Source organism: Lissotriton vulgaris, chromosome 12 (genome assembly GCF_964263255.1).
Source record: "Lissotriton vulgaris chromosome 12, aLisVul1.2, whole genome shotgun sequence".
Taxonomy (NCBI): domain Eukaryota; kingdom Metazoa; phylum Chordata; class Amphibia; order Caudata; family Salamandridae; genus Lissotriton; species Lissotriton vulgaris.
In genome coordinates this window covers 180054578-180198756 of record NC_141700.1, presented here as the reverse complement: position 1 = coordinate 180198756, position 144179 = coordinate 180054578, and positions in this window count along the sequence as shown.

The following is a 144179-nucleotide window of genomic DNA, read 5'->3' as shown; positions in this document are numbered from 1 at the left end:
AAATGTACTGTAAATACGGTGCTCATGTAAATTGCAGATATAGTTTTGGGTTGAGTTCACGCTGTATAAATATGCACACAAAAAAATCGAGCAATAGCACTCACTTATAAATTTACTATAAACTCTGTTTGCAGTATTGTAATGATCCAGTTTGTACGTTTGTATTTGTGGAATGAGCGAGAGAAAGTTATATAATCGAAGTTTTTGCTACTGGCAGAGGTAAGATGATTGCATATGCTATTTACAGCACAATATAATGTGGTAGGGCGCAGGAGCAGCATTTTACAAACATAATAAATACACAGACACAGATAGATAGTTGAAGTGGGTACGGACACGTGTGCTCGACTCCATTTTATTACGTTGCTCTTGGTAACAAGTAGAATAGTAATCATGATATCATACGCAGATAACCAATCGTAAACGGTTTATGACTTCTGCTGTACAAAGGTAGGAGCACTATATGTGAAATAATACACAGAAGATTCTATCATAAAGGGTTCATGAGTTGTGGTGCACTGAGGCTGGGGCGGTTTGTGTGGAGCCTGAGATGATGCGTGGTTCACGCAGACCGCACTGTTAAGAATGTCTTTTGACTACTGGTGTTTGCCTTAATAAGGCCACGTGGCGATTATTTATGGAGTACTGAGTTAGTGGTACGTCTGGTGTTTAGCATGTGCTCACACTGCGATATTGAGTGGTCTGAACGGGCTGCACTCAAAGCATTGACTGTTGCATACTGGACTGCATGAACTGTGAGGGGAAAAAAAAAACTACCATCAATGGTTATAAATTGCTCTGCCAACTAGGTCTACTGATTGCTCCCCATAACAAATTAAACGATTGCACTTCATGCAGTGCATTCTAATTTTCTCAAAATGGGGATGTCTGGTGGGAATGTTGAAGGTGATGCCCCAGAGGTACTTGGTATTGCCGGGGGTGGAGGTACATTTGGGCGCAGTCTTCTACATTCTTTGTGAGCATAGTTCACAGGATGCAGGGATTCAAGGTGCTTGCGCATACTAGCAGTGCCACAGAAATATTTTTTGTCTCTGCCTTAAATAAATTGAAGCTGAATTCAATGCTGTCTGTAGTATAGATCCAAAGCTGAATTCAAGTTGTGAACCCTACTGTCCGCAGTGTACATGGAAGGCAGTAGTTAGCACAGTTATAGAAGAATGCTTTTTTCATTTATTTTACCAAAAACTGAATACATACAGTATAATTGTCTCTGCATTAAGTAAGTCAAGGCTGAATTCCCTACTGTCTGTAGTATAGATGCAAAGCTGAATTCAAGTTGTAAACTCTGCTGTCCGCAGTGTAGATCTTAGGCTGGACTGCATCATGTGTAATCACGATTGAAATAACAGATGAAACATTTATGGAATACATTGTCGAAATATGTATGTTTCAGGGACATTATAGTTCAAATTGTTACCTGTGCTGTCCATAGTGTAGACTGTCATTAAGTGTGCCTTTGCACTTGCAGCGTACATTTTATTATTCAACTAAATCTATAAGTGATATAAAAGAAGTTTTTGAAGGAAGCATACTATAGGGATATTGTATAGGTTTGATAGGTGTCATACTTAGTTTGGTATTGTACTCTGCTAATAACGAATCAACAGTCTATTTAATTGTGAGCTCTGATGACCGGAGTGTAGGCAGGAGGCAGCGGTTAGCAAGGGCCCAAGGCCACGTGGGGTTGAATAGAGCTGCACAGTATTGGTAATTTAGCGTGTGTGCAGCCAGTGATGATAAGAGGTGCACTGAGTTAGTGGCACCTGAAACAACAAGGTTCTGTGGAGCCTGCAATGATGCATGGTCCGGGCAGGCCTTACTGATAGTAATGTTTTTTGTCTTGTGAATTCTGCCTTAGTAAGGCCATGTGGCGATGATTTTTGGTGCATTGAGTTAGTAGTACCTTTGGCACTTAGCGTGTACGTACCCTGCGATGATGCATGGTCAGGGGGAGGCACAGTAATTGGAGTAATGTCTTTTGTCGATTGAATTCTGCATGAATTCCATTTAAAAGTGATAGTATGCCTCCTTGCTGACATAAAACTGTTCAGTCTTCTTTGCGATGATTTATGGTGCACTGAGTTAGTAGTATCTTTGGCACTGAGCTTGTACATACCCTGCGATAATGCGTGGTCTAGGGGGGGCTGCATTTGGACTAATGTCTTTTGTCTGCTGAATTCTGCCTGAATACAGCCATGTGGCGAGGAATTATGGTGCACTGAGTTAGTAGAACCTTTGGTACTGAGCGTGTAAGTAACCTGCGATGATACGTTGTCCGGGCAGGCTGCACTGGGAGCAAGTTTTTTGCCTAGTGAATTCTGCCTTAATAAGGCCACAGGGAGATGACTTTTGGTGCAGTGAGTTAGTGGTACCTGAATAACTCAGCGTGTGCGTACCCTGTGATGATTCGTGGTTCGGCGGGTCGCACTGGTACAATGTCTCTTGCCTACTGGAATGCGTCATGTGCAATCGCCACTCCACCTGAATCGTGAGACCTCACAATGTAGATCGAAGGCAGTAGTCAGCACAGACATTGAGGAATGTTTTTTGTTGCATCCTTTAACAAAATCTGAGGACATAGAGTACAATTGTCTCTGCTTTAAATAAATCAAGGCTAAATTCAATGCTGTCCGTAGTGTAGATTCAAAGCTGAATTCAAGCTGTGAACCCTGCTGTCCTCACTGTTGGTCGAAGGCACTAGTCAGCACAGACATCAAGAAATTCTTTTTGTCGTATCCTTTAACAAAATCTGAGGACATAGAGTACAATTATCTCTACCTCAAAAAAATCAAGGCTGAATTTCATGCTGTCCGTAGTATAGTTCCAAAGCTGAGTTCAAGTTGTGAGCCCTGCTGTCTGCACTGTAGATCGAAGGCAGCAGTCAGCACAGATATCGACGAATGATTTTTGCCACTTATTTTAACAAAATCTGAACACATACAGTACAATTGTCTCTGCATTAAATAAATCAAGTCTGAATTCCCTACTGTCCGTAGTGTAGATGCAAAGCTGAATTCAAGTTGTGAACCCTGCTGTCCACAGTGTAGATCTAAGCCAGTAGTCGACACAAACATCGAGGAATGTTTTTTGGCACATGCTTTAACAAAATCTGAGGACTGAGTACAATTGGATCTGCCTTAAATAAATCTAGACTGAATTCAATGTTGTCTGTAGTGCTGATGCGAAACTGGTATCAAGTTGTAAACTCTACTGACCGCAGTGTAGATCAAAGGCAGTAGTCAGTACAGACATTGAGGAATATTTTTTGTTGCATCCTTTAACAAAATCTGAGGACTGAGTACAATTGTCTCTGCCTTAAATAAATCGAGACTGAATTCAATGTTGTCTGTAGTGCTGATGTGAAACTGGTATCAAGTTGTAAACTCTACTGACACACTGTAGATTGAAGGCATTAGTCAGCACAGATATCGACGAAGAATTTTTTTCACTTATTTGAACAAAGTCTGAGTACATAGAGTACAATTGTCTCTGCCTTACATAAATCAAGGCTAACTTCAATGCTGTCAGTAATATAGATCCAAAGCTGAATTCAAGTTGTGAACCCTGCTGTCCGCAGTGTAGATCGAAGGCAGTAGTCGATACAGACAAAAGTCTGCGGTGCTGTGGCACTGAGTTCGCAATGGGCCTGTATCGAGGAGGCACGTGGTCATGGCGGCAGCCACGTGGCAGAGTGAGCACCTTCGCTGTGGCAGAGTCTTTTCTCTTTGTAGAAGTGAACCACGTGCAAGGCATAGGCTAATTATTTATAGTCTTATGCTGGAGTTGCGTACGTTAGACCAGTCAACTCCGCTTCTGCTTCAAGGGGGGGGGGGAGAACAGAGCTACATGACCAAGATATTCCCCAGAGTCAGAGATAATATGGCTGCGTCCACTGTGCAGTACACTACATGTATCAATAGTATATCTACACACGGAAAAGTTTTTGGTTTGTATAGTGAGTTGTGTATAGCAAATCACGGGTAGTGTTAGCATTGTGTACATTATTGTTGATGTGCGAGTTCCTTCCCTTTTACATGGTTGATTGCCACATCTCTGAACATTGCGCTAGTGTGCTGTTGAGGGTATATGTTATTTTGGGAAGGTCCATTGTCCTGTTTTGCGCTGCCTGTGAGGTAGTAGAATGAGAGGGGTCAGGAGGGGTGGTTGTAGTGGTGGTGATGCTAGGTGTTGTGATTTTGTTGGGTGTTGGAAGTGCATAATTAGTACCTCTATTATATATCCGTCTTTAGATATGGGTGTGAGTTGGATGTAATTCACACAGTACATAGTTGAGGTCCGTACACTAGTTAAATGTTGATATTAATTTTTTAGTGGCAAATGGAACTATCACCTCTTTTTTTAGGTAGCATTGTACATTTGGTTTGTTGTTGAAAGTATGGGAAGTTGCGTTTTTTTTTTTTTTTTTAGGTAGCATTGTACATTTGGTTTGTTGTTGAAAGTATGGGAAGTGGTGTTTTTTTTTTTTCTAAGAGAACACTTAGTTTGTATATAATTAACGTTAGTTGTGGTTCTGGTTTGTGGCAATTTTCTTGGAGGAAGGAATAAATTGAAGAGTGGTAATATTTGCAGTTTTTAGTATGTTGAGAACGGGATGATAATTAAATAAGATAGAAAAAACAGATATGCTTAATGAACATTATAATTAGGAATTATCATTTAAAAAACCTTTGAAATTCACTGAAAAATCCATAGGATTCAGGCAGGTTATAGCTAGGAATTAGCATTTAAAAAACCTTAGAAATTCGCTGAAAAAACCATAGGTTTCAGGGGTGGTATAGTTAGTTGGACATTTCACTCATGCAAAACCATTGAAATTCCTCCATTATAGTTAGTTGTACTAACAGTAACTCTCGCGCCCGCAATCCACTGGTGATGATGTCACATATTACGTCATTCATGAAATGGTCAGTGACATCACTGATGACATCTCAAATGACATCACTGATGACATCACTGATGACATCATTCACGTGACAATCAGATACACCTTATCATACACTACTGTAAAATACAGAGTACCATATTTTAATCCATTGACACAGCAATACAAGTATCTAAAAACCCACTCAGTGATTCCTCGATCTACAGACACATCTAATCAATTACCTATACATTCACTCATACATGTTGTTCAATGATCAATAGAACACTATCAAATATAACTATAAACCTATATTGACATTACACACCAGCACACATCCTATTCAGTTTTTCAGTCATCTTACTCACTTTTGCAAACAATGTATCATATTTACATTTACTCAGCTACCCACATTTATTCATATAGATAGTAACTCATACTTAGTGTGTTTTTAAATCACCATTACAAGTATACAGTTATCTATACCGTCACTGAGACTTATGTATACTTATCTATGTACAACAACTGTCACCTACACTGCCTTTTATTTTTTCTACTTTGTTGGACATGTACCATTGAGAAATATATTTGTTCATCACCACACCCATAAAGATATTCACTCACCCAAACAATTATTATAAAACGTAGTCTTAACATCATATATCTACTGAATTAACCATTCACATATCTTTGGGCAGTCACAGATCCCCCACCGAACCACACACATATTCACTCTCCCATACAAATAGTCAGTTAACTAATCAATAACTAATATAGACTTTCACATAGCTAGTAACTAACTGGTGCAGCAGTTTACACAACAACTGACAAAGTAATACAGATATTCACACAGTTTAGTCACTATCCAATATATTTATTGAGACACTATAAATAAGTCAAGTAAACAGTCAATCACACTGCTACTAAATCACACTGCTACTAAATCCTCCCTCAAGATAGGTATATATCCACTGATTCCTAAATGCAGATTGCTATATATATATAATACATATTTAAACAACAAACCAAACTAGATTCACTGGATGATGTCATCAGTGATGTCATTTGAGATGTCATCAGTGATGTCATCAGTTATGTCACTGACCATGTCATGAATGATGTAATATGTGACATCATCACCAGTAGATTGTGGGCGCGAGAGTTACAGTTAGTACAACTAACTATAACGGAGGAATTCACAGGTTTTTTTCAGTGAAAGAATATATATATATATATATATATATATATATATATATATATATATATATTACCTACTGACGGTCGCCAGTAGGTAGTTATAGTTAGGATTGTTTTCCATCGGGAATCCGCAACATTCTATTGGGAATAACTTTGGCGCCGGTTGAGGAATCTGCCTGATATGTTCCTCAAATTTGCCTCGCTGCGCTCCGCTCCTTCCCTGAAGGTTTGGGGGGATTCGTCAAGCGGGGGCCGAGAAAAAAGGGGGGTCCCAAAACGTGTTTTCCCCATGTTAATTTCCATAGGGCGGTTGGACTCACTTTTAGCCCGAACGGCTGAATGGATTTCCACCAAACTTGGCAAAATTGTAGGGACTGGTAGCCCGATGTGTTTGTTATGTCTCAAGATTTGTGCTCCAGTGGATTTTGAGTAATTTAGGTTCAAAAAATATATATATCTATAAGCGCGCCTGGTACGCGCACCGGGGCGCGCTATGCGAGTTCGAACGCGGAAAGCTGATTGGCTCTCGGTGTGTCTGTCAACATTCCAAACAGTCCCGAGCGGCCGCCATCTTGTGTCTCGGTAGGATCGAGATACAAGAGGTGGCAAAAACAAAGGGGGAAATGACCAAAAGGGGGCAGGGTAGACCCCCCCTGACCCCCTAGGTTTGATGTGGGGGCCATAAAAGGGCCCCACGGGGCAAAACAATTTTTTTTTTCGATTTGCGCGGGGGGAGCGCCCGGTACGCGCATCGGGGAGCGAACGGGGAGCGTACCATGGGGAAAAAAGAATGACACATTTTTAAAAAAATGTAGCATTTTTTTATAAATTGGAGGTAGTTCTAAAAAGAACTGTTTTTTTATTCTTTTTGTTGTTTTATTTTTTTTTATTTTTTTTGGAACATTTTGTACTTGTTTGGGCTTTTATGAACAATTTTATATTTTTTTTGTTATTTTTATGGGGACAAACAAAAAACAGGGAATTGTAAACGGCTCAACTGGAGCAAACAAAATCAGGAAAAAATTAAGGTTTTTTTGGGCAATTGTGGTTGTCACCAGCACAGTTGATGAGTTTAATGCTTTGCTCACCATAGGTAATTGTTTTTCCACAAAATATACAAATGATTTTGTATTGTCCAAACTGGGTTTGTATGTTTGGGGCCATCTCCCTTGTCTCTGGACCCGATGGAGTGGGTTGCTTACTTTGGGAGGTGCTGGGAGAAGATTGGGGAGGGTTTCTGGTCATTTCTCGGACCTCTGCCGCAGCATAGTTGTTAGGGTGCCGGCGTTGCATGTGGCGAATCATGGTGTTATTGCCAAAAGAGTACTTTTTGTTAGGGTTCCCCCTGGAAAGTACAGTGCCACAGATTAGACAAGTAACCTTTGGCGCATTTACTTTCTTGAGGTCCTTTGGGATTGAAAAAAACTCCCAGATAATGTGCTCCTTTGGCTTATATGGGGTAGTATCTTCAGGCAGGAAACTCCTCCTCTCCTCTTCATCCTCCTCCTCCTCCTCTTCTTCATCTCCACCACTGTGGTGTTGTGGTGGTCCTTGTGGTGGTGGTGGCTGAGATGCTCCTGCTGCTTCTGCTACTGTAGCCATTTTTCAGTACACATTGGTACTAATAGGTTTCCAAACAGGTCTTCCTCAGTCAAAGGACAAAGTGAGAATAAGGAAAAAAGGTGGGGGCTTTCATCATTTGGAAAACAAAACTGTCCTGAACCAATGAAAAGTGTTATTTTCAGGTCACATGACCTGGGCTTTCATCATTTGGAAACCAAAACTGTCTTGAACCAATTCAAAATGTGTCATTTTTAGGTCACATGACCCGACGCGCTTACGCTACGCACCCCGGGGCGCGCCCCAGGGCGCGCCCCAGGGCGCTTACGTAGTGCGATCGTATGCGCTCGAGTGCTTCTGGGTGTGCTTATGCCGTGCGTATCACGCGGATGTGGCTACGCGATACGTCACGATGATGTTTTCGTTTGCGGCATTAGCGCTAACGGGACGTTCACCGGTACGCGCACCGGGGCGCGCCGCAAGACTGCGCTTTCCGGTGCGCTCACTGGTACACGCACCGGGAGCACTCCAACAATATACATAAAGAAAATAGTATTACATAAATATACAATATAGGATTCATTATAAAAAATATTACATTTCATAGTTATTGTAATTTGCTATTAAAAAACCTTTGAAATTCACTGAAAAAAACATAGGTTTGAGGCCCTATATATAGTTATGAATTAGCATTAAAAAAACCTATGAAATTCACTGAAAAAACCATAGGTTTCACACCAGTTATAGTTAGGAATTAGCATTTTAAAAACCTTTGAAATTCACTGAAAAAGCCATAGGTTTCACCCCAGTTATAGTTAGGAATTAGCATTTAAAAAACCTTTGAAATTCACTGAAAAAACCATAGGTTTCACACCAGTTATAGTTAGGAATTAGCATTTAAAAAAACTATTAAATTCACTGAAAAAAACCATAGGTTTCACACCAGTTATAGTTAGTTGGAAATTTTACTGACATAAAACCATTGAAATTCCCACGTTATAGTTAGTTGGAGTCACTATAACTTGCGCGCCTGCAATGCACTGCTGATGACATCACATATTACATCACTCATGACATGGTCAGTGACATCACTCATGACATCACTGATGACATCTCAAATGACATCACTGAGGACATCACTAATGTCATTTTAAATGTAATGTAATGTTTTTAGTGAATGTGTGTCTTTCTGTGTTTTGGAGGATATAAATGGCTATAAGTGAGAGTGTGTGATTGTGCCACTATTGATGAGTCTGTGCTTGTATCAGTGATTGTATAAGAGTGTAAGTATGTGTTAGTATTTGTATGAGTAAGTGAGCTGGTGTGTATATAACTGTATAGGTGAGTAAATGGCAGTGTGATTCATTATTTGCATGACTGACTAGGTGTGTGAGTACCACTTTGGATGAGTGACAGTGTGTGAGTTTCTATATAGGTGTATGAGTGCATATGGTAGTCCTGTACTGAGTGACCTTAAGTAAGAGTGACTGTACGGGTGAGTGAGTGGATGTGTGTGTGAACTTAAGAATCAGTGAATGGGTATGAAGTTATTGGTGTTGGAGTGTCTATGGTTTTGAGAATGGCAGTCTGTAATTTAGAGTGGGCGTATCATAGGTTATATTAGGGTGTGAGAAGATGCATCAAATTATCACATGGATAATTTCATCAGTGATGTCATTTGAGATGTCATCAGTGATGTCATGAGTGATGTCACTGTCCATGTCATGAGTGATGAAATATATGACGTCATCAGCAGTGCACTGCGGAGGCGCAAGTTATAGTTAGCTGAACTAACTATAACGAGTGAATTTCTATGGTTTTGTACGAGTGAAATGTCCAACTAACTATAACTTTCCCTTAAACCTATGGTTTTTTTCAGCAAATTTCTAAGGTTTTTAAATGCTAATTTCTAACTATAACATGCCTAAAATCTATGTTTTATTTCAGTGAATTTCAAAGGTTTTTTAAATGCTAGTTTCTGACTCTGCCTACAGAGGTAGGACATGTGATGAAAGAAGAAACAACACACAGAAAGAACAAAAAGAAATGCAGAAAGAAGCAACAGAAGTCCACAAAGACGCTGAAAAGTGCAGGAAGAAGAAGAGATGTGCAGAAAGACCCAACAGAGGAGCAAAAAGTCCGCCTGTGCCCACAACTTTTTCCGACGGGTACTGATGGTAACTGAATCTGACTAACCAGGCCTAGAGCCAGTGCTATGCTAAAAGACACTTAGAATACAGTGAAAACACCTACAAACAGTAGGGAGCACTATGCTTTGGGGTACCCCTGTGATTAGCATGACCTCCTCTGTAAGACCCTAGTACATAATAGGGCAGGCGGATTAAAACTACCTCTTAAAACGTGCCGCAGGGCGCTTTTGCACACTGTAGAAGGGAGGGGGGCCTGAGCTGACGTGTGCAAACACGCCCTGTGGCTGTTTTAAGCTGGGGGATAAAGTCCTCTTGAATCCTGAGGGTCCCCTAGTTCCCTAGTATTCAAGGATAATTAATTCCCCAACTTACAATTTGCCAGGGGGCGCGTTAGCACAGTGGTGAAGGAAGGGAGCGGGCCTGAGGTGACATGTGTGCAAGCACGCCCTGAGGCACGTTTAAAGTTGGGGAATTAATTCCTCTTCAATCCTGAGGGTCCCTGGGGGCCACCTAGCCCACCAGGTACCTCTATATGTCGATATTTTTATTTTTTTATTTTCTCGGAACTTCTGAACGGATTCACACCATTTAACAACAAGAGTACTTTCTGAACCAAGGGCTACATTTTTGCCAAACTTGGTGTAATTCCAGCAGTTCGGGCTGTAGCCGTGTCTAAAGTTTCCTATGGGAATTAACATGCATTGTTTAAATATTACGACACCGACGAAGGATGTAAATCCGAAACGCGTTTGTCTACAAATAAACTGCTGCTGAGCCAAAGAACCCCCGCGAGTGCTATTCTTTTCCTTACTAAAAAGAAAAGGGAATCGTTCAATTTTACCAGAGATTGCAGCGCTCACCACGGTTGCGGCTCCCTGCGGAGGAACGACGCCGCTTCCAATATTCAAACACAATCCTTCTTTTAGAAGAAAAAATGGGACACACTCCAGCAGTATTCCACAGGATACGTTGTTTAATCTTTGACAATATTTTAATTACAGGGCAAAAAGCGAGTGGTCCCTGGATTGTGACCAAGGTATCAGGGATCACTCGCTTTTTGCCCTGTAATTAAGATATGGTCAAAGATTAAACAATGCATTCAGTGGAATACTGCTGGAGTGCGTCCCATTTTTTCTTCTAAAAGAAGGATTGTGTTTGAGAATATATATATATATATATATATATATATATTACCTACTGGCGGTCGCCAGTAGGTAGTTATAGTTAGGATTTTTTTCAATGTTAAATCTGAAAATTCTATTTGGAATAACTTTGGCGCCGGTTGACGAATCTGCCTGAAAATTTCCTCAAAATGGCCTCGCGGCGTTCCGGTCCTTCCCTGAAAGTTTGGGGGGGATTCGTCAAGCGGGGGCCGAGATAAAAGGGGGGTCCCAAAACGCGTTTTCCCCATGTTAATTTCCATAGGGCGGTCGATTTCACTTTTAGCCCGAACGGCTGAATGGATTTCCACCAAACTTGGCAAAATTGTAGGGACTGGTAGCCCGATGTGCCTTTGCTATGTCTCAAGATATGTGCTCCAGTGGATTTTGAGTAATTAAGGTTCAAAAAAATATATATATCTATAGCAGCGCTCCGGTAAGCGCACCGGTACGCGCACCGGGCGCGCCACGCGACTTGCGCGCAGAAAGCTGATTGGCTCTCAGTTGTCTGTAAACATTCTAAACAGTCCGGAGCGGCCGCCATCTTGTCTATCGGTAAAATCTAGTCATAAGAGGTGGCAAAAACAAAGGGGGGAATTGACCATAAGGGGGCAGGGTAGACCCCCCCTGACCCCCTAGGTTTGATATGGGGGCCATTAAAGGGCCCCGCGGGGCCTCAAAAAAAATTTTTTTTTTGCGTTTTTCGCGGGGGGAGCGCCCGGTACGCGCACCGGTGAGCGCTCCAGGCGCGCCACGCGACATGCGCGCAGAAGGCTGATTGGCTCTGGGGTGTCTGTAAACATTCTAAACAGTCCGGAGCGGCCGCCATCTTGTGTCTCGGTAGGATCGAGACACAAGAGGTGGCCAAAACAAAGGGGGAAATGACCATAAGGGGGCAGAGTAGACCCCCCCTTGACCCCCTAGGTTTGATGTGGGGGCCATAAAAGGGCCCCACGGGGCAAAAAAAAAATTTTTTTTTTGATTTTCACGGGGGGAGCGCCCGGTACGCGCACCGGGGAGCGTACCGGGGAGCGTACCTTGGGGAAAAAGAATGACAGTTTTAAAAGTAGCTGATTAGAAAAAAAAATGTTTAGTTGTTTTTTTTTATACATACACATACATATATATAAATGCATATGCATATATATATATGCATATATGTCTATATGTGTGCGTGTAGAGAGAGGTAGAGAGGTAGAGGTGTAGAGGTAGAGAGGTAGAGAGGTAGCGGTGGAGAGGTAGAGATTAGTAGAGAGAGAAGAGAGAGGTAGAGAGGTAGAGAGTAGAGAGTGAGTAATAGAGAGTAGAGAGTGAGTAGTAGAGAATAGTAGAGAGCAGTAGAGAGAGTAGCAGAGTGAGTAGTAGAGAGTAGTAGAGTGAATAGTAGAGTGAGTAGTAGAGAGTAGTAGAGAGTGAGTAGTAGAGAGTGAGTAGTAGAGAGTAGTAGAGAGTAAGTAGTAGAGTGAGTAGTAGAGAGCAGTAGAGAGTGAGTAGTAGAGAGTAGGAGAGAGTAAGTAGTAGAGAGTAGTGGAGAATATTCCATAGTTTGGCACAGCACCACTTTCACAATGAGTCCAATCAAATCATATCACTTAGAGTACTTATTGAAGCGCTGAATCTTGGTGTATATTCAAATGCTTTTATTTTCCTTAAGTTTATGTACCACAGCCAGCCGAAACGTTTCGTTCTGTACAACAGAACTTCTTCAGGGCGTTCTTATTTCCTTCAAGTTATGTCGGTATCCCGTTGTCATATAACTAGATATTTCTTTCAAATGTTAGACGAGACATAAGTATATTCTTATTAAAAGTGACTAGGTATCAATTTTACCCACACAATTCGGGCAGACTTGAGTAATTTATAGCATCCTCAAAGTCAGTCTTTCAAAAATTCCAAAGTATAGGACATGATAATCCAAATCCAAATGTTTCTCAAGAAAAGTCATTTACAATCGTTCGGAATATCGGTGTTTGGGCAGATATGATCCAGGGACCCCCAGTATGCAAGGGGAATTAGTCCCCCCTCTGCAAAGGCGCCAGTGGCCTGCATTGCAGAGAGGTGTAACAAGGGTGTGGCCTCATTACACTTCTCTGCAATGCAGCTCCCTCGCGCATACTGGAGGCTCCTGGTGGACTAGTTGACCCCAGGTACCCCCAGTATGCAAGGGGAATTAGTTCCCCCTCTGCAAACGCGGCAGTGGGCTGCGTTGCAGAGAGGTGTAACAAGGGGCATAGTCTCATTACACCTCTGCAATGCAGCCCCAGGCGCATACTGGAGGTTCCAGGTGGGCTAATTGGCCCCCAGGGGCCCCCAGTATGCAAGGGGAATTAGTTTCCCCTCTTCAAACATGCACGGGGGCTGCGTTGCAGAGAGGTGTAAAAAGGGTTGTGGCTTCATTACACCTCTCTGCAATGCAGTCCCCTGGCGCATACTGGAGATTCCTGGTGGGCTTTCAGGTCTTATATAGTTAGGAATTAGCATTAAAAAAACCTTTGAAATTCACTGAAAAAACCACAGGTTTCACACCAGTTATAGTTAGGAATTAGCATTTAAAAAACCTTTGAAATTCACTGAAAAAACCATAGGTTTCACACCAGTTATAGTTAGGAATTAGCATTTAAAAAACCTATTAAATTCACTGACAAAACCAGTTATAGTTAGCTGGAAATTTTACTGACATAAAACCATTGAAATTCACACGTTATAGTTAGTTGGACTCACTATAACTTGCGCGCCTGCAATGCACTGCTGATGACGTCACATATTACATCACTCATGACATGGTCAGTGACATCACTCATGACATCACTGATGACACCATCCTTGTGACAGAGTGACAGACCTAATTTCAGTGTAATGTAACGCTTGAAACACATATTCAAAAATAGAAACAAACATTTTCAAAAAAATGGAGATACCCAAACCAGTAACAACAACCAATTCAGTAATTCCACCATCTATATACTCATCCACTCATTCACCAACAGTTCTATATAGTCACTCATATATATACTCTCTCATCATATGTAGTGATACACCTATACATCCTGTTACACATCAGCAGTCATCCAAAAGTTACTCACACACATACTCACACATGCACATAAACTATTGAACATCCATTTATTTGCATATACATTTATACACACACTACCACCTTACTTCTAAGGAAACTTACACATACTTACTCTCTTAAACAATCACTTATAGAAACACATACTTATTTAAACAGGAACTCCTACAATCTCTCACTATATATACTATACTCACTTATATACATCAATACTCACATATACTAGATTAAAACATATGTCGTTACTAATGAAGACACTAGTGAGACAGTCATTCACTCACTAACACACACATATACACACTCGTCCACCCATACAGTCCTGCACATATGCTGTCTTCAAAACACATACAAACAGTGAGTCAGTCACCAACCCCTGCAGCCACTTATACACAAAGAGAAACACTGATACAAACATTTAAATATTTAAACAATACTCGCTAATATATGTATTCACTAAGATACACTTAATAAGCCAGTTAACCAACCAATTTTTTTTTAAAAAAACATCCATTTACACACCTATTAAACATTTATTCTTCCATCCACCTTTACAAATACATATATAAAACAAATTTATTTTTCAGAAAGACACACATTCACTGGATGGTGTCATCAGTGATGTCATGAGTGATGTCACTGACCATGTCATGAGTGATGTAATATGTGACGTCATCAGCAGTGCATTGCAGGCGCGCAAGTTATAGTGAGTCCAACTAACTATAACGTGTGAATTTCAATGGTTTTATGTCAGTAAAATTTCCAGCTAACTATAACTGGTTTTGTCAGTGAATTTAATAGGTTTTTTAAATGCTAATTCCTAACTATAACTGGTGTGAAACCTATGGTTTTTTCAGTGAATATATATATATATATATATATATATATATATATATATATATATATATATATATATTCACTTAAAAAACCATAGGTTTCAGGCCTTATATAGTTAGGAATTAGCATTTTAAAAACCTTGCAAATTCACTTAAAAAACCATAAGTTTCAGGCCTTATATAGTTAGGAATTAGCATTTAAAAAAACATTGAAATTGCTCCTATATAGTTAGTTGTACTAACTATATTTCGCGCACCCGCAATCCACTGCTGATGATGTCACATATTACATCATTCATGACATGGTCAGTGACATCACTGATGACATCACTGATGACATCTGAAATGACATCACTGATGACATCACTGATGACATCTCACGTCAGTGAGCAAGGGCACAGCCAGTGCCCGAAACGCGTCTGATGACGCTTGCACCCTTTGCACAGAAATGAAATAAATCACCATTTATACCTCAAGTCTGTCTCCGGCGTTGAACTCTGGTGTCCGTGTCGAATTAGATCTAATATATCTATCTATCTATCTATCTATCTATCTATCTATCTATCTATCTATCTATCTATCTATCTATCTATCTATCTATCTATCTATCTATCTATCTATCTATCTATCTATCTATCTATCTATCTGTCTGTCTGTCTGTCTGTCTGTCTGTCTGTCTGTCTGTATATATATATATATATATATATATATATATATATATATATATATATATATATATATATATATGTATATATATATATATATATATATATATATATAAAAGGTACACAGATAGCGTTCTCCCGCCGCTTGTACAGTGAGCAAGAGGTAGGCGTACCTCGAAACGCGTAGGGTTGTTTTTTCATGCCAAAATAAATCTTTGAGCACTCGAACATAAATTGGGCTTCGACTCTGGTTTTTCCTGCTAGGACTGTGTAACCAGGATTTGGACATATATATATATATATATATATATATATATATATTACCTACTGGCGGTCGCCAGTAGGTATATATAGTTAGGATTTTTTCCCTATGGGATTTTTGAAAATTCTATGTCTAATAACTTTGGCGTTTGTGGACGGAATCGGCTGAAATTTTCAGGAAAATGGCACATTTTGTTTCTGAGCAGCTCCTGGAAATTTGGGGGGGGGTCGTCAAGGGGGGGCTGAGAAAAAAGGGGGGTCCCAAAACGCGTTTTTCCCATGTTAATTTCCATAGGGCGGTTGGACTCACTTTTAGCCCGAACGGCTGAATGGATTTTCACGAAACTTGGCAAAATTGTAGGGACTGGTAGCCCGATGTGCCTTTGCTAGGTCTCAATATATGTGCTTCAGTGGATTTTGAGAAATTAACGTTTAAATCAAGATATATATCTGTAACAGCGCTCCGGGCAGCGATCCGGTTAGCGAACTGTTCGCGTATCGGAACTTTGCGATGCGAAGCTGATTGGCCCTCCGGTGTCTGTCAACATTCTAAACAGTCCGGAGCGGCCGCCATCTTGTCTCTCGGTAGGATCGAGAGACAAGAGGAGGATAAAACAAAGGGGGAAATTACCATAAGGGGGCATAGTAGATCCTCGTTGACCCCCTAGGTTTTATGTGGAGGTTTTAAAAGGGCCTAGGAGGGTCCAAAAAAAAAAAATATATATATTTTTTTTTTGCGTGGTAAGCGCCAAGTTCGCGAACCGGAAAGCGTTCTGGGCAGCGTACTTTAAGGATAAAAGAATGATAGACTTTTCTAATACTGTATGTTAATTATTTGTTGTTTTTGTTCGTTTTTTTTTTTATTTATTTATTTATTTTGATTTAAAAAAAATGTATTTATTATTTTCATAGTTCATTAAAACTTCCAGCATTATATCATCTGGTATCTCGTCAAACATGGATGTTTCTGTCTCTTGTAAGCTTTCAATAAATTGTTCATCAAAAGATTCATCCATAAAATCTTCATCCACATTTTCTTCAGTTAAAATGTCTTCTGATGTAATGTCGAAGGAAACATTAGTTTTTTCGTGCTCCCCTTCCATTTTTTTGCTGTAAATTGCATAAAAAAATAATTATATTAGAAGAGTTAGGGCACTGTTGGGTTTAAGTTCAGACATGTAGTTCTGTTTTTTTAACAGTGAAGTTAAAGTAAGTAAATTCATAATTATAGCAGAGAAGTGTAAGTCAATCAATAAATGTAACAGAGGAGCTTATCTGTATCTATAACTATAGCAGGGGGACAGTAAATAATTATCAATAACAACTTACCTTTACAAAGAAGTTGAAGTGTTTAGTGAAAATTCAATTGAAATGTACAACAAGAAGTAGTAGTCAAAATGGCTGTGTTTCCTTCTCTTCCTTTATATATATTCAGGTATATAACCAATCAAATGTCAGGTAATAAAAATTGTAAATGAAAGTAAAGTTTTCATTGGTTGTCAATTCCAATATTTTAGATGTGTTTTGTGAAGTAATTTACCTCAGGGTATTTAGATAGGTCTACAGGCTAAATGGCTAAATGAAATTTCAATCAAATTTGTGAGAATGAAAGGGATTGTTATGTAGTATGAGCTAATCTATATTTGGTGAGAGTGTCTCTAGTCGTTTTTCTGTTAATTACTTTCCCACCTTTTTTTAGGACCGCTTTCTGGAAAGCGGCCCGGTTAGCGAACCTTAAGCGTCACGGGAGTCCACCATTTTGTGTTTCGGTTGCATTAAGATACAAGATGGAGGGCAAATAATGTTCAGAATGGGTAGAAGGGGGCACGGTAGACTTATCTTGACCCCCTAGGTTTTCTGAGGGTGGCTGAGGAGGCTTATATGTGCGGAAAAAAAACATTTTTTAAAAAAATTCCGCGAGGTTAGCTTTCGGTTAGCGAACCGGGGAGCGTATTTTGTGGAAAATTAGTGAAAAAAGTTAGAGAAAAATAATAATTGTGAGTGATCAGATGAAGGGTAGCTCTGAGAAGAGCTTTTGGGTTTATGGTACATTTAGGTATTTATAAGTAGGTACCAATGCACATTCTTAAATTCAGAATGAAAATTCTGTTGCCCTCATCTGAGAAGTGAACTCCATCTCCTCTGTAGATATCTTGCATGTAGTAACGCAAGTTATTGTTGTACAGGGAGCCCATTCCATGGTCTCTCATGAAAGCTGAAACAGATTTGTTTACATGCTTCCTCGACTTCTCAATTTGTGGACAAAATTGGTTGGACCACCTCCATTTCTGTCTTTGGCATATATTGGAATATACCAAGGCAGTTTGAGGAAAAAGTGCCATTAATTGCTCAAAGGTGTCCTTTAAAAGCATTTCCAGACCTACCCCTGTCAAAGTGCCCAAATCATTACCTCCACAGTGCACTATTAACAGGTCAGGTTTTGGCAAATGCATAAAGGTTTTCACCAATGGTATCAATTGGTGACATTTTAATCCTCTTTGGCCCAACCACTTAATTTCCACATCTTGTAAATTGAGGTTGGGTAAATTTCTGCTCTCAGCATACCTTTGAGCCCAGTGGATGTAACTATGTCCAACAATCCAGACGTTAAACATGGTGGGAGAAGGTTGTGCTGCAGTCAGATGAAGTGTGGTAATGAAAGGGCAGTTGAAACAGTAGGAGTTTGTAAAGAAAAAAAACTGTGGATTTCCAATGCTAATGATTCATTAGCAGTGATTGGTGTATTTCCATTTCTGAAAACTGAAAGTTAGGGTGCATGGATGTGTTCTTTGAAAGATGTAATTTGAATGGTCAAGGAAGACACTTTTAATGAAAGATTGCACTGGATACGCAGGTGCACTGAGAGTTCAGAGTTCAATTGAAACATTGTTGTGTGAATTTGCAAACATGAGAGGTCTTCCAGGAGGTCGTTGCTATGGAAAAAAGGCAGAGAGGGCAGAGGGGGGAAGGGTTTTGATTTGAAAAAAGTGAGGGAAGAGTTATGATTGGCTAATATGAGAGATATGTGAAATGAATATCTGTATTTCTGTGCTTTCAATAGCTGCAGACTCTGGAGTGCATCCTTTTTCTTCTGCTGAAGACAATTTGGTGTATTTCTGAGACTGTTTTCAAAACTCAAAAAGTATTTGCTAAGGTGAGAAAAGATTTATTTATTTTAGATAGAGAATAGTATGAATTAAGGAGAAAATGATGAAGAAAGCTGTGTTTTTAAACTGTGGCTTTGTCTGTAGTGATACAGAAATAGATTTTGTTACTTTGAGAAATTGTAATTGCATATTCGGTGTAGCATTCTGGAATGCAGTTATACAAGTTATTGTTGTATATGAAGCCCATTCCATGGTCTCTTATGTAAGCTGAAACAGATATGTTGTTTATAAAAATAATTTTTGAAATCAATTACATTTCTGCATATGTACTGCTAGAGCTTCATAGGTTGTTTTGGGTCATATTTATAAGGCATTTGAGTGTAATTGATGTTATTTTTTTCTTTTTAAATGGAAAGCATGCCTCATGGGGCAAGTGTCTTGTAAATACGTTCCCACCTGCGCTTGGCAAATTTAGATTTTTATTATGGGAGTTACATAGCCATGTTAATAATGTCCAAAAAATGGTGCTAGGGCATTCCAGAAAACGCTTTCATGTGTCTCAAGGATATTTTCAGTCATTTCCTCTTGAATGCAGGTATACAATTGTTTTATATGTTGTGTTTAAAAACGATTCTTTTCTATAATGTTATTTTTTCCTTTTTAAATGGAAAGCGTTCCTCATGGGGCCATGAGCAGTTCTTAGCCATGTTATCCAATGGGAGGTGGATAACATGGCTAAAAGCATATGCTGGATAATGCATGAATATCGCTGACTTTTCAGCAATATTGATGCATTGCGGCCGCTTCTTATCGCATTTGCGAGCAGTTCTTAGCCATGTTATCCAATGAGAGGTGGATAACATGGCTAAGAGCATTTGCTGGATAATGCATGAATATTGCTGAATTTTCAGCGATATTAATGCATTGCGGCCGTTTTTTATCGCATTTGCGATAAACCTTGCTAATAGCAAGGTTTATCTGCGATAAAAATCGCCGATCTGCGGCGAAATTTTTTGTCTCTAAACAAGTTATCGCTAGTGGTTGGAAATATGCCCCCGCGTTTTTGTTTGCAGGAATCGGGAGGCGGGAGAGTAGCACTGAAATCAGTAGTCTGACGCCTGAATCGGGAGGGATCACGCACAGCCGCTGGAACACATGTATCAACATATATGAGCCTTCTCACCACCCTCAGAAAATATAAGGGATTAGGATACGTCTCCCACACCCCTTTATACTTAGTAATTTAATTAAAACGAAGCACAAAATGGTCTCCCGCACCCCCTTATACCTATTCCCGTTTCGCCAGCAGTTTGCGGCCCAGTTCGGTGTTCGGAAAGCGCTTCTACCGTGAAAAATATATTTTTTTTATTTTCCCCACGGGACCCTTTAAAAACCCCAACAACATTCTTAGGGGGTCAAGAGGGGTATACCTTGCCCCCTTTCATTAAATTCCCCCTTAGTTTTTCACCTCTTCTTCTCTCTCGATCCTACCGAGAGATAAGATGGCGGCCGCTCCGGTCTGTTTAGAATGTTGACAGACACCGGGGAGGCAATCAGCTTCGCATCGCAAAGTTCCGTTTCGCAGGTGGGAGCGTATTTATAAGAAACTTGCACCATGAAGAACGCTTTCCATTTAAAAAGGAAAAATAACATTATAGACACTCATATGCCTTATAAATATAACCCAAAGCAACCTATAAAGCTCTAGCAGTACATATCCAGAAATGTAATTGATTTCAAAAAATCGTTTTTAAACACAGCACATAAATCAATTGTATACCTGCATTCAAGAGGAAATGACTGAAAATGTCCTTGTGATGCAGTGCTGGTGCAAAAGATTTTCTATGTTAAATAATAAGTAGGGCGTTAAGTTTTTGATGACTGTTATTCATTTACTGTTTGGTAATAGTGGTTAATAACATTTTTTATTATATTTTTCCACAGATTCAACTGCAGATCTTTTTTAAATTTGAAAAATGCCTACGAAAAATAGAATTAGAAAGGCTAGAAAACGTCAAAGACAGCAGGATGATGTTTTATTGCAGCAGTCCTCTTCCCCAAATACTTATCAAAACACCAAGAAAGCTCCGGGTAAGAGCACAAAATCATTCTTAAAAAATATTTTTAGTAAAAAAAGTATTTTTCGCCAAAATGTTTCAGTTCAGAAAAAGAAGAGTAATTTAAATGGAAAGGAAAGACCCATCAAAAATGTTACTGGTAGAGGAAGAGATAACTCTGTGCATGATAGTAGAAGGAAACAACAGTTTAGGGACATTCGAAAACGAATGTTCCGTAACAGGATAATAGTTAATTTATTAAGAAATATTAAAAAAGGCCAACAGAAAGTGGTATTTTATAAGAAGAAGAAAAATGTAGAGAAAATTATTGATCATGCTTTTGAAATTAAGCGAAAGTTGTTTATTTTGGTAATCAATAGAATTAGGAAACTAAGCAAGGTAATTTCTGATTTCAAAACAAACAGTAGATGGAAGAGAGTAGTAAATCGTAGTAACTTTTGTGAAGTTTTTTCCGGAGAATGGATGCATAGTTCAAGTTCTGAGGCATTTTTTAATGAGGAGAGTTATTTTCAGGATAATGATTTGATGTTTGCAGTTGACACCAGTGGTCGAGCTTATGAAGTGAAGGATGGTTGTCCAGTTGAAAAAGAAAAACTTGTGACAACAGAGACAGAAGAGGTGCTAAGTGATGAGGTTTTAGGAAGACGTCCTAAGGGTCCTGTGTACATTTGGAAGTGTAGTTCTATTTGCAGTGTGCGACAGGTTTCCATCAATTTGCTTTGTGATTTTATACGGACATTTAATAAGAAAAGTTTGAAGCAGAAAATGAAGTTGTTGCAAGATTTAGATCCTTGCAGAGTGAGACAAATGACAGGTTTGCGTGGTCATTCACTGGCTTGTCTTTCCAGGAGAGTATGCCAGAGTGTTTTTCATCATTTCAGGATGCTAGCAGTGCATCATAATAAAGTGAGAAAATTAGTGAGAATGTTGTATTATGCTAAGAGTCCAGCAATTATGCTTAAACAATTATGTGCTGCTCTTTTGCATGGTTCTGAAATAGATGTGAAGAATATTTGTGAAGAAATTGAGTTTTGTTACTTTAGTAGTAAAGATGAGAATGTTCAAATTGACCCTGAAGTAGAGGGTAATGTTGAAGATAATGTACAGGTTTCCAGTACAGATAATTTTCAGAAGGAAATTGCCACTTTTCAGATGAAATCAAGTGAGAGGCCTAATTTCACTTGTGTATGTTGTCGACGCACTTATTATAAGAATCAGACTAAGGTAGTGGATTTATATGCAAAAAGTGAAAGGGAAAATAATAGTGAATGGAAGGATTTTGCCACATACTTGATGGTAGAAAATTATTTTGATTTAGGATCGGATCAACGTGTGTGTACTTATTGTTGTAATAAATTAAACCAAAACCAGATGCCTGCTAGGGCAGTTCATAATAATCTGGAATTGGTTGAGATTCCTTCTGAATTGAAGGATTTAAATACTTATGAATGTATTTTGATTCAAAGTATCCATCCCTTTCAGGCTATTGTAAGAATGGAGCCAAAGACAGGGAAGTTGCCTCCAGCAGATTTACAGAGAGGATTAAAGGGAAGAGTTGTTTATTTGCCTCTAGATTTGAACAAAAACATTAACACAATTGGAATAGAAAAAGTGGAAGAGGAACCTCTGGTTATCTTGGTTAATGGGGTTCCGACAAGGAATAAGAAAATATGGCAAGATTTAGTGGATGTTAGGAAAGTCAAAAAGGCAACAGTGTATTTGAAGACAAATAATAAGTACTATAAGAATGTATATGTTGCAGAAGAGGAAGTAAGTGATGAAGAGGATAGCGATTTGTGTGCTGGCCAAATTGAGAAAGTAGAGGCCTCTAAAAGTGAAGAAATATATGAACATTATAGTGTTCATCCTTTGCATTTCAAGGAAGTCATGGGGAATGCTATTGAGTTGTTTCAAATGAAACAAGCTAAAGGGAGTCCCATTAGTGTTTGGGAGGAAAGTTTGGAAGCTCGGTGTTTCCCACAGCTATTTCCCACAGGTCGAGGAGGAAGATATGATGAGCGACCTCATCAAATTCCTGCGTCTGAATACCGGACTTTACGATTGTATGCAGAAGATCCTAGGTTTCGTCAATGCATTCCCTATTTGTTTCATCTCCTGTTTGAAAGCGATCTGTCTGGACTGTCATATGCAGTGAACCACATCTTAAAAAGTGGTATACAGATGCGAAATATCTCGGCAAGGGACTTTATGCATAAAGTCAATGTCCAAGACAGTATTTTGGATTCTCACTTAATTAATCTCATGGCGTGTCAGCGTGGTACTAATGAGTACTGGTACCGTTGTCATGGTGATTTAAAATGTATGCTGAGGAACTTAGGAACTCCGACATGGTTCCTCACTCTCAGCTGTGCCGAGTATGGCTGGGAAGACTTACTTGAATTTCTACGAGAGGCAAATGGAAATATTGAAAACATTGAATTCAAGACACCTGGAGAACTGTGTTCTTTGGATCCTGTGAATGTATGCAGGTACTTCAATCATAGATTTGAAGCTATGATGTCTTTCATCACAAATAAGAAGAATCCACCTCTTGGAGAGGTGTTGGATTTGGTGAACAGACAAAATATCGACTCCAAAATATCGACTGGACATAATATCGAGTTTTAAATATAGACTGGACAAAATATCGACTGGACATAATATCGACTACAAAAATATCGTTTTTCAGGTAAGTGAAGTAATATCGACTGTTTAAAATATAGATAGCAAAAATATCGAATTTTTAATAATATATAATATTTTATAGTGTATTTTTATGTAATAATATGTGTGAAAAGTGTGTATTAATGTTATAAAATATTTTATTAAATGGAATTTGTTTTTTTAATAATTGCGTTATGTAATTCTGTAGCGGGTTGTGGGTTTATAGGGGAATAGGGTGGGAAGTAATTTAATAATAATTAATTAATTAATATATGTTTGTAAATATTTATAATTAATAATTAATTGTTAATTAATAATAATTAGTTAATTAATTAATATAATTTTGTACATATTTTGAATTAGTAATTAATTGGTAATTGATTAATTGTAATTAGTTAATTACATTAATTAGAGTACATTTTAATATATATAATTTTGTGTTATTGTTAAGTAATTAATTGGGAAAAAATAATATTAATTATTAAAATAATTACAGCTAATGTGCTAATATATTTACTTTATTGTTATTGTTAATTAATAATTAATTGGTAATTAAATAATATTGATACATTTTGGGTAAAGGAGTATTTTTAGGGTTCAGGGTCAGTTTTTAGTTTTTGGGTAAAGGGGCATTTTTAGGGTTCAGGGTCAGTTTTCAGGTTTTGGGTAAAGGGGCATTTTTAGGGTTCAGGGTCAGTTTTCAGTTTTTGGGTAAAGGGGCATTTTTAGGGTTCAGGGTCAGTTTTCAGTTTTTGGGTAAAGGGGCATTTTTAGGGTTCAGGGTCAGTTTTCAGTTTTTGGGTAAAGGGGCATTTTTAGGGTTCAGGGTCAGTTTTCAGTTTTTTGGGTAAAGGGGCATTTTTAGGGTTCAAGGTCAGTTTTCAGTTTTTGGGTAAAGGGGCATTTTTAGGGTTCAGGGTCAGTTTTCAGTTTTTGGGTAAAGGGGCATTTTTAGGGTTAAGGGTCAGTTTTCAGTTTTTGGGTAAAGGGGCATTTTTAGGGTTCAGGGTCAGTTTTTAGTTTTTGGGTAAAGGGGTATTTTTAGGGTTCAGGGTCAGTTTTGGGTTTTTGGGTAAAGGGGTATATTTTAGGGTTCAGGGTCAACAAATAAGATTGTAAATTGTTTTTATTATTTTCATTTATTATTTAATTATTATAATTTAATTTAAGTATTTTTAAGTATATTTTAGTCAATAAAATGTAATATTAATTTAATTTAACACTGTTTTTAATAAAGTCGATATTTTTTACATCTATATTATTGTTAACGATATTTTGTACTCGATATTTTTGTACTTACCTCTTTGTAGATAGAAAGTCGATATTTTGTCTGTCGATATTTTGGCAACGATATTTTTGCAGGTCGATATTTTGGCAGTCTATATTATTTCAGTGATCCGTTGGATTTCTACTGGAGAAAGGAGTACCAAGCAAGAGGTGCTCCTCATATACATATGTTGTTGTGGATCAAGGATGCACCTAAATTTGGAACAGATCCGGATGACTTAGTGATGAATTTCATAGAACAGTATTCTACGTGTGCTGTTCCAAATGCAACAGAGAAGAAAAGCCTAAGAGAACAAGTTCTACGTTTCCAAAGCCATCGTTGTGGAAAGTATTGTCGTCGTAAATTCAGAAACAAGGACAAGTTCTACACCAAATGTCGTTTCAACTTTCCACGACCGTTGATTTCTAAAGGAAAAGTGAACAGTTTGATGTCTTCACTGCGACATAATGTGACGAGGAAATCACCCAAAAATACATACAATTTGAAAAGGAATGAAGAGTCCAAGTACATCAACGACTACAACCCAGTGATTTTGTCCATGTGGAATGCTAACATGGATATACAGTTTGTGGGTGACAACTGTATGGCTGTGGCTCGGTATGTGACATCTTACATCACCAAAAAAGAAAAGACAGAACTGAAGGATATGTGGGAGGATATTTCCCATGAAAAGAGCCTCAGCAAGAAGTTGTACAGTTTCAGTCTGAAGATGTTGTCGCATCGAGAAATCGGAGCTTACGAATGTTCAGATCGATTGTCTTCAGCAAGTCTCTATGCCAAATCCAGGAGTATTGTTTGGGCGAGTCTTGGTCTTGCTGCAACGCGAAATCGGGTTCTAAAACCTGTCCGGGAAATTGAATATTTGGCAGAAAAGGAACCAAACAGTACCGACATTTTGAAGACCAACATGTTGGATACATATTATCCAAATCGAAGCAGTCACCTTGAGAATGTTTGTCTATATGAGGTTCTACAAAATTATATATTCAAGAGGAACATCAAAGAAGATATTGAGAAAGGAGTGTATGCTGTAATTGGAAGTGAGGGATGCCTGGTCAAGCAAAGAAAATGCCAACTAGTAAACCATCGAAAATTGAGTGGCGAATCTTCAGAAAAAAAGGAGTTTTTCTATTTAGCACTTTTGCAACTTTTCAAGCCTTGGCGTGCAGAAGAGGAACTGCTTGGAGATTTCCTCTGTTATGAAGACTCTTTCACTGCTGCTAAGGATAGCATAGAATGTCCTGCTTTTCCCAAATATCAAGAAATGCTAACTTTGGAAATTGAGCAGGAAGCAACGATTGCAGCCGAGATTGCCAGAGACAGTTCTCAGGACAGTCAGAGTTCTGTTTCATTGAGTCAAGATCCACTTGGAGGACCTATTATCGAAAATGAAGCTGCCACTGCTATGAATGAAGTGGAAAGAGCCATGGCACATGCTCAGGAGGATTCAGTTAACTTAGAAGACTTGGAAAAACAACTCAACGTTGAGCAGAGGAAAATATATGATGAAGTTACCAAGCAAATTGAGCATGGATTAAGTCATGAGAAGAAAGAGTGCTCATGTACATCGTTGAAGCCTGTCCTACTGTATGTGAGTGGAGAAGCGGGAACTGGAAAAAGTTTCCTCATTAAAGCAATTTCATGCTATCTGCAGGAAAGGACTGAGTCATCGCTGTCTTGTGTTGTCACCGCTCCTACTGGACTTGCAGCACATAACATTAAAGGTATTACTTTGCATATCACAAGTTATCTGGGGATGCTTGCTGTGAAGTTTCAAGAGTCTTGAGGAAAATGAAACTACTTATCATTGACGAAGTAAGCATGGTTTCCAATGTCATGCTTGCCTTTGTGCATTTGAGAATGCAAGAAGTACTTAAAACTGAATATGATGTGTTATTTGGTGGCAAACACATCATTGTTTTCGGAGATGTTCTGCAGCTGACACCAGTAAAAGGAGAACCTGTGTTCAAAATACTCACGCATGAAGATACCAGGAAGTGCCTAGGGAGCATTGGCAATGTCAATATATGGTTAAACTTCAATTATGCTGAACTGCATGAAAATATGCGTCAGGCAAAAGATGAAGATTACAAGAATATTCTACAAGATATTAGAATTGGAAAAGTGACCGAGCATGGAAAAGAAGCTTTAAATGCACGATTACTTTCAAATTTATATCCCGAACAAGAGATTGTGGCTGAGAATATTTTTCAGAAAATTACTGAGAAGAAATCCGGAATATGTTTGATGCCAACTCTTGCAGAATGTGCCATCTTCAACAACAAAATGTTGAATTTAGAAAAGCAAGAGATTGTGAAACTTGAAGCTATTGACAAAATAGAGCACATGGGATCAACAATTATTTTGTCAGAAAATTTGAAATCAAAATTGGATTCATTAGAGAAGACTATATCTAAAACAGCGGGTTTTGAAAAGACTTTGAATGTGTGTTTAAATTGCCGAATCATTCTGAGAAGAAATCTACATGTTGAAAGAGGTCTGGTAAATGGATCAATGGGTAATGTTGTTGATTTTGAGAAGTACAGAAATAGGGATGGAATAGAATTTTTAAAAATTAAATTTGATGGCATTGAGGAAGTACAGCTAATTGGTCGTTGTTCTGCTAGGTTTTTGCTTGTTAAAGACTTATATGTTCGCCGTAAACAGTTTCCTGTTTGCTTGGCATATGCGGTAACAATTCATAAATCGCAAGGTTTAAGTGTAGACAGTGCATTGGTGAATATTGGCAGTTCTGTGTTCAAGGAGGGTATAGCATATGTGGCATTGTCACGAGTTAGAACTTTATCAGGATTGTACTTGATTGACTGTGATGTCACAAACATTTGTGCGGATCTAGATTGTGTTAAGGAATACAATAGGTTAAGAAGAGAGTATGCGCCACATTTGCCTCAATATCCTTTGTTTGAGAAACGTGTGGTAGGCCGCAAACGTAGAAATATCAGTAATAGTAGGGAGGTTGTTGCAAAAAGACTAAAAGTCAATGAACCGAAAATTGTTAGCAGAAAGAAAGTGGATTCTGTTGAAGATGTTGTCGGTTTTCAATTTGAAAACAGTTCTGGTGTCAACTGCTATGCAAATGTAGTGGTTAATGTTCTCTTTTCACTAGAGAGTTTAAAAGAACAGATTCTGTTGAATTCAGAACAAATTTTATGCTGTTTGTTGAATTCTGTTTTCGAGAAATGTAGCACTGATCGAACAAAAGTAGAAAGTGTGTCTGAAGTTCGTTATCTGTTAGATGAATGTTCAGGGCAAACAGACTTCTCTGAAAATAATCAGCAAGATTGTCAGGAGTTTTTAATGTATATGCTTGATGTATTGCAAGATGAGGGTGTAGATGTAGATCACCTGTTTGGGCTTTCTTATCAATGGCAGCATGACTGCGAGAATTGTAGGGTATCAAGTACTACTAGTGTAGACTCAGAAAGATTTATATATTTAACTTTGCCAGACAGTAAATCAGTCTCCTTTAATAAGCTAGTAAATGCAGCGGATCACAACATGGAGTGTAGCCAATGTAAATCTGAAATGATGTCAACATTATTTTTACGTAGATATGGACAGTATGTCATTTTAATGATTCAACGATGTAGGCCTGATGGATCAAAATTGTCAACTTTAATAAAAAATTTAGTGGCTTCTCAGCTTTCAATATCAGGAAGGACTTTTGTAACTGTAGCAATTATCTATCACAATGGTCCTTCAACAACATCAGGACATTATACAGCTTATTTAAAGTCTCGAAACGGCTGGTCATTCTGCAATGATTCCGTTGTAACTTTCAAAAAAAAATTGCCGTTTGACCTTAAAAATTCTTACCTGGTGTTTTTAAAACCAAAATTTTAATGAAAGAATCTCGGGATTTCCTGTGAAGAATTGCAAAAGGTTCATGAAGTAGAGGGAATGTAAGTCTGCAATGCTGTCTAGATTATTGGTCCAAAACTTTTAATTATAATGTCAATTTAAAAATCCAACTATATAAACCTGATGCAAGTAAGTCTGCTTCATAGTAAGCAGTATCAGTGTCATAGGAAAAGGAGAACATGAGTGACAAAGAAGGGTAAGATATTAGTAGTCCAGGATTGTGAAAATAATCTTAAATGTATTCTTTTTGAAAGTTGCGAAAATAGAAAATGTCGGGATTTGATTGGAAGAATTACAAGAGTTGCGAATCGCGGCAACATGATTTGGCCTAGTGGAAACATGTGATAGAATGAGAGAAGTCTTTTCTTCTATGTAATATATTTTTCGTATCGATGGAGGTTTTCTTTCAGAAAGTGGCAGGCTGAAAATATTTATAGCACAACAGAGTGGACGCTGTTCATAGGAGATCCTTCGACGTCATTGAAAGTAAGTTAATTTTTAAGGAGTTTTGAAATCAGATTTCTTAGGTTGTATGGGTTTTTTAAACACAGTCATTTTGATTGTGTTTTTTTTCCCCCGCTGTTACATGATGAATACCTTCAAGTCACTGATTTAAGTGAAATTTGATACATTCTGAGAACAGCAAAAATAAACCATATAACATGTATAATTAATGTTCTTCTGTTTGTACTTATGATATACATTTAGAAATGTGAGGTAGATATGGAGAAACTGAGTCTTCTGTAAGTGTCAATTTTAATGCTTACAGTGCTGTATTTCTGGGTACTGTTTTTTTTAAAAAAAGGAATAGGCCTCACCTCAAAGAAAGCTCTTCAAAGCACACATCTTATTTGCATCCTGAAACTATCATTTAAAATATTAGACACAATTTTATGATGGCTTTACATCTTTTTTGCGCTGCTATTGCATCACTATTGTGAGACATCAGCAGTGCAAAAGAAGTACCATGTTCCAAAATAGGTCTCAGTTCATCAGCATGAAGATACTGTTTATTTAAAATATATATCTTTAGGATTGTGTAGGGGACGTAGAGAAGCAGAGGCTTCTGTAAATGTCAAGATTGTTGAAAAAGTGTTTCTTCTTGAACCTTTTCCCTTTTCTTCTTTTTTTAAAAAAAATATTTTTTTGGTTCGCTTCAAGTTCGCGAACCGGGCAGCGAACTTGAAGCGAACCAAAAGAAATAGAGCTTGCCAGAGTGCTAAACATTCTAGCAATTTTATTTGAAAGGGGAGGTAGTTCTGAAAAGAACTTTTTTTTATGTTTTTGTTGTTTTATTTTTTTTTTATTTTTTTTTCAGAACATTTTTTGTTTTTTTTGTATTTTAAGAACAGTTTTATGTTTTTTTGTGTTTTTCATGGAGGGGAAACAACAAAAAAACAGGCATTGAAAAGGGCTCAACAGGAGCAAAGAAAAAAATTACTACTTGGGTGGGTTAGGGCAGTTATGGTTATCAAACACCAAGTTGATTAAGTTTACGCTCATGTTGCCACATGAGAGCATAGCACCACAATGTATGCACGTAAACTTCATGTGCTTGAAGTTTGGCTGTATGTTTGGCACAGTTTCCTGTGCCTCTCTTACAGTCAAAGATATATTTGAAGTTGATTTGGCCACAGGAGTTGTCGGGGGATTATCTTGCAGGTCCCTTAACTCTGCCCGGCTGTAATTTAATGGATGCCACCTGACCATATGGCGATGCATAGTATAGTTGCCCATACTATACTTTTTCTCTGTGCCTCGAGATAATTTTTTTTTGCAAATTAGGCAGGTGGCATATTTGGCACTAACCTTCTTCTCCCCTCGAGGAATTGAGAAAAACTGCCAAATAAAACTTGTTTTCCTTCGGGAAACACGGGGCAACTCCTGAATAAATTCAGGTTCATCAGTGTCCTCTTCTTCTAAGTCGTCCTCTTCCTCCTCTCTGTTGGAGATGAATTGAGATGGTGGTCCTCTCTTGTCATGAGGAGGTTGAGGTGGTGGTGGGGGTCCACCAGCTGAAGCAAAGATAGAAGCCATTGCAATCAAAATGGAAAATGGTCTTTCTCTCACCAAGATGAAAGTCAGAGTGAGGAAAGAAGAAGGGGTTTACATGATTTGGGAAAAGCAAAAGTTCTGAACCAATGAAAAGTGTTATTTTTAGGACACATGACCTAGTCATACATCATTTGGAAACCAAAAGTGAAATGAACCAATGAAAACTTTGATAAACAAGTCACATGACTTGTTCCGCTTACGTTACGCGGTGCGCGCCGCGTCCCGCATCGTTTCCGGTTCGCGTTCCGGAGCACTTTCGGGAGCGCTAAAGCGGCGCGTCATAAGACGCATTACACGACAATGATACGTCGCGCTTCCGCGACGCGTCACAGTTCCGCTAACGTAACGTTTACCGGTTCGCGTACTAGATCGCGGCATCAAAATGAGCTAACGGAAAGCTTCCCGGTTCGCTTACCGGAAGCGAAGAAAAAAAATATTTCAATAAAAATTATCAATAAACATCTAAAATATATTTTGGGATTTAAAGAAGAATACATTTTACAGCTACAGATGTTAGCTTTTAAAAAAACAATGAAATTCACAGAAAAAACCATAGGTTATAGTCCATATATAGTTAGGAATTTGCATTTACAAAACCTTGAAAATTCAATGAAAAAACCATTGGTTATAGAACATATATAGTTAGGAATTTGCATTTACAAAACCTTATTTTACTCGCATAAAACCATTGAAATTCCATATATAGTTAGATGCGCTAACTATATATCGCGCACCCGCAATCCACTGCTGATGATGTCACATATTACATCATTCATGACATGGTCAGTGACATCACTGATGACATCACTGATGACATCTCAAATGACATCACTGATGACATCACTGATGACATCTCATTTGACATTACTGATCACATCACTGATGATATCATTCATGTGATAATACGATGAACCTCTTCAGACTCTAATATAACCTTAGATACAATCAGTGTAAACAGACACTCACAGACTGTCACTCATCCATGGAGTTACTCACACACCTAGTCAGTCATGCAAAGAATCAATCACACCTCCATTTCCTCAACTATACAGTTATACACACTTTACTTAATCAAACATATACTAACACATATTTACTCTCTTATACAATCCCTGATACAAGATCACAATGATCCATACAGCCACTCTCACATTAAGTGGCTCTTATGCACAGTTATTTATATATGTCAACTCTTACATGTACTGTGTTTTACATATGTACTTACTTTGACATGTAGCACTGAGAAATCCAATCACTCACCAATACACTCATGCAGACAGTCAACCGCCCATACAGCTGTTTCCACATGCACTTTTGAACCCATACATCTAGTGAATCACACACCTCCCAGCCACCCCCCACACACACTCACTCTCCCATACAAATACTTGGGCAACCAATGAATAACCCATACAGTTACTCATATAGCTACTGATCAACATATGCAGCAGTTTGTAGAACAACAGATATAATGATGCAAAAATTAAAACCCAGTCACTAACCCATGCACTTAGTGAGACACATTTAATCACTCACTCATACAGTCAGTCATGCACCTACTAAATCATTCATCCAGACACTTATACATCCACTCATTCTTCAAAATGTAAGACATATTTTAACTTTACAGAAACATACAGTCACTGTATGTTGTCATCAGTGATGTCATCAGTGATGTCATTTGAGATGTCATCAGTGATGTCATCAGTGATGTCACTGACCATGTCATGAATGATGTAATATGTGACATCATCAGCAGTGGATTGCGGGTGCGCGATATATAGTTAGCGCATCTAACTATATATGGAATTTCAATGGTTTTATGCGAGTAAAATAAGGTTTTGTAAATGCAAATTCCTAACTATATATGTTCTATAACCAATGGTTTTTTCATTGAATATATATATATGTGTGCCGGGGTGCACAGTTTTTCTTAGGAGCCTGCCACCAGTGCTGCGAAATAAAAAAATTGCAGAGTATCAATACTTCCTGGCCTTGATTTAACTTCATGCCTCTTTCTTCCACCACTCTATACTTCTTATGTCTTTATTACACTCCTTCAGGTTGTTGTATGTCCCTGCATGCTCTCATTAGCTTTCTCTTCCTCCTTTTTTCTTTTTTTTTAGGTTTGGTTTTAGCCAAGACCTTTTAAATTAACTGAATGTAGCCCTATGGTGCTAAGGTGTGTGCCTGGCGCACAGCAGCTGAAATCAGCTCAGGTGCTAGGGACAAGGCAGAAGAGAGCCATATCTCTATAGCAATGGTGCTCTCCTGGTCCCTCCCTGTCACGCAACGCAGCACAACCTCTTTGGGGGCTGTGCTGCGCTGCGTTGTGCGCCTTCTTTGAAAATCGCGCCCTTAAATCACGCCTAAAAAATAAAAATTATTCTGACCTTCTGTAACACAATTTGGTGCTCATGTAAAGCCTTCAATGCTCTCGGCGAAATTCTGACTGTATAAACCCGCAAAAAAAAATTGCGCTACACTCCGAATGAGGTGAAGTGTGCCTTGGCAGCTTGGGATCTTGGACAGGGCAGGTGAAAGGGTTTAAAGCGTGATCTGCACATAGCTGGCCTCGCCCCTGACTTTAACCCATCCTGCCCATATATTAACAGCAAACAGCTTGGTTTAATGAAAACAAGAATCAGCCTGTGCTTATAAAGTTGTCAATCAGCGGTGCAATAATTAAAAGAGCCGAACAGACTGCTGTGTAAACATGGACGTCTGGCTTTTTATCAGCAATCGGAGAAGACGTGGCTTAGACACACAGTACTTTTGATCCTTCGAAGCTTAGAACACTTTAAAAAAGCGAAATGGATTCGGTTGGCACTCAAAGCACCTTAATGTTTCCTGGCATGTGACTGCCAATCGTCTATAACCTACACAACTCTTACATTTGCAGACAGAGGGCATCTTGTGGTGTGAGGGCTCAGCAGTGAGGAGTTTTTTTTTTGTCTACCTGTGGTCAACTCCCATGATTGAGGTTGGGGTTTCCAGACCAAACATTTTTCAAAAACCTGTTTAGTTGGAAGACAAACAACAATAGTTTTTTTTTTAATTAAGATTTTTGTCTGAAAAAGCTTTCACTTTTTACAATGCAAAGTGGAAGTTGGCATTAGCCATTTTGAAAAATCCAAGCAGAAACAGATGATGGTGCATGTTAAAGGGTTTTGCGAAGGAAAAGACCGAAGCAATGTGTTAGGGTAGGAAGATACAGAAGCTCAGATTTATTGTCTTTGCGTTGCCGTTGCATGACAAAGCAAAGGCTTCAGTAATATTTACAAAGGCACGCAGGGGTGATTTGCTCTGCCTGGTGTGGCTTTATAGAGAAATGTAATTTAACGTTACATTTCAAACTGGGGGTCATTCCATGGGTGGAGCCAGGGCCGGACTGGCAATAGAGGGCATCGGGGATTCCCCGGAAGGCTGGAAAGCTGGGGGCCAGTTTTGCAGTGGTGGGGCCGGTTTTGTTACTGGGGACCGGTTTTGCAGGGTTGCTGCAATATCAGCCCCTTGTAACAAAAGCAGCAGGGTCGCACAGTTGCATTCACCCCCACCGCTGCCCGGGGGCTGGTCTGACAAGATTGCCAGGGCTGCTTAGGATACCCAGTCCGGCCCTGGGTGGAGCATGGGCATTCCCATGCATTCACGCATGGATTTTGGCGCATTCCTAGATCTACTAAAGCAAGTAAACCTGGCAATGCATCAAAATGCTATACCCTCCCCAGTGAGGCTTAATGATGAGGGATATCTATATTTCTCTCAATATTTCCACTTTCCACTTTTGCTGCATTCTGCAGTGCACAAAGAAAGAAGAAAATGCCTCCAAGAATTGTTTTTGAACAGGTTGGTGTTCCTACCTGCACAAAACCTCTTGCCTGCAACACAGGTACCCTAGTGCAAGGGTGGTGTGGTTGCTGATAGGCTTCACACCATGTGCCAAAATGCAAAAATAACAGTTGATGGACAGAATGCAGAACAATGTCATCCATTCACCCCAGTACAGAGATCTGGGCCTAAATCCATCATTTTTTTGCACTCCGCACCACCCCAGTTCAGACATGGGCATATGCAAATCAGCCTTGATTGACCCTGTGCCTCATGGGAACAGTCCAGCCCGAACTGCCAAGCCATGTCTTCCCTGGACCGGAATCAAGCATCCTAGGACCGGTTTCTGACTATCAGCCGTCATCAGCCAGGATAGCTTGACTCCAGTGGTGTGGAGAGCATGGGACTCACGTCTGAGCATACCCGCCCCACTCGAGGTGACAAATGCAAAAACAACAGTTGATGGACAGAATGCGGAACAATGTCATACATTCACCCCAGTACAGAGATCTGGCCCTAAATCCATCGTTTTCTTGCACTCCACACCACCCCAGTTCAGACATGGCCATATGCAAATCAGCCTTGACCCTGTGCCTCATGGGAACAGTCGAGCCCGAACTGCCAAGCCATGTCTTCCCTGGATCGGAATCAAGCATCCTAGGAACGGTTTCTGGCTATCAGCCGTTATAAGCCAGGATAGCTGGACTCCAGTGGTGTGGAGAGGACGGGACTCACGTCTGAGCATACCCGTCCCACTCGGGTGACAAATGCAAAAACAACAGTTGATGGATAGAATGCTGAACAATGTCATACATTCACCCCAGCACAGAGACCTGGGCCTAAATCCACCGTTGTTTTGCACACCACACCCCCCCAGTTCAGACATGGCCATATGCAAATCAGCCTTGACCCTTGAAGGACTGGGCTATTCTAAGGCCCAGCGGTGCCACGGGACAACACCTGAAACCTTCGTGGGTTACCTGTTCCGGCGTACAAATCACAGAGACACGGGACACTTCCTTCGGCGTCAAAGATCAAGGTTTATTTACTGCAGGGAATACAGAAATCGCAAGAAGTACACCACGTGTAGGTTCTGGGAGACTGCTTCAAATTGCAACAGTGGATCGCTCCTTTTATACATATTTTAGCCATAGCACAACATGGCGAACAAAAGGTTACAACTCAGTTCCCACAGTAAACTTCAAAAGGGTCGCTTTCATGTATTCAGAAGCCCGAAACATAATTACAGTAACATCGCCGGTTCCCAACTGTAAAAGTACGTTATCCCTCCATTAAGTACATTCCATTCTGGCTGTAAACGAGTTAAGAAAAGGAACAGAAACAGGTGCAAGGAAGACAAAGATAAACAACAGATTGAAAAAGAGTGTAGGGGGCAACATCGGAAGCATGATTGCAGGATGAAAGGATTCGTGCCTAATGCATGCACGACTGAAACAATAGACCGGCACGGCAAGATGAGCCTCGAGCGGAGCCATCTGCCTTTGCAGTGTCATCCCCCTCGTCATAAAGACACCCTCAAAGGAACACGTGTCTTCCGCAAGAGCTTGGGAATCCCAGGGTCACGAAGCGGACAGTGTCCGTTCGCTGACTACTTGAGGGCAAGAAACAAAATGGATGCCGTATCTAAAATGGAACCCGTGGGTTCAGATGAAGAAACCCACGAATAAGACGAACGGTGTAAGATAGTGTAGCGAAAACGCGTACACCCACTAAACTCGTCATTTGCGGTTCATAGATACCAAACTCGTCCATATTCGAACAAGTCAAAAACACCATTACGATTCTCACGGAACCTCACCCTGTGCCTCATGGGAACAGTCCAGCCCGAACTGCCAAGCCATGTCTTCCCTGGACCGGAATCAAGCATCCTAGGACCTAGGACCGGTGAATCCACCCCCTTTTGTACCGCTTTTGGCAGCCATAAGTGTGGCAGGGTATGCTCGGACGTGACAAGCAAGCCGGGCTGAAGACGGCTGGAATGCCAGAAACTGGTCCTCGGAAGCTTGTTTCTGGTCCAGGGAAGACATGGCTTGGCAGTTCGGGCTGGACTGTTCCCTTGAGGCACAAGGTCAGACTGATTTGCATATAGCCATGTCTGAACAGGGGTGGTAGAGTGGGCTAAAGAACGGTGATGGATTAAACCCAGATCTTTTGACTGGGTGTGAGTGTTTGATTGATTCAGATGCTCCGTCCATCACCACCCCCTTTTGTACCGCTTTTGGCCGCCAAAAGTATGGCAGGGTATGCTCAGACGTGAGTCCCTTGCTCACTTTGCCACTGGATTCAAGCAAGCCGGGCTGAAGACGGCTGGAATGCCAGAAATTGGTCCTTGGAAGCTTGTTGCCGGTCCAGGGAAGACATGACTTGGCAGTTCGGGCTGGACTGTTCCCATGAGGCACAGGGTCAGACTGATTTGCATATAGCCATGTCTGAACTGGGGTGGCAGAGTGGGCTAAATAACGGTGATGGATTAAACCCAGATCTTTTGACTGGGTGTGAGTGTTTGATTGATTCAGATGCTCCGTCCAACACCACCCCCTTTTGTACCACTTTTATAAAATTGCCATTTTCTTACTTAACCGTTCCGTGCCTCTGCCTGTCCCTAGAATACACATCTGGGTTGGATGACAGTGAGCTTGGTAAATTCACTCTAGACAGCCACACAAACGGAGCTGAGGTGTGCCCTGCATATTCTGATGACCCAGCACCAGGCTGATGGGTCTTCCTGAGCTAGAGTGGTGGGAGGAGTTCACACTTGCACTTAAACAGTATTGTGCCTGTACCTTCACAACCAGCTGCACTACAGAGATCTTTCTTTGAAGTCTCCCTACTTCAAAGGCTAAAATGGCAATAAGTACTGGACCTCTCACTACATATAATCAGAACATTTCTAAACTATGGGCATTCTACAGAGAAGAGAGGCTGTTGTGCTGCCAGGAGGGACTGCCACTTTACTTTACTGTGTTAGCCTGTTGCCTGCTGCTTGTGTCTTGGGAGCGAGAGACCTGAACTTTGCTCTCTTGAATCCTGCTGTCTAAAGTTTCCCCAAGGGCTTGAATTGAGCATGCCTTGTGTTGGAAGTCTCAGGCCATCAGTGACTTTACCTGCAGCACCTGGGATCCTCTGATGAGAGCTCTACTCTGCCAAGTGGTGTCAAATCCAAGTCCCGGGCCTTGGAAATTAGTTCTATGCTAAAAAAAGATGAAAACAGCCCCTCGACTTGGAGCGCGTCTTCGGAACTGGCAAGGCACTTCAACACCCGCATGCCTGCACTGAAGCTGGGGTCCCCGCTGAAGGCAACGAACACAAGTTATAACGCAAGCTCCACTGCCACCGCAGCACCTCTAAAGAACCACTGCAGTGGGAGTCCCGAGTACTGCATCACTAAAATCTGTGGCGCCAGACTCCGACTCCGCCGCAGCATCTCTGGCCCGTGGTGTGACATTAACGCTGGAAAATCGACACCTAGCAGCTTGACCCTCGAAGCCTCATTGATACCACACTGCCAGCGGAACCAATGCCTCACCGCAAATGCTGCATCACCTTCCCCCCATTGTGCAATGTACCGTCACCGATCGCCAAAGCGCCAACGACCTGCATAGCTGTAGGGAACTGACCGCACACCTGCCTATGCAATGTTTCACCTCTGGGCACCTTGCATTGTCTTTGATTCTCGACATTTCCAAGGTACTGTACCTTGCGTCTGTAGGACTTCATAGCCAGCCTGTGCTCCATCGTGGTCTGCCATAATTGTGGATTCGTCCTCATCAAGCACATCAGAATAGCCCCAGCTGGAGCTATTGTGTTTCTAAGTGCTATAACTTGATTTAATCTTTAAAAATGTGTATCTCGGCTTGTGTATGCTAGATTTGGTCTTGTTTTACTCAGACAAGTATTGCTTATTTTTCTAAATTGTTGTAGAGTACTTTTGTGGTATTTTCACTGTGTTTCTCTGTGTGAGTGCACAAATACATTACACATTGCCTCTTTAGTTTAGCCTGACTGCTCTCAGCCAAGCTGCAAAAGGGTGAGCACAGGTAAACTAAGTGTGTATCACACTTACTCTGATTAGAGTGTGGGTCCCTACTTGGACAGGGTGCCAATCATTGTCAATTAGAGATCCCATTTCTAACAATGAGTTAGTGTGATTTCTCACTTAAAAAAATAACAAAATCTATGTCTGCACATCTTAAGTGTAATTCATAAAGCCAATTGAAAAAAATATAAATGATGGATGGAATGCTGAGCAAATCAAACATTCACCCCAAGTCACATATCTGGGTTTAATCCATCGTTTTTTTGCTCACCACGTCACCCCAGCCTAGACCTAGCCATATGCAAATCAGTTTCTCCTTTTCCTTTGCGAACACTGGGACAGCAGGTCGCTGTTGCCCACAGCTTTGCCCACAGCCTTCTACGAACGTGCAGCCTCACCTGCCCGCTGCTGGAGTTGCTCCCTGCTTCTGCCATCTGTCTCCCCCCGCCGCCGCAGCCTCTCCCATCTCGGCGCGGCTGCTGAGAGGGGAAGACTACAACTCCCAGTGTACCTTGCGGCAGGAAGCCGCTACTGCCGATTTTCGCGCCTGGAGGCGCTTAAAAATCAACACCAGCCCCGGGGGAGCGGATTTTCCTTTTCCTTAGAAAAAAAAAATATATCAGTTTTGCTCCTGCTCCCCATGGGAACAGTGAAGCCCAAACTGCTAGGCCAGGTCCTCCCTGGACCTGATAAAAGCATCCTGGGACCAGTTTGGAGTATCACCCCATATCAGCCAAGATATCTTGATTCCAGTGGCCCAGTGAGCACTGGACCACGTCCACATGAGGCATACATGTCCAGCATGTGCAATATGGCAGTCAGGATAGGCTGTTACTTATGCTGTTATGAATCTTATTAATAACTGACCATCGAGGTGGATGTGAGGAAGTGAATGCGTGTGAGCAACAAAGGTTGCAACTACTGCTGTAACCGTAAAAAAGTGAGGTGTAAAGGAGACGGCAAAAGACATGCAATGCACATTTTGCTAGTACCCAAACACTGATTGGCTATAAAGGGTACATAATTCTCTGAAATTAGTTTGTATTAAGAGGTGACTCCCCAGCCAAAAATCATAAGATATATCTTACATGAGGGCACAAAAGGGATATTGGACTTCATTTTCCGTGTATGGATGAGGCCAATGTAAAATTTTATATTTTATACTATTGCAATACTTAGCTGTCTCAATTATATGGGATTTTAAAGCCTGGCACTGCCAACTTTACTGTATATATCAAGGAAACGCCCATATTAAAGTCCTGTTTTCAATCTGGGTGCATCCGTGTACGTGATTGTGACCCATCAGCTAGTTAATTAGAAAATATGATCTATGAAGCAATCAGAAAGTGAGTGATATGCAGATTTGTTCGATGTCTCTCCAGATGGGATCTCTCTCGGTTCTGTCTGACTGCTTGGCCAAGACAATACAAATGGGTCCAGAGTATTTGCCTGAAGCTTGCTTGAAAATAAAAATTGTTGGTATTTGTTAGGGTAAAATGATTGATTGGATATGCAAACTGGTACTCCTGGCAACATTGATTGATTTGCAAATGCAAATGTTTAAAATGCAGCGCATGCAGAATTTGAACAACCACACAGATTTCACAAATTACACACAGGAAAGAATCAGCAGAAATTGAGGCATGTTAAGTTCAAATCATAATGCTAATTTGTGCAAGGTCACGATGAATATCTTGCACCATACACCAATTATGCACACAGAATTAAACAAACCTAAAACTCTCATATGTAGCTATTGTGTTTAAGAAACTGAACCTTTTCTAGGAGCGATGCTGCCGGACACTGCTTCTGGTAGTGCAGTGTCAGAGACCGCCTATTTTATGTAAAATTAAAGATACACATCAGGTAATTACCAAGATAAATTTCTATCTCGTGTTTTGCTGACAGTTATAAACCACTTGAACTTTGCTCCCGTGGTTTATGACATCATCAGTCTACCTCAAGAGAAATATATCATTATAATTACCTGTTGTCTATCTGCTATATTCCCTTTCCTCGGTCCTGCTCGGTGAGATACAGCTTCCTTTCTTTGATGAGAATGGATTTTCTTTTATTCGTGGATCTTGAGCCAAGGTTTCAAGTATTAAAACTAAAGTATTCCTGCTCACTTAGCATTGATTACAAAGCGTGCCGCTGCCCATGTGTTCAGTGCATTTTCTGTGTGAATTTTAAGAAGGGAGAATCTGTATGTTTTTAGAGGCGTTTATGTGATGCTAAAGTCTACAGATGTATTTTCCTCGTTGTTTAAAGTTGTCTACGTTTTTTCAAAACATACTATGGTGACATGGCAAATTAAACGTGGCAATTTTAATGCCAGCTCAAAATAGCGCATGAGTGATGACCACGTAAACACGTAGTCAATAACATTCACGAAAGCGGTAAAATATGACAACATAACAGATGTTCCCAAATGTGTGCAAGAAGGTCTCTGGATTTCTAATGTTTACATTAAGAAAATATTTAGACCGGAAAACATGATTGCAATATTAAAAGACAACAGAGATAAACTTTGTACCTATTCCATTCATCTGCAAATATGTGCTAATATGTTTTGTGTGAAACAAAATATAAAAAATAGATGACATCGCCAAAAGAGAAGGAATAAGTAATGAGAAAAGACATAGTCAGGTGACATAGGAGAAAGATAGAGAAGGAAAGCGGAAGGGTGAACAAATAGTTATTTTTTGGTACAACAAGGAGATTTCAGCATTCGAGTAATGCCTGAGCATTTCTCACAGAAGCTCAAGGTCAAAAACAAGTGTTAAATCATGGAAATTGTATGTCATATAACCATCCTTTTCCTGACCCAAGTCTTATTAACAAGGAAGTAAGGTTTGGGGAGAGTCGGCATACAAGCTTTGCTTCTGTATCTCTCCCACCACACACATATGCCTTGTCTTCTGCTCCCCTGGCTATTGATCTTCTTTAAAACTGTTATTTTTATATCTTTATCACATCCCTACTTCTGCTTCCACATTTCCACTTTACATGTAAACGTTATTGCCAGCTATCCTCCATCAAATGTCTCTCTACCCCTAAGAAATATCTATTTAGCCTATCGATTGAGTCTTCAGGGTGGACATCAGGACCTTGAAGCGTATATATGCCTCATTTGCTGCAGCCCACTTCCTTACCAGCCGGGGATTTGAAGTGCACCACATCGACAAAGGTAAGAACAGGCAGGTTAGATATAGCACAGTTAGAGAGTAGATCCCACAGAAGTAGAGAAAAACATTTACAGTGCGGTCTCTGTAGGAATCAAGTAGTTAGATGCAACTGATTGGTCGATCTCTCTGTTTCTCATCATTTATACAATGTAGTTTCAGCAGTCCCTAAAACAGAACACTTGCAGTGTCTTGCCTGAGATTTCATCTGGTGAACTGGGATACTTTTCCTGCTCACGAGACGTGTGCCATGATTTCTTTGTGAAGTGTAACATTAGTTGTCTTTTAGATTGCTCCCCAGAAGAGTACTCAACTCTGCAGAAGAGGAGATAGACCATAGTATATACATTGACAGGGAAATCAAATAACAGAAACCCTTTTCTGAGACCCCCAAATAACTGAAACCCATTCAATGGAAAAACAAACTAACAGGAATACAGTTTGGGTGTAAAGAATAAAAATAGAGCTGAGAAAATTAAAAACAAAGTAGTAGTATTGTCCATCCACAAATCAATGTTTTTAAGGAATAGAAATATGGATTTCGTAGCCACAGGGTATCAGCCGTAGGGTCTGGGGCAATTTGCCTCTGCCTACTAAGGCTCTGCATACTGGGCTAACAATACCACCCTCAGAATTTGTCTCTTAGTGATAGCAAAGGAAAGCAGCTACAGCATTCTCAGGTAGCTACAGTAGGAGTGCTTCAAGCTCAGACCTCAACAGTCCCCTGCAGTGCAAAAGGGGATGGTTTGACTCAGTGTTTATCTTTGATAACAGAAAGTACTACACAGTTCAGGTCATTTATATGAATGTTTCACTGATGCAGGGTGGAGTGTATTGTGAGTTTTATGACAGAACTCTTTTGGCTCCCAAAGGACTCCGTAGAGCTGTGACGTCAGTATTAAAGTGGAATGCACTCAATGCTTGGTTTAGAATGTTAAGTTTGCAGTTACATGCAATAAAATAAAGATGTGTAAAATCAAACTCCTTGTGTGACGTGGTCATTGGCAGGTACCCAGGCTGAGGTAGAGGCTACAACTGGCGACGCAATAGGGAATAAGTAACCCTAAGAACGAATGTGCTCTCTCAGAGAGTTTGCCATGGCAGACTGCTTGTGCCTACCACAGTGTCGAAGTACAGAATTGACGCTTCATGCATGGGGAGTCAAAGCGCAGCTCCAGCCTCTGTGAAGCAGTTGAAGATTAGTGAAAACAGTGTAAAGAATTTACACGTCATTAGCCGAGAATGTGTTGGTCAGGATATACATAAGGGTACCGTGCAGCAGAGCAAGACAGAATTGTACATTATATGGAGTTTAATGCAGAAGGCAAATTCAACCAGGTGTAAACAATGCAAACTGACATTCCAAAGAAAAGAAGTAAGTGACTTACCAAATTCTTTAAAGAGAGTCATCATACCACACCAAGCTGTGAAGTATCTCATGAAATAGTGTCGGGTTGGGTTTATGAAGCCATCCATACCCGAAGTGGGTGTCCATCAAGGTGCCAAGTGGGGCTCAAAACAACTTCATATGTCTTAAGGGAATAAAGAGGAAAAAGCGCCTTTCAGAATAGTGACATTTCTCAGTTGGCTGTAAAAAAAGACAAGTTTTCCGCTACCATTAAAGATGAGTTAGAGGCTAGTACGTCACAAGGTCACACTGATGAATTACAAACTCCAAGTCCCCATAAACCAACAGCGGTATCAGTAAGTTACACACTGGTCTACAACACTGCCGCCTTCCTCCAACCACCACCACCTTTCGATATTGCCAAAAAGCTAAATATTTGTGATAGATGGACTGCTTGGTTAGAGACATTTGTTGATTTCATTGATGCACTTGAAGAGACTGAAAACAAAAAGATTATCAAGTGTCTCAAAGGTCTTTCTGGTGATTCCGAAAGATGTTATAAAGAAAATGCTGCAAACTGCTGAAGAAATCACATATCATTAGATTAGAGAAACATTGAATATCAAATTTAATCCAGTACAAAATGTTGCCTATGAAAGATATACTTTTCAGTCAAGAATGACAAAGAGTTGGTGAAATCATTGATGTCTTTGTTGAGAGACTCAAGACACTCCTCAAACACTGAAAGTTTAATGCATTTTATGAGGAAGAAGCTATGCATCTTAGAGTTATGGATGGATGCTTGTCAGATTCATTCAGACAACGAATGCTAAGAGAAACTCTTCATCTGGAGTGAGAATTGATGGCTGCCAGAGCTGAAAGGCAGGCTGAACGACAAGTTGCTGGTGGAGGCCGGAGATGCTCCGAGTGAATCGGTCATTAGCATAAAATGTAAGCCCAAGCAAAAGACAGAAGGAGACAGCGTGATGCCTACAAGTAAACAGAAGTTGTGTTTTAGATGAGAATATTGTTTCCACACAATGGTAAATGTCCCGCCACTGGACAGATATGTAAAGGCTGTGGGAAGGATAACCATTTTGTGACAGTTTGCGAAGTGAAGGAAAAAGTATGTGAGTCATGGCGTGACGACAAAATGGCTGTCAGAACCAGAAGCAAAGTTCGACACACTCCCACAAGGCCAGGTGGCGACATCAGTTTAGGCAAATTAACACTGAACGAAGTTGATCATCATCTAAAACCTCGTCAAACTGTTCATCTGCCTTGATATCGAGTGACAGTGAAGAAGGTAGTGCCATGTCAATCTTTACCTCAGTGAATGTGCGCATGTTGGACTGATCACATCTCAGAAAAAATGTCAGTCACATACAAGTCACCATGCTAAAGCACCAAAGTCGTACAAACAGTGTCCAAAGATTACATTGAAAATAAATGGATGTGCGTTACCTTTTATCATCAACAGTGATGCCTCAAAAAACATAATGCCTGAAGAGAAATATAATGAACTGTCTCCATTACCGCGACTCACACCATCAAAAACAAAAGTGTATACATGTGCTGAATCGACACTCTTAAAAAGTCAAGATTCTTTTGTTGCGACGATGAAACACAATAAAACGAAGGTGCAGGCACCCTTCCATGTGCTTCACGTTACAGCGTCAAGTGCCTATCTACTCAGCTTCAGCACAGCTGCTGATATGGGACTCATCTCTGTGAATTACAATATGATTGCTCATTATGAAATATTAAGTCAATTCCCTTCATTATGTCATGGGTTAGGAAAGCTTAAGAGTATGAAAGTGAAACTGCACATGAAATATGGAATACCAGTATTTGTAAAGCACACAACTACCTCCGAAGGGGGGTCCCTGCGCTGGGGCCATCGGGAAGATTGAGCAACCTATATTGCCTAGAGCCACATAGTGCTGGGCTAACCTGCCGCCGGCGCTGGGGATCGAACCGTGACCTCTGTAGTCCGGAGTTAGGCACCCTGGCCCCTGCGCCACACCTCTTTCACTATCAATGAAGATGTTGGTCCTCTTGCTCAAAAACATAGGCAAATTGCTTTTCACTTGCAAGAAGCTGTTAAAAAAGAACTTGAATGGTTACTAAAGCATGACATTATTGAGCATTCTGCTGGTCGGACACCATGGGTTTCTCCCATAGTGGTAGTGCCCAAGAAGGACAGTGAAGGAGCTGTATGCATATGCGTTGACATGCGTCAGGTAAACAAGGTAATTGAAAGAGAACAACATCCTGGTCCACATATTGCTGGCATGATAACACAGTTAAATGGTACTAAAGTGTTTTCTTGCCTTTCTATACTACTAGTATAAAGAGAGAACAGAAAACTTTTGGCAAGGTAAACACGGGAACCACAGCGCCAATCCACACACCCAATACATTGTTGGAATCCTCAGGGTGTGTAGATGGACATAGGCGACATAAAATAAAAATAAAACATAAATTAAAAAATTTAAATTTCAAAACAAAGTATTCCCCTAAAACTAGCGCCGGCTGCTACGTAGCACTGACCACGACGTAGCGCTGACCGCGACCTAGACGTGATGACGACATGCGGGGAGGAGCAGTGACGAGCGGCGAGGAGTGGAGGTGAAGTCCGGAGCGGGCGGCTCAGGTAAGGCAAAGAGCGGCGAGGAGTGGCGGTGAAGTCCGGAGCGGCCGGCTCAGGTAAGGCAAAGGCAGGCGGGAGGCAGGAGGAGGGAGGCGGGAGGCGGGCGGGAGGCTCGAGGCGCGAGGAGCGAGGTGCGAGGCGGGAGGCGGTCTGGGCAATGTCGGGGCGGGCGGCGGCGGGAGGCGGGATGGATGCAGGGCAGGCGGGAGTGCACAGAGGCTTAAAATACTGCCCCCAGCCTCCTTCTGCCCCGGGCAACGCTGGGGCGGGCTGCTAGTATTTAAATAAAGGTCATCAGTTAGAACTTGAAGAGAACTGCTGGTACATTACAGCATTTTCTACAGATGTTGATTTGTTTAGTTATAAACGACTCAATTTTGGTGTGTCATTGGCTGCAGAACATTTCCAAGATGTAATTTGATGTTTTATAGAATCTGTTGTTGAAGCATTCAATTATAGTGATGACATTGATTTTTGGAGCTACACAGAAGGGGCACGAGAAGGTTCTCACACAAGTATGTTGTTTACTTACTGATGCAGGTTTGACATTAAATGCTGAAGTTCTTTGGCCATATCTTTTCAAATGGGGGCATGACACTTGATCCTGCAAAAGTACATGCACTGTCAAATGCAGATCCCCCACAAGATGTTTCTATGCTACATTAATTTCTTGGCATGGCCAGTTACTGTTCACGATACATAAGAGACTTTGCTACTGTAAGTGCTCCTTTACGAAATTTGACGAAGAAAAATGTTTCATTTGAATGGTTGGAAGAATACGTTAACAGTTTTAAGAAAATCAAACAAGCTTTGAAAATGTTACCAAATTGGCTTACTTCAATCCAAAGCTTCATACAGAGGTTATTGTTGATGCTAGCCCTGTTGGAGTAGGCACTATCCTTGCACATCACAGCGGACATCCAAATGCATGAAGGCATTTAGTGGCATATCCCAGTAGAGGTTTGTCCCAGACAGAACGTGCTTACTCACAACCTGAGAAAGAGAGTCTGGCTGTGGTATGGGCTTCTGAATACTTCCATGTGTTCCTGTATAAAAACCTTTCACATTGGTAACTAATCAAGCTTTACTGACTATATTTGGCAATCCAAAGGCCAAGATGCCTTCTCGATTTGAAAGGATCAGAATCCTGCTGACTACTTTTTCAGAGTGCCTTTACTAGGCAGTTGAAGCCTATATCAATTTCATTGTCAAACCAAAATACACCAGCTGTCATATCGTTAGTTTAGATTATCACTGCCCCAACGTAGAATAGTGATATGCTGAAATTGAAAAAGATAATTACACATCAGTCATGGAAACAAGCCATTTGACATCTCACCAATGAGAGTAAATATAAAAAATACGAGAATATTAAAGATGAACTGTCCATAACTCGAAAAGGAGTCATACTTCGAGAGATGAGAATCCAAATTGCAGAGAGTCTGCGTAGAGAATGATGATTGAAGTGACTTATAAGGACACCATGGTATAGTTGCCACAAAGAGAGCTTTTTGAGATTGAGTTTGGTTCCCATACCTAGACGAGCGAGTCATCTATGTAGCTGCCTATCTAAAAAAGTGAATATGTCTGAACGCCCTAAACATGCTGTGGAGAGAATAGGCATTCATTTCTTTGGTTCACTTGATATTGAATACAATTTGCTACTAATCATGTATGAATATTCTTGTTTCCCACTCAAAGAAGACCTTTCATTCACTACTCTATGAACACGCTGAACGAGTCATTGAGAAACTGGATAACATCTTTAGGACTTGAGGCATTCCAGCCACTGTGAAGTCTGATAATGGCCAGCCCTTAAATAGTCAGGAGTTCAAGAAATTCCCACAGCATGTGAACATGAAGCATAAGAAAAGTACAACTCTGTGGCCACAGGCCAACAGACTCCTTGAGCTTTTTATGAGTACGCTAAAGAAAGCAGTACAGCGTGCAACTCAAGAAGGGCTCAAGTTGAAAACAGTCCTGAAATCTACCCTCCAAACCTACTGTTTCATGTTGCATTCAACCACCGGTGACTGCGACTTTGACATACAGGAGAGCAATGACAACCAAGTCACCTCAATGGATCAACCAACGCGAAAGTAGTGAAAGTATCACTCATATAAAGGACTTGGTTAACAAGCAGAAAATGAAAGTATATGCAGACAAGAGGCAACAGGCAAAGATCCTCCTGTTCCAAGAAGTAGCTATTGTGATCACCCGGCAGAGGCAATGATGGGAGTCTGATACTTCCAAAGACGTTGAACTCTTTTGTGTGATCCAGAGTCTCTTCTCATTTTAGGCACTTAGCTCATCAGTCTCCGAATCAAAGTGGTGAATGAAAACCTGAGCTTGAAATGCCACTCACTGTTGTTTCTTCACCTTCTTTGATACTGAAAACAACAGCTCCCAACTTCCAGTAAGCAGATCAGGTAATATGACTAAAACACCAAAAAAGACTAATTAAAGATATATAAATGTATGTATATATTTATGCTGCTCTATAAAGAAAAGATTGTATGTTTTAATTCAACAGAGGGGGAAATGTAGTGTCTTACGAGTTGTACTCTGTAGAGATGTGATGTCAGTGTTAGAACGGAATGCAATGGAAGCTTGATTTAGAATATTGAGTTCACAGTTACACGCAGCAGAATAAAGACGTATGATACTAAGCTCCTGTGTGTGACATTGTCATTGGTGGGTACCTAGGCTGGGCTAAACGCTACACAAGGCAAATGAAGATAGGGCTGGCAGTCCCACCTTCCGCATTCTCTTCCCTCTTTCTGGTTCAATTCTGTCTTGGACAGAAACCAGGCACAGGCTTAGTTTTACCTCCTCTGTTGAGTTTGTTCGCATAGGTAGTTTTAATATTCCCAACAGTCCTTATTTCACCACCTTGGAGTTTTGTCTGATCTTTGGCAGCAGCAGGAACATTTGGTATGTAACTGGTTTTCTCTCCCTTATCTAGGAGGAGAGGCGCTGACTGCAAGTGCTCCAGCATTCAGAGCAAGTCAGTGGAAGGCAGCAGCAGCAGCTGCCACACAGAATCTTTACAGGTTCCCTTGTCATCATAGGTCTCTGGATAATCACAAGTGCATTTCTGGGGTCTTCATGGGTGGGAGTGTTGAGCCACTCTCCTTTGTCTCCTTGGGCGGACAAACCATCATGCTCCAGGGTCAGCTGTTTCTGGCTCACGGTGGACAACCATGCCTCCTGCAGCATATAGGTATTCAAGGACGGTGGCAGTTTCTTCCTTCTGGGTTAGAATCCAGATGATGTCCCCTCATCTCTGGGAAGCTGGCTATCAGACAGACATGAGCTGTGGTTATATAGCAATCGTCTTACTACTCTGTGGAGAACTCCCAACCTTGGTCAAAGAAAACTTGGAACAAGAAACACAAGTAAGTCAGTGACAAGTAAGTCAGTGACATTCACTTTTATGAAGTCACAGCAGACAGAGGAAGTGGATTTTCTGTTTGAATTTCTAGACGTGGATGGCATCAGTTCTTTCATCCTCTCCATGTTTTTCTCCAGACAGAGCCTTAGTGTGGAGCGATGCTCCTCACAGTAGGGTAACTTCCAGTCTGGGGTACCCTCAACAGAGACACAAAGGGATACGAGATTTCTGCATCTAGCTATGAACAGCCTCACTGGACAATGGTCAAGAAAGGGGCAAAAGGCTGGTCTCACCCAAAGGTTCCTTCATGGTGAAAAAACCCTCCCCTCTACCATCTACCAAGTGGAGGTACTTAGGGATACTAGTCAGCAGCTCCTCTCAGCAGAAAGAATGATTCCTCTATCACCACTTTGTTGTCTAGATATCCTTCCTCCATCTTAACTCCATTTTGTTCACATTAATAGTCTTTCAAAATGGAACTCGACAACTCTGGCTCACGCATCCCCACAATGTATGTACCATAGAGGTCACACACACACTGAAGCATAACAGACACTTAGGATATTAGTTCTAAGATACAGGTTAGAGTATAGAAGGGCAATTTTATGCAAGTGGGCCAGTAGACTACCACACCAGTGACACAGATAAAAATGTCTGGTTACAGCTACTAAGTCACAAAACATAATATATGCCGCCACTCCACTCTACATGCTGAACACTCAACACAGAAGGTAGTCCTCTGTCAGTTAAATAAGGAAAACTCTGTGTACCCTTCCAGGTCACACAACAGTGCTTCACTCATTTCAAGGAACAGACCTGGCCCTTCATGCACATTATATATTAGTGTGCCCTTGAGCCAAAGTCCAAAACCAGGATACCAGATACTTACAGGAGGACAACTGTATACCTTGCATTGTCGTCCCAACAATAGCTTTCATACTAACTTAAAAAAATGGGGGAAGGAAAAGGGGGTTGAAAAATAACAAATAAATTGTTCACAAATTTTTCTTAGATTAATGTGATATTATGTGAAATGTCATGGAATGTGCTATTCAGTATCTTGCATAAACATTGAAAGCAGTGGCATACCTTACGTTCAAAAGTGGCCCACAAAACTGGTATGATGGTTGGCACGAGATGAACATGTCTCCTGTGGGACCTTTTCAGCTACAGCTTCTCCTCTGAGACAATTTGTGCTTAAAATAATGTCCCACAGCAAAATAATAATGCAGTTTTTCATGAATATATTGTAACTCGAATTTCACAAATTTCTGACCAGAAATAGAAATTTTGCACAGGCTTAGTAAGGATATAAAGAAGAAAGCAGGGTGTGAGAAGGGATAAGTGTGTAAATAAAGGTGGAGAAGCAGTTTCCTACAAAAAAGTGAAAACTGTGGAGCCTGTTGAGAGGGGTAATACATTAATTTGAAACTTGGCTAAAGGAAAGTTGCTGAAATGTCCCCCTTAAAAAATAAATGGGAGGGAAATGGAAGAGGAATGTGGCAAAAAAGCAGTGGAATGAAAGCATTGTGCTCAGGACTGACATTAATGTAAAAAGGCAAAACATCACACAGCTAAACCCCCTACCTAGATCTAAGGTAGATTAATTAATCCCTTAATGAACTTCCTTACTCAGGTGATATAAAGTGGACAATTTGCTGATTCTACATTGGCATTTGTCAGGTCTGTGCCCCTCTGAACCTACCTGTACCACTTCTTCAACTTCCTTCCCAACCACTACTGGCGTATTTGGGAAATCCTTCTCACTTGCAGCTCCCATCTGTTAGGCGACTAACCTTAGCTTGCGCACAGTTGCATTTCAGTGGGCAAACAGTACCAGCATGGCCAACAGGTGATGTGGCACATTCTGGCCCCTAGGTCAGATTTCTGTCCCCAACTCAAGGCAAGTTCTTTCCAAAAGGCTAACAACCAGAAGAGGCCTCTGACAGCTGCAAGTATCTGGACCCAGGCCACTGGCTATCTGCTGACAGGTAGATACTTCTGTCCAGTGCCTGGGGGAGGTCTTACTTCCAGCAGTTGAGCTGACAAGGAGTTGCCCAATTCCTCCTGCAGTCCCTAGGGCCTCTTAGGTTTCTCTTAGGGGAGGGGGCTACAGCTTCTGGCTGCAGACCCCATCCTTCCACTCTTACACCACTTATCTCGGGGGCATGCTAAGGCTGGCTCCTAAGCTCAAGGTCTGTATCCTGAAATAAAACAGGTACCTGGTAGTGCATGACTTATAGGGTGGGCATACAGTCCCTATCAATGGTGGGACACTATGTCAGTTTCATGACGGGTCTTCCTGGCACAGGTTTTCTGTCCTCTGTGACAGCACAGGCAGCACCTCTAAGTCAGAAGGGGCTTCACAAGAGTCAGTCTTGAGTCACTATTCTGTTAGAGCAGGAAACCTCTGACCCTCTGGTCCTACCACTCTGGATAGCATCCACCTTCTCCCTCTTACTTTTGTCTTGGCCTCCGTAACCAAAGAATGGTGTGCTTTCAGCACTCCCGGGTGCGGTGGCGGCTCTTTTTTTGTCAGTGGTAGGTCATTGCCAGAAATACAGTCAATAGGCTTCTGGTGACTGACAATTACCTTCCTCTTGGCAAATTCCCCTTACCATTTTGAAGATACCATGGCCACTGGGCAGGCATGCTCCTGCCGATAGACATTTAAAAAAACAATAGGGCGACTCAATAGTCCCAAGGAACTGGGTATAATCAATAACAAGCAAACATTTGTTCCTAAAGGAATAATTTTACGTTATTTATAATTTCAAATTTGTCACAATGGTGAACATGAAATCACAGTACTCAAGAGTCAATTTATCAAAAACACATTTTTTTTATATATCAAATTTTTTCAAACATACTTTTTCATTTGCATCAATCTTATTCCATATGTCCATCCATGTACGGCAACATAAATCTGTACTGCTACTCAGTTTTTTGACATGTGCAGTACGTTATGACACTTTTCTCAAATATGGACAATATTTACAAATCAGCCATATATACATTATTTAACATTTATATACATATTTGAAATCTATTCAGTGATAATAGTATTTACAAAAAAGCGTCAGTGTCGTCGACGTTTCGGTCTCACATAATGCCATTCATCGAGACCATCATCAGGACATGTGTTGCACCATGAATCTGTTACAAAACAACAAAGTTTTAATCCATTATGTACATAAAATCTCTTGAGAACATGATATAAATCGTCTGCTCCCACCGAAGTAGGTGATATTACCAATTTTAGTCCCAGTTTATATATACAATTAATCCAACACCTCACCACTGGTGCCAAAAAACCAATGTACACCAATTAACTGATACGTGTAAAAAACGAACAAACATATACACTCAGTGGTCATGCCCCTTGATGTCATGCACCTACTGGTTAGATCGTCATATTGCAATACTCACAACAACTATTGGCACAAGTTCTTTGGTCCTATAAAACAAACCTCTACAATTAGCCATTTTTTACATGTGTTGCCAACATACAGAAGACCAAGCCTCATCTTGCGGTATTACCTTCTGCCTCTAATGATGTAATGTTGTAAATGAAACAATCAAACAGACAACCCTATGAGCATAGGAGCCTCAGACTTATATACAATTGATAAGACGTAGTCAATAACAAACGCAAATGTGTACTCACAATTACACAGCATTAACGAAAGCCACAAAGTTTGCCCTCGCAGTATCTGAAACGAAGGTATACAAATACTATGTTATAGAATACCCGAAAAGCTCGGTCAAAATCTACCTCTACTGCGTGTTTAAACTAGAAGTCACCTTACTTGTGTGTCAAAATGCACTTCAACCTCGTCCGCCCTCTCTCGTCAGGAACGTCGAGCAATTGCCAACATCATCACCCTATTTCAAATACAACCGGGATCCGATCACGTGACCCGGAACAAATCATGTGACTCCATCGATGGCCTAGAAATCGCGGCCATATTAGAGTGGTCACTATGACATTGCTATGCCCATAATGCATGCCTTGGATATTACTAGGCGATGACTTCACTCACAAATAATCCGTGTAAAATCTAGCGTCCGGCTCTATTACGGTATACAACCGCATCCTTGATATTACATACTCCGTTATGGCCACGTCTGTATCGTGGTCATTGCGACATTGCTATGTCCATAATGCATGCCTTGGATATTACTGGGCAATGACTTCACTCATAAATAATCTCTGAAAGATCTAGCATCCGGCTCTGTTACGGTATATTACCGCATCCGTGATAATACATATTCCATTTTGGCCACGTCTATATCGTATATTGTCGGCCATGTTGGAATGAAGCATAAAGTATTAAACTTCCTCACTGCAAACCAACTATAAATGGCAATGGCTGTATATGTATAAGTACAGGCAGTAATATTAAATACAGGCAGTAATATTAAATCTATGAGTATCCGTAATGGAAGAGGACACTCAAACGATCAAACCATTTACTAAACAGGGACACCCATTAATATAAAACATTATACCTGTTTCAAAAAACATGTAGATGCAGTCTCAAATGTTAGCTAGTACATCACCGAAGGGTTGCTAACACTTACCATTCCTCAAAACAGTTCAACCCTTTCTTCACTGTGTTAGCTGACCAGATCCACCTATTTTCTTTTACGGTGAGCAGGCGATCTACATCATGTCTCCTTTTTGATTGTTTTACAGTTTCCAAGACAAACCATTTCATTTCACTAGGAGAATGCTCTTTTTAATGTAATGTTCTACTTTACATCGTTTACGGGATTGGTGTTGCATAATTCTCTTTTTAACTTCTTGTGTCGTTTTCCCTATATAATATAGGGCACACGGGCATTCTATGCAATAGATCACATTTAGCGTCAAACAATTTGTATGTTGTCGCATTACCCAGTTTTTTCCATTTATACAACACATCTTTACCACTGAAGTTGTGTGGCAAGCTACACACGAGCCACATGGAAAGTGTCCCACCACGGGCGTCAATCCCCATAGGTTATGGATTGTGCTAACTGTGGGTTCTTTGTATGCATTTACAAGGTGGTCCCTCAGATTAGGTGACCTTTTAAATGCAAACCGAGGTACTGGGAGTTGAGGTTCAACTTTTTGTACGAGGTGCCAGTTCTTTGTCACTATCTTTTTAATCGCATTTGATTCAGATCCAAATGTAGTGACACATGTAACTGAATCGGCATCGACATCATGTTTTGTTTTTGGTTCCAATAATGCCCATAGACATGCATTATGCTACAGACATGTCCTGGCAGATGATTGTCCTGGGGAAACTATACTTTTCTGAGGAAGGCAGACGTGCTGCAACCATGATCTAGCTAGCACAGTTATCCTGCAGAGCAATAGCAGGGACCTTATTCTATGTGATATATTGGAAGTGATATCTAGCCCCTCAGGGATTACCTTGTTAGTCCGCCTCCCATTTAAGAGATACTAGGGCATTCATTTCCCTCTTCACCCGGAAATACTCTAACCCTAGGGCTACACCTGTAGGAAGGTTCATGGTACATACAGAGTCCCCCCTCTTCAGCTCTGTCTGTAGGCATTCATAACACCTGGCCTGATGATATGACACAATGTTTTTTCCCCATCAAATCTCCTCTTCTGGTGCTCAGAAGTGATCTGAGAATGCAACCCTGCAAAAATATTTTGGGCCTTTTAGGGCAACAGTTCTGTGTTATCCTGGTCTTTCTCTTTCCTCTGAAGAGGGAAGCCTGGGCCACACTTTTTGTGGTCACTCCCAGATACCTTCCTTGACGCTCTGGTGCTGAGTCATAGGCCAGCTTTTTTCTGAAGCACTCCGCGCACACTGATCCTGGAAACTATCAACTGCTGGTGTAACTTTGTAAAGCATTTATTCAAGATGTGTTTCCACATAGTCAAAATATTCAGCCAATCATAATCAATTACTTTACTGCCTTTCCCATCTAGTGTCTTTCTAAACGAATACACAAAATCCACCCAAGACTGCTGTGACTTCTTCTGGATATCTGAACATCAGGAAATATTTTTCTGGGGTTAAACGAAATTTATTTATGAGGGTTTTTTTATAGGGTAGTTCCTAACCAGGTCAGCTGTGTGGAAAAGTGGATCTATTATCTTGCCATTCACTCCACCAATTTGTGATTAACTCCACCATTTTGTGCTATACCCTTCATGACTGACCTTCTCTCTGTATCACGAACACTCTGGAGCTCCACCTTTGACCTGCCACATTCCTGCACGGACACTCACACACTGTTCGTGCTTTGGACTGCTACAAACTGACCAGCCCGTGCTCAACCAGTCGGACAGGGAGTTTCTCAGATGTTTATCTTCCTCACCCTGCACACTATGCCCTGCAGGCATCCATCAACCTGGCTATCCCTGCTTGCTGTGTAATCATACCTTTCGCCTGTGCCCTGCAGGGGTCCAAACAACTAATATTTGTGACTTATTTGTATGAACATGCTTTTCGACTACACCCTGCAGGGGTCTCACCGCTACCTGTGCTTATCAGATTAACCTTTGTTTGACATGTAATCATGCTACGCCCTGCAGAGGCCCAGAGCTATAACCTAGTCAGATTGACCTCTGTGTACTATGTAAATATAATGTTTTGCCCATGTCCTGCGAAAAACCCCAAAGGCTACTCACCTGCTGATTCTCCAGATTGACTATTGTTTAGGAATGGAATAAAGTATTATTAGTACAACTCCCTTACATGCCTGGGGCAGAATAGAGGGTATATAAGATGTAAAGTAAGACCATTCTGCAGACTGTCTCCTCAGACAGCTAAGGGTGTCTGTTGTTGATGCCCTCTCCATCTCATGAGATTGTAAGAAATATCCTTTCTCTCCGTGCTCCAGAGTTGTTCTCAGTTTGTATTACAGACCCGTGGACTGTAGGGTGACCACTGACACCTTTTGGGTGATCCCCAAAATACCCCCAAAATCCACAATTGACGCCCAAAGGTGGGGCCGATCAGAGATGCGGTTGCCCGGTCGAGGGGTCCCGACAAGGAAGTTGAACGGACGGTGGTGGGGCATGCCTACGTGAAAAAGACCCTCGTCCTCGTAGCCACCGCCCGACCTTCACTACATCCGAAAAGACCCCTGCAAGTGGCTCCGGTCCTGACTCGGGCCCCCAATAGACTTGGACGATCTTTGCAGTAAAGACTAGAGACCACCTGGAGAACAAGACAAAGGATTCTGGTAGGGTCGCTGATTTGCGACACCTTTTTGTTTGCACTTGGTTTTGGTTGTCTGGTTTGTTTAATTTCACTCTTTGCAAAGATTGAAGATAAAAGGGAAGTGTGGACTTTTTGTCGGACCTTTGAAATTTGTAGAAATATTATTTAAGATAACATAGAAAAGCATGCCCGTACTTGGTAAATCCGCTTGACAAGGTTGATGATGACACCCTTTTTTTGGTATTCTAGTTATCCAGACTTGGTATTTCGATATTTGCAAATAACGAAAGTTAAGCGGGTAAAGTGGACTATTTGTCCAGTTTTTAAGAAACAAGAAAAACATGCCAAAGTTTAGTAAATTTACACGATGGTTTAGTTGTTGTATATCTCGATCGAGGGTGCTAGAAGATAGTCAGCCGGCTCCCCCGGAAGGTACCTCAAGTAAGGTTATGTACATAAAATACGGTATTTCTCCCATAATGTATAATTCATTATAGCATAAATACACGTCCAAGGATAAAGAGACTCAGTGGCCCATATATGGTTCTTTTGAATCTCACAAAATTGAAGCTGTAGAAATAGAGCTCTTTAAACGAAGGTTGCGACAAGCTATGTTTGACGCCTTAGGCCAATGGAAAAAGTAGGGAGCTGAAAGAGAGAGAAGGGCTCAGGCAAGGTTACAGAAAGAGGCTAGAAAAAGCGATAAACAGACATTAATAGAATTACAACCGGAAAAAGTTGCATCCAACCTTGCGTGTACAGATAGAGAACACAGGTTGAATGTGTCTGGTCAGTATCCTGTGCGTCATACACCACTAGCGCGAGCAGACCCCCATGAAGAGGAGCTTCTCCTCCATCCATTACCACCACCGTACCATGTCCCTCCCCATCCTATCCCACGGCCGGCCGATGGAAATGTACCCTCTGAAAATGCCCAAACCCTACCTCCCGATCCCACTGCCTCTCCCGCTCAATCTGACCCCGAGACCAAATCTTCTGCTCGATCCCACACACCCCGCATTAATTCTGCACAGAAACAGGCCTTGGATGGTCTAGTTCGCACCTGCCTGGAGGATCTTTTTACCTCTAGCCAGATCCGTGCTATCTATGAGGCTTATGCACCACCTCAAAAGGGCTACTTCCTACAACAATTTGCTTATGAAATATTCTCTCTTTATGAGAAACGCTTCAAAGTGACACCAGCAGACCTTGTTAGAGGATTGTATCGTAAGTTGACAGAGGGGAGAGGAAGTGCTGAGGAAAACAACAGTTTGTTAGCGATCAAAAATGTCATGCCGTCTTCCACCCCCAATCAGGAGGCTTAGTGGAAAGATACAATGCCATGATCAAATCCAAAGTAGCCAAAATAGTAGAAACTACAGGGCTAAAATGGCCATGCGCTACCACTGGCCCTTCTATTAATAAGATCTGTCCCACATTCCCGCACCTCATTGACTCCATATCAGGTGGTCTTTGGACGCCCAATGAACATCTGGGGCGCACCCCCGCTACCACATTGTCTGATTCCCCTTGTGAATTATTGAGTGATTATTTGTCCGTACTTACACAAACTCTGTCTTCCAATCATCAGCAGGTCCAGCAAACATTGCCTGATCGATCCACCAGGCCGGGACACGCCATCCTACCCGGGGATTACTTGCTGGTAAAGAACTTTGCCCGCAAAAAGACGCTGGAAAGGACCCCTGCTAGTCCTGCTGACCACTAGAATGGCCCTGCGAGTGGAAGGCAAGAAATCCTGGATCCATGCCGTACATTGCCGGAGGGTCCCCAGCATCACTCAAACCGATCCCACCTACATGGAATTTTTAACGTGCGACCCCCCTGTGTGTGGTCTCCAAGAACCAGAACTGGAATTGTTCAAAGATAAGACCGTCCCATCTAAAGAAAGGTACAATCTCTGCCCACGCACGGCCACTGGGGCTCCAGCGACCGGACAAGGGAAGTGAGCCAAAAGTCGCAGGGCGGTAGTATTATCTAGAAGGGTGGATTGGTACTCCAGGGTAGCGGGGTACTGAGAAGCCTAGCCAGGAGAAGCAACCACCAGCTACCGGTGATGCGTAGGGCTCACCTTCACTTTCCAACAGCTGTAGAGCCCAAAAGAAGACTGATTATGACCGACAATGAAACAATGAAACTTTCCAACAAGAAGATAGCACTATGTAACAAACCGCATAATAACAGGTCAATAGCTTTGACGACAGTTCTCCTCACTATTATCCTCGCCATCCTCTTCTGGATCATAGAGGAAGGGGCACCACCCAAGAATACCATATTACCCACTGATGCCACGCCTCCTGAACACTCCCATGTCTCCTTGTCCCCTTATCTCAAAAATAGGCGACAAGAGTTTTTTGAACAACACCTTCATCCAAATGTTGAATCAACATATTGAGGTATTGAATAAAACGAACTGTTGGGTCTGTGGTCTCCTGCCTCACTCCACGGAGAATAACATACCCTTCCTACCTTACTCTTACTCTATACATGCCTCTTGTCCTGCCTGGATGTCGCTCATCGTGGGCGCCCATCGGTCCAGCGGCCTTGCCGACATCACTCTCAAACAATTGCAAGATAAGTTCTGGCAGGTCAAAACGGGCAATGCTGTTTGCCCAAAGAACAGTTCTACAAGCATGTCTAAGGACCAGAAGGAGGAAATGCGGGTATTCGACTCTACCAGTAGAATACGCTTCTCCAGCTTCAAAGCAAGGACACCCGCCAAGCGGACGCCACCGCTAGCTGTTGTTCGCATTTCTGGACTAATGTGTGTCAGAGGCTTAGGAATTGAGTACGTTGGGGAAAGCTCTTGTGCCAGGACAATGACTCTGAATACGACATCTCCACTGCCCCTTGTTACCTCCCCAAATACCTACTTTGTGTGGAACAAGGGCGTACACTTGGCTTGACGAGAACTGGGGAGGCACATGTTACATAGCTTTCCTCCTTCCCCCTGTCTACATTGCTTCTCCTCTTCATCATCGCCCGCCGCAGCAACAATGTGGCCGAACAAACAGACACAACCTCTCAACAATTCCTGGGTGCCATAAAGATCATCCTTCCCTTCTGGGGACCAATGGCAAACAGTGGAGCCATTCGCCACCTCACCAGAGTCAAGGAAGCCACCGTCAACATCACAGCTAGTATTCTGGCCAACAATACTGCGGAGCTCCAAGTGGTATGCCTCGTCACTCTTCAAAATCGCATGGTCCTTGATGTCATCCTCGCTGACCGCGGAGGAGCATGTTGCATCATTGGCACCAGCTGTTGCGTGTATGTTCCGGATCATTCATCATCTGTCTATGAGGCTATTTTCATACTCCATCGAATAGCCTCCGACCTCCATCAAGATACATGCTCATTGTCCCTTGGTTCTTGGATATGGCAACTCCTACTGACATGGGGATGGAAGGTCCTAATGATTATCCTAATACCTCTTGCATTGATCTTCTTTTGCTGTCTTTGCCTTCAATGTGGCCCCCCAATCTGCGGCTTTTGTGCAAATGCTATTAAACTAGTCCCCAAATGAATGCCCATGTCAAAAACGACAAAATAATGACTGAACGTGAGACACAGCTATTGATGAACATTGTAATTGACTAAAAATGGTTTCACTATGGCAAAAGGAGGGACTGTTGAAAAGTGGGTCTATTATCTTGCCATTCACTCCACCATTTTGTGATTCACTCCACCATTTTGTGCTATACCCTTCATGACTGACCTTCTCTCTGTATCACGAACACTCTGAAGCTCCACCTTTGACCTACCACATTCCTGCATGGACACTCACACCCTGTTCATGCTTTGGCCTGCTACAAACTGACCAGCCTGTGCTCAACCAGTCGGACAGGGAGTTTCTCAGATGTTTATCGTCCTCACCCTGCACACTACACCTTGCAGGCATCCATCAACAAGCCTATCCCTGCTTGCTGTGTAATTATACCTTTTGCCTGTGCCCTGCAGGGGTCCAAACAACTAATATTTGTGGACTTATTTGTATAAACATGCTTTTCGATCACACCCTGCAGGGGCCTCACTGTTACCTGTGCTTATCAGATTAACCTTTGTTTGAAATGTAATCATGCTTCGCCCTGCGGAGGCCCACAGCTATGACCTAATCGGATTGACCTCTGTGTACTATGTAGTTATAATGTTTTGCCCTTGTCCTGCGTAAACCCACAAAGGCTACTCAGTCACCTGCTGATTCTCGAGATTGACTATTGTTTAGGAATGTAATAAAGTATTATTGGTACAACTCCCTTACATGCCTGGGGCAGAATAGAGGGTATATAAGATGTAAAGTAAGACCATTCTGCAGACTGCCTCCTCAGACAGCTATGGGTGTCTGTTGTTGATGCCCTCTCCATCTCATGAGATTGTAAAAAATATCCTTTCCCTCCATGCTCCAGAGTTGTTCTCAGTTTGTATTACGGACCCATGAACTATAGGGTAACCCCTGACATCTTTTGGGTGTACCCCAAAAGACCCCCCAGAATCCAAAATTGCATCTAGGGCCAATAGCATATCCCTCCCAATAAGGCCAATTCTCTGTCCTCCTCCAGGACTCTACACATGGGAAGGGGAACTCATATGCTGCAAGCCATTTATCAATGTCATCCTCCACTATATAACTAGGCACTAGGGGGCATATTTACTATTAATTCTAACTTGCTGTGTTGCGTTGCCTGAAAGGGAGAGAGAGCAGAAATGCTCCATATTTACAAAGCTATGGAGTATTTCTGTTCTCTCCTTCCTCCGGTGCAAAGTGTGCTGCTTATCACCAACTCAGGCATCCTTGTACCTGAGTACAAGGGAGCCTGTGTTATGGGCAGAATTGTTTTTGTGCAAGAAGGGAGACAGCAGGGTTCAGCCAAGGTCCAGTTGCTTCTGGTCAGCTGGATACTTCCAGGCAAAGGCGTGTTACAGCATGTTGTCTTCCTGTACCCACAGAGGTCAGACAACTGACCCTTGGTGTACACTTCTATGTCCTGGGTAAAAGAGGGAGCCTGTCCAGTGCTTCATAGCTCCACTCTGGTTGCAGACAGGGCCGGACTGGCCACAGCAGGCACCCAGCTTTTCCCCATTGGGCCACAAGGTTGGGGGCGGTTTTAAACCCCTGGGGGGCAGGTTTTGTTACCGGGGGCAGTATTTAGATGTAGCTGCAATTGCAATATTGGCCCCCAGCAACAAAAGTGGCACAAAGCTGTACGCTAACTACCTGAACCACCCCCTTCCCCCCATCCCCGGGGCCGGCGAACTCTCTGCCAGGGCCGGTTTTGGTTCCCAGTCCGGCCCTGGTTACAGACAGCAGGATTAGTCATCTTCTGCTCTTCCACAACTCCAGAAAGGGCTCTAAAGAGGGTGCCTGGGCATGCCATATTTATGTCTGGCTCTAGCTAGTGGGTTGGGGGAATCATGGAGCCTCCCTAACCCATAAGGTAAAAGGTTCCATCCCCTGACCACGATATGTTTGTAAACAAGCCCAAAATGCAATGTGTCATGGCAAAGCCAAGATAGTGAAGATCTTTGGCTTTACTAAACATGGTCTCTAAGTTTGTTATTATGAATGAGGGGGTATACCATGGTAATCCTATTGTTCTCCCACATTTAACATTAAGATCCAGTTTGAAGCAGGCATTGTATCCACAAAAAAACTATATTTTTACACATATTCAAGGCTGAGCAAAGGCTGAGAGCTGACAGAGGCATATGGTAGTTGGTCTTTTGACAATTCAGGCAAGTAAAGTGTAACTTTCTTTAAGTTACTTTTCCTTAATATTAATTAAAAATCCATCTTCGCCTTTGAATTGGATTTGTAATAACTATTAAAAATAGTTCTTTATTTATTTTTCTAATTTCTAATTCCTGAGATACAGTATTAGTATTTTAGTCCGAACCCTTTTTTACATAGAACAGCTAGTTCTGCTACAGTGAAAATAAAAAGGGTTTTGGGCCTTGTCACTATATGGGCATGCTAATATTAAATACCATGCATCCTACCTTGTTTGCTGCAAGGCCTAAATGGGGTGACTTATAATATTTAAAAGAAGGTTTTCTCCTCTCAAAAAGGGTTATTCTGAAAGGAATAACTCTAGGGTAAACACTGCAGCAGCCAAGATGCACAGGTTTGGCCTGAAGTAATGTTTGCCCTGCAACTGAATGGCAAAATAGTTACTGCAGTTCAATAGTGACATTTAACTTCCATGGCCTGGGTTCACATACAACATAACATGCTAGGGACTTATAGGCTAGCTAAATGTGCCAATTAAGCCATGTTTAAAGGGGGAGCTCATGCATTCTTCTCCTGGTTAGCAAGGGTAAAGTGCACTGAGTTCTAAAGCCAGCAAAATTATAGAATCCAGCAAAAGGTAAACAATCTGGGGTAATCTGATAGAAAAGGTGGAATTCTTACAACTTCCAAGTTAGGTTAAGTAGCATTAGTTGGATGGAGAATATACCATGCAATTTAAGGTGTTGTAGGGCTTCCTACTGCTGAAAAGTTTGTTCAAAGTTATTTCCCCTTTGCACTGTTGTTCTGTTTCCCTGCCCTCTCCTCACGTTTTCTCTTTTTTTTCTCTGGTATTTGAGTTCACTATGATTACAAAATACCCTTCATGTGTGTCTACTGCTGGTGCTTCTGAGTGTGGTGTGAAACTCTCTGAGGCCATCAACTGCCCCAATATGGGAGCATCAAGTAAGCATGTATCCTTACGAAGTAATTCCACAAAAAGCTAAAACATTTGTGACATTTTAATGATTTGTGTGTTCTATTTAAAAGTCACACTTGTGAGAAGGCAAAGTAAAGCCCTCCAGGGAGAAGACTGGATGTTCATCAATATTAGATAATACCACTGTAACCAACTCCAGTCTTTCTCTCCCCCCTAACCCCATGTTCCTCAACAGCAATTGCTAACATGGCAGTTACCCATCTGTGTTTCACTTTCCCTTTCATCTTGAGAGTGGTGGATAAGCGTCAGTGATCGGTGTCACAATCTCTCTCCACAGTTGTCAGCTATAACAACAATTCCCATGGTGAAAGGATTATTTCTATTTTGTTATACAACACAACCCTTCTGTTTCGGGAGCATGTTTTTGTAAAACGAAACTTTTTCTGAGATGCCACATAAAACTTGGAAGGTACAGAGATCTATGCCAGGCCAGTGCAGATCTGTAAAAATGGCAGACGGTAGTCCACCAGATTGGAGAAGGTAAGACCTCCTCTAACCTTGCGTGTGAGCGAGCTGTCCACCAAACTGTATATAAGACCTATAGTTATGACCAAAGTGTATACTATGGTTACCTTAATTCTAGCACAGAAGATGGCCTATCTCTGTGCTCTACCAATGACCCTCACCTATCATATCATAATTGTAGGAGGGCTGACGAAAATCAGGGGGTGGGTGTGGATGAGTCTCACTAAGCAGCGTAAGGCTATGGAGGTGAGTTCAAGTAGGGACAGGTGTCACGCTTTGGAAGAATAGTAGGGGGAGAGTCCCTGACTTAATGCAAGACTGATGGCATCTGGGCAGAGTTACATGAAGTGAGGAAAGGGTTGACCTTTTGTGCTAGAGATGATCTCAGGAAGGGCAGGGGGGTTGGTGTAGTGACAACAGAGATGATTCTTGGGAGTGTCTGCTATCAGTGATCTAGGGAAATCTCAAATGGCGTTAATCTGTGTGATTTTTGAGAGGAGAGAATTCAGCGATTCGTATTTTGCTGGATTTTTATCAACGATGCTCCAAATTCAAGATGGTGATTCTACCAACAGCACCCCTTTCTGTAAGTAAAGGATACTTTCTACTTTATTAGTGAAATCATAATTGCTCTGAGCCCACAGATGGCATTATTATATAATTCTCTTATTGATTAACACTGTGTGCTGTATTATCGTAACATGTTTATCCTGCCTAAGAACAGCTGATTTCCCACCACTTCACCATTAAACACTATAAATCAAGATCTGATAATAACACTGCTTTGGTCATTCATGCACAACACATACATACTTCCCACATAGCTCATAATGCAACACCACATCAACCAAACACTCCCCACTGTGCAGCACAATACCAGTCATTTAATGCACTTTGGTCTTGTCAGAGGTGTGCAACGATATTCAAATGCAACTACTACTAGTACTTCTAATACATGTGCTATACATCTGCATGTGTGAGGGATGTTTGCATTACTAATGCCTGTGATGTACTTAAGGCCTGTGAGTGTGTGGGGGAGGGACTCCTACACACACAAGCAATTTCCATTAACTGGTCGTCTGGGCTCTGTCCTCCTCCTTTCATAGTCCTAACCGTTTTGGGGTTTGAAAAGATAAAATGTGTTCCCCAAGCTTCACTAATATACAACTCAGGTGCATTGGCATTGGCATTGCAAGCTTCTCTAAGGCAGAGAAATTCAATGACAGACAGTCAAGCTTCTTCTCTCTCCAACACCCCCAAAAGCACATAAACTCACACACATACCTACATGTGCGCACACACAAATAGGTTCATGTGCAGCAGCATTACAACATTTATTATGTGTGGACATTAAAAAACTATAGCTAACAATGTGCTGTCTATTACTTAGTCCATCATATCTCAGCCTAAATGATTGGCATTGCCAAAACTTCTTGGAAATGTGCCCACCTCCCAGTTTGACCAGACCCCCTCACAGATAGCTTGCCAAGGAGAGCTTGTCCCTCCGAAAACAAGCTTCAATTTAATGGACGAAATGGCTTGTGAATGCCTGGCATGTGGATTGTAAAGAGGAGAACACCAAAATGCACAGGTTAAGGGTTTAACGTATGAATGTTGCTCGTCATTGCATCCCTCAAATTCCAGTCACTACAACAAGTATGGTAAATAGCACCTCTTTCTCCAAAGCACGTATATTCAATCTTTTAGCCTTTATTGGCCCTCAACAGAATCTACTGCTGCGCCTGTCTTTACCACTGCTTACTCCTGAAAGGGAATGCATTTCTCCATGTTCCACATTTGCAACTCTTTTTCAGTTTCTAATACTAATTGCTCTATTTTCTACATCTTTTTTACCGAACATTGGGGCATATTACCAACAAGTAGCGATATTTATCGCTAAATAGGCTTAGCGACAAATATTTTATCGCTGCCTATTGCTGGATATGTTAGAGAGAAAACATGCTATTAGCAACGTTTTTCTCCATTGTGCTAAAATATCCAGCGATAGCGGCGGAATGCATGAATATCGCTGAGAATACAGTGATATTCACGCATTAGCGACAACATGCTCTTAGCCATATTATCCACCTCCCATTGGATAACATGGCTAAGAACTGGTCTGGGCAGTTGTTAGTATTTGGAGATATTCGCGCTTAGCGCTAATATTTCCAACGTTACGCCTGCCTTGCTAATAGGCGATAGCGATGTTAGCGACTGCTTTCAGTCGCTAACTGGTTGGGTACGCCCACTTTGCAAGTCATTAGCGATAAACATAGCTGACATGTAAAGCGGACCCCAAACCGCTCGCTATTGCCTAAAAGCTGTCGCTAACATCAGTTAGCGACAGATTGCTAATAGGGCGATAGAATTATCGCCGCTTAGCAGCGAAAACGGCAGCTAAATCAGTGATAATTGCCTATCGCCCCCCTTGGTAATATGCCTCATTTTGTTTAAAGGCAAAGATGTGGGGAACTATTTTGTACTACTTTTTAAAAAAGAGTGACCTTTCCTTGACTCTCTCCGAATTCAAAACAATTCCAACAACTGATTCTTTAACTGGAACTTTAGTTATGTTGAGGCAGCATTAGAAGGTAGATCAGAGGGATGGGTGAATCCAGAGGCGGGAAGGCGTGTGGTTGTAGCATGTCCTAACCCAGGTTCTGTTCATGGCCCCATCAAAATCCTAAAAGCTCCCCTTGAATGTTAAACCCACAAGCAATCATCTTCACCTCAATCTTTGCACATTCACAATTGCTTACAAAATACAACACAACCAAAAACCATAGAGGTTTAGAAAAATATATGTGGCTATAATCCTATCACATACAAACAATATATTTAAAATTACATATACTTAACAACACATATACACAAATAACACATACACATAATAGAAGAGAGATCTTCTAAGACAATGCAATAAGTCTTTTCAATAAAAAAGCATTACACTTTGTGTCACCGGGTGTCCGTGAATTCTTTTAGTAGCGCGTAGGGATCACCAGTGCATCCCGATCGTGCCATCAAATTCAGTCAATGCATTTCAGTGGAAACTACTTGTAACAACCACCTTCTTCAGGACTATCATATAAATATTTCCACCCTAGTACATTTTCATACAATATCTATAGGAAAAGTAATAAAAACATATTAAATGTAAGACTTGCAAAAATCATATGACATACAAAATACATCAATAATATTGGCACATAAAAATCAGTCGAAAAGCACCTATATAAAACCCTATTGGTTTGAAGACACATTCTATAACTAATGCTAGTGTTTAATGAAAACCATATACATCGCACCAAAATCCCCTGGTACTCTTTCAACTCACCCTTCATGCAGTCAAATCCTTCAGATATATCCACAAACTTATTCAGATATCTATTATATAAGGGCCACATGCTTCCAGGAGTAGCAAGCACACACTCTCTGGAATTGCCAAGTGTGACCATGATCACCCACAAGTTAATAATATAATCATCAATAATTTCAGACACAGTCTGAAATCCATCTTTTCACTAGGAATTATCTTGGTTCCCTCATGCTCTGCTCTATCCCATTTCAGCTATATAAACCTCAACGGTGTGCTAAAGAAGCAACATAGCATCCCTCTAATAATCCTTTCCATTCTGTACAAGTGGTATTATGCCATCAATCTCATAATCTCACCTTAGCTGGCCTGAAATATTCACCATTTTACTACAGACTTGGTTTTCTTTCAAGCACACTATGCTCTCAGGGGGCTTACCAGGTCTCCTTTACTATTTTGTCAACATACAGGGCAAGAGGACCACTACATTTCCCATATGTCTCTCAGGGTACACCGTTCTTAATTGGGCTTCTCTACCACAGATAATTGATGTTACTCTGAAATGACCCCACTGAAAATTCGTCCAGGGATATCTCTGTACTTGGGGTGCCACTATAGCTCGGGGTCATTTCTTCATTCTAAAGATTTTACCTGACAGGCTCCCTGAACTACATCCAAACACTAGATGTCTTTACCTTGTAGTTGTTGTATCGTATACAAGTCTCTGTCTTTGCCATCAGTTGCATTTGGCTCTTGGGACCGTTTCACATTGTTTCAACAGTTACCTTCCCTGGCCTCCACCTTGCAAACTGAAATCCTCAGACGTTTTTATGGACCTGATCATTAGTACTAGGAGCCTTGAAGAAGTTACCTCTGTGACGAAACATGTGTCGGCTATTATTGTATATACTGTATCTTGCTGAACACTTTACATCAAATAAAGATCGAATTGGACTCAATCTTCAAGAATCCTTACTTTAAATGACATGATACACTTTCTTGGACTGCCTAAGAGTGCTTTGGTATCTATTCATTTCTATCCACCACCAGGTGTTAAAATAACATTGGCAACCAAACCCTCCCTATTCATTGGGACGTCACTATAAGTAATCCCTCCAGTCAATGGATTCTCAACAATTGGTAATGTCCCAACTCTGTAGAATTAAAATAACTACCAGTAGATGCAGTGAGGCACAGGTCTCTTCCGCCACAAAACTCCGAAAGCGCCTGATACCTTTAAGTAATGGTCCGCTCCTTACAACAAAAAATGCTTTTCACTCAACCACTCACTTGGGTCGGAATATTACATCTTCAAACACCACAAAGTATAAAAGAAATATGCTCTTTCTCCATCCTCCCCAAAAAAATCTTTAAAACGTGAATTAAACATGTATGATATTAGCACAAGTCTGGTAATGTTGCTTTTTTATGTCATGTGCAACCATAGTATCACAAATTAATCTAAAGCACACAAAGCAAAGGTTTAAAACCCAGTCTGAAATGACATACGCCCTTTATGAGCTCCCTAGATTTAGGCACAGGTATATTTTGGGAAGGGAGAGTCACAGAATCTCAGATAATCTCTAGTTATAGCAGGTATACCCACAAGTAAATACAGGGGCCCTTATTTATGAGGCCTTGCATCAGTTTTGCGCCGCCGGTGCGTCACTTTTTGTGACGCACCAGCGGCGTAAAAAATGCACCTTGTTGCGCCATATTTAAAAAGTGACGCATCTAGGTAGATGCGTCACTTTTTAAACCCCTGCGCCACATTATACCTGCGTCAGGTATAATGTATGCAGAGGGGGCGTTCCCCCGCAAAAAGCCTCGTAATAGTGACGCAGTGAAATCTATGAGATTTCACTGCGTCACTTTTAGGATGCTGTTGCGTCAAAATCTTGCGCCTGTCTCACAGCAGGCGTAAGACTGACGCAAGCCCTTTCACATGGGGTTTTCCCCATGTGAAAGGACGCATTGCTGGAGTTGCGTCACTTTTGTAACACACTCCAACAATGCGTCACTTTTGCGCTTACAGATACGTCAGAAATACTGACGTATCGATAAGTCCTTGCGACATGATGCGTCATACATTAAATATGACGCATCATTGGTGTCGCAAGGAGTGCACAGTGAAAAGTGACGCATCGCTGTTTACACGCAGCGATGCGTCACTTTTCATAAATGAGGCCCAGGAAATATGCATTATTAGTTCTATCTCTCGCAATGGGGAATAACGTGCAGACCACGGATGGTAAATGGATGCAGGGCTATTTTGAGGACAATTGTGTGGGTGGCAGTGGCCTGATGATGCAGAATATGTGAGGAGTGGGATGGCAGCATTGTCTGCTTGACAATTGTTCAGGAGAAAGTAGGGGGGGGAAGTCCATCATCTACCATCAGCCCCAGCAGCTTGGCAAAATGCTTCAAATTGAGTTCTTCTGGGCCCAAGGTTACCAGGTAAGGGCTACTGCTCAAGGCCACTCATAATTTGGCCTTAGTCTTTCGCCTTTCAGAGGAACTGTGAAGAAATGCAAATAAATGTAACATATATTACAAATGAAATGAGGAGTAAGGACCTGAATAAGCCAATTGGAGTAGAGAAAGAGGTGAACAGACAAACACCAAAATGTTAATCCTGTGTGAGGGGCGTTGTGTGATGGGGCAGTCAGCATGTGCTGAGGATGTGCTGGCAAGGTGATACTGGGGAGGGATTGAAACAACATGCTTGCACTTTGGAGGGCACAGTACTGGGGACAACTTCATCACACGTTTTTTACAACCAACTCGATAGTTCACCTTCTATTTTGTTGTGCTTTGCCCCAGAGCTTTCAAATGAAGTTCATATGTGCTTGCGGATTTGCACGCTTTGCAGGACCTCCAGCCAAGTTAAGGCTGCGAATAGGCCCTGCGCTACCATAGGTGAGCCGAAGTGTCCTACAAGGATGACTACTGTTCCCTCTCTCTAAACTTCTAGATTTGGACACTGTGGATGCTCAGCTAACATTTCTCATCCATTTAAGCACCCTTCAACTCATTCCAAGCTACGCGGATCCTGACAAGTCCTCTGTCCTATTCAGTCACGCTGGTTTTGTATTTTAGACTCATTATAATTTGATGGCCTGCTGGTTCTTATTTACTTTTTGTGGACGTGTGCCAGTAATATGCACTGAAAACACACATTGTTGACAAATATTCAACTATTGTAACAGATGCCAGCTTATGCATATGCCAAAGTCACTGCAATAATTCAGCATGTGTTGGCATTTTGGCACATACACTCTCCATGCTGGAAATAAACCCGATTCATCATGGCGCGACTAACGAAAAACCTGTTACATGTCTCATAGCCGTGTACTCTGATCAGAATACTTCATTCAGTCGCTTTATTATTAACTCTAAAGTCTGTGGCAATGTTTGTGAAACAGCATCATATCTAATTATTTCAACGAATCTTTTAAAAAAGGCGCGGAATTTCCATTAAAGAATGGAATTGAAAAGAAGGCAGTTTATAACTGAAACTTGGTACAGTGATGTATCCCTTGTTACCTCAGAAACAACCGCTTTGGCTTTTTGATCAACAACTTTTCATTTCGTGGCGACATAAGGGTGAAATTCTCAAACATAACTACGTTTTTACATCATTTTGAACACTAACAAAATTGAAAAGCTAAGGGTCCAGTCGTTTAAAAAAAATAAAAACAAGGTAAAAAAGATTGGCACAGGGACAGTGCATAAATGCTACATAAGTACTGAGCACAATGCCATAAAATGGCCAGCCTCAATACAAGTACTTAAAGCACTGAATTAACCTAGATGCCAAATGTCAACGTAAGGAAGAACGTTATTTCAAAGAACACCATTATCAACTATCAAATATACACCGGCCAAGAAAAGATGAAACGATTGTCCCCAATTAAGTCAGAGACGTTGAACGCTGCCTGGCTGGGGGAGATCCAGCTGGCTCAAGATGAATGGCGACAAAGCATGCGTCTGTTTGCTGCGCACCATCCGGCACCAGCCAGCCCTCCTGCACGCGCACGTCAGCCGCCTGTGTGTCTGACTGCAGCACAGGAGGTCGTATTAACCGATACAGAAGAGCACTCTACTACCTCCATGTGGGAAGCAGGACCAACGCGAGAAAGATTGAGTAGGGAACTCCTAGTCTAGAAGTGTGCGTCGACTAGCGGACATACGTCAACTGCCTCAAAGTCCTCCAAGGCCTGCACAGCACTACATCTGCAAGATCTCAGCTCAGGGTCCTTGTCCTAAGAGCTGTTACCTTCTTCCACTGGAATAAATAGAAACCACTACTAGAGCCAAAAGTGGAGCTTTATTTGTGAGGTTTTGAACAGTTCTAAGCACATTGCCTTAGGTTAACTTCAGGAAGCTTTCCACAGTTTTGGTTGCCAAAGCTGAAGTCGCTGATGAGATCTAAATGGCCCTCAGAGGTAAATGTGACCGCCCTTGACCGCAAGAAATGCTACAGCTGTCTTATGTTTGGTGCAGAGTGCCTGGAGTATCTGGACAGGAGTTATTTAAAATCTACTTATAGCGGCAAATTCTATGCCGGGGATCAGTAGCTTTTGATAGGTGGGATGAGTAGTTGCCCTATTGTGACGATTTGACTCCCAAATGGCGGTCTAAATATGTCAGATATAAGGTTATTCTCAAGCCTTCAGATGCTTGTTGTGTCTATAGAACCCTGATCACATAGTCTACCAGAGAAAAAGTCCCAGAGCTTTTAGAGTTATTCTACCCTCTCTCTTGCACTTTGGCCAAAAATGGCAGATTATCACAGTGCTCTTTAATCTTAAATCTCTGACGGGGAGTTAGTATGAAAAGTCTCTGATAGGGAGTTAGTATGATTTTGCATGGTGCACAGTAGCTTGGATTTAGCCTGCACTGTGGCTGCCTTCTACTATGCCTTAACCATTCTGTGTGTAAGTGAAACTCACTTTACTATTGCACATGTTCTCTCTTAGCCGTTATGAAGGTTGGAAAAAGGTACTTACTATCCCATTACAAAATACATAGACTGTATGATATCTGCTATGTATATTTCTGGGTTAAGGTTTTTAGGTGCCTTTATTGAACACAACATAAAAGAGTTTTTTATTATTAGTAAAATTGTATTATTTTTTTCCAGACATGAATGGGTTTTTAAATGCAAATATTAACAGCTGCAGTGTTGCTTATGCACACACTTTCTGAAAGTCTTTAAAAGCATATATCAAAGGTAAATTGAAAAACTATTGGCCAACTAAGAAAGAAAAGAAAAACTACTTAAGGGGAGTAGAAAAAAAAGCTGCCTCAAAAAAATTAAAAGACATCAAAAGAGCAGATTTAGACACATTTACTAAGAAATAATATGGATATGACTTAACCCTTTAAAAATTAATATGCAATTTTCAGCTCTAAACAAAAGTTTTGGGAGGCTGTAGAAAAGAGTAGATAGATACTGACATGTCGCCTCAAAAATTAGGATAATCTAATAACATTCATGAGATCAAGAATAGAAACAACAGCCTACTATATATACAAATTGTCAATTTGTTGCTTAGTAGAATATGTTATATCAGCCTGAGGCCTCAGTAGACTGGCGAGTTCTACATACTGTTCTCTCTGATTTGTAATTTCCCAAGATTATCTAGGAAAGATGTGGAATCGCTATATGAGGCAATCACAGAAGGGGAAAATAAAAATGAAATAAGAGCTATAGGAGGGAAGATTCTCTTGGTTCAGGTTGGTTCGATATCAATTTTTATTACCTAAGTCTCGAACAGGTCAAGCCTGTTTTGTTCTCTATATTTGTAGAATTGATTCATTGGTTTAGTCAGTGGCAATTAGGCATTCCTTGATTACATTTTTCCATTACATTTTGAAGATTTTGAAAAGTTCTAAAATTACAGGACAATACACCCTTGGTGATGTGGATATTAAGATTTTTACACAAATCCTTGTACTATGAGTACGACGATTTATGCTTATATTAATTGTAATCATACAAGATTTATAAAGGGTAGATTGGACAGCGAAAACATAAGTGAACCTATTGATATCATGTAAGTCTCAAATAACAAAGTAAGGTTGGCAGTGTCATACCAAATACAAATGGCAATGTGATAAAGAGTTTGGGTGCTTTCCTGAGACAATTCGGCTCCTCTTACACATTGTGTATTCTTACTAATATGATGTGTTCTTAAAAATAGTTTGGATGCACCTATCTACGAATTTGAATTATTTTTATGCATATCAAAATAGACTATTGTGTATGGAATGGGGCCCTAAAAAATAAAAAAATGGGGTTGGAACAAATAACAATTAACGGAATTGCAGGAGAGTAGTTGGTGCCCTGAAAAACATGTTGTGGCGTTGCCGCAATTTAGTTCACAACTGTAGAATAGTTAACTGTTACGTTAGATTTTGCAGAATTTAGTCAGACATTTAAATAATATAACCAGAATTTCATTTCACATTAACATGGACAGAAATGGAGCATGTGTTCAGATTTATTTTATACAATTGGCTGGCTTGTTGGCATGGAAAGGGTGCCCAAAGCGCTACCCTCATGACGGGGAAGGACTACTGCCCTTAATAGGAGTTAGGTAGCACGAGTTAGGTAGCACGAGTGCAGTGATGGCAGACACAGTGTAGTGATCAGAAAGAGTGAACAGGCCTTTTTAGGTCTCGCTACGACGAACGCGCTAAGCGCGTTCTTGCAGCGAGAACTATAGTCGGTGTCTCAGCCGAAAAACGCGACGAGGGGAGACACGAGCTGGCCGTGCGCCCAGCATTTCCTATGGCGGCGTCGGATTCCGACGCGCACCTTCGGATCGGGTCGCGCGCGTAAGTTTCTACCGTAGACAGCTCACGTGACGTCACGCGGCCCAATCCAAAGGCGCTCGTCGGAATCGGCTCTCGCAGTCCCGCCCCTTCTCGCCGGAACGGCACTCGCCCTGCACATCTTGTTCTTGTTTACCTCTGTCTCTGAAGTGAGGCCTACAGGCCCACTCATGTACTGTTCTGCTGCTGTATGCTTAACTCATCCTTGACCTACATCAACTTAGTATGTAGTACTGTGCAGCATGCATGTGGTTGCATCTGTATGCTGTGTGTGTGTGCTTCTGAGTGATACAATACATGGAAGATTCTGGGTTCCATGCTAGGAGAACCAGGGCTGACTGGAAGAACATATGGATGTAGAGGATCTTCTCCCCCACTGGAGGAAGGAAGAGCCAGGAGCTTAGGTAAACTTCAAAGGGTGCTCTTTCATTCTGAAAGAGGTCATTGGAAAGAGGCCTGTGCACATCTTAGGAAGGAGAGGGGGCTGATAAAAAAACTTAAAGAGTAGGGATAGGGTCCTGGGGTAACCTTTTGATGCACATATTATTATAGTTGACATCCAGGTATGTACCTCTAGTCAATTCCATGGCATGTTTTGCAGAGCTATCAGATTTGGAGGTGCTCCTACTGTGACAAACTGCTTTCTGGAGGAAGGGCAGAACAGAGGAATCGGCACTTCAAAAGTAAACAGGCACTCAGCACAAACTTCAAAGACTCAGATGCTAAATAACATTTGGTGCCTGGAAATGAACTATAAGAAGAGAGTTTGAGGCATACAAAATTGTGAACTGTTAAGCAGCTATTTGAGTTGTATGTTGAGGAGCAGAAGTTTTGCAAGACCTCTACCTGTGACCAGGACGTTGGCTAAGGCCTGCCAGTCTCCCAGCTGGGTGAGGGGACATCAGCCAGAGAAATCTAAAACAACCTGCCTGAATCCTGGAGCACCAGTGCCTGCCTGCTATCCAAGACTAGTGCACTCTGTGAGGAAGAGGAAAGCGCTTGGAAGGAGCGAGATCCAATGGAAGATCCTGGTGTGTGAATCTCCATTGCGAGTTGTGAGGAAATGGCTGCTGTACCGATCTGGCTGTCGCCTGTGTGTAGATTATAGTCACCCACCCTGTATACCAGAGGGCACCCCAGGGAAGAGTGAATTATTGCCTTGTAGATTGGACTGTAGCTCATGTAAAAGGTAAAGTTGGGTGGGCTGCCATGAAGAGCAAGGATTGTGACCTGTTTTCACTAGTGCTGAGATAGAAGGTGCTGGGGTGACTTGCAAATGCCCGCTGTTAGAAATAGGGGTCTCTATTTAGCAGAGGTAGGGGGTACCTTTGTCCAAGTAGGGACCCTTCTTCCTAGTCAGGGTAAGGGGGATACATTTCTAAAATAACCCTTGCTCACCCCCTTGGAAGCTTGGCACGAGCAGACAGGCTTATCTCAGAGGAAGTGTGTAAAGCATGTGTTAACACATACAGTAATACAGTGAAACACTACAAATGGACACCACACCACTTTAGAAAAATAAGTCATCTTTATCTCTAAACCAAACAAGACTAAAACAACAACAAACCACAATACAGTACTAAAAATATGTTTCTTAAAAGGTAGAAACAGTTTTGTTCCAAGAAAATGTGGGAGGCAACACTTTTACACAAAGCACATGGGATGCGCAAAAAAAGGCAAGCAAAAAGGGTCACTGGGAAGGTGATGCGTCGGTTCCTTACACTCAGTGAAGGTTATGTGCCGGTTTCTTACTACTGCACAGGGAGGTGATGCGTTGGTTCCTTACTAGAGAGGAGGTGATGCGTCGGTTTCTTACTACTGCACAGGGAGGTGATGCGTAGGTTCCTTACCAGAGAGTAGGTGGTGCGTTGGTTTCTTACTGCGCAAGGAGGTAATGCGTCGGTTTCTTACTGCGTCCCCACAACAATGCAACAGACTTGATGCTTTGATTTGATGCGTGACGATCCGGTACAATGCGATGCATGAAGACCCAGGATGCGCTGTGATGATTTCAGCCACATCCCCTCGATACGTCTGTTCTTCTCCAACAGGGTCTGCGTCAGGATTGGTGCGGTGATGTCGGACGTCAGAGATCGGTGCACAGCATTCGTCACACGGCAGACACTTCAGCCACAAGCAGGCGCTGCGTCGCTTCTTTGGCAGCGATGTGTCGGAAAATTCTTCTTGCACCACTGCGATGCGACAGAAACAGTTGATTTTCACAGTTCCTGCAGTTCCAGTCCCAACACAACTTCTAGAGGTCCAGAACACTGGCAGGCACCTCTCAGCAGTTCAGAGCTCCCTGCAATGGAGTTCAGGTGGGGACTGGGGGTGAAGTCTTTGTGTCCCTGAGACTTCAGAACAGGAGGCAAGCTCTATTTCAAGCCCTTGGAGATCTTCCTCAAGCAGGGGATACAGCACACAGCAAAGTCCTTCTCCATTCTGTGGCAAAAAGCAGCCATGGCAGGCCAACCCCAGACAGCAAACAACACAGGGGTAGTATTGTTCCTCAGTTTCTCCAGCTCTTCTCCTTGGCAAAGGTTCCTCTACTTCAAGCCCTTGGAGAAAACTCTAACAGCAGGATGATGAAATCACACTTAAGTCCTTTCCCTGCCCAAGACAGAAGCAACCACTGTAGGCCAACCCCAACAGCCCACAGCACAACGGCAGTACTCCTCCTCCAGCGTTCCCGGTTCTTCCTCCTGCCAGGTTCTTTAGTTCAGCAGTAATCTAAAGTTCAGGGGTCTGGGCCCCACTTTTTATTGCACAAATTCCTTTGTTCTCTGGTGACAGAGAAGCTCTTTGCCCAGCTAAAACCAGTTCTGTCCTCTCTGGTGCAGCTGCCCGGCAAGAGGTGGAGACAGCATTGTGTAAGGCAGACAGGGACTATTCAGGTGCACGGGAAATCTCCTCCCCCCACTCTAAATGCAGACTGGGCCTATTAGAGTGCTAGTGAAAACTCCTCCCCTACTCTAAATGCAGCCCAGGTCTATTCAGCACAGCCATGACTCATACAGGCAAGGCAAGGCAGGATACACATCAAACCCCCGTGGCTGAGAGAATGCACATTCCCAGCCAGTGTCCGTCAAAGCCAGACAGTCAGTACACAAACCAGCAGAGGAACAAGAAAATACCCACTTTCTAAAAGTGGTATTTTCAAACACACAATATAAAAAACATTACTAAAAGATGCATTTTTAAATTCAGAGTTCAGGCATGCTAATCTTCAACTTTTCTTTTTATCCCAAAGCGAAGTTATATTTATAAGATGTTACAATGAACTGCCATTCTATTCTATGGGACATATAGCTTTCAATTGTGAAAAACAAAATACACTGTATTTCACTATCAGGACATGTCACACACCTCAGTACATGTCCTACCTTTCACATACACTGCACCCTGCCCATGGGGCTACGTTCGGCCTACTTTAGGGGTATCTTACATGTAAGAAAAGGGAAGGTTAGGGCCTGGCAAGTGGGTGCACTTCCCAGGTCGACATGGCAGTACCAAACTGCGCACAGACACTGCAGTGGCAGGTCTGAGTTACATTTGCAGGCTGCTCATGTGGGTGGCAAACTCAGGCCCACTAGCAGCATTTGATGTACAGGCCCTGGGCACACACAGTGCACTGTACTAGGGACTTACCAGTAAATCAAATATGCCAACCCTGGAATCACCAATCCATAAATACAATTTACAGGGAGAGCATATGCACTTTAGCACTGATCCGCAGTGGTAAAGTGCCCCGAGTCCAAAACCAACAAAAACAGGGTCCAAAACTTGAGGTCAAAAAGCAAAACGTCTGGGGATAAACCCGCTGGACATGCCAGGTCTAACACTCGCAAATTGACTGACGCATCTGAACCTGTACAAACGCCTCTTACCTCCTGAAGGGAATGGGGAACTTATCACAGCACTGGAGATAGCACTGTGAACAACCAGCCACAGCCTCCGGAAACCCGAGAGTGCTACACACCAACAACAGCCGCTGCAGACCTCTGTCAAGTATGAGTGTGGAACACTCTTGGGGGCTCCGGTAGAATAAGACTCATCAAAGGGCTGAAGGGCCGAGGGAAACTTGTTGTGCCTCATTGTGCTATAGGCACTTGAATACTTTTGACATTAGACGAGTGAAAGTAGGACTCCTAAGATTCGGACTGCTAGTGGGTCTTACCTGAATGTTGCCTATCATGAATGGGCAATAACCACTATAAATAGGCATGGAAGTGGGACTCAGGGAACTGACTATCTAAGACAAGGATCACTGACATAATATCGAGGGACAGAATATCGACTGTCACAAATATTGTGTAAAAAATATAGACAGACAGAATATAGAGTTTGTATCTACAAACAGGTAAGTACAAAAATATCGAGTATAAAATATCGTTTACTAAAATATAGTTTATGAAAATATCGATTTTATTAAAAACAATATTAAATTAAATTAATATTAAAAATAAAATTAATTACTAAAATATACTTAAAAATACTTAAATTAACTTATAATAATTAAATAATTAATTAAAGTTATAAAAATACATTTTTAAATCACATTTGTTAAAACATATATATATAGTAACATAAAATAATTAAATATTATCCAATATTATTACTGTACAATAGCAGAAGTGTTAAAATTACTATTCCCACTCCAAAGAGTGCAATCGTAGGTAAAGCGTTGGATAGGGTAGGGGTTAAAATTACTATTCCCACTCCAGTGGGTGCAACAGTAGGGAAAGCGTTGGATAGCGTAGGGGTAGAAATTACTATTCCCACTCCAGTGGGTGCAACAGTAGGGAAAGCGTTGGATAGCGTAGGGGTAAAATTACTATTCCAACTCCAAGGAGTGCAACAGTAGGGAAAGCGTTGGATAGCGTAGGGGTAAAAATTACTATTCCCACTTCAAAGAGTGCAACAGTAGGGAAAGTGTTGGATAGCGTAGGGGTTAAAATTACTATTCCCACTCCAAAGAGTGCAACAGTAGGGAAAGCGTTGGATAGCGTAGGGGTTAAAATTACTATTCCCACTCCAGTGGGTGCAACAGTAGGGAAAGCGTTGGATAGCGTAAGGGTAAAAATTACTATTCCCACTCCAACGAGTGCAACAGTAGGGAAAGCTTTGGATAGCGTAGAGGTTAAAATTACTATTCCCACACCAGTGGGTGCAACAGTAGGGAACGCGTTGGATAGCGTAGAAGTAAAATTTACTATTCCCATTCCAGTGGGTACAACAGTAGGGAAAGCGTTGGATAGCGTAGGGGTTAAAATTGCTATTCCCACTCCAGTGGGTGCAACAGTAGGGAAAGCGTTGGATAGCGTAGGGGTTAAAATTGCTATTCCCACTCCAGTGGGTGCAACAGTAGGGAAAGCGTTGGATAGCGTAGAGGTAAAATTTACTATTCCCACTCCAGTGGGTACAACAGTATGGAAAGCGTTGGATAGCGTAGAGGTAAAATTTACTATTCCCACTCCAGTGGGTGCAACAGTAGGGAAAGCGTTGGATAGCGTAGGGGTTAAAATTACTATTCCAACTCCAGTGAGTGCAACAGTAGGGAAAGCGTTGGATAGCGTAGGGGTAAAAATTACTATTCCCACTCCAAAGAGTGCAACAGTAGGGAAAGCATTGGATAGCGTAGAGGCAAAAAGTTACTATTCCCACTCCAAAGAGTGCAACAGTAGGGAAAGCATTGGATAGCGTAGGGGTCAAAATTACTATTCCCACTCCAAAGAGTGCAACAGTAGGGAAAGCGTTGGATAGCCTAGGGGTAAAAATTACTATTCCCTCTCCAGTGAGTGCAACAGTAGGGAAAACATTGGATAGCGTAGGGGTTAAAATTACTATTCCGACTCCAGAGAATGCAACATTAGGGAAAGTAAATACTTCATATATTATTGTAAAAAAATTAAATTAATATCTATAAAAAATATTTAAAAGTAATTACCAATTTAATATATTATAAATAATCAATTAAAATTACTAATTAACATTAAATATTACAATTAGTTACCTATTACTACAAATTAATTACTAATTAACTATTAATTATTTAACAGTTAAAAATTAATTAACAAACAATTAGAATTAAATACTATTAAATTCATTTCATTATTTAAGTAATTATAAAAAAATTACTTCCCACCCTATTCCCCTATAAACCAACAACCCACTACAGAAAATAAATTAGTAAAATTAACATAATTAGCAATTAATCAATTAATTAAAATTAATTACCAATTAAAATATAATTAAATACCAAATATAACTTAATTAACTATTAATTATAAATTAATACCAATAAATAAATTTACATATTTAATTAATTATTATTAAATTACTTCCCACCCAACTCCCCTATAAACCTACAACCCGGTACACAAAAAATTTGTACAATTAACATAATTAGCAATTACTCAATTAATTAAAATTAAATACCAATTAACATTTAATTATTTACCAAATATAAATTAATTAACAATTAATTAAAAAATAATACCAATAAATAATTTTAATTATTGAATTAATTATAATTAAATTACTTCCCACCCTATTCCCCTATAAACCCACAACCCGCTACAGAATTAAATTACGCAAAAAAGAAAAATAGAAAATTCATTAATAAAAATTAATTATAACATAAATACACACTTTTCACACATATTATACCATAAAAAACACTATAAAAAATGAGATATTATTAAAAAATCGATATTTTTAACTATCTATATTATATACGTTGATATTTTAACTTTCTATATTTTTAACATTCAATATTACATTACTTACCTTAAAAACGATATTTTTGATATCTATATTCTGTCCATTCGATATTCTGTCCAATCTATATTTAAAACTCGATATTATGTCCAATCGATATTTTGGACTCAATATTTTGACTGTTCACCCTAAGACAAGAGTCCTGACCTCAGGAGATCTATGTGCATTGTTTGTATATGCCACATTTCACTTTGAGTTCATATATATAAATACTCCTTTTTTCATAAAAGCAAGTATTTGACTGGACATTCATTTATTGCTGCCATTGAACGTGTTTTGCGTTGTGAGCTATGTTCACCCCCTACATCTACCCCTCCCTCAAGAAGCCTTAGACTGCTTGACCCAGTTGCTCCGGACTCATAGTAGTTTGGGCCCTGGGACATTAGGAGTAAAAAGCCTCAACCCGCTAGATTGGCCAAGTATCTCCTGCATGCTCCATGGCCCTCTGAAAGAGGTTCTGATATGAGTATTAAAATTCCTGAATTTTGCTTTGCAACAGGCAGTCATTAAAATATTCCCCAAGTTGAAGTATTCAAAATAAATAAACTTAGATCAAGAGAAATAAGCACTGGTAAAGCAAATGTATCGCCTCTTTGGGACCTACTGGCTTTGCCAAAAGTTTTTAGCCATGCTGCACAGTATTCCCGATGCTGTGCAGCATAATTAAAAAACAAAATAAGCCCCATGGCTCAGTCATTTGAGTTATTTGTAAGTGAGTATGTCTTCAAAATGACGCAGGCATTTTTTTTCTGTTTAGTTACAAATTTGAGTTAGATCACTAATTGATAAGTAGAAAAACACGCAAAAAAGTGTTTCCTTTTTTAAAAAGTGTTTCCTTTTTTAAAAAGTGGGTAGAGTGGAACCAACAGTAGAGGAAGTGTCAGGAGGGACAAGTTGGCAATGGAGAAGCAACAGGCAAGCTAGCAATGTGGAGCAGGCGGGGCAGAAGCACATGTGTGAGCAGGCAATGTGGAAAGGATGGGGTGAGGAGCAGAAGCAAATTGTGAGAGAGGAGGGCGGGTTGGTGGAAAGCAACACACAGGAGAGGGCTGGGGAAGAGTAGAAATTGGCAAGAGAGCAACATGGAGCAGATGAGGGAAAAGCCTACATGTAGGAGTGCAACAGGGTGAAGTACGAATGGGTGAGTGCAACATAGAGGGTGCAGGGAGAAGCACACAGACAACAGAGAGAAACAAGGCGTGCAGGGGGAGGGAAGTACACAAGGGTGACAGCTGGGAAAATATGTACTCTCACGGAGTGCTTAACCAAAAGGAAAAAGTAGTACTTGAAAAATCAAGCAGTGGAAGCATAAAAGGCAGTCAATCACAAGTGATGGTAAACAGATGATGCTCCATGGGAGGGACAAACAAACACAAGAGGCTTGTTTCTGGTCCAGAGAGGACCTTGCCTGTCAGTTCTGACTGGACTGTTCTCATGAGGAGCAGGGTCAAGGCTGATTTGCATATGTCTGAGTCTAAACTGGGGTGGCTTGGTGAGCAACAAACAATGGATTAAACCCAGATCTTTGTGACTGGGGTGAATGTTTGCATTGTTCAGCATTCCAAACCAGCATTTGTGCTTTTTGCTGGTGCTGCCCTAGGTGGGAAGGATATGCCCTGATGTGGGGCCCCTGCTCACTTTGCCACTAGATTCGAGCCAGCCTGGCTGATGAGGGATGATACCCAGAAACAAGTCCCAGGATGTTTCAAGACTGATTTGCATATGACTGGGCCTAAACTGGGATGGCGTGGTTAGCAAAAGATTGATGGACTAAACCCAGATCTTTGTGACTGGGGATGAATGTTTGCATTGTTCAGCATTCCAACCAGCATTTGTGCTTTTTGCTGGTGCTGCCCTAAGTGGGAAGGATATTCCCTCATGTGGGGCCCCTGCTCACTTTGCCACTAGATTCAAGCCAGCCTGGCTGATGAGGGATGATACCCTGAAACAAGTCCCAGGATGCTTCAAGACTGATTTGCATATGACTGGGCCTAAACTGGGATGGCGTGGTTAGCAAAAGATTGATGGACTAAACCCAGATCTTTGTGACTGGGGATGAATGTTTGCATTGTTCAGTATTCTGTCCATCATTTGTACTCTTCGCTTGCCTCGCAATTAATGGAAAAATGCTTGTTAATTGAGCTTGCTCAGGTACTATAGTTTAGATTACAATTCTAGCAGTCATTTAAAAAAATCCAAACAGTGAACTGTCTATCTGAGGTTTCTTCTCCTTAAACTGGAATGTTTTCTATTGTGCAAGATAACATGCTTTTAAATAAAAAAAATGACATTTCATGTTTTACCGACTCTTGCATTTACAAAGAGTATTGCCTTTTTCCAGGACAGTGTGTTTCTGTAGGTTTTTCATGCACCATGTTATACATGCATAGGGCATAGTGTGAGAGGACTTGCTTGTATGTAACTGTGTGAGTTCAGGCTGTGGGAGGGCCACAACTGAAATCTTTGGGGTTCAGGCCAAATGCAGTGCACATTTCTGACAATGCTTGTAAGTGGGTCATAAAGGGGTTTAGAATACATGCGTATGCAATCATTGGCTTCTCTGCAGATTATAAAGAGCAATGGCCTGGTGTGTCAGATGTATTTATGTTATATGCGAAAGTGCGTGAAGGAGGTACACAGTTGTCAAAATATTGACTGCGCGAATGTTAAAGAAAATATAGTGCGTACAGGTGAGTAGGTGCAGTGTGTGTTTGGGGTATTTTGGGAAGTGAAGGAGATGCAAGGGATTATATGCTCTTCGAGACATGCTGTATTCAGATTTGGACATTAAGCTCCTCCCATTTTCCAATCATCTCTTCAATTGGTTCCTGTTACTGTCCTTTGTAAAAATGTAGCAGTTGGATTCATGAATAGGCTTGGTAGTCCCTCCTTAGTACCTACTTTTCTCCTATTGTAACCACCCATGACGATAGCCCGTTACATGTGTTGTTACTCTGGATGTTTTAATTACAGTCTGTGAGCACTATTTGCTTAAATGACTTTCTTCTGCCTGCTGTTGCAGGCAGGACAGGCTCTGCCGCAACAGCTTTTTTTTTAACAAGCACAGCATGCCTGTCTTTATGCCCTGCTTTCTGTATTTACCTTAATAAAGAAGTCTTCATTTTTTTAAAAATGCCCCATGATGCATTTTCACTTTAATGGCAGCCATGCACCTTTCTTTATACATGTCTTGCAGTATTCATGTTAACAAACAAATGCTTTTTTTTTTTACAGCACCCCGTGCCGTGCTTTCACTATAATGGTGGCTGTGCGCCTTTCTATATTCACGTTAACAAACAAATACTTTTTTTCTAAAACAATCCTTCCTGCACTTTCACTCAAACAATGGCGGCTGGGCCCCATTCCCTATGCACAGCTCACTAGATTCACTTTGGAATACAGACAACTCCGTAGGTTTGTCCATTGTTTTTAGCTGTGGCAGCGTGCAGTGTGTGTCGACATTTTCGTGGGCATAGCTCGAAGGTGCAGGTACAGCTCAATGTTTTCATATGCTGTTTGCAGCACCTGTTTCACGAGCGCCACACTCTTTCTTTTCACTACAAGGCTGTTTTTATTACTTTATTTAATGCTGTGCTGGTTTGCGCATCCACCATACAATGAACTTCTTTAAGAGTACACATGCCTTCTCACATACATCTAGAATTTCAGTAGACCAACCGGCAGTGAGCCGACCATACCACATGTCGGAACCGCTGGCATCACATCCAGTTCCTTCGGACATACAATAATAATAATTCAGGGTCAGTAGCTCAAACGTTCAGTAATGTGAGACCTATTGCATTGTAAATGCTTCTTAGCTATGGGTATCATGCACCTTGTATGCATATTTAGGTTTTCTGGGGTTGTGTTGGGTTCAAGAGCCTTATCATGATCAACCTTTCTGTGCTGCACCAGCACAGAAGGCATGTCTGTGTTTCTTTTTGGCATCTTTTATGGATACATTTACTCAATTCAAAAGAAGTAGGAATGAATGAATTCATTATTTGTGTGGTTAATAAAATCCATTACCAAAACAACCATTCTATAAACAATAAAGAATCAAAAATAGATAAATACATGTACAAGACTTATTCATAAAAGCCTCATTTGCTGTTATTGATTTTAAACAGTCGGAAAAAAATGACAGTCTTTTAGGTGCAGCGAGTCAGTTTTTCAGTAATGGCCAAACTGGATAGGCCCTACCCCGGTTGATTCCCACGCACAGTCAATGTAGACTTATCCGCAAGAGCTGTGCGGGTGTGAAAAATAAACTTAGCAAAGTTGGCCATGTGCTTCACAGTGTCCAATAAATATAGCTGTTGGACTGTCTCGTTTGCAGTGCGCATGCCCAGTTGAAGAAGACTTGGCTTTATGTCGATTCGGCAAACTAGCCGCAAAGCGGGACAGCAAAGTAGGATGTGAGCCAGCGATTCTCACTTATAGTTGCAGAGGTGGCACTCGGTAATGACCTATCTTGCTTTCACCGAAGGATACAGTTCTTTTAGGGGGCAAGGGTATAATCTGATTGCAAAGATCCTATGTAGGGCTTGACTCCCCACTGGCTGTGTAAGGTGTGGTTTGAGGGCAAGTAATGTATGGGGAGAACTTTGAGTCACGTGAAAGCCTCTGGCTGCCAGAACTTCAATGTCCAACATTCGAGAGCATGAGTGTACTTGCTGTTTTATTGCTATTTTGATGTTGGTATACTTAAATATGTCGGAGTCCAAATTTTCTGTGGTTAGTTTCAAGAGTTCTTTGGCTGAGGTGAGACCAGTGGACCAGGGATTGCCAGGTTGTTGAAAGATGTAGTTTATAACAGCCTTCATCGAATGCTCTTGTGCCACAGCTGTTAAATAAAAGTATTTAGCTAGAGCCGCTAATTCTTCCAAGGATTGTCGGTTGAGATTAAATTTCAGGTGAATTAAAGTATTCCTAGTGCAGGGTGGTAGACAAAATAACTTTGTGTAAGCTGCACAATGTATCTTTTCAAGATCCTGTGGGAATTTACCTGGGAACGCATGTAGAGCATAGTTAAGCGAAGGTAATAGTTTTGTTCTCAAGACTCTTTGAATAGCTGTTGTTGTTGGACTTTTTCGGACTGTTACACACAAAAAAACGCCAATGCTGTATTGCTTATTTCGTTTACTGATTCAACTACACATACGATTAGAACAATATGTGTGATCACAATTTATTGTGTGAATAAATCTATTTTATTTTCATTTGAATTTTTTCAACATTTTGGTTATTTTTTTCACCAATTTCATATTTCAAAAACAATATACAAAAACATACAAAAACATTAAAGTGTTTCTTAAACAATCCCCTCTATCCATTCATAAACATACTCACAATAGCTTCAGCTCTCAGTCATACTATCTCTCGCATACATACACACACCACTATTATTTACACTTTTTTTAATACAATATTCACAAAATGCCATAGACCATATGATTTATCAAAATCACGATAATTGAAAGGAACATTACAATATTCTTATGGCTCAAAATACAAAGGGTCTACGCGTTTTGAACTCTCGTTTTATTATGGAGTTCTCATCAGGACCATGCGCTGTTAGAAGAAGGGGAAACCTTTGTTTAGTGTTCAATTTCCTTTCACACAAATAAATTACTAGCTAGCCCAACATATTGCTCCTTTTCCTTACCTTTCAACCCAGATGCTCGTGTCTTTCTAATAATGTCACTGCGACGCTGAACAATCTATACAACAATTTAAGATATATCGGTGTGTATAAGTAACTGCACTCTAAAAAACAGTTTGAGGCAGACAATATAAGTATAAAAACTGCACTTACTCATTTGTCAGCAGTCACACATATAGAACCCTGAAACAACATGAATGGGGGCACGACCAAGTTGTTAAAAGCGTCTGCCATGACATCGTATTTTGTGACTGAATTTAAAATTTAAACAGAGAGGCTTACTTTATTGGTGGTAGCCAGCTCTATATACAGGGATGTTTGTGGTAAGGAGTACGCCTGTGGGAGAAGGGAGACCTGTTAAATCACGTTCCCATCGGGCGGTCGCGATTTTTTTTTGTGGTGCAGCACAGTTGCAAGCGAAACTGACCTTAATCGTGCGTCCTTTCCTTGGCGCAGTCTATTTCACGGCCAACCACGCCGAGGGTGCATTCCTGTTTGTGGAGTTCGCGAACACGCTTTAGGGAAGCGATCCATTTCTGGTGGAGGAAATTCTGGGAATTGTAGTTCCTGACGATAGTTCGAACGATTATCTCGATGTTGCCGCCATCTTCGAGTGTGCACTCATCATTCCTTATACCAAAGGTTGTGGGTTTAAACAAATCCATTCTTTCACAGATCAATCAGACAAACATGTTGTTGACTTTTTTATAGCCTTGGTTGTAGGCGTTCAGTTTCATGATGTATTATTCGGCTTTGACAGTTTTTTTGTGAACGTGCGCGCCATTTTTGAATGGGCAATGGTGTTGCTAGGGTCCCATTGTATAGGTTCTGAAGATTGCTATGAGAGTTGAATTTATTCTCGTTGTTACGTATTGTTTACCTCGTTTGTTGTTGTGGCCCTACTTCAATGGTTAAATCGTCACCAGGGGAAGGCTTTCAAGGTCCTCAAAACAATCTCTCACTGTATGTAAAATACATGACTATTTCTGATTCATAATTCTTTAGTGTTAAGTTTAATTGATAGATTTCTGTTAGTTCGTTCAGACCATGTATGGCTGAATTGAATTTAACGATCATCATTGCCTCTCGTTTAGATAATTTAGCTTCCTAATTGCTTCCTCTCATGTCTTGCTCCACTTTTGAAATCACTGTCCATCGCAGATCAGTCTCCAAATGATTGTTCAGACGCCAGTGATTGACCAAGGGGGCATTTGGCACATTTCTTTTGATTCTAGATTTGTGCTGTTGGATTCTTGTGCGGACTTCTTGGTTTGTTTTACCAATGTACAGTAAATTACACGGACATTATATTCCATAAATAACAAACCGGGATTTGCAATTTGTAAATGTCTTGTGTTTCCATACAGTGTCATTATATCTGAAAATAGCTCCTTCCTCAGTGGTTGCACAACAGATACATACACCACATTTGTGGTGCCCTTGTATTGGAGGTAGGCCAATCATAGTTCTTAAGGTGCGTTGTTCTGTCTTTCTAGGACGGCATTGCAGATAGCATAGGTGACCATTTTCCCTTTCTGCTGGAGCTTGTGGCGGTGAACCCATGAGCAGCCAGTTTCACAGATCCAGATTCTAAGATAATTGTATGATTGTGCGCTATTCAGGATTAATGGACCCAGACTCTACTTTGCCACTTTTTTTCGGATAGTGGCCAAAGATCACTATTTTGGATTTCATTGGGTTGGCTATCAGCTTGTTTTTGGTGTGGTCCAAAAGGACCAGGTCATCAGCTGGATCTTAAATTGCCCGGTTCTAGGGGTCGCTAGAGTGGCTCCGTGCAGAGCACTGCCCATGTCTGCTGTGTATAAATTAAAGAGCAAGAGGCATACAGGTGAGCTAAATTTTCATCCCAAAAGTTGATGTCCTCCCTAAAGAGGGAGCCAGGCAGGCCGTTAGGGCCAGGTGCTCCATTATGGTGCATTTTTTTTCAAAATTGTTCGAATTGCTTGTTTGTCCGGAGAGGTAAAATCAATCAGAGATTCCGTAAGATGTGTTGTGACGTTGCCAGATTTCTCCTCTAATATTATGGCTCTGCCTGATGGATTTATGTTTGGGACATTGGTGTAAAGGATTTTCACGTGGGCTATCCAGGTACTTGCGTCTAATGGGTTCTCTCTATTAGAGGTCCCATGAATTATCTTATTTAGATATTGCCAAAAATCTTGGGATTTGCTTGGTGCCTGTAACTCGAATATCTTTAGTCATTTCGCCTCTGTAAGTTTACGTTTTGCCTGCCAAACCAGTAGTGAGTGGCTCTTGGGGGCTAATGTAAGTTCCTTTTTAGCAGACTCGGATAGTCCAATAGGCCCTACGATTGGAGTTTAGTTATTGGTGCATTCCTTATTTGCTGGTTGAAATCCCGTTGTGTGTGCGGGGTTTACGTTGGTTGTGTGTGTAATGCACCCCAGAGATGCTACATCATAGGCAAGTGTGCCCCATTCCCCTATGAGGCCCTTGTTATTGAGACCGGTCTGCCAGCCTTTCCATGTTGATTTCCATGAAACAAATTTATGACTTGGGAGTGGCCCCCATTTGATTCTTCTAAGGATTCTGTAAATTTCTTCCGCCTTTGTCACCCCAACACAGCGAAGAGTGTGGCGAGTTTTCGCTGCGATGGAAAATTGCAGGGTTGAAGCGGCGTAGTCACTCTCATTCCGCGGTTGATCTGTGTAATTTGACATATGTTTTTGTAGTTTCTCACTCAGTAAGATGTAGTCTATTGTGGTCCGATTATTATAAGTGGGTGCTATGAATGCCCCTGAATTGAGTTTGGTGATTGGAGAGTGTGCTGTTGTCAGGTTATATGCCCGCATAAGGGCGGTAAAACTTCCGGTACGCCCGTTAGGTTGTCTGTCTGGAATGTTCTGCCCTATGTCGTGCGTGTTAAAGTCCCCAAGGATGATGGAGTCCATGCCTGCAAACTGCAATAGAAGAGTTTTGATCTTGTTTATTAACCGAATAAGTTTGTCCTTTGGACCCGGCCCATGGGGTTATAATAAACATTGATTAAAAGTATGGAAAATGGGCCGTCATGCGTATTAAAACCTTTCAGAGTGCCGGCCAAAAAAATGTCTGTGGGGTTCTTTATCACTGTGAAGAGTACTTTTGGAGCATGTTTGATGTATATAGAGATACCCCCCGAGGGTCTCACAAAAATATTGCGTTTTAATGTAGGTTTGAAGTATTCCGCGTAGCCCCCTATTGGTGTGGATGAAGTTGCCCATATTTCTTGGGCACAGATTATATCTGCGCCTGCAGATGGACTTTGCAGAACCTTGTTAATCCCTGCGACATTCCAAATTAGAGCTAGAATTTAAGGCCAGTGGGAGCCAGGGCCAATCTCTAATACTATTCCCCTTAGTCGAACAGGAGCGGTTGCCCCCTTCTACATGAGCGATGTTTTGGATTGGACTTTTGCTCCACAAATTCATTTTCGGGCCGCCTATGGTGCCGTGTAATATTGTTTAAGTGGCTGGTTGGGTTGAATGTTTGCTGTTTGTTCTTTTCTGGCCAATCAGTTCTTGTGCTACCAGCTGTGCACTTGACAAGTTGTTGTTTAGGATCATTGGATATTTTGGTAGCAAGCTGGGGCTTGATTTTTATGCCCCAATTGTCCAGTTGCGTTTTGTATCCTCTCAGGCCGTATGCCATGACCGGGTTCGAGAAAGTTATCTCAGTTGTTTCATTTGCTTCGTTTGACCCTGGGCCAGAGAAAGCCACTGTTTCGATGTCAGTTGTTTTTATGTTTTCTAAACCCGGGATGTTTATGCAGAGCTTTAGAAGGTTTCCTCTGTTGAGGATGTCCCAATTACCCTGCGGGGTGTATTCAGGGTATAACAGCACTTTGAAATGTTCTCGGTCTACGGCGTAGTCTTTGATGGGCTGAATGTGTTTAGAAATTGCCTTTGGTGCGTCCAGGCATGCTGTAGGATTCCAAATTGAGTTCCCACAGGGGGCAGAGCCTTTTCTGGTCCAGATTGTGCTTGGGGCCCGTCATTGCGAGTCACTCCTGGGGGTAGAGATGTGAACAAAGGGGGGTGAGGGTCATTGCAGCTTGATTGAACAATTTTCTTTCCCCTTTGATTGTTGGTTGTATTTTCAAGTTGGGGATCCTTTTGGACTATTGACTGTGCAAGGGTCAATTTATTTGTAATGTGAGGTTTGGGTGTTCCTTGTTGGATGCTGCTGGTGCTAGCATTATCTACTGTGATTGCTTGGGACTGTACTACGTTAGGGTCCCAAGCTGAGTTGTGATTCAGACTGCGAATTGAACTTAAAGGCCAAATCGTTGTCGCTAAGTGTACTTTTCAAGCGGTTGCTGTCATGCCTGGGGGTTTCCTGGATTTTTTCTGGTCCAATCTGCTTGGACTGTGGCCTTAGCTGTGATGCAGATGTTGGCTGCACGTCTTCTCTCCTTATTCTGTTGATTTGACCTCCCATGGGCCCTGTTGACTCATGTAAAACTTTAATCACATTTGTTTGTGGGGCCTTCCTACTTACGCTCTCAGTTGGATTTGGTTGGAGAGGGCGGATTATGTTGTTCGTCCGCTTATTGACCTCGCACTTAAGATTCATGACTAGGGTGCTCATTATTTCTGGTAGCTTTTCCAAGTTTTGCATAATTGGGCTGCACCCACAGCCATCTTGTTTTACCTTTACATCCGTGTTTGCCTGAGCTCTGCGAAACTGTGAGTTTAAAAGTTCCAGTTTCAAATCCAATCCTGAGATCAAACTGGCAACTGTTTGCAGTATGTGTATTTGTGTGTCCAACTTCTCTGCAAGCATTATGGCCGCATTAACCATTGAGATCAGAGCTTCATTGATCAATGCGAGAAGATTCTCTATTTTTTAAGGCATCAAAGACAGTTTCCATATTGTTTTTTTAAGAGCTGGAGGACCATGACTCGTTTGCACATAAAAGAAGACTTGGGTTTGATGAGTTAGCACGCCCTTTGGATGGCGGGCACCTCTGGCATGAAGGAGGAGGCTATAGGGTCCAGCTGAGGCTTCATAGGAGTGGAGCAATTACTCATAATGTGTCTTGTTAAGAGAGCATACTCCCACCTTGTCTCTAAGAGGAGAGTGGGGTGTGCTTCAATGGGTCCGCTGTCTGAATTTACGGATACTGGTGTGCAGTTGTAGGGGAATGGCGGGCCTTGGTCAGTTGAATAATCTTCTACTACTTGGGCGCTGATGCCCTCGGCCATGATGATTTGAGGAGAAAGTGGAGTGGTAAGTGGGGGTCTTTGGTATAAGATCTTACTTGGTGTATCAGCAGTAGTTTCGATGCTAGTCTCAAGGCAAGTCTCAAGGCGCAATGCATCAGCTATTTCCCCTGGGTTGCCTGGTTGGCCTGATTTGCCTTTTTTGCTTGTTTGTTGAGAATGAAAGTATGCTCTGATGTCACTATTGCCATTAGGACTGTTCATGTTGTCGGTTGCAGTGAGTTCACTTAAATTTGATTTTAAATTTGAATTTAGATTCATAGTGTTTGCACTTATAATTGGGGAAGAATTGGTTAGTTGATTGTCCAATTGTGGACCCTCCCGGGCGGTTGATCAGAATCTTACACATTCTTTGCCTGGAGGGTACAACATCTTAGACCTTTGACATCTTGCGGTTTTATGAGGGCGATGATTCGCTTGAAGCTGGGCAAGCCCAGCCCAGCATTTCTTGTCTGCATAATTGGTCTATACTGTGAGCTCTGCGCTCTAAGATTCAAAAGAAGTACTTCATGTTTAGAAACAAAAAAACTTGAAAACACAGCCCAACAGGCCAGTCATTGCCCCTTTGTGCTGGCAGCCACACATTTACAAACCTGGAGATATTTTGAGTCAATGTGTGCATTCAAGATACCAAAAAGAAACCCTCAGACGACTTGTGCATTGAAGCCGTGCAGAAAATGGCACCATAGAATGGCCACAGGTGCACGGGAAACAGTGAGCATAGACTGCTTCTCTATGTATCTCGTTCGTCCGATCTAAAGCTCGCGCATTGACTGCGAGAAATTCTGAGTTATAATCTATGAACTTTAGATGCCTCAGTCACACTGAGCTGGCATGAGCCCTCACGATGCGACCCATGGATGTATATTATAGCATTCGAAATTTTCCCTAAAGCATATCGGACCTATAAATCCAATATTGGTCCTCATACTAATAAAGTGACTGTTCTATCATCTTTGAAAAGCTAGATACATGTGATGGGTTTTAGTTCCAGGCTCGCAGTCAAAGTATCTTTTAGGCATTAATTGTTATGCACTCATACAAGGTGCTAAATAAATGCTTCACAGAGCCGCAGAAGTGGTAAACCAAATCATACATTTAATGCTACTAAAATCTTTGTTGACTCATTTTTTTCTCAAAAACAGGACACACATACCTCGTAAATGGTGGGAAATGGTTTAGAAATGTGCTTGCATTTAATAGCAACAACTAAAGTGTGTTTGGAAGTAGGTTGAAAGTAAGGAAGCTAACACTGACTTTTTTGACAAGACAAGGTAAGTTATTTTAAATGACACCTTTTAAAACGTTAACACCATGTAAAAAAATATGTTTGGAAGGATATATAAAATACTCATGTCCCCAAAGATTTAATTTTAGAACCAAATTTTGTTTCATGTGTTTACCAGGGAAGCAGATTAAAACAAAACGTTGCAACTAAAAGCCTCCCCTTCTTTTCAAACCTAATGCCTCACTTAGTTCATTTTTTTGGATGCGATCAATGTCTTTCAATGACAAGTTGAAAAAATCTTGTTGACTACAAAGGCGATCATCTAAAGAACAGTATTTTTGATCTTGAGTCAAAGTAAACCTATATCTTCGTTTCTACAGGTATCCGTATCACCGAGATTAACCGGAAAGAAAGCGATGTATGATGTACGTAAAGATGTCATATGGCCTATTGCCTTCTTTTGGGGAGACTGCAATTTGGAAATGCTTTGAAACAGTGTTTGCAAAAACATATCAATAGCTAAATATGTTAAGGCCTGCAATACAATGTTGAGATCACAAACATATCACTTAAACCTACTTGCTTTCATCCCAGTCATATCACCGAGGATCTCTTTCCTTGGAATAACATCAGAGCCTTCATTTTCCATGGTTCTCCATATTATTAAAATTGTCAAAAGCCACATTTCGGCTTAACCAACTGCTACACTGGGCTAACTCCCCCACAGTGAGGGCCAAGGGTGGTAGAGCCAAGGCACCCCATAAACAACTTTCGCCAGGAATCCACTAGGAAAGGCATTACCTGCCTGTCGTTGGTCTTCTGTGACCTCTTTTAGCCACAACGACATTCATACCAGTTAGGGTTTGGAACAGGATTTGGGCACTACCATCTCTGACAATGTCTGGCAGCAGTTGTGGGGGTGAGCGGCCAAGATTTCTATCTCGCTGCAACACAAGGCCAATTTCTACAAACTTCTGACACAAGGGTATTTTACCCCAGTTCGTTGCATGCCATGATGGGAACTTCTGACCGCTGTTGGCGGGGCTGGGACTCCAAAGTCACATATTTGCACATGTGGTGAGAATGTATATGTGTCAAACGCTTTTGGGCTGTGTTGCTTCTTTTGAACTCACTGATCTGTTCAGTGACCCTACCAATGGACCCATTGATGCTTTTATTAGGAGCTACTGGGAAAGATTCTATCTACCATTCACAACTCCTCGGGGCAAATTACTCACTTTCTTTGTGCTGGCAGCTAGGCTTACAAAACCTCACACCTGGAAGGGCCCTTCCCCCTAAGTCTGGCCTTGTCGTGGACTAAGGTATGGCACATTTATGCTATGAAATGATTGACCTGCTTTAGTTGTGGACATGATGCCTAAATTTGAGTGCAACTGGTCACCCTTTAAGACGTATCTCAAGAGAGACCGGGTGAATGCAAACCCCACCATCGCTGTATCCACTATCCTACAACAAGCTTGTGTTGTCATCCGACAGTGAACTGGAGCATGAGGACTGACGGATGACTATAATCAAACCCGCCCATGTTACTGTGTACTGATGACTTATTGGCTTGATGGCTCTCTTCAAGTCCGAATTACTGATTGCAATGCATTGCCCCAGGTACCGATGTGGTGCGTTGTCCTTTGTGCTTCTGTCTCTTACTTGCTTTTGTTTGGTGTTGCGATTACTCTAGACTTTCCCCCTCATCCTCACATCCTTCCATTCCCCCCCCCTTTTTTTTTACATGTTATTAATATTTTACAAAGGACGAAAAAAAAAAAAGACGAATAAAAATTGTAAAAAGCCAAAGCTTCTATTTTAGATGTTAAAAAAGGTAAACACGATCTTGCAGTCGACCACATGAAAACTGCAGTGCCTGGACTTTGATCATGCAGTTTTGACTGGAGCATCCCAGTACACTGTTAGTCAGGGCCAGACTGGCAAACGGGCGTTTTGGCATGCTACCGAGCTGGGGACTGATTTTGTTGAGGGGGACCTTTGTGTGCTGAACGGAATTCGTTCTGCGTTGTTTATTTCGAAGCACGCGCAGGTCTCCATCAACGAAATTAGCCCCCACCGCAGTGACATCAGCCCCCAGCTCAGCAGCATGCCAAAACGCCCTGTATAGCCAGTCTGGCCCTGCGGTTATTCCTCTAAAAACTATCCACATTCCACAGCCAGTCTGCTATCTTTATCCTCTCAATTCGGACACATCACCCTAATTCTCATTAAGCTGCACTGGCTCCCCATGGAGGCCATCAATTTCATACTGGGGTACCTAGCTTTCAAAACTTCATTCCAAGCCCACTGGTTTCCACCAGTTTGCTTAAAATACTGGGAGGCTTCAAGGAATTTAGAAGCAAAACAACCTTCTTCTAGAAATCCCCTTATTCTGACAATCACATGTTTTTTATCGATCATTCTCAAGGGCTGTCTCCTTATTTTGGATCTCAGTGTCCATGGAATTCGGAAAAGCACCAACTTTTTTTCCTGCATTTTTATAGACATCTGTTGAGACTATACCTGATTCACTAATTCGAATTGCATTGGAGAGTCAGTCACGTTACCTATTTTTGCTCATGAATCCATCCTCTATGCTCCACTTCCATTTCTCCCACATTCTTACCCCTTCCACCCTCTCTTCATTTCTGCTCCTGCCCCATCCTAACTCCCTAACTCATCTCTGCTTCTACCCTCATGGCTCACTCCTCTACCGTCTTCTTCCTTGCCTTTAAGCCCGTTTCATCTTTCTCGGTCAACCTTCACCTTCTAACACTCATTCTCCACCTCCCTCTCTTTTCTATATAGAGCCACTTCACACCTTCCTTTGGCCAGCCAGATAGTGGTATTATGTAAGATCATGCCTCACTTTGATTGTTTCCTGTAAAGGGCACCAATACTCTTCGTGTCCAAGCGCTATATACATTTGTATAAATAAATAAATCCTACTGCTGCTTGATTATATTGCTTACATTAACGTTCATATTTATGTTCATATTTAACATATTGATGTACAGTATAAAGTGAAAGCTAATCACTAGTTATGATAGTTCACACTTGTATGTTATCCACAGGCGATATCCTACCAGAATATTGTGTTTTCAATATCGTACTCCAAAAATCCTGCAGACTGTTTATCGACTAGTACAATATTGCAAAAGTAAGTATATATAGATAACTATATAATAATTATTCTAAATGCCACATATACCTACTTCGTGGTATACATATTCAAATGATCTAGCTATGGAGTTTGGGATTGTAAATATATGCTTTACATTTGAATTCATCTTCACTTTATTGCAGTTGATATTCTAGCTACAAAATATATACTCCATGTGCACTCCATGCTCTGACCTGCATCACCATGTGCACAATTGTAGAAATCACCAAAGTTAGCCATTGAAGATGTGCTTTCTTGAGTTCAGGCAATGCATTCACTCATCAGTTTTTGATGCAAGAAGGCAGTTCATGCTAAACAAAACTGCAAAAACACAGTGAACAATAAATTTTTACTGTAAATGGTGCATTTATTGTAAATCGTTACTACAAATGGCGTGTAACTACACTAAGAGACCGATTACGATTGCAGAATTGATGATAAATGCATTTTTCCAAGCTAGGTTTCAAATGCTAGAGATTGGGCGGTAGTTGTTGGGATCAGAAAGGTCTGAGTCAGGCTTCTTTAAGGTAGGGGTAACTTGGCCAATTTTTAGGCAGTCCAGAATTGAGGCTTGTGTAAGATAGGCATAGATAATCCTGGTCCATAAGGGGAGCAGGAGGTGTATAGATTAATTGAGGAGTTTAGAGGGAAGAGGGTCAATGAAGTAGCTAGAGTGTTTAATAGAAGTCAGTAGTTTCAAGATGTCATTTTCGTTTAAAGTCTGGAAGAAGGAACAGGAGGCATTGTTTTTAAGTTTGGGGAGGTGACTACCAGGTCATTTTTCAAGAGATATGGAGGTGTGAAGAGGTGGAGCTTCAATCGGTAGGAAATGTACAACATTCTAGAGATGAGTGTCAATTAGCTTAGTTTTCTCAAAAAAGAATGTGCCAAATGTTTCACAATTTGGTAGAGGTTTAATGAGTGAAGAGGGGGAGTAGATTTTTCCATTGATTTGATTGGTGACAATTTCAAAGAGTTTTTTGGGTCAGTTAATAACCATGTCTTACTGTTGTGGAAAGTAAGATGATTTGGAGCTTCTAATGCATCTATTGTATGGGCTCCATCTTTGCCGCAGAAGTAGCAGGGTTGATGGAGAAAGGGTCACTCTCCATGCTCTTTCAGCAAGTCTAATAGAGTGGCGTTCCTCAGTAAGGCAAAGTTGAACCAACGGTTCGATCTTTTTATCCGGACTCTCTTTAATTGTTTGGGGGCAATGGATTCAAAGAAGTTTGATATAGAGCTAAGTGAGGTCTTGTAAGTCATACATATTAGTAGGAGTAGACATGATATTGCGGCTGAAAGCAGATAGCGTACCTGGATTGAGATTACAGGTGTCGCTAACCCACTGTTTGTTTTTTACTGGTTGACCTTTGAGGATGGTGCCTATTCAACTATGGAGAAGGTGATGCAGTAGTGGTCCATCCAGTCACAGGGTAAAATGGAGTGAATTTGGATGGTATTTTCATTAGCTATGATTACGTCTAAGGTGACCCCTTTAATGTGGGTATAGCTGTTGCAGGCTTGGATTAGATTGCGATCAAGGAGAAAGGCTTTAAAACCATTTACAAACAGATCACTCACATCATTCCATTGAATGTTGAAATCACCTAGAAAAAGCACATTGTTGTGTGGATCATTGTTGGTGGATATGATCTCCATGATTTGTTCAATGAAAGTATGATTATCTACAGGAGGTTGGTAGACTGTGTTCAATGTGCTGGTTGATTTATCTTTGGTTGAGATGTTCTCAAATATCCTTTAGAAAATATTGGCATAGTGGGTGAGTGTTTTGCTGAGAGGCTATTCCGATACATACAAGTTACACCACTCCAATGGCGGTCTGCGCGGTCTAGACGGAGGACGTCATGGCTGGGTGAAACTAGGATGTCTAGATTAGTGGCTTACATTCTGTAAGATTCAGGAAGTCTAAGTCCAGATTGATTATAAGGTCTGCTATGTCGGCAGAGTGTTTCACTGCTGACCGGCAATTGAGTAGCAAAAATTTTAGGTAAGTTTTGGTAACAATGGTAGATGTGTGTGTGATGAGGACAGGTTTGAGGGTCGTTTTATTAATGGATCTGGGTCTAGGATGGTTGAGATTCGGTTTGCATCTCCATCTAAGTTGCGAGGCTAGAGTGTTAAAGGAACCACCAGCAGGAGTGTGTAATAGGGAAGTGATGCTGTGGGTCTGATGGTGGATCAAGTGATTCAACCAGTTATGTTCCAGGTTAGAGGCAATGTGCAGAAGATTAAGGATATCAGCTCTTATCAGCAGTAGATCTTATTTTATTGCCTCAAGCTTAGAATAGAGCTTAGAAGTTCTATTGGGTTTGTAGTGACTATTGAGTTGATTAGGGTGAGAGGAATTGATTGTTAATTTGGGTGTGAGGGGAGAACACCTCCATCTGAGGTGAATGGTAAAATTGAGAGTAACTCTAGGTAGGAAGAGGGGGTTAAAGTCAGATTTCGTACTTAGAAGTGGGGCATGGGGGTCAGAAGGAAGGTGGTCATAAAGAATATAGATGAGGGGATCACTGTTGGGCTCCTGTCTGGTGGTAGCACTGTCAGAAAGGGAACATATAGAGTCTGAAGAAAATGGAGATAGGAAGTTACTGGGAATCACTAACTGTGGTGTAGTGTTCGAATGCTGATTGGATGAGGTGTAGCTCCTAGTCTGAGATAGAGCAGTGTTGGTAATGTACTCACTAGTAAGTTGGGTAAAAGAGTGGTCAGTATGGTGGTTAGAGGCAGGGTCTATGCTCTTGCTAGGTGAGGTTGTATGATGGTGTGTGTAGATCTCAGGGGTGGAAGAATAGGTGTCTATAATGGGAGAGTAGTGGGGGATTGGGAAGGGAGTGGTTATCCCTGAGAGGAGGTTTTCTGGGGTGTAGGGATACAGGGGAAAGGGTAGGACCCTGTCTAGCTTAGTCGTCACATATAGGAAGAGATTGCCAAAGAGTTCCAGGTTGCGGTTAGAGGACTGAATGAGCACAGTGCCATTATTCTAGATGGAGATAGTATCTTCCGCATTGTATACAGGGGAGAGCGAGTTGGTAAGTTTATGGAAGTGAAGTATTCTCTTGGTGGCGGTAGACTTGAGTACCGAGGATAGCACCTTTCTCCACTGAGCACAACGTTTGGTGAAGAAGATAAGGTCATTAAGTATTTTACCCTTATTGCAGCAAAAGTAGGGGTCTATTATAAGAGTTTTTGTATTCATTGAAGAACGTTTTGTTTGAGATTTTTTGTAGCATGTTTGGTTAAATTTGGGGGGTAATTGATATTAAAATAATTGTGCCCTGCGGGGTACAAATGGGAGTTCAAGCTACTGATACAGGCTGGATCCATAATGAGAGTCTTAAGTAAGGAGGAGTAGATTAGAGAGGTAAATGGATATTGTATGTCAATAACCATGGGAAGGAAAAGCAAAGGCTGAGTCACTTGGCTAACATGGAAACCAATCACCTTGTTACTTGTGCGCAGTGTCCGCCCGCCATCCTATCGGAGTTTGGGACTGCCCACCATGGGGGGGATTAGGATGCACCCGCCACTGTGGCGGGGGCATACTGCATTTTTAGCATTGTGGCGGGCGGTGCTCTCAGCACCACTCGCCACAATGCTAAAAATGCATATATGCATTTGCAATAACAAAGCAGCAGGCACTGCGCGGTGCCTGCCGCTTTGTTAATGCAAATGCAGGGTTCAGATTTCAGATTTAGTTTATTGTACAGTTAATAAAAACTCACAATTTTAAAACGTACAAATATTTAAAAGAAGTCAATGGCTACATGTAAAACATAAAAGGAGCGGGTGGCTCACATATTTAAGATCTTAAAAGTCATAATTTGGAATTAGTAAAGTCCTTTGGGGTTAGGGGGACAAGGTGCTTGCAGATTTAAGAGACAAGTGTCTCCAGGGAGGTTAGCGCTGTTTTGGTTTGGCTGGTGCTTCGAGTAAACCCTGTGGCTGTTTTGTTTAGTCTGCTAGCCACTATGTCGAAAAATGTTGTTATTCTGCAGTTTAGCTGGGTTTCTTCAGGATTAAAACAAAGCATCACAGCCTGCCTACAGCTTGGTATGCCCTTCTGGTTCCATAGGACCCGAAGCAGAGAACGCCTTATATCCAAGAGGTTTGTGCAGATGCAAATGATATGTATGAGGTCCTCTTTCTCAGAAAGACAGAGTCTGCAACGGTTTGCTGAGTTTTCCCTTTTCCATGGTGCCAGGTGGGGTGTTAAAGGTATGTTGCCGAGGCGCATGTTGAGAAACGTGTTTTTTATTTTCTGTGTGAGGCCCGTTGTTAAGTACTCTTGTGGTTTTAGAGCACTGTAACCTTTCAACACAACCCATCCATGCGCTCTCTTGGCTAGGGTGGCTTTGTCCTCAATAGATGAAACCATCTTGGTGACTTTCGACACCACTTTTTTTTAAGGTGCCAGGATCAGTTGATGACTCCCATAGGTTTGTTAATCCTAAGGTCTCCAGTGATTCCATTAAGTAATTCCTTGCAGGTGAGTTGTCTCTAACGGACAATGCAGTCCAGAGGTGGGCATTTAAGCATCTCTGGTCGGCGTCTCTGATTTTCCGCCAACTTTTTATGTATACGCCTCTTCTCTCCACCGTTTGTTTCTGAAATCCGAATTCAAGACGGATTTGAGCGGGCGATGAGTAGGTGGGAAGGTGGAATATTGCCCTGTATGCTCGATTGATGGTATTGTCTAATGTCGTTGCATCTTTGCCTCGCATGGGTTCACTGCCGTAAGTGAGCATAGGCTGTAAGCAAGCTCTTATTACCTGTAGGAGAGGGCCCAGTGACCGGTCAGGGAGAGCTTTCTGCAAAGGCTTTATCGATAGATGGAATGTCGTGCCCTTCCGACGGATGGCCTCTAGTTGATGTTTGAAAGATCCATTGCCATCTATTATGACGCCTAGGTATTTATAAGAGGCTACCTGGTCTAGCCTCTGTCCGTCCAGGAGCCATGCAAATTTCTGTTTTTTGTGGTAATTCATTGTCATGACTTTTGTTTTGTTTAAATTCATTGTTAGTGATTTAGTTGTGGAAAATGCATTCGTTTTGTCCAGAAGATGTTGGAGGCCGATGGGGGACCGGCTGATGAGGACAAGGTCGTCTGCATAAAGAAGGTTTGAGAGCGTGATATTGCCCAGCCACGGTGCATGAAATTTAGCTGTCTCCAGCTCGCCAGGGAGTTCTGCGAGGAAGAGATTAAACAACATAGGGGCTAGGACGCAGCCTTGTTTCAAGCCTTTGCTGGTCCTGATTGTCTTGAGAGGTGCGTGCCGGGTTCTAGTTGGATCCTGACCCAAGTGTTAGTGTATAGCATTACCAGCTGCTGTAGGAGTGGGCCTGGGATTCCCCATCTCTCCAGCTTCCGCCAGAGTTTATGCCGGTCTACATGGTGAAATGCGACGCTGTGGTCGATGAAGTACAAAAAAAGAGAGCTCTTGGTGGCTTTTGCTGCGTCTGACAAAAAGGTTAGCGCCATGATGTTTGTCGTGGTGCCCTGGCCGCTGCGGAATCCGGTTTGGGTTGCTGGGATGATGTTCTTTGCAGTTGCCCAAGATGTTAGATCCTCCAGGATGAGGCCCGCATAATACTTTGCCTCGGTATCGTTTAGGGCTATGAGGCGATAGCTACTTGGGTCATTCCTGGCACCCTTTTTATAGATCGGGCTTATTATCGAGCCTCTCCAGGATGTTGGTATTTTTGCTGATTCCCTTATTTCGTGAAATACTGGTGCCAAGATGTTACTCCAAAAGACAGCATCATGTTTATATAATATTGGCGGGATCCCATTGGGGCCAGGGGCCCCCTCGAGTTTGCCTTTTGAAATTTGTTTTCTAATCCTATCTGCTGTTTCTAGGTGTGGATTTTCTTCTCCATTTGCGGTTGGATCGGGAGTTGTTGGTAGATCTTTGTCCGCAGTTGTGGAATTGGATCTCTTTGTTGTTGAATAAGCCGGTCTTGTCAAGGCTCTGGCGCGCACCATCTAAACAGTCTCCCCCTCTAGACTTTTCCATTTCTGGATCAGCTGTGTTGAAGTGAGCTGATAGGTAGTTAGCCCAGTCGGATTCGGATATATTGGAGTTAGTGCCTTTGTGACCTGGCTTTTGGAGGCTGTGGATAGTTTTCCAGAAACTGGAGCTGTTCCTCTGTTTAGAGTTGTGAAGAATTTTTATCCAGAGATCTTCATTCAGTTGTATTTTCCTTTCCCAGATCTTCTTTTTTAGCAGTGCTTTTAGGATGCGGAGCTCCTTTTGAGTGTCCTCGTTTTTTGGTTCTATTCGGAGCTGCTTGAAAGTCGTTTTTATTTCTCGTTTTATGTTTTTTGTTTCTACAGTTGTTACTTTTCCGTGTGTGGACCATGAAGTGTTCCCTTTTTGGATTTTTAGCTCTGTAGCATGTTTGGCTCCTAATTCCGTTGCAAAGTCTACCCAGGCGTCTAGTGGATTTATGTTTGAGCTGGATGTCTGGTGTATGATTATTTTTGCATTGGTTGATAGTTCCTCAGACTCAGTAGTCTTGCACCTTATTCGTCTATAGCTGGTAGTATGTTCTGTGCCAATGTATCTTCTTTCCACTGCTTAGTTCTCGCAAGACAGATCTAGATTGGCTTCTAGCGGCTGATGGTCGCTTTGGGCACTGTCTCCTATCTTGAACGAGTTGATTTTCTCATACAGTGGAAGTGTCGCAAGCATGTAGTCAAGGTGTGAGGAGGTGTTTGAGGAGAAGTATGTCGGTGCTGGTGGAGTATCCTCTGTGAATCGTCCATTGAGTACTCTCAAGTTTAGCTGCTCAAGATCTTTCAGTAGCTGGGTTGAGATATTTGTGTGTTTGTTTGGGGAGGGGATGGATTGGCTTAGGATTTTCCAGACAGTATCCATTTCCTTTGTCATATCGTCAATTGGTTTGTCTCCAAAGAGGTGGAGGTTGAAGTCACCTGCCACAAGCATATTCTCCATATCCCCGTCCTCCATGAGCCTTATCAGTTCTTTGACGAGTTCCCTTGACCCCGATTGCCTGTGCTTTGGGTGTATAAATATGTTTATGATGTATATCTGTTGGGTGACCTGATTATTTACGATTGTAATTGATAGTGCCTGTATCGCATTTGGTGGGGTGATGCTTACTCATATTGCAAATGCAGGGGGGAACCACAGATACACCCCTGTGTGCACCCCCCCACCTGCCCTTCACTCCGGGGGCCCGCAGGGGGCCCCCGAAGTGAAGACCCCATGCCTTATGCCGCCACGGAAAGGCGTCTGTTTTGGGCCATGCTACTATGGCTGGCGGTGTCTAATAGACACCGCCACCATATTAAACCTTTTCCGACCCGGCTGCAAGGCGACCGTGGAGGAAAAGCGGCGGACGGTCTTTCCGTCTTCCGCGGGCTGGCGGGGGCAATCTGCCCGCCATCCTAATGGGCCCATTTAGTGTGTATTTTCTGTCCTCTTCTAGTATGTTTAGAAAGGTGCAACTATAAACACCTGGTGCTTGCACATGATGATGAGCATTTTTGCTGAAATATATGCTTGTGTATGAGATGAGTCAGCAGAGGGTATTGACATTTTTTTTTTTATAATGTGAGTTGTAGGAAGTCAACAAATACAGAGGCAGTGAAGATCTGGCAGCCTCTAATGTATTAGCTTCTGCTGGAGGTATTTGTAAAGACGAACTCCTGCCACTGCTGCCACTGGGTTTACCTTTTGGGGCCTAGAATTTTCCAAGTGTCATGCATGTGCCGTCTGGTGTGTTTTATATGAGTGCCTTCTTAAGCCTTTGTAAATGTCCCCTTGCTCCAAAGATATTCCCCTATGCCCATGTATGTGTATAACTAATGCTTAATTTTCAAAAGAATGTGTCGGGCCCAAAGCATTGCCGAATATCTGTGTTGCAGAATGCCAAGTTTATCTAGTTTTGATTCTACCACATATCTATTTTATCTAGCTCCATGCACATCCTGACCCTTTATGCAAGTCTTGCAGGTTCTTTTTTATCCTTGCTTTTTCCCTTTGACAATGTTTCCCCATATTTATCTTCCTCCTTTCCCTCCTTTCCCCCTTTTCTGCTTTCACTCTCATGTTCTAGGTCAAACTCTGAAGATGAAGAATATGTCGTGAAGTCAAAAAAAGGAGTGCCGGTGGAACCCACCTTCAACCACCGGATCAAATTAGGCATTGAGAATGACTGTTACAACATGTGTTTTGCCCTGATCCAGTGTGTTTCACTTTACCAGTGGATTTATTTTCCAGTCATTACGCATGTTTACATCTATTTTGTATGTAATAACATACTGCTGAAGTAAGAGGGTGATTTATTTAAAGCATATTTGGCACTTTCTAAATTGTGATAAATAACGATTTGCAAAATAGGAATTGCTAAAATGATTTACGTGCCTTTCCTATATGTAATTAGCCAAATAGTAAGCTTTCAGTATTTTTAAATAAGGAATGGGAACTTGCGAACAGGCATAAGTTGCAAATTGTCACTGTCACATTGGCAGCTAGTGATTACCTCAGTCATTTTAGGAATTACATTTACTGTCAGCTGCACAGCAGGGAGAACTTTTCTCACTACAGAGCCAACATGACCATACAGGAGGCACTTGAGGAGGTAGGCAGGAAGAGAAAGAGAATGGGGCATATTAGCAAGAACCTCGTTAAAATAATCGCCGTTTTGGCGACAGGAAACTGCTGCTAAAACGGCGATAATGGGCATGCTAATATGCTTTATAGATTTCCGATAGAAGCCCAGGTTAGATGTCCTGCAAATCTAACCTGGGCTTCTATTGGAATTCTATAACGCATATTAGCAAGCCCATTATCGCCTTTTTTTAGCGGCAGTTTCCTGCCTCTAAAACGGCGGTAATTTTAACGAGGTTCTTACTAATATGCCCCAAAGTTCCTCAAAATATAAGTGGATGAGTGTGTCTCGGAACCTGACAAGCAAGTAGGGAAAACATCAATGTCGGTTCCAGAGACAACACAAATCACATTTGGACAAGGAGCCAACAGTGCGTAAATGCAGTGGATGTCACCAAGAGGTTGGTGGAAGGTCGATATAAGGAAGTGCTGGTACAACCTCCTATTGTGCACCAAAGAAAAGGTAGCCGCCAAAAGAAAGGAGTCTGCAGCTACAGTGGAGGATCAAGCACACCTACCCGCATTGCAAAATTAATAGAGACAACATTTTTGCCTGAAGCCATCTACGGTGACTAGGAAGAATATAGACACTTCAGCCCCTGTATTTCATGCTCAAGGTTAATCACTTAATATATCTAGGTTGTAAAAAAACATAACATCAGAAGTTTTGATAAAAATGTTTTTTATTTTCAAAATACTCAAAGTAGTATTTCTTACCAAAGATGCAATAAAAGATTAGAAAAAATAAATGTTAGGGCTTCACAGTGTCCAAAACAATGCATTGAGGGCAATGTAGGCCCTAGGCATAAAACCAGCACTTACATACAACACATTTATCTTTACATTTCTACCTTCATGGCCTACATAAAATATTCTATTAATACATTTTTTTTATATTGATATGGAGTTGCAATAGATGCTACAGGTAATTTATGAAACATGCAGATCATTTATATTAAATTATTATTTTAGCTGTCATTTACCTTGCAGCAGCTCAAACTACTCCTGCAACACCAGCAAAACAGAATGTGTTGGTGAAAAATCCTCTTGCAAAGAAACTGAAATCATCAATATCATTCATACAGAGTGAAGGTGCACCGTGGACCCTAAACGACTACCCTACATTAGTGGACCCAACTACAACTATCACTTCCTCTGCAGTTGCTCCACAATAACCATCACCATCAATTCCCATTTTAGAAAGAGAAGGAAGGGTTTAAGGAAATTCTGTGGGGAAGGGTCGTGTCCAAAATGGCGGCCAGTATGGGCACACTGTAGAGAGCTCTGAGTCCTCGTCGAAACTCCTACATCAACCGGACCACAGTCAACTGGCACCCCAGGTAAGGCAGGATAAATGTAGCCCGACTCATCCTGGACATCCCCCGACGCTGCCACATCTCCGGCCACCTGAGAAACCTGCACTGGCTCCCCGTCAACAAGAGGATCACGTTCAGGCTCCTCACCCACGCACACAAGTCTCTCCATGACCTGGGCCCCAAGTACCTCAACGACCGCCTGACCTTCTACACGCCCACCCGCCAGCTACGGTCTACTAGCCTCGCCCTCGCCGCCGTACCACGCATTCGAAGAGCCACCGCCGGAGGCAGATCCTTTTCCTACCTGGCGGCCAAGACATGGAACTCCCTCCCCATCCACCTTCGACTTACCCAGGACCATCTCGCCTTCAGGAGACAACTCAAGACCTGGCTGTTCGAGCAGTAGCGGACCCCTTCCCCCAAGCGCCTTGAGACCCTTCCGGGTGAGTAGTGCGCTATACAAGTGTTATGATTGATTGATTGATTGATCGAAGGAGGGACCATAGCCTCCTTCAAGAGAAGTGATGAGCTTGGGCACATCAGTGAAGAGCGTCCGGAGTGTTATAGTGTGGCCAAACGAGGGCCAGGGATAGACCTGTGGGAGCAGGCAGAGCTGAGCACCAGAACTGCTGCTAAGAGGCACTGAGTGACTTGGGAGCACGGGTGCATACAAAGCAGAAACCCCCAGCGGGGATTACATATGTATGTTATCTTATGTTATGCTATGTTAATTAGGCTTTTAAAGCACACTTTTAACCTAGGGTGTTCTGGCGCTGAGTACTGTCTAACTGGTATCCCTCTGAATCTGAGCTTAATCTGTGAACAACCACGTTTTCAATCCATTCCTGAAAGAAAGGAGATCAGTGGAGTTTCTAAGATGCATTGGTAGATTGTACCAGGCATTAGTGGCACCTAAAATAAAACTCCTGCCACCCCAATTGGCCTTTTCTGCTCTTGGGAAAATGATGCAGGCAGCAGTCTGGAAGCAATGTGCACTGTTCCCTGGGAAAACTATTTTCCACTAAAAATTAACAAAAGTAATCAATCTTTACTCAGTATAAACTCTTTAATGCAGAAAAATCACAATTCTTCATAGCAAAACAAATTCATCATTATTTCTAAATATGCAGTACGTATTGTGTACATACAATCGTGGGAACTGAATATCTCTCTATCTAAATTAGTACATTTGTATGATTAAACGTTGAGAAACAAAAAACAGCATTTTGTCATGAAAATCACTATTGTGAAAAATCCTAATGTTGATATGGTTGTATAATTCATAGAGTCCGGAGCCCAATGCATTTCGGGAATTGAGTTTCCCTTTGTCAGTGGCGATTTCCTGAAAACATGAGTGAAAATACATTTGTATGTGTATGAGTAAGAGAGTGAAACTTATTAGAAACAAGACACTACGGGGGTACCGTTACTAGATGTTATTAGGAATTTCACAAGCAAATGCTTCGTAGAAGAAAGACAGGAATCGTGATATAGACAAGTATAGAACACAAAAGAAGTAAGTTGTGAATAAAGAAGCCAATAAGTGTTACCATAAATGTGGATCTGAGTGCTGCTATCTAAAGATTCATGTGAATGGTGTTCTCGTGTTTAAGAAAACCAAGTCCTGTGCTACCTATAATGTGTACCTGAACCCTGTGTACCTGAACTCGATGCAGCAATACACAATCCTCTTATGATACTCTGGTTTCAAAATAGCCAATGCATACAGTGATGTGCTCCTGATGTGAAATACGAACAAAGTATAAGTGACTACGAGTACATGTGTACCACTTATTTGCAAATGCATTACTATTGCCAAATGACTGTTTGACTGGAAATCAGAAGTTGACTAAACCCCTAATAAATGTGTTCTAGGTAAACTTTACAAAATAGAATGCTTACAACCTAGCTGGTTCCATCTCGCCATGACTCTACCATCGTTATATAATGAACCTATACAAAAGACATACACGAACGCTATCCTATCAAAACCCAAAAAAGGTCTATAATATTCTAGAGGCAGTGTCCAGACAACAAGATATTCTATGAAAAAATAGTATTACATAACTGGTATAATAATGGAATTAACATGTGATTAATGTTAACCTACTATTCAATATGCATACCTGCTAATTACTGTCATGCACGACTTGAGTAGAAGCTGGTGAACTACGTAACACCTCAGCGATAAACCAAATTCTCCTATAGATAAAAAATACCATTACTATCTGTCGCTTGTGCAATTTGCACCCAAACAACTAAGTACCTATAACTAAGAACAATAAAAGGTAACCATACCCTTGGTGTGTGTTCTCTGTGTCAAAAGACAACCACAGTATCCTAGAAACCCGATATCCAATGTTTAGCCCAAACACCGTGGAAGGATACCATACAGATATAAAAAAGTGCTGATGCGCTAAGGCTAACAAGATCCAGCAAGGGAATTGTGGGAAATGTAGTTTTAGGGTGTATTCAATGAGCGTAACTTTAAATCGACTCCCCTTAACAAAAAACCTTAACGGTGCAAACCATATGCAGGCCAATGCCAATTTCTACCACAATCATGTACCTGAAGTCCGTACACTAGATACTAACTATCCAAACCGCAAATAGCAAGTTTACGGGATATATAGTAATCAAATTAGTAAAACTCCCACTGTCAAAAATAAAGAAAGAAAGATGTTCTGATGCAACAGAATGTTAATAAACGCTGTAAATGAACTTGTCCAATATGATAATATGTCATAGATAGATGAAATCACCACGTGCCGTGAAAGTTGAAAGAATATATGCACCCTTATGTGTTTAGAGACCCAATCTAAATAACGTCCAGGCAGTAGTTGTATATGCGAGGTAGTCATAATATGGAATTCATAAACGAGATAGTGACCAACATATAATTACTTCTGTTGTACAAAATATACTCGAACAATGTGCAAAAACATTAAATCCTGAGGATGTTGTCTTATTAATGTCAAAGCAGTTAGTGTATATGCAAAGTAATCATAATATGAAATCTATAAAAGTGATTGTGCCCAACACATAATTACTTCAGATGTACCTAATATTCTCAAACAATGAACAAGTACATGAAATCCTGTGGATGTTATCCACGTGAAAATACATTACAATTGTCAGGGTTATGTACAATCTATGGAAATCAAAAAGCTAGATACAATATAAAATTAGGTAGTAAGAAGACTCCTCTATTCGATCATGAATTATCTTCACTGTACCTCTACATATTATATAAGTCCCTATCTGTTCACCTTGAATCAAGGATACCTGAGTATCTTATACATTATGGGATAAAATGATACTTTTGGTTACAAGAAACAGCTGAGGTCTAGCCTATCATTCAATCCATATGGCATTAACGTTTGCAAGTGATCTATCCAGTATGCTTCTCTTTGGAGTAGTCTTGAACTATTGTCCTGTCCCACAATTTTTGGTACTACTTCCACTATCTGCACACGTAACTGTGCTATGTTATGGTGTGCTTCCAGCCAGTGATTGGCCACTGAAGTCGATCTGTTTTGTGTACGTATTGTACTCTTATGTTCTGATAATCTAGGTATACATTTTCGCTCTGTTTTTCCAATGTAGGCTTTGCCACACAGGCATTTTAAACAGTACACTATATGCATGGTATCGCAGTTTGCTGAATGTTTGAGGGGAATTTTTTTACCCGTAATGGGATGTAGTAGTGTGTTGCCTAGTGTTATATTATTGCAATGTGTGCAATTGTTAACATCTGGTGTTACCTTTGTAGACTTCTTGTTGCATAGATTTTGGTGGTGTTCTGATTATATCCATAAGGTTTTCTGCCACGTGTGTAGGCGAATATAGGTTTGTCTTCATTTATGCCATTGAACTCCTTTTCATTTTGTAAAAGATCCCACTGTTTGTTAATGATACTCTTGATTTGATTGGAGGATGTAGAAAATTTTGATACAAACGTGAAAGCTGTGCATTGTTTTTTGGATGCTGTTGCCAGAAGTGTACCTCAATCTATAATTGCCAATCTATCCATGTTTTGTTCAAGAATGCCCAGAGGATACCCCTTTGTTCAAACCTGGTCTTGTGTTGTCTTGTCAGTGTGTCTTCTTGCGAACATATCCTTTTTATTCTCAGGAAATGAGAATATGGGAGATTGGTGATTAAACTCCTGGGATGGAAGCTTGTGTACAGTAGTGTGCTGTTCCTGTCTGTTGGCTTGGTGAATATATCTGTAGTTAGTTTATGAAGCGTTGTATTTTTAGTGATTAGAACATCCAAAAAATTCAATTCTGATTTGCTGATAGAAAAAGTGAACTGTATTCTGGGATTTATTGTATTCAGTTGATGAATTAAACTTGCCAATAGACATTGTTTCTTTGACCAAATTAGAAAAATGTTGTTGATGTATCGACAATATTGCACCAAACCCTCAGACCAATTTTTTTGTGTCAATATGTACTCATGTTCAAATTTTGCCATAAAAATATTGGCGTAAGCCGGAGCTCCCGAAAATCCCATACTGGTCCCTGATAGTTGTCCATAGAATCTGTCTTGCCATTTGAAATAGCTGTTGTTTAAGCAAAAATGCAGTAGATTCATCAAAAAAATACAAGTTTCATGTGGTAAGTCCAGTTGTAATAATGCCCATTCAGTGGCTTCCATTCCTTCTGTATGTGCAATTGACGTATATAACGCTGTAACGTCAATGGTGCATAGTACCCACTCTTTGTCAAAAAACTGTTGCATGATTTCAAGTTTATTAAGAAAATCCGTAGTGTCCTTAATATACGTGCACCATGACTGAACAAATCGTTGTAGGTGATGATCAAGATATGCTCCCAGTGGTTCAAATACAGAATTGCAGCCCGAAAGGATAGGGCGAAACAGGGGATCTGTGGGGTGTTTATGAATCTTAGGAGTCCTATATAACTTGGGTCTTCTTGGATTTTGTGTGGTTAGAAACAATTTTATTTGTGTGGTGATAACCCCTGCATTCTCAGTTGATGCAAGGAGATTCTTCAATATTCCTTGTAAAATCGGCGTGGGGTCCTTTTCTAAAATTATGTATGTGTTGGTGTCTTCTACATGCTCATCCACTTTCCGATTGTAATAGGATGTGTCCATTATAACCAGGGCACCACCCTTATCAGCGTGTTTCAGTGTCAAATTCTGATTCTGCACCATAGATTGAATGGTGCGCCTATCATGCTCTGTGAAGTTCGAATTTTTCTGTCTTTTGTACCTGATTTTGGCCAAATCCCGTTTTACGGTATCTTCGAAAAAATCTACAATTTTATGTGAGGTAAGTGGCTGATATTTACTTTTCAGTTTGAATTTGCTCATGGCATCCTCTTCTTTATCTAGTATATCTTGTGCAACATTGGAGAAATAATGTCTCAAACGAAGTTTACGCATGAATTTATACAGTTCCACATTAGTTTCCAAAGCGTTAGTATCATTGGTGGGTACAAAAGACATACCTTTATTAAAGGTTGGTGTTTGTTGTTTCGTTAGGGGCGTTGAGGAAATGTTGAGGATCAAACTACACTTTTCCCACTGCGGAGAGTTCTTCCCTTGTCCTCGCCTAGTTTTGCGGTTGTTATTTCCGTTGGTCTGTCCTTGATTGGTGGTGGCGGTTGTCCTGGATCCTGTGCCTGTGACAAAAAAAGATGACTTGTGGAAGCAGACGCTGTCTGTTCTAGCACTGTTTTTGGCCCAACCACTGTCTGTGTAGATGGTACAGTTTTTGTCTTACTAACAGGTTGTCGAGTGGAAGCAACATCTTGATCTGTGACGATACTCTCTTCACTTGATGTGTTGGTCTTGGGTGCTGTATATATTTTTTTGGCATAGATCTCCGCCCAAGTATAAACTTCATTCAATTTGTTATCTATCGTGTCACGATGATATTTCCTAATTTTGCCTTCCTGTAGTTCACGATTATAACGATCCAATTTTTGGTTTAATTCATCAAGTGTTACTGTACATGTTTGCGGTTCTATGCTCTTCTCCAGTTCTCTCTTTAGATTAAAGATCTCTTCATCTAGGTCTTTTATGGTACGTGATAATTCATCAATAATTAATAATATCAGATCGAAAGAGCATTTATTGAGAATTGCAAACCATTTTTCCATGAATTGTGGATTTAAATGGAAACTAAATAGCATTGGTTGCAGTGCTATTCTCAACCCTCGTGGAATCCTTTTGTTTCGGTGATATTGAACTAGTGTACTCGCATGAAGTCGTTGGTTCAATTGCCTGCGTGTAAGGTATTCCAATTGTTTTAATTGTTGTATGGTGGATCCCCCGTGCGTGTCTACGAGTCTAATCTCTTCGATCAATGCGTAAATGTCCGTATCCTCCTCATTTGTATATGCCAACGTGGTGGTCCTATTTTCAGTAATGTGAGTAATGGTGTCAAATGATGCCATATGTATTCAATATACTATCAGTGGTCTGCCTTATAAGAAGGTGCGACCTCAATGAGCCAATAGTGAAAATAAGATATGAAGTGATGAGGTGCACTCACTAAATTGTCCTATAATCAAAACATGTAATCAATTGACTAGATTCTTGGTTTGGGGTGCTACATTATGTACTTGTGTTGGCTAACACAGTAATTAAATCGGAAAAGGATGCAGGGTACTCGAGTCGTGCATGACAGTACTTAGCAGGTATGTATATTGAATAGTAGCTTAATATTAATCACATGTTAATTCCATTATTATACCAGTTATGTAATACTATTTTGCCGTAGAATATCTTGTTGTCTGGACACTGCCTCTAGAATATTATCACCTTTTTTGGGTTTTGATAGGATAGCGTCGGTGTATGTAATTTGTATAGGCTAATTATATAATGATGGAAGAGTCATGACGAGAAGGAACCAGCTAGGTTGTAAGCATTCTATTTTGTAAAGTTTACCTAGAACAAATTTATTTGGGGTTTAGTCAACTTCTGATTTCCAGTCAAACAGTCATTTGGCAATAGTAATGCATTCGCAAATAAGTTGTACACATGTACTCGTAGTCACTTATACTTTGTTCGTATTTCTCTTCAGGAGCACATCGCTATATGCATTGGCTATTTTGAAACCAGAGTATCATAAGAGGATTGTATATTGCTGCATCGAGTTCAGGTACACAGGGTGTACAGTATTCCACATTATTAGTAACATGGGACTTGGTTTTCTTAAACACAAGAACACCTTTCACATGAATTTTTTGATACCAGCACTCAGATCCACATTTATGGTAACACTTATTGGCTTCTTTATTCACGACTTACTTCTTTCGTGTTCTATACATGTCTATATCACGATTCCTGTCTTTCTTCTACGATGCATTTGCTTGTGAAATTCCTACTAACATCTAGTAACGGTACCCCTCGTAGTGTCTTGTTTCTAATAAGTTTCACTCTCTTACTCACACATACAAATTTATTTTCATTCATGTTTTCAGGAAATCGCCCCTGACAAAGGGAAACTCAATTCCCAAAATGCATTGGGCTCCGGACTCTATGAATTATACAATCATATCAACACGAGGATTTTTTCAAAATAGTGGTTTTCATGACAAAATGCTGTTTTTTGTTTCGAACATTTAATCATACAAATGTTCTCATTTAGATAGATAGATATTCAGTACCCACGATTTTATGTACACAATATGTACTGCATATTTAGAAATAATGATGAATTTGTTTTGCTAAGAAGAATTGTGATTTTCTGCAGTGAAGAGTTTATACTGAGTAAAGATTGATTACTTTTGTTAATTTTTTGTGGAAAATAGTTTTCCCAAGGAACAGTGCAAATTGCTTGCAGACTGCTGCCCGCATCCTTTTCCGATTTAATTACTTTGTTAGCCAACACAAGTATGTAATGTAGCACCCCAAACCGTGAATCTAGTCAATTGATGACATGTTTTGATTATAGGACAATTTAGTGAGTGCACCTCATCACTTCATATCTTTTTTGCTCTGGGAACAATCACTCTCCCAGGTACATACCATTGAAGGCCCCTTCTTAGGTATTCCGGGCCACTGCCCACCAGGGACTTAAAAACTCTACCAAGTGCTTTAAATTGGGCACGTTGTTTTATTAGAAGCCAATGAATGTGTTGCAGGCCATTTCTAACCAATACGAACCTTGGTGTGCCCGTTAGCAGCCTTGCTGACACATTTTGCACCAACTGGAGTCTATTCAGATGTTTCTTTTGAATATTCAAATACAATCTGTTACATTGTCCAGACAGGACTGAATGAGGGCTGAGACAGCGGTCCTGAAACTTTCATCTGATAGGAAAAAATGTATTTTCCTCTGGGTTCTAAGTAGGAAAAAACTTGTCGAGACCACCCTACTGACCTGGTCCCCAAAAGTCAGTGTGTTGTCCATAATCACTCCCAGGTTTTTGGCCTTCAGCGTAGGGGATGGGGGATTGCCCATTTCCTTAGGCCACCAATCTGGTGACCAGAGGTTGGAGTTGTTCCACAGATAATCACCTCTGTTTTGCCTGCATTGAGCTTCAGACAATTTGCAGACATCCAGCTAGTAACCGCTTTCATACAGTCGTGACACCTTGAGGCTGTTTGGGCTTCTTTGCCTCGCTGAAGGGACAGCACCACTTGTGGGTTTTCTGCATAAGATGTTAATTGCAGCCCAAAGGATCTTATAAGTGCAGCCAGTGGGCTCACATAAATATTAAAAAGTGTGGGACTGAGGGAAGACCCCTGTGGCATCCCACAAGGAAGGGAGAAAGCCTCTGACCTGTCCCTCCCCAGATCCACTGTTTATGATCTGTTAGCCAAGAAGGATTTCAATAGGTTCCAGGCCTTGCCCTGGAACCCCCCTCAATAACCGGCCCATCAACACATCGTGGTGGACCGTATGGAAGGCTGCTGACAGATCCAGCATGATCAGGATCGCTGAACCTCCCTGGTCCACAGCCTCTTGAACCTCCTCCATGGCTTTAATCAGTGGTAGCTCTGTGCTATGTCTGCGTGGAACCCATTCTGAGAGGGATCCAGCGCATTGTTGTTCTTAAAAAATGAACTAAGTTGCATATTAATATCCTTCTCCATTATTTTCACCAGTAATGGAAGTCGGGAGATGGGTCTGTAACTATTAGGATCACTAGGATCCAGATTTGTTTTTTTTTATCAATGGCAGAATTGATGCTGAGATGAATGATGTATGAGATGAATGGCCCTCGCTACCAGCGGAGACCCAACTACCCGATGTCTGGGCCTAGAATCTGGTTGGAACCAAGGCAGGCATTGAAAATATAATGCGGACTGAGTCGCCTCCCTGCCAGTGTGCTAGAGCCACACAGCACTACAGTAAAGTGAGGAGATCCAGGGAATACAGGAGTGTCCACCCTGCATAGATGCTGCAGGACCCTATTAGACCCCACTCCTGACAGACATACTTTTTTGAGGCAAACAGGCGCAAACCCCGTGGGGTACCGGGTGAGCGCAGGAGGTTAGCCTGTCTTTCCATGGGGGCAATAACTCGACAAGCTCAAATAAGGTTAGGGAGCCGGGTGCGAGAGAGCAGTGGCTGCAACATACTTAGAAAAGAGCCTGCTCCATCAACCCCCCCCATAGGATATAGCAAATTGGAGACGGATGCCCTGTCTGGTGAACCCCACTCAGTACTGCAGAAGAGAGTGTAACAGGTCAGAGCACAGCAATACCCTGCCACAACCAACTCTCCTCCATGATGGCCAAACTCAAGGGGCCCAAGCCTCAACCTACTCCTTCGAGAGGTATAGTAGGGATGCTGATGACCCAGCCAACTTGGAACAACTCTCTGCACCAATTAGAGTCTACTCTAGATAAAGACACAGTACAGTTTTAGCAGGTCCTCCAAGCGATACAAGGCACTAAAATGGCACTGGAAACAAATATTGGCTCAGTCACCATAGAGGTAAATTAGCTACAAGCCAACCATAAGAAACTGGTGGACCTGGTGGATGACACAGAGTTGGTGATTACCTCAATGCATCCCACTATGAAAGAGATGGGAACCCAATTACAGGATATGAAAGAAGTAAGGGAACTACAGAGACAAGTGGAGGACGCTGAAGGCATGTCTAGGCACAATAATATGTGTCTACTGGGAATGCCGTAACGAGCTGAATGTTCAAATCTGGAACTTTTCCTTGAGAAATTGCTGTTGGAGATAGTACCAGCTAGAAGACTTACTAAGTTTATCTCCATTGAACAGACATACAGCACATGTATGAGGGTGCATCTACTGAGTGTCCGAGATCTGGGCAACCAAATGCCAGAATTTACCATATTGTCTGGGCAAGCTCGGGGTTGCACTAGACATGGGAGTCATGGATGGAAATAGAATCCGACCTGGTAGACCAAATCTACCCGGCACCCCAGAACTGTGCTTGCCTGGCTTGATGCTGAGAGCAAAGATGGACAAATACTCAAGCATGTTTATTGACCTAGTCTTTCTCCTATTTCATGAGACATATAACTATGGCTTGAAAAGCCAGCAAGCACCAGACATAGAAAGCTGGCTGTGAGATCTGCACAAATGGGCTAGAGCCATGACCCAGACTCGACAGAGAGGTGGGAAGCAACCAAATACCTCAGTATTTATCTTTATTTATAAAGTTTTATATAGCGCAAACTTGATCCTGAAGGATATCAGAGGGCTTCACAATTTGAGGCAAAAGAAACATTTGTTGCAAGTATTCTGTGCGGTGCACATCGCATATGGTATGTTTGATAATGGAGGTTTGGCAACTATTTTATTAAGGCATCACGTGCACTCTGGTGCTTAATTTAAACCAGTGACTAACGGAACGTAGGGATGTTTAAAAACATTTCAAATGCTGCAGCAGCACGTTTCCTTTGAGATTTGCAGCCAAAAGATTTATGTGCACACAGAGCAACTTTAAAGTATGTTTTTGATGGAAATTTAAACATGTATTTCAAATAAAAGCGCTGCGCCTCGCACGGTAAGAAAAAAATGCATTTAGGACTTCCTGCAGCCAAATACTGAAACATGATAATCGGGTCTCGGTTAATAATACAGTAGCCCTTTCCACCAAAATCGACTACAAATGTCACTCGAGAAGCCTTGATGGGCAACAGGACGCTGCCAGCGCCTTCAATCAACCGTCGCTTTCTTTAAAGTTCTTTCCTCTTATCGTTTAGTAAGTCCACGTATTTTTTAAATCTGAACTATGCAATGCTTAATTTGTGTAAATTCACTGGAAGGCTGCCTGCCCAGAGGAAGTTGTAAAAGTCACATACTTCAATATTCGTCGCTTCGCTCTGCCCCCTGCGTCACCCCGCCCTCCCAAGATGAAAGGAAGTGGACATTTGTTGGAATGGCTACATCACTATATTGGAGGCAAATAATTTCATGAGACCACCTTAACCATGCACGACAGGGCTAACCCTCACTTAACGAGCAGAGATAGTGTATATAAGAAAACTGATAGAAGAGGAGGCCAATGGTAAGGGATCAGCTCAAACACTCGCTCGATACAGACTAAGTAGCTGCAGCTCAACTCTACCTACGAACTGCTCCCTGCCACCAACACAATTTTAGATTCATCAATATGCTGAAGGGAAAGGACATTTAAAGTTTCCAAGCAAATCACAGGAGGACAGGGGCGGGTGGCGATATGGAATGCATTAATATGTAGCAAAATAGAGGATGTGGTGAACCTATGTAACCAACACTTGTGTTACAGAAGAGTGCGTGTGGACCAGCACTAATATTTTGTTTGTTGAAAACCAATAAAGAAATATAAAAAAATGTCTTCTGTATGGTCCAGAATGTGATGAGTCCGGAAAAGCTCTTCTGCTCCTGCTCAATTCATTGGAATATTCCGGGTTCATAATTCAAAGAAAGCGCACAGGGCTACATCTGAATTAATGGGTTAGAAAATTAGATAGAACCATTTTTGAAGGTAATGAAGAAATTAGATCAGGATTTTAAGGGTTAACTATGGCTATAAAGAATCTTGCCACACAAATAGATGAAGACTCTGCATCACATAGGCATACAGACAGACACATGAACAGCCGCCACCAAACACCTTTGAGAAAATACAAACTACTAATGTAGGAATAAGGGAAAGAGAGGTTGGCTGAAGGGTGAGCAGTATTTCCATTTATTAACCAGCTCCATCAAGGAGAACTATAAGCCAGATTTGAGAAGGGCAAGGATGGGCCACATAGCGTTCAACTCAAAGACCGATTACTGGATGGCAAAAGTGTAAATATAAAAAGTATACAAAAACATTGTTTTAAAGAAAAGAAAGGAAAAACTGTTTTATTTCCACTTAAATAACATCTCCATTTCAGGATAATATGTTCATAATGTATATGTTCTTCATCTTCGAGTTAACCTGTGAGATGGGTTTAGTACTCAAAAAACTTAGGGGCTTAGTACGAGTTTGACAGTGCTGAAGCAGGACCGCCACGCCGCAGCACCACCAAACCCCTGTGAGAACCGCCTGTCAAATGATAACTTTTTTTGTCATTGGTGGGTGATTCCTTTGCCGTTCCCACGTCAATGCCTATAAATAGGCACCGCAATTAGGATGTTAAAAGAAGTTGCAGCACTGCATGGACTAGAAAGTCCATGCTGTGCTGGAACTACTGTGCATGAACACAGGGGGGCACATGTTGTACACCCCTATGTGCATCTGCAAGGCGTAAGGCACCCGTTCTTTCATCTCCACCACTGTTTTCATGGAGGAAAGACCTCCATGAAATCAGTGGCAGAGATGAAAGTCGTAATGCACTTGGCAGGACAGCTGCAGTCCCACCAAGCATATAGATGCCGCTTGACTCCTGCGCAGCTGCCAGGGAAGGGCGGTTCCCTGGCAGAGTCAGAGGTCCCATGCTGGCACGACCACTGGAGTCATAATGTGGCAGTCGCAAGACTGCCACTGCCCGCCACCACATGTCTGGAGGCCTGAGGACCACCAGACTCGTAATTAGAACCTTTGTTTGGTACCTATTTAGAGATTTCTGTGATATGTACCATTAAAAGTACTTATTTGTGACATCACCTATATGCCAGTGTCCCTCTGCAGCCCTTGTGGCCTCAGGTCCAGGAGATGGCAAAAGAAGGGGATTTCCTATATCATCATCTTAAGAATCATCAATTGGGAGTCTCTTACAGATTGCTAGATTATGCAGCATATCACAAGTGACTATTATTTAGCAGCACATCCTGGATCATATTCAACGGCACCCACACTTTTGTGCAGACATCGGAATCTGCCTTCAAGTAAACCAAGTGTTCAAGCAATAATGCTCCTTGTTTCCCTACAAGCGGCATTATATCTCTATTGCCAAGAGGGTTCGGGAATGAAAGTATGGACTCATGACTGATACTCTTAATGCATCTGTACTATCATCTGAAAATCAACCAAGTTGTTTTGGAATTTATGAAATACAGAAATGTTTTTATCTAACAATTGTCCATTTCGGAGCTCTCCTCTTGCTAGCCTCTCATATAGTCCTTTGTGTCTAAAGATGTAGAATTACGATTGCTCCCAGGTTTTCAGCAGCTATGTCTATAATCATACATGTGGCATTATATACTTGTATATTTAAAGAATGTTGGTCCTTTCTATTGTGATACACATAATCTGTTTCAAAAGGTGGACAACTTACAACATATGTACCGTCTACATACCCAATCACCTGGGGGAAATGTGTTACTTGAAATAATTGGATTTATGTAGCTTTTACCTTCAGCAGGGGTACTTGAAAATTCAATGTGTGACTATATACTAGCCAACATTCCATCAGGAAAACATTAGAAAACTCCTGCATAAGGCACTCTACCATATCCGTACTGCAACAGTGCATTGACAACTTCCAGAAGATAAAAGGTATAAGCTCCACAAAACCTGAATGTGTTTGGGAATAGCATCACAGCTGTGTGTAGGCCTGCTTATTACAGGGTCCAAATCATTAACTAAACTTAGAATTACCTCTTTGGTTATCTTGCACCTAGCTTAAACCTCCACACCTATTTGCTGTCACCCTCTATCTGAAAATCCTTACTCTCCTCCTCTTTATCCTCTGTTGCACTCCAAGAATCCAAATCCTCCTCACTACAGCATATGCCCAGAGGACAACCCTGACCACTTGGCACACCATTAACATTCTATAAACTGCGGTGATTTTGTTCACCACAAACTCTTGAGCACCATAAGACCCCTTTATTCATCATGTAATTACTTAGCAACTTGATTAACAGAGCAACCTTCCTGGATGCCTAGCAACACACCACATTTCTAAATCTTCTAAAGAAAGTCACATCAAACCATAAAACACTAGCCAGTTATCAGACCACTACCCTTTCTGGTGAAAGTAATGTAGAAGATCATGGGGATTCAGACAAAATATTGAGTAAAAAATATCGAGATGCAAAAATATCAAGTTTTTAATATTGTGATACACTAATAACGTGATGCAGGAATACCGTTGACAAGAATATCTATTTACTGAGGTAAGTAATGTTGATGTAAATAAATATACATTGTTAATATTGTTTATAAAAATATCCATGATATTAAAATCGATGTTAAAAATATCTATGCTGGTAATATAGTTTTCAGAAATATTATTGTTAAAAGTATAGTTTTTTATGTATTTTAGGGTATGTTTTAACCCCTTCGCGGCGGCGAGAATTCCGCCGCAGCGCTAAGGGGGCGGGGGGCCGAGCGGCACTCGCATGCTCGTGATGGAGCCGCTCCGTCACGAGCCGCGGTTGAGCTGTGCTCATGACGGAGCGGTTCCGTCATGGCCCTGCCCGCTCAATGGAATGTCCAGCGCAGGCGCGGAATTCGCGCCGCACAGGCGCGCCGAGCGGGCCATGACGGAACCGCTCCGTCATGAGCACAGCTCAACCGAGGCTCATGACGGAGCGGCTCCGTCATGAGCATAGAAGGGGTTAATTGTATATGTTATGAATTGTTTGTATAATTATTGTAAATGTTTTTTAATATAGTTTCTACATTTTTTGTTGAATTTACATTTATTTTCATTGTAATATTTAGTGTCGTAGTGGGTTGTGGGGTTTGTAGGGGTACTGGGAGGGAAGTAAATTTAATATAATTCATTACGAATTAATATTAAATATTTAATTGATAATTATGTAAACTGTGTAAATAATGTAGGGGCTGATTAAAATGGTGGTGAGACTGCCACCGACGGACTGTGGGAGGCAGTCTCACCGCCATTCTAAGCAAGTTTCCCGCCCGCCACATTAGGATGCGGGCGGTTTGTTGGTGGTCGACAAGACCAACCGCCACCCTTCTGACGGGCTCTTTGAGCAAGCCGGTACGGCAGAGGCAGAGTAATGCCTACAATGGGTGCGATGCCTGCCAGGCACCGCTGTAGACATAATGATGTTCCTTTTCTCCCCGGCCCTTTCATGGTGGTGAGCCCGCTATGAAAAGGCAAGCATAAAGAGATATTTGGAACCTGTAGTGGGCCCCCCTTGCCCCACTGGGCCTCAGTTTTGTTTTTGGGAGGCACCTATGGTGCCCCCCTACATATCCCTGCACCATGTGGAATGCAGAAAAAGGGTGCCTGCCACGCAGCGCAGGGATATGTACAGGGTGTATTCTTTGCACTGCGGCAAGTGCTGTAGCCAGCAGCACCCGCCACAATGCAAAGAATACATTGCAGGCAGTCGCATCATAATACCTATGGTAAAACGGCCGACGGCTAGTCAGTCGGTCCCGTTTCCGATAGGATGACGGGCGGACATAAGTATGCCCGTCATCCTAACCGTACCCTTATTTTTTAAGTTAAATAGTGGGTTTGGGTTGTGGGCTTTATAGGAGTGTAGGGTGAGAAATAAATTAATTATAATTCATTCATAATTATTTTGTCATTATCAGTAAATATTTAATTGCGAATTAATTATCCAAGTTGTTCAATGCATTTAATTTTAATTTATATTTTTGGTGTGGGTTTTGAGGTTTGCGGGGTTAAAATGTGGGGAGGTAATCAATGATAGATAATAATTAATAGTAATCAATAATAATTACTTAATTGATAATTAATCATGTAAAGTGTTAATTAGGATATTTTTCAAGGTATATATCGGGTGCGGGCTGTTGGGATTGAAGGGGTAAAGGGTGGAAAGTTAATTAAATATAATTATTTATTAATTAGTTAACCGCATCGCTGCGGCGGTTATTTTTCTGCTACGCGGCTTTTTTCTAAAAGCCGCGTTAGATGACGAGCTAAGCTCGTCATCAGGCTAAGCTCGTCATCCGCACACGACCACCGTGGCTGATGACGAGCTGAGCTCGTCATCAGCATCGAAGGGGTTAAATAGAATTAATTGTTTAATTCATAACTAATTTGGTTAATTGTATAATTATTATAATTTGTTAGATTTATTTTAGGTGTGGGTTGTCGGGTTTTTAGGGGTACAGGGTGGGAAGGTAATTAAGAAATTGTTTATTGATAATTATTAACTTGTTAATATTTCATTTTTAATTATGTACATTGTGAAATTATCATATTTGTTCAGTTATGTTTTAGGTGTGTGCTGTCTTGTTTGTTAAGAAATAGGGTGGGAAGTTATTTAAGTAATAATAAATGTAACATTATTTATTCAGTTATTAAAAACTGTTATTTATTAAGTTACATGTCAACTGTGTTATGGTTTTTAATTTCAATTACATTTTATTTGTTTGCTATTATTGTGATATTTAATTAAATTAATATTATTTGTTTTAATTGATAATAATTATTAAACATTGTAATAATTATGTAATTTGTTTACGTGTTGTTAAGATTTAGACATGTAATTTCTAAATTTGAATATTTTTATTTATTTGTTATTTAATAGACTTGTTAAAATATGTTATTGGTTTGAAGTGAACTACTCTCTCTTTACTGTTACACTGACTGGAGTGGAAATAATAAATGTAACCCCTCCTGAGTCCAAACCTTTCCCTACTGTTGCACAGACTGGAGTGGGAATAGTATATTTTAACCCTCCTGAGTCCAATACTTTCCCTACTGTTGCACAGACTGGAGTGGGAATAGTAAAGTTTACCCCTCCTGAGTCCAACGCTTTCCCTTCTGTTGCCCAAACTGGAGAGGGAATAGCAACTTTTACCCCTCCTGGGTCCACCGCTTTCCCTACTGTTGCACCAACTGTCGGGGGGAATAGTTAATTTAAGCCCTCTTGAGTTTAACACTTTCTCTACTTTTGTATGCATTATAGTGGAAATAGTGTATTTATTATTTATAGAGTTGATTTTTTTTAAAGTATTGCCTAAATATATAATATTATTGTGTTTGTGTATTTAATTTTATATTTTATATATATATATATTTATGTAATTGTTAAGATATTTTTAGTAAAACGTATTTTTATATATTGTTTTTTTTTCATGTACAATTACATTGAAAATATTTTTAATTTTTTGGAGTTTTGTTTTTAATTTTTAATGTGTATGTAACAATATACATATAGGAGGTAGCAGACTGGATGGCAGCCTGTTGCCTGAAACTCAATGGAAACAAAACCGAAGTGAGGGTGGTCGGCAATGACTTTAAATGCTTGTCCATGGTGTGCGGTCTGGTTGCCTAGGCAGCCATCCTTTGGCATAAGCTGTGGTAAAAAACCAAGGCATCTGGCTGGACAATAAAGTTACCTTTGAGACTCAGGTACAGAAATTAGCGGCTAGCTACAATGGCATTCTGAGAATACTAAGACAGAGCTTCTTTTTTTTACCTATTTCCTCACTGAGGACCGTGGTCCAGGCCTGTGCTCTATTGCTTTGTAGTTATTGTAATTCTCTTTATTTAGGATGCCCAAACTATGTCTAAGGAGAATGCAGGTGGGGCAAAATGCAGCAGTCTGTCTGCTATTAAAGATACCGAAGCATCACCCGAACCGTGAGATCCTCAGCTTTACATCTGGTGGTGGCCCCGATGGTTCGGAAGTCAGAAGTGCTGGTGTTTTTTCATTTATCTTGTTTCTAAGTTATGGACTGCTCTTCTTGTGAGGGGATGGAAGATGAACTGAGTTTTAGAACGTAGCATAAAACTTGTCTGCTTGTCTAATCTGGTTGAGTTTGGGTCCTAAACTAGGTCTAGTTTTGGGAGGCCCTTCCTAATCCTAGAATAGAATAGAATAGAATAGAATAGAATAGAATAGAATAGAATAGAATACATGATGCTGACATTCAGGAACCACCTCTCAGCTGGATCTGTTCTTCCCACACATATTGCACCCAGTCGGTCTGCCATATTCCTTTTAAGTTGGCCACAGCCTAACCCATCTCTGGAGTTGCAAAAAAACTTGCTCAGTTTAACACAGTTCAATACCTACATGGCTCTACTCACCATGGAATCAACATTATACCCTATGCAGATGACACCCTGCTCCTCCTCTCCTTCTCTGGCCAAACATCGACTATTGGAACTGACTTCTCCGCCTGCAGTAGTCATCATCATTAAAGACACCATGCAATGAGACTCCACTTGGGGGCCTGCTCATCTCAGACCCACACCCAACCCAACCACCCAGGCGAAGAACCTCAGAATAATAGACGACAACCAGCTTGCTATGATAGACCAAGTAAAGGCAGTCTTTGCTTTCTGCTTCCAAACACTCAAGATGCTCAAGAAGATTTTCACGGGGCCTCGTCCCAACAACCACTGAACCATCACTCACACCCTCCTCACTAGGAAGTTAGACTATGGCAACACACTCTGTGTAGAAATCAATGCAAAACTTACCAGAAGACATTAGACCATACAGACTCACACTCAGACTTTCCCTACACACCCACATCACCTGTGCCTGAAACACCTCCACTAGCTACCACTCCACAAATGGGCCCTGTTCAAATTCCTCACACACAAATACACAGCCTGCACAATATTAGCCCTATCTACCTCAACAATCGCATTAACGTCCACATACCTACTCACACCTCCGCTCAGCCAAATTCCTACTTACACACACCCGCACATATGGGGAACCAGATACAGCAGCTAAGCCTATGCTCACAAAACTCCCAAAGCCTGGAGGGACATTCCCCTGCTCATTAGAGCCATTTCCTCAGTTTTTGAAATTGGCAAGCAATTGAAGACATGGCCCTTCACCTAGTCTCGGCCCTGGTTCTGCCAACGCCACTCCTTCTTTTCTGTGGCTTTACATTCTTCAGATAAGTTATGTGCTTTACAAATATCCATAACATAACACAAAGTCCAGCCCTTGTGCAAGATCGCAGTGCATTTTGCTTTTAATTGATGGCACGTTTCGAAGGGGAAATCTTGTATTTTAATTAATTTCCAAAATGCAAATGCTGTGTGCATCGAAATAGATATACACCACTTGGTAGTCACATTTAACAATTCCGCATTTTCTGTCTCAAAAAATAACAAATTGATAAATATTCAGAGTGGTGTGCCAGTTTAAGAACTGCACCAATAGTGATTCTTTGTAGATCACACACATACCCTACTTCAGGGTCATTAACCAGCTCCCGACTGGCTAGCAACTTGATATTGTTTTCTACATCAGGCCATTAATTGCTTCTAGACACAGATCAATAAAACAACGATGATTCATAACTCATTCACCTTTTTGCTGTGCCTCATCTTCCATTTCGGTAGAGGGAGACTTTAAGTAAACAAACTATTTAAATCTTCAAAATATAGTTCCATCACAGAGCGTCAAAACCCGAAACACCGGCAGTTGAGGAGAATTTGTCATATGGGGCACTCACGGCGAATTAAGCACAGAGTGCAATATATTTTCAGGGGTTTAGAAATTCATTTTCTGGTTAATAAACTAAAATATTCTGTGGACGATTTGGATCTGTTTATCAGGCAGTGGGACGGCAGAGCAAGCTTCCTATTTAAGGCGGACTACAAAGTGCCACAGGAGTGCCATGTCACGCAATGTTAAATTTGCACAAGGTCACACAGCTTGGGCAGCGATCTGAAGAGAGAGAGCCTTGCTCGTGCATGCGCCCCGTGCTGCAGTGCAATAATATATTCAGACAGCCATCGATTTTTCATAACTCTACAAGAGAAGGGAATTACAGGGAGATATTGCAGTTCATTCCTAGCTTCCCATATGCCCCACCGTTTATTGACATCTTATTTTTTTCCATTGTGCAGTGCGTTTAAAGTAAGGATGTATAGCTGCTAAGAGTGGGCTGCAATACCACTTCAGGAACAAGTGCAGACGGCGTTCCCATAGATGCTGGACATATTATTCAACGTCCCAGCATTCGTGTCCGTGTTCACACAGGCTTTGTACTTAGCCGGAATGTCAGCCATCAGCCAGACAATGAAAAATTGTCCAGCAAGCTCCTGGTGGCTACTTGGTAAGCCCTAATTAAATATATGAGGTTTTGCCTTGTCATTAACATAATTAATACTTGTAAGCATTACAATAAAAGATGAATGGTCAGAAATGTCACTGTTCTTATTATGAGGACAGGGAATATCCATTACAATGATACATTATGACACGTCTAATTAATCCACGATATGAGTTCAGTAGTGGTCTAATACAGCTTATTATAGTATATAAAGTAAAAGCAACATATTGAAGAGCATAATATTGTTGTTAACACATTGTATGCTCTTCTGTAACAGGTGTTGAAGCAAATTGTGTTTGGTGCCGTATCTTAAAAATGTATGTTAACCATAGCAATTTCTTTTGAGGCTTACTTGTAGAATATACCGCTATTTAAACAAAATAAATCCACAATTGGTAAACTGAAATGATTAACAGAGAAACATGCATTGATTCAAAGACAAAGATACCCACACTTTTTTAATATATCTGTTTTGTGTTTTTTTTCGATACTGCATATCACCCCAGGCTTTCATGCATTTATTTATTGTACAACAGACCTTTTTAGGGCTTGCGAAGCGAAAAGCCCTTTTACTAGCGTTTCAAAAATGGACCTTGAAATTCCACATAGCTAGTGCATGTGCATTTTTGTTATTGCTGAGGCTACAAGTCATATTATGGCTTTGGGGTCCAAACGTAGAACCTGGTTCACTAAGGTAAACGTACACTTCCTTGTAAATTTACGAAAGTTTGCTATTCATGAAAGTATTTTACTAGTTGTAGCTTTACGACTGCAGAGTCTCCACACATAAAAAGACAGGAGGCTCGACAGTCGTAAAGATACTACTAATAAAATACCTCTGTGAATTCAAACACTGGTAAACTTACACAAAGGTGTAAGCTTACCTTTGTGAATCAGGCCCTTATGTTCCACTGTAATACATTGTTTCTTGAACTTCTGCACATGAGCCTCCACCTCTTGCGGAATTTCATTGAATGAAATTCTTCTGCAACCCTTCCTAAACAGTTTCGTTTCTTAAAATTCTCTTCTTGTGTCAGTCACAAACAGTGCTAACATGACGTGATATTTAGGCCTGGCATTAACCAGGGTGCCTGTGTTACAGGAAGGAGTGTTTTTTCTGCTAGAAGCGACACCTTCTGCAGCAAATCAATCTTAATTGGCAATTCCCTCTTTCTATATGTGATGCGGAATGCAACATGCATGGAAAGAGGAAGTAACAAAGAGACATAAAGATATTTCTCCTCGTTAAGCCTCTGTCATGTAGGTGCACCATTTTTGTGCAAATCCAGGTTTACAAGTCTTTGTAAATCAAAGTTTACATCAGAGAACATGGGTGTCTGAACGGGAACGCCCATGAGCCACCCATGTAACCCCTACCAGACAGTAACGCAAGGCAGAGCTATGCACTGAGTTTCTTTGCATTTACTAAACTATGCAAAGCCACGCACGTTGATTTTGCTTGGCTTAGTAAATGCCTAAATGGATTTTGTATCAAGGCTGCACCTGCACCACAAAAGTGACGCAAACTCATACTAAATCTGGGCCTATGTTTTTCAATTACATTGTCCCTAGGAAGACTTGGATATTACTTCCCTTTTGGAATTGGTGTAGTATTTACTCTATTTTTGTTGCCAGGAGGGGGATCGTGAACTCTCGCTTTAGCAGCTAAAGTAGGGATGTAGTTCTCTATGGGTCACAGCAGACAAAAGCTCAAAATGGACTCTATAAAGGAACACCAGGTTCAAAGGAGAGCAAGAGGGGGCAAGCAAGAATGAAAGACAGTAAATAGAAAATGGGAAAGATGGAAGGAATATTCAACTGAAAGAAGCGTAAAATAAAGGTAGACAGGATGATGGGAAGGGTTAATGAATGAGTGGGGGAACGAATGAGAGAGTAGATGGTCGAGTGGTTAAAACGATAAGTGAATGGATAGGTGGATGGACTGGTGAAAAGATGGATGAGTAAAGGGGAAATCCGAGATGGTGCATGGGTGGATGGATGTTAGGCTTTATTAATGGTTGGGTAAGTCAAAGGATGTATGTATGCATGGATGGATGTATGAGTGGATGGGTGTATGTATCAATCAATCAATCAGGGAATTGTAAGCGCGCTACTCACCAGTGAGGGTCTCAAGGCACTGGGGGGGGGGGGGGATGCAGCTCTCGAAGAGCCAAGTCTTGAGTGTTTTCCTGAAGATGTTCAGGGAGGGGGCACGTTTTATGTTGGTCAGGAGCTCGTTCCTGGTCTTGGCCGCTATTTAGGAAAAGGCTCTTCCACCTGTTCTGGCTCTGCAGATGAGTGGGATTTCGGCGAGGGCGAGGTTTCTCTTGGGTACGTGTAAGGTGAGTCTCTCGTTGAGGTATTGGGGCTCAGTGTTGGAAAGGCATTTGTAGGCGTGTGTGAGCATCTGTAAGGTAACTCTTCTCGACGGGGGGCCAGCGGAGGTCTCGCAAGTGTTGGGTGGAGTGTTCGTGTCGAGTGATGCCGAGGATGAGTCTGGCTGTGGTTTTCTCTATGGTCTGGGGCTTGTGTTACAGAGACTTGTTGATCCCAGAGTAGAGGTCGAGTAGGATCAGGGTTTGTCCTTGGTCGAGGAGGGTGCGGATGTTGTCTGTGGCGGCGAGTAGAGCGGTCTCGGTGCTGTGGTTGATGCAGAACCCAGACTGGGAGGGGTCAAGGATGGAGTTTTCTTCATTGAATTTTGTTAGTTGTGCATTGATGGTCTTCTCTGTGACTTTGACCGCGAAGGGGAGGAGGGAGATGGGTCTGTAGTTCTTGAGGTCTGTGGGGACTGCTGAGGGCTTCTTGAGCAGGGGTCTGACTTCTGCTCATATCCAGTCATCTGGAAAGATGCCAGTCTTGAGGGTGGCGACTCTGTGGAAGATGTGCGGTGGGCAGGTGTCAGTGGGGACCCCTGAGTGGATGCATTTCATGATAGCGGTGGTGTCTTCGGTGGTGACTGGGGTCCAGGAGGAGATGGTGGGATGGCTGGCATTGCTGGGGGAAGGAGCGGTTTCGGAGTCAAGTGTCTGGTCGTTGAAGTTGTCGTAGAGGTTCTTGATTTTCAGATGGAGGTAAGATCCAAGCTTTTTGCTGAGGTCCTGGGAAGAGGTGATGTCCGTGGTTTTTCTTGGGGGCTTGGTGAATTCCTGGATGACACTCAAGAGTTCCTTGGAGTTGCTGAAGTTGGCGAGGATCTTGCTTTGGATGTAGGTCCTTTTGGTGGATCTGATGCGTTGGTGGTATTCTGTCATGGCGTTCTTGTAGGTGGTGTGATCTTCTGACATTTTCCAGTACTTCTCGAGACGTCTGCAGGTGCGTCTGGATTCTTGTGGGTTGGGGTTGAACCCGGTGGCTTTCCTGAGGCATTATTTGTCAGGATTGCGATGGGGTGCGAGCTCGTCTGCGCAGTTGGAGAGACATCTGTGGAGTTCTTTGGCTGTGAGGTTGGGGTCGGTCGAGGTGGTGGGGGCATCGTGGTTGAGGGTGGTATTGAGTTGCTCCTCAGTGACTTTGCTCCAGTTCCTTCGTGAGGGGCGCTGTGCAGGTTTTGGCGGCGTGGGTTTGTTGATGATGAAGTGCAGCCAGTGGTGGTTCGTCCATGGAGGTTGTGTAGTGTGGCTGATATGGACGTTGTTACCTCCTGCAAAGATGGGGTCGAGGGTGTGCCCTGCATTTTAGGTGGGCTTGGCGACGAGCTGTTTCAGTCTGATGTTGGTGAGGTTGTCCAGGTGGGTGGTGGAGTTGGGGTCGCTGGGGTTGTCAAGGTGGAAATTCAGGTCTCCGTTGAGTATGTAGTCCATGGAGGCGATTGCGTGGGGTGCGATGAGGTCCGCCATGGTAGTGACGAACGAAGCGTGGAGTCCGGGGGATCTGTAGGTGAGGGTGCCGCGAAGTGTGGTTCTAGGAATGGTATGTATCTGGAAGTGAAGGTGTTCGGTGGTGGAGAAGGAGTCACTCATGGTGGAAGTGAAGGGTCGGATGGATCTCTTGTGTGCGATAACAATTCATCCTCCTAGGTGGTTGGGGCGTCCTTCCTCTGGACCTTGTATCCATTAGGGATGGAGGTAGCGATGTCGGGGCGGAGGAGGCATTGGTCCAAGTTTCTGTAAAGAAGGCAACATCTGGTAAGAGGGGGTTGAGGAGGTGTCAGATTTCTACGGCGTGTCTGTGCAGGAAGCGCACGTTGAGAAGGAGGCAGCTTAGCGCTTTGGTGGTGTTGGTGTTCAGTGCGGGGATGGTGACCGTGGGGGTGCAGACGGTGGGGAAGGTCTGATGACAGTGACGACAGGAGAACTGTTCATTGGTGGTGCTCGGTGTGGACTGCTAGCATTTGTTGTTCCTTCCTGGGTTAAGTGCGAGAAGAGCCACTGCATTGTAGCGGTGGATGGTAGGTGGACCAGGGTCCCTGGCGCTGGTCGCGGTCGGGTCACGGACGGGCACATGTATGGATGCATGTATTGATGATGGATGTTTAAATTAAGGGATGGATGGAGATGTCAATGGATGGAAGGGGTATAAGTGAATCAATGATTTAAGGAAGAATGAATGGATGACAGAATCTAAAGGTGAAATGCTGGATCTCAGTGGGTGGATGGAAAGGTGAATGAATGAGCAGATAGATGCTTAAATGAAAGTGACATGGGCGATCTTTTAAGGATGGCTGGGCTCACTTTCTTTGCTTGCTTTGTGCCATCAGAACTTTGGCAAACACTGGGGGGAATTTTCATTCTCTGGCTACCTTGGTGACAAGATGCACAAGCCTTCAGTTTTTTAGTGGGTAGGGCATTTTTCACAGAGCATTCATAATGTGTCTCTTAACTGCTTTGTTGACAAAGGAAATAACCATGTGATACATCGACCACACATTTCCATGTCACAGTCAGAACACTGACAACCCATGTGTACTGCTTCAGTACAGGATTTTGGCTTTCTTTCACAAATTTATGCAGATGGGTTCTCATCTCACTTGCAGAACTTCACTGGCCATGGTAGATAATACAGTTAAAAATGCTGTTGAGATGTCTAGAATGAGAAAATTATATTTAACTAGTTACCAATGTATTTCATTCCCATCTCCCAGGAGATTTCCATTAAATAGTGATGAAAATGGGGTCTGTTTTTGTTTTTTATATTTACTTTCTAGAAGAGCACTTACAATGATGAAGTTGTTAAACTGACTGTAGCTACCTCGTATTCAGAAGAACTACTGGCTTCAACTAGGGATCAGCGAGTTAGCCCTTCAGAACATCTGGGAATCTGGTCTCCCTTACAATAACGTGAAAACCCTAGTTAACAAGTCAATAAACCTCGTCTCTATTCAAAAAGATCGAGCAGACCTAAACAAGAGGGCACACAGCTGGTTCGTAATTCAAAGCTACTCAAAATGTTCACCACAATCGTACCTAGGCACCAGCTTCTCTAGAACATTGAAGGAACGCTTTTTGGCAATGAGGATGGGGATTCTACCTGCCCAAACTCATATGCACCCTTGGAAAAGACCACCAATAACCACCCTCTGCAGACTATGTGGAGAAACCAAGGAAGATGTGTTGCACCTCCTGCGTATCTGTAAGGCTCTCGACCTGGAGAGGAGAGAACTGTTAAAACCACATATAAACGCACTGCATATTCGGTCCTGCAGACAGGCAGAGAAGGGGTGTTTCGAAGGGGCCAGCGTCAGGCTACTCTGCAGCTTTGTCCGTTTTATGGAAGAAGCACAAGCAAAACTAGGCGAAGAAACTCGGGTATATCCAACTGCGCCTGAGGTTCCCTGCCAGGTGCTTACCTATGATCCCAACTAAGACCCATGGACCCAGGAGAAGACGAAAGCTCAGGACTTGTACACAGACTCTGCCCAAACTAATGAAGTTTAACACAATTTTAGAATATAGTGTCTTGGCTTTTAACACTTAGATTTGCATATAGACTCTGTCTGAACTAATGAAGTGTAACATAATTTTAGTACATGTAATTTTAACTAGTCAAATTCTAGTTTTTAGAATACAGAGTCTTAGCTTTTAAGGGAATACGAAACAGTGCTAATTATCTGTTTATTGTACAGACTGCTAAGATTTTAATTAATCAAGCAATAAATAAAAAAATAAAAAATAAATAAAGACTGTAGCTACCTCGTATTCAGAAGAACTACTGGCATATCAGAACTTCCTGCTTGTTTCTTCACCTTTATTAATTCCCTGTTTATAAAAGCAGGTTTTTCAGGGTTGTAATCTGGCTTCAAATCACAAATTATGGTGCATATATTGGAGGCTGGTCACAACTTTCAAAGTACTACTCCTGCCCCACGACCTATCCTCCTGTCCTTCTCATTCTCAAATAGAAACATTGGCAGTTGCTCTTTATTGGACTTGGCCCTTTTTGCAGGGTCATCCCTAAAGAAAATTGGCTTCTCCTAGCCTTTATTCTGACAGGGTGTTGGTGGTTTTAGGACTCTGGGCACTTTAGCACTGCTGTTCAGTGTAAAGTGTGTGTGCTCTCTGTGATAAATATGATAAGGATTGGTCTACAGCTGTTTTGACATATTTAATTTACCTGTCAGTCCCTTGTAAAGTGGAATCTCAGATACCCCGGGCTGGTAAATTAAAGGCTACTGGTGGGTTTGCAGCACTGTTTGCACCACCCACCAAAGTAGCTTTTCAAACCTATCTCAGGCCTCTGCCATTGCAGGGCCTGTGCACGCAGTGTCACTGCTGCTGTGACGTGGCACCTAAAGTGTGTGCCATGTCCGTGACCCCACTTTTATTACATCTCAGTCACCCCTGAGGTAGGCCCTAGCTAGCCCTATGGGCAGGGTGCATAGTAGGTAAAAGATAGGACATGAACCTTAAGTGTGTGACATGTCCTGGTAGTGACGAACAGCCATTTTTGTTTCTTCCTACTGTGGGGCTGCCCTCCCATAGGAATGCATTCCTATAGATTCCCTGATAAGTGTTTCAGTGGTAAATCCTGATATGGGAGGCGCAGCGTAGTCAAGTTTGATATGTTTGGAATAGTGATAATAAATGCTACACAATGGTGTGCTCAGATTGATTATAATTATTTTAGAAATGCCACTTTTAGAAGTTGGCATTTCTGTGTGCTATGTGTCTGCCTGTGTGATATGAATTGCATGTTTGGCTTATGAGTGACAGGGGGTGGGAAGTGTGTGTGGCTCCTGGAGGGGCAGGGTGAGTCGGCGCTAGGCTGAATGGGACATCTGCATTCAGAGTGGTGGGAGGAGAAGTCCCTAGCCCCTGAATAGGATTGTGCCTGCGCAAGTAAATGCTGGCTCAGCCCCCTCTGGTGAGTCTGATGACAAGCCTCCACCTAACAATAGAGGAGAAAAGGAACTCTGTCAACAGAGTGCTCCAATTCTCCCGAACCAGTTTCTGCTGGTTCCCCAAGCCCTGTGCTGGCGCAGACAAAGGGAAAAGGTGTAGAAATGCTGAGACTGTGACCCCATGAAGAGGTGCTGTTCCAGTACTTGTTGGGAGCTTGCTACTGCTGGGGCCCAGGAGAAATCACCATGGGGGCTTGCCTCCCTGCTGGAGGGCCTTGTGTGCTGGCCTCCCTGGGCCCAGCTATGCCCCTTGAACCCTGAAGGACTTCTTGTTGCCCTAGCCCCTCATGAGCACTGTGCTTTATTTCTTTATGTGCCCCAAGAAGGGGGAAGAGCATGGGCTACACAGCGCTGAGCTGCAGCCCTTTGAGAGGGAATCCCCCTAGGGATTTCCCTGTGATGCTTTGCCTTGACGGGTGCCCACCCCGCTTTTTTGATATTTAAAATAGCGGATGCCCACCCCGCATCGTGCACCTGTGTTTTGGTTGGTGCCCACAAGCCTTGAGGATTGATTTGGGATGCGGGTGCCCACCCTGCTTTGTTTGTTTAAGCGGGTGCCCACCCAGCGTCCTACTGATTGGGAATCATTGCTGCGGCCCGATTGCAAATCAGGAAGTCAGGCACGTCTGCCTGGCCTGGAGCTGAGCCTAAGACTGGAAGAAGGAGGTCCACCCGCCGAGGGCAGCCTGCCGGAGCGTCACCGGCTACACGCTTGATTCCTGTGTCCCTAGAGAGGGACCAGGTGAAGAAAAGCCTGGTCAGGGCCAGCCTGGTGTGTGTGCCGGCCCACCTTCCGCCAACACCAGAAGAGTGGAGTCCAGAGTAGGAGAGAGAGCCCCCGAGGAGTGGAGGGCTCTCCTGCGCATGCCGCCCAGGACCGAAGTCCCCAACCCAACAGCCTGGTGAGTGGGGGCTGGGGTGATGCCCCTAAGGTACTGCAAGTGCCAGTCTCTGGTTGTTTTTACAGCTGCACCACAAATGCGGGCAGCTGCCTTAAGGGGGCACTTTTGTTTTCCAGGAGTCCTTGAGCCTGACTCAGACGGCCCAGTTAGTACCGGTGCCTATTATGTGATGGGGGCAATTTAATTTAGAGTGCTCCGGTGAGTTAGTGTCAATCAAGGCACATGATCAGTGCTTTCTGGCCACAGTTTCCCCGCTTGACAGTGGGCAACTGCGACAATGGCACCAGTGTTTGATTCAGAGAGCCCCAGTTGGGGCCCAGAGTGCACAGTCGTGCTAGAGCCCCATCTGCTGTATTCCCAGTTGGGCCACTGTAGCGGGCAACTGCAATGTTTTGGCATCTTTTCTCAGAGAGCACAGTGAGTGCCCAGGCCCACGTTCTGCTTCACAGCTGCACAGCAATTAGCGTTGGCTGCAACGTTTAGGTCTGCGCAGTTGCGCACTTTGAGATTCTGCTGCATTGGCAGCTGAGCCCTGACTTTGCTAGACATAAGGCATTGGAGCCCTCGAGAAGGCCAGTTGGCCTGGGGTACAGGTTTGCTGTTAGTAGGGCTCAAAGCCCTAATGTGATGACCCTTTCATCATGTGTTTATGCCTACAGATATGGCTATGAGGTCTAGACGTAATGTGATTTATGCGTGATGTTATGCCTACAAAGATGTATGTATAATGTGAATTATGCACCATGGTTTATGCTTCTAATGATGTCTATGCTTCTTAGGAGGTTATTGCCTAATGTGTTTACGCTGGTGAGGTCTATTGCGTAATGTGTTTATGCTTAGGACGGTGTCTATGGCTAATGTGAAAATGCTTAGGTCATTATTGTACCAGTGCTTACTGGTTGTGGTTTATACTTACTTACCTGTTATGATGGTCCTGACCATGGCCTGTTTGGCCTAGTCCTGTATATAATTCCCTGTGAATATTGCCAGTGCCAGTTGGCACAGTGTAAATGTGTGATTATGTTTCTAATGTGCTCATGACAATAGAAAGGCTATTTTTGTATAACCTTGTGTGGAATTTATTTTGCGGGTGCCTAGTGTGTTGCTGCTGTCTGAATTATTTATTAAGCTGTGAGTGTGTGTTGCGCAAGTGCTTTACACATTGCCTCTGGGATAAGCCTGACTGCTCGTGCCAAGCTACCAAGGGCTTGAGCAGGGGTTATCTTCAGCGTGTAACTTTATTGCCCTGACTAGAGTGGTGGTTTCTGCCTGGCCTTGGCGCTTGCCGTTGCCAACCAGAAATACCATTTCTAACACTCTTTAAAGTATATAACTACATGACAGGATAATTTCACCATTATCTCCTATGAATTTGTTTGACTTGTAATAATTGAAAATTGTGAGAATCACAGAGAGATAATTTTGGGAATCTACCTTGATTGGAAAGGAGCGATTCTAGAGCTTGTGGGAGTGTTTTGTGTCTTGAATTGGAACTCCTTGGTAAACATATATAATTAAAAAGGTGATGATGATGTAAAGATCCAATAATTATCAAACAGCACCTCCTGGGACCATTGGCAAATGATGAATATGCCCAGATGATGGTAAATCAGGCTATGCAACGTGTGATCAGTAACATATCATTTAAGTACATTTCACCAATCACAAGGTGCAATGATTTAGAAAACTTGCGACCACTAGGCTAGAGTCTGATAGAATATTGTAGGAAAAAAGTAGAAAGCTTCAAGTGGAAAGACCTCAAACATTTGCTTTTTCTTGAACTTAAAAATGTTTACCCAAATATCACATTGCTAGTTTCTCTTAATGCACATATTTGCCTATCAAATACAAACTTTAATATTAGATAACCAAACCCAATTTCCTCAAAGAAAAGTTTGCTGTTTTGATGACAAAACAGTACTCATGTCCTGAAATATGATATTTTTCATTTTTGGTAAAAGTCCTCCATCTTAAAAGTAGTAATAAGTCACCTATATGTATTTCTTGTGGACCTGTGTAGTACAAACATATAAACCCATCCAAATAACATGTAAAACTCCCATAAAAGCACACCACAGTAGAAATGCATTATATACAATATTGCATTTGTAGACAAAACATAGGAAATAGATATAAATATAATTTTTTTTTTTAAAAGATGCCTACCTCTCTAGCCTAAACTAACAGATACTACACTAACAAACAACACACTAATATAACACTCACTAGCAATGACTAGCCTAAATGACTCATAAGCCTCCCAACACCACTTAACCCACAATGGGGAGTGGTAGGGCAAGATGGCCGCTGGTCACTCGGTCGAGTGAGCTCTCGATGATTACCGCCAAAGTGGATGCTCATACAGCCATATGGGCTAAGTAAAAAGGATTGAAGGCGATTAAAGGACTTTGAAAAGAGAGGAGGATATTGTTACGCGCGAATGCTGTGGGAACTCTTTACCTCACAGCGTTTTCCACTGGCCAGCTCTCCGCGACTGCTGCGGTCCTGGCCCTAGGGTGTTTGGTGTGCTCTGCAGCATTTCCTGGTGCTGCGGGGATACACCCTGGAGGGTATATGTGAAAGGAAGCCACCAAAGAATTCTAGAGCAGGAAGGACGCGAGCTGTTGCTGCTGCAGGGGGAAAAATACCGCTATCAAACAAGGCAAAGGAAAGTGATCGAAGCGACCCAAACAAACAACAACGAGGTGGATTGACTACAAAAGATGGGTTGTCAGGCAGTGTTGAAAACGCAAAGAAAATTACCCCTGCAATATTTTTGGCAGCGTCAAAGCGAGGAGGCACCCAGATTCAAAACATTGCTGAGGGAGCAGGGACATCAGAGAATTCTGCCGAGGTGAGCACAGTGCGTAACCTGACTGATATAATGGGAGCAGGGACACTGGAAGGCTCATTGGAAGCAGGGAGTGAGATGGCTGAGGGTCTCTCCGATTGTGTAATAGATAATCAAAATACTGTGGGCTTGGCAATGGCAATGGAAATTGCGGATGGTGAGCTATCTCAAGAGAAGAGAGGAAAATATAATGCTGGCCCAGAGACTGAAGTGACTAATATCCAAGAATTGGATGCAGAAGGTCCTTTCTTCTCTCTGTCTGAACATTCGAGCTCATCAGGGGGCGAATCCCTGCAGGTATCCGAGGATCTTCTCAACCTATCGCATAGGCGCTGGAGTGAGAATAGCAGTATATGCCTGGAAGAAGAAACCCCAACAGGAGCCAATAGAGTGCATCCTACTGGGATTATAAGCAAGAAACCTGGCTCACAGATATCAGATCAAGTCAGTGATAAAGTAGACTCAGACCAGCATTCTGCGGGCAGGACAGTAGAGCAAACAATGATGGCCCATAGGGAAGAGAGACGAGCAGAAAGTTTAAAAACACAAGGCGCCTGTAGAAAATTACAGAATTCTGTTCGTCGCATGACTAAAACTTGTTCTGAAATCGAGGAGAGAATAACAGACGTAGATCTTAGGCCTAATTTTCCCCTATGTACGACTACCATTAACTTTGTGGACTATTTCTGGACACATTTCCCTTTCTGACGGCAGGAGCCTGTTGGTCATTGGTCATTGGACTTCAAACAATTTGCCTTTTGCAATAATACCTTCATCCACCACGACTGACTCCTTCACTGTTCATTTTCATTGGTGCCCATATCACATATTATTTAATTTCTTCTTTTTCATGTAAATAAATGAATGCACTTCTGAGATTTTTTTTTTGACTGTTGAAGTATATCTCATATCAACCAACACATTCACGTATTCTTATCTGAATTTTACAAATCTACAAACTGTTGCTTGTGTAGGAATGGACATTTAGCATGTACACCATTTTTTCATATGTGCACAACCATGTGTCACAAAAACACCCATAAAAATCTTTTGAAAAAAACCTTCTTTCTTCCATGTGAAATACGATGAGCTGTCATGATGTCACTTACATACAAAAGAAAACAAAACACCAAAATAAATTGGTAGAAAACTTTTTAGAATAACAGACATAACATTCATGGAAGAAAGGAAAATGTTAGATATTTTTGAGGTCCTGACGCCATTCATCGTGGATCAATGTCATGACTTGATCCTAGATCTCCTGCCTCACAAAACAAATCCTACAAGTGTCACACCAATAATGAAAGGGAGGGCTTAAGGGCTGCACTGCATTTGTTTCACACCAGTTCCATCCAGTACAGAGGGGCAATATCTGATGGTATCTCACAAACAATGTTCAGTTGTGTGCTAGGATAACTCATCTTGTATGCAAAGAGACACATTCACAGCTACATCCAGTTCACCAGGCCTCATGATTAAGCCAATGTGAAGTGTGCTTTGCATAAGTATGCTTCACTCCCACGTGCGATTGGAGTCCATGATGGTACACATATTGTATCAAGACTAACACACAACAGGGAACAAGTCCATAGTATAAGTCTAACCTCCCATTCAAATACTCTGCAAGTTGTCATGCTTCTTGATTTGTACTCCCAAACTCTTTGTCTGCCAGTTCCATGAGCCAGCCATGTCGCCTTTGTACTTCCAAACAGCAACATACAGCTGCAGATGTCACAACTCTGAAATGTCCAACTGAAGATGACAAGTTGTAGGTACCTAGAACAGGACAGCATTTAAAGAGTGCATTAGAATTGAAACATATACAAGGTTCCATATAGTCAATTTCTGGAGTACAGAGTCTTGCCCTACATTGTAACATAAACAAGACTCACATGTGTAATAATCGTGTTCCAAATACACCTTTGACACAGCTTATCCTGGTCTGGATTTACTTATAAATCAGCTCAACAGACTTCTAGCGCTCTGATATCCTTCGGGATCAAGTTTAAGCTATATAAAACTTTATAAATAAATAAATAGATAATTGTATGGCCATAAACGTGCTTATACTCAGGAGAAGAAGTTGCTGATGAGATCCTCACAAATGACTCATCCATCTTTTTCATCACTATCTTCTTCTTTTGGACCTTCATGGTCTTCAGCCAGTCGGTTGCCATGGGAGTCATCCTCTGCGATGACAGGGATGTACCGTTGCAGGGCAATGTTGTGTACAAGCAGCAGCCACAGCAATTTAGCACAACTCCTCAGGTGAGTAGAGGAGGACTTCCCCTGTGTTGTCCAGACATCTGAATCTGGCCTCAGGAGCCCAAAAGCCTGCTTCACAGGACACTGTGTTCTCCCCTGAGCATCACTGAAGCAGACTTAACCTGGCATTGTTGGGTTCCTCAGTAGTGTCAACAACCATGGTCGGTTCAGAAATGCAGAGTTACTCAGATGTAAGTCAGACATATGGGCAAAAAATAGTAACAGTCTGTGTTGACCTGCCTTGACATTACCCATGCAGAGTTAGGACACCAACAAGCCAGGCCCTCTCTGTTTGGAATTGTAACATCAGCTGGGGTATGCTTCCGTTCCTCAGTATGAAGTCAAGTGCTGGTCCTGGAAACGGCATAGACATTTGAGATGTGCAAATCCGCAAGACAGAGAATTTGCAGGTTGATTGAATGAAAGCGTTTGTGGTTTTGGTAAGCTTGTTCCCTGTTGTGCATTGGTACCAAGGCAATATGAGTGCCATAAATTGATCCAATCACATGTGGCATGCAACCTATTCCATAGAACTCTGCCTTCATATTTGCCAAATTTTGCTGTCTGGGCAACTGGATGTAGTTGTCAATCTGTCTCATTAAAGAATAAAGGATTTATCCCTGCACACGACTGAACATTGGTTGAGACTTATCACCATAAACTGTCACTGTGTACTTGAAGGAACCTGTGGCAAAAAAATCCATCAGTTTACCTATTGGTGTGACAGATGTTGGATGTGTTTTCTGTGGCAGGAGATCAGGATCCAACTGATGACATAAATCATGTGTTGTTTTCCTATTCAGCTGATTTTTTCATCACATCGCTTGCTTCCATGTCTTGCAGGTCTGAAAGTGAGCGGCACACAGGAGGTTGCCTCCTTCTCCCTCTCCAGGGTACGTATATGTGGATTTACAAGTGTTAACATTGGACACAGTCTCCAGAGTGAAATGTTTCACAGAAGGATAAAGTTATGATGAAAAATAAACATCTTTGTGAAACCATCATACTACACTAAAGACAATCACTATTGTGCTCTTAACATGTGTCTCTAACGGAAATGTGCCAATCATACCTTCTAACATGCACCATGATCCCTCTTATTATGTTATATGGGATTTCCCCAGGATTAAGTTACTCAGCACCAGTGTACGGTGCACCGTGGTATGGTTGAGTTTCTACACAAGAATGTAACACACTGTCCTTGTGCTGCAAATGAAAGTGCAGGGCAAAAGTTTTATAACCATATCAACAATTGTGAAGTAACTTCTAGTGGTGCTGACCCAATTAGCATTAATATATAATGTACTTGCCACCTGATGCCTGACCGCGATTGTAGGACATGGTGAAGCTAAGACCGCCAGCGGAAATCAACTGTGTAGTAGGTGGTAACTAACCCTGGGCGTAGTTCGCGGAGTCGGACTCCGCGGAGCTACGCGAAGACGCACTTGCACTCCGCGAACTACGCGTAGCTCCGCAGCCATGCGTAGTTGCTTGCTAGACCCGTTCGCGCGCCGTTTTTCGTCTTCGGGAGCGCGGTGCGCGTGTTCGGGGCGTTGCCTGCATGCTCGGGATGGCTAGCGTGCTAAGTTACCCAAGAGGTTTGTCCCGCCCGCTTGCGTTCCCTTATTTCCTGTTCCGGGTCACAAGTAACGTGTTCGGGGTGTGCAAGACATGTTCGGGAACTCATCTTCTCGTTCGCACTACAAAAGTGCGTGATCGCGCTAAATATCGCGCGAACCTACCCACGCGTGTCCCTATGACGCTATCGCGCATCCAAATGACGTTATCGCGTTCGCACAGTCGCATGGAATGGTGCGGGAGGGTTTACAAACATGGTGGCACACGCGACCGGGAAAAAGCGAACGCAGAACCAAGGTAAGCCATTGCCGCGCACGCGATAATGTTATTCAGCGCGCGAGAACTACGCTACGCACCGGATCGCGGAGTAATCGACAGCTACGCGTACTCCGCGGAACGCGGAGTTGCCGAAACTCCGCAAACTCCGCGAACGGAGCGTAGTTCTTCGCCCAGGGTTAGTGGTAACATCCACAGCACACACAGCATAGGATAATGTTATTGTTTTGACGGCCGTGGTCCAATGGCTATGACCATCAATGCCGAAGTAATGTGTTTACTATGTATGACGTTTTTTTTTAAAATAACCCACTTGCCTCCTGGCACTTCTCCGAACAACACCTTCTCAACTTTAGCTGCTGTTTGCCACCTCTGGGACCAGCCATGCCAGGCCAAACAGGTGAGAGGGCTCGTACCTTCTGTCTAGAAGAGCCGGAGACACTGGTGGATGGAGTCATTCCCCTGTATGGTCAGTTCTATGGCTCGACAGAGGAACAGGTAAATGTCTAACATACAGATATATCTCTGTTTAGCTGCCTCATTTCCATCTCCCCAGGCTACAATGTGCATCAGAGATCCAGGGTGTAGTTAGATTCCTGCTGTAACAAATTGTCGTTCCAATGTAGGGTAAACATGTGATGGATTGTGGATTACTGTACTGTGTAAAGTTTACATCACCATTGTGCTGTGTGATTATTGCGAAACCCTATGTCCGACTTAAGTTGAATGCACGTATCAATGCATATGTGTCCTATTCATGATACCTATGATACATGTGCGAATGGGATCATGGAAATGTGTAGAGGCATTAATAGGCTTTAGTGGATGAGCAGCATATATATGTACTTGATGGAGCATTTGAGGATAATGGTAGTTATATGCACAATTCCACATATCACTGAGACAATACCATGGCTTGCAAAAAGTGTGTCTGGAAGCTAAGTATGGCTCAAAGACCCCCTCAGAGTGCCACACACCCATAAGGTAAAATATTCAATAGCCACAATGTGCACTGTTATGTACTGATTTGCTTGAATTGTGCTTTTCATGTGGGATCTGTATATTTAGCCCGCAGAGAGCAAGCCCTAACAATGAGTTGTGGCCAGTATGACCCATGGTGTTCTCAGTCTAGCACATGGGCCAGGATGGCACAGAGACATATTGGCAGTACTACAAATGCACAGAGTGTTCTCGCTGTAGACCTTCAGATACTTTGTTGTGCACTAAATCTGTATTATGAACAAATAGTGGCCCGCATTGCTCAAACATCGACTACATGTCGATTAGTGGTTATGGTCAACCCCGGACCAGCAATCTCTTTACATTGGGCCACACTGTCAGTGTGTCAAATATTTCTCATCATCAGCCACTTCACCACAAAGGTCTGTGGTCACTTTCTCATATGTCATGCTTGCACTGTACAGGCCTATTGCACATGTGACACATTCAGTTCAGATTGTTATTTGATCCTGCTGTAATCTTGTTTATGTCAGGGTACCTCTTAGTTACTTTTAACTCACACCACACCAATCTACACCTCTTCACACTCAGAGCACTGCCACTCATACTTCACAAACAGCATCTAAATCAAAAGATCTCCCCAAAGAGCCCCCTTAAGAGGCCTGTTGGGCATTGCAGCACCGGCCCAATGAGGAGTTGCCCTATGATGAAGCATTTACACCCATTTGGGTTTGTGAGGGCCATTGATCCTGAGCAATCAGATCCCCCAATCTGGTTTCTCATTTCACCCCGACCTTTTCCTCTGTTGCATTTTTCACTTCTCTTGATAGGAACTGCATACTCTATTGGTTGACATAGCCTATCTTTGTGCCCTGTAGAATATTGCGACTAAACTGCTCCTGAGGTGGTGAGGAAGACTAATCAAACAGGACACTTTACTGTTCCAATTTGTTAGCAGAGGCTGCCCAGAACTTTACTTTTCAGAAAAGAAATATTGATAGCCCTTTTCCAGATTCATCTCAAGATGATGTCAATGATACTAAACTGAAAATAAGGGTTGCCTTTTACAGCCGCATTGTGCAATGCAGCAGTGCAAATGGAGACTATTCTGGAGCCCTTTTCATTTCAAATCATAAAAAGGGATATCACCACAAACTAATAGTATAGAAGGCTTCCTGAAGGTTGCCGTTTTAATTGGGAACAGACTCTTCATTGACCCTGTGCAAAGTTGTATTGTGGGTTTCTTTGTAGAATTCTAACCTCCCATAATAATTATGCCTCAAGATTGTTTCAACACAGTGGCATTGAGTGGCAAAGGAAGTTGAAATCGCACTAGATAAATATATTAATGCTGCAGTCATTATAACAATTTGATTTCCAATAGAAGATTCTGTTTGGATTTGTTTACCAGAAATCAATTCAATATCTAGCTAGTTTGTTGCTGAATTAATATTTTTTGGGACCAGAAAAATACTTTGATCATTTTTGATAAAAAGGAAATGGGCCCATTTTGGAAAGACTTACTCCAGCCTTTCAGACCTTATGTTTTTGTATCGATAGTAGCCTAGTGAAACAAACAAAGGCTTTGTATGGTCTCTGGGAACTCCGCTTTGCCTCTGATATCATAAATATATTAAAATTGCAGCCAGTTCCTCTGGAGCTTAAACTGATACTTTATTAGCTGGA